General features: G+C 35.0%; 12 protein-coding genes, 3 long non-coding RNA genes and 1 other non-coding gene across 26 annotated transcripts; 10 read left to right on the forward strand and 6 right to left on the reverse strand.

Moving 5' to 3' along the window:
• The first annotated feature begins 507 nt into the window (after positions 1-507).
• LOC112705725 (uncharacterized) lies at positions 508-2455 on the forward strand. The gene is made up of 9 exons (XM_025756646.2): positions 508-716; positions 806-832; positions 912-991; positions 1229-1298; positions 1397-1445; positions 1563-1614; positions 1740-1764; positions 1851-1942; positions 2194-2455. Exons 1-9 carry the CDS (start codon positions 576-578, stop codon positions 2234-2236), a joined length of 579 nt encoding a protein of 192 aa, XP_025612431.1. The 5' UTR covers positions 508-575; the 3' UTR covers positions 2237-2455.
• A 103-nt stretch (positions 2456-2558) lies between these two features.
• Positions 2559-5909, reverse strand: LOC112705724 (probable protein phosphatase 2C 27). Its single transcript, XM_025756645.3, has 4 exons — positions 4931-5909; positions 4491-4685; positions 3547-3752; positions 2559-3290 (listed from the first exon to the last, which is right to left on the reverse strand). Exons 1-4 carry the CDS (start codon positions 5150-5152, stop codon positions 2738-2740), a joined length of 1176 nt encoding a protein of 391 aa, XP_025612430.1. The 5' UTR covers positions 5153-5909; the 3' UTR covers positions 2559-2737.
• Positions 5910-28955: 23046 nt separating this feature from the next.
• Positions 28956-33550, forward strand: LOC112705726 (glutamate receptor 3.3). Of its 7 annotated transcripts, none has more exons than XR_011864449.1 (8): positions 28956-29370; positions 29774-30118; positions 30232-31568; positions 31645-31922; positions 32032-32063; positions 32252-32542; positions 32685-33142; positions 33290-33550. XR_011864449.1 is itself a non-coding variant. In XM_025756648.2 (8 exons), exons 2-7 carry the CDS (start codon positions 29851-29853, stop codon positions 33138-33140), a joined length of 2778 nt encoding a protein of 925 aa, XP_025612433.1. In that variant the 5' UTR covers positions 29007-29370; positions 29774-29850; the 3' UTR covers positions 33141-33142; positions 33290-33550. The 7 variants fall into 7 exon arrangements, 2 of the variants coding, with proteins under 2 accessions (XP_025612433.1, XP_025612432.1); XR_011864446.1 differs by having other exon boundaries at positions 29007-29370; positions 32249-32542; XM_025756648.2 differs by having other exon boundaries at positions 29007-29370; positions 32136-32542.
• Positions 33551-37312: 3762 nt separating this feature from the next.
• Positions 37313-38981, reverse strand: LOC112705727 (glucan endo-1,3-beta-glucosidase 12). Its single transcript, XM_025756652.3, has 2 exons — positions 37601-38981; positions 37313-37521 (listed from the first exon to the last, which is right to left on the reverse strand). Exons 1-2 carry the CDS (start codon positions 38979-38981, stop codon positions 37490-37492), a joined length of 1413 nt encoding a protein of 470 aa, XP_025612437.1. The 3' UTR covers positions 37313-37489.
• A 1272-nt stretch (positions 38982-40253) lies between these two features.
• On the forward strand, positions 40254-40895 carry LOC112705730 (uncharacterized). The gene is made up of 2 exons (XR_003155543.3): positions 40254-40390; positions 40498-40895. It is a non-coding gene; the product is annotated as an uncharacterized lncRNA (long non-coding RNA).
• Positions 40875-43896, reverse strand: LOC112705728 (glyceraldehyde-3-phosphate dehydrogenase B, chloroplastic). Its single transcript, XM_025756653.2, has 9 exons — positions 43291-43896; positions 43076-43189; positions 42821-42982; positions 42556-42723; positions 42323-42483; positions 42150-42211; positions 42015-42064; positions 41500-41906; positions 40875-41244 (listed from the first exon to the last, which is right to left on the reverse strand). Exons 1-9 carry the CDS (start codon positions 43387-43389, stop codon positions 41109-41111), a joined length of 1359 nt encoding a protein of 452 aa, XP_025612438.1. The 5' UTR covers positions 43390-43896; the 3' UTR covers positions 40875-41108.
• A 7227-nt stretch (positions 43897-51123) lies between these two features.
• On the reverse strand, positions 51124-53882 carry LOC112705731 (uncharacterized). Of its 2 annotated transcripts, none has more exons than XM_025756656.3 (6): positions 53714-53882; positions 53476-53532; positions 52579-52711; positions 52200-52296; positions 51972-52058; positions 51124-51641 (listed from the first exon to the last, which is right to left on the reverse strand). In XM_025756656.3, exons 2-6 carry the CDS (start codon positions 53513-53515, stop codon positions 51507-51509), a joined length of 492 nt encoding a protein of 163 aa, XP_025612441.1. In that variant the 5' UTR covers positions 53516-53532; positions 53714-53882; the 3' UTR covers positions 51124-51506. The 2 variants fall into 2 exon arrangements, with proteins under 2 accessions (XP_025612441.1, XP_072056508.1); XM_072200407.1 differs by having other exon boundaries at positions 53802-53836.
• A 1437-nt stretch (positions 53883-55319) lies between these two features.
• LOC112705732 (MLO protein homolog 1) lies at positions 55320-59430 on the forward strand. Of its 2 annotated transcripts, none has more exons than XM_025756658.3 (14): positions 55320-55581; positions 55677-55734; positions 55816-56054; positions 56176-56292; positions 56371-56431; positions 56518-56603; positions 56682-56756; positions 56835-56923; positions 57027-57076; positions 57180-57220; positions 57311-57484; positions 57562-57597; positions 58562-58690; positions 58774-59430. In XM_025756658.3, the coding sequence occupies exons 1-14, from the start codon at positions 55450-55452 to the stop codon at positions 59170-59172; spliced, it is 1686 nt and encodes a 561-aa protein (XP_025612443.1). In that variant the 5' UTR covers positions 55320-55449; the 3' UTR covers positions 59173-59430. The 2 variants fall into 2 exon arrangements, with proteins under 2 accessions (XP_025612443.1, XP_025612444.1); XM_025756659.3 differs by having other exon boundaries at positions 55686-55734.
• A 5087-nt stretch (positions 59431-64517) lies between these two features.
• LOC112708629 (small nucleolar RNA R71) lies at positions 64518-64621 on the forward strand. Its single transcript, XR_003156475.1, has one exon. It is a non-coding gene; the product is annotated as a small nucleolar RNA R71 (small nucleolar RNA).
• Positions 64622-67723: 3102 nt separating this feature from the next.
• LOC112708307 (uncharacterized) lies at positions 67724-71569 on the reverse strand. 2 transcript variants are annotated; one of them, XR_003156299.3, is made up of 3 exons: positions 69401-71553; positions 68491-68568; positions 67724-68380 (listed from the first exon to the last, which is right to left on the reverse strand). It is a non-coding gene; the product is annotated as an uncharacterized lncRNA (long non-coding RNA). The 2 variants fall into 2 exon arrangements; XR_011864450.1 differs by having other exon boundaries at positions 67724-68568; positions 69401-71569.
• Positions 71570-74276: 2707 nt separating this feature from the next.
• On the forward strand, positions 74277-78772 carry LOC112705733 (protein S-acyltransferase 21). Its single transcript, XM_025756661.3, has 10 exons — positions 74277-74576; positions 74994-75107; positions 75234-75354; positions 75707-75894; positions 76011-76079; positions 76258-76329; positions 76457-76585; positions 76915-76995; positions 77065-77271; positions 77584-78772. Exons 1-10 carry the CDS (start codon positions 74532-74534, stop codon positions 78511-78513), a joined length of 1956 nt encoding a protein of 651 aa, XP_025612446.1. The 5' UTR covers positions 74277-74531; the 3' UTR covers positions 78514-78772.
• On the reverse strand, positions 77241-79169 carry LOC140174778 (uncharacterized). The gene is made up of 2 exons (XR_011864451.1): positions 78897-79169; positions 77241-78787 (listed from the first exon to the last, which is right to left on the reverse strand). It is a non-coding gene; the product is annotated as an uncharacterized lncRNA (long non-coding RNA).
• Positions 79170-89359: 10190 nt separating this feature from the next.
• On the forward strand, positions 89360-91034 carry LOC140174780 (MLO-like protein 9). Its single transcript, XM_072200408.1, has 5 exons — positions 89360-89593; positions 89686-89743; positions 89862-90154; positions 90441-90557; positions 90643-91034. Exons 1-5 carry the CDS (start codon positions 89471-89473, stop codon positions 90913-90915), a joined length of 864 nt encoding a protein of 287 aa, XP_072056509.1. The 5' UTR covers positions 89360-89470; the 3' UTR covers positions 90916-91034.
• LOC112704908 (MLO-like protein 5) lies at positions 91034-93018 on the forward strand. The gene is made up of 9 exons (XM_029288782.2): positions 91034-91054; positions 91144-91232; positions 91573-91622; positions 91709-91749; positions 91828-92001; positions 92112-92147; positions 92240-92307; positions 92450-92510; positions 92592-93018. Exons 1-9 carry the CDS (start codon positions 91034-91036, stop codon positions 92853-92855), a joined length of 804 nt encoding a protein of 267 aa, XP_029144615.2. The 3' UTR covers positions 92856-93018.
• A 5454-nt stretch (positions 93019-98472) lies between these two features.
• Positions 98473-103629, forward strand: LOC112705734 (dolichyl-diphosphooligosaccharide--protein glycosyltransferase subunit 1A). The gene is made up of 10 exons (XM_025756662.2): positions 98473-98833; positions 99095-99139; positions 100481-101118; positions 101201-101348; positions 101432-101608; positions 101825-101893; positions 102008-102097; positions 102577-102735; positions 102821-103045; positions 103137-103629. Exons 1-10 carry the CDS (start codon positions 98729-98731, stop codon positions 103326-103328), a joined length of 1848 nt encoding a protein of 615 aa, XP_025612447.1. The 5' UTR covers positions 98473-98728; the 3' UTR covers positions 103329-103629.
• A 280-nt stretch (positions 103630-103909) lies between these two features.
• On the forward strand, positions 103910-105452 carry LOC112705735 (outer envelope pore protein 21, chloroplastic). 2 transcript variants are annotated; one of them, XM_029288250.2, is made up of 6 exons: positions 103910-104161; positions 104258-104332; positions 104415-104567; positions 104646-104744; positions 105160-105214; positions 105301-105452. In XM_029288250.2, exons 1-6 carry the CDS (start codon positions 104069-104071, stop codon positions 105312-105314), a joined length of 489 nt encoding a protein of 162 aa, XP_029144083.1. In that variant the 5' UTR covers positions 103910-104068; the 3' UTR covers positions 105315-105452. The 2 variants fall into 2 exon arrangements, with proteins under 2 accessions (XP_029144083.1, XP_025612448.1); XM_025756663.3 differs by having other exon boundaries at positions 105160-105452.
• Positions 105453-111367: the final 5915 nt, after the last annotated feature.

Consider the following 111367-nt stretch of genomic DNA (forward strand, 5'->3'; position numbering starts at 1 on the left):
TTTTTAATTTCTGTATTTTTTATTTTTCATAGAACGACGTGCTTTGCTGGTGTAGTCGAAAGCGGCCAGATTTTGATTCGATTCAACCATTTAAAAACTGGTCGGTTCAACAATTTACATACAATTTTGGAATCGATGGTTTTTTATAGTAAATCGAATGGTATTTGTGTTTGCTTTGCAATTAGATCGATCTGACCGGCCAATCCAATTTAATTTTCAAAACCATGATATTATTACATTTGTAAAAGTAATTAAATTTTTAAATTTATTATCTAAAAAATATTTAAATATGTGAATGTAGTTAGATAATTTTGTATAACTCTTTATATCAATATATTAAAATTAAATTCTAACAAAAACTTAAAAATGTTTTATTTATCAGTTAATTAATTAAAGAAAATTTCTTTAATGAGAAAAAAAAATCACCCTCCACCTTACTACCAAGCATTACCAATTTACATTGAGTAAATCTTATCATTCATTTAACTTTTAATACTATTTTAAGTATTAACAGTGTGGGAATTTGGGGAAAAGCTATAGGAAATTACGCATAAGGCGCTACGCAGCTGGTGTGGATGGTAAAGAAGACGATGGAGAAGGAAAGGTTTCGGTCAATGTCAGTGGCGGCACTTTGGCTGTTGGTGTTGGTGGTCGCTGGCATATTTGCTCTTTCCGATGCCATCGATGACAAATGCGCCGCCTGTAGAGCTGTCGCCGTATGCATTGAATCCGATTGCTCATTTAATCTCTTTCTGTTTTTGGATCTTGGATCTTGGATCTTACCCTTTCCTTTTTGTGTGTGCAGGGGGAGCTAGAGTTTGAGCTCTCCAAGGTAACACCACACCTTTTTTGTTCCCATCCGAATTCAAACATTTTTTTCCTTGTTAATTTCACAGTAAATGATTGAGTAGGAGAAGCCGCGGAATCATTTGGATATGCGTCACCGCTTGGATTCCAAGGGCCAGCGTCAGGGAAAACTTATTGATTATAGGTTTTTTTTCACCTACCTACTTTCTTTAGCTTCATTTATTCATTCATAGATCATATAAGGATTCGCAACTTGACTTCATAACTGATACATTTGGTTCAAGGTTTTGGTCATTTCGTTTCTTCAAACAATTAGTGGTTTCATCTATCTATCTATCTATCTATGTTGATCTCTCCAACAATTAAACAAACAAACGTCTCTTAAATTGTGAATTAAACTGTTTAATTTTGTGCAAAACAGAGTTAGCGAGCTTAGAGTAGTTGAACTCCTTGACGATCTTTGTGATAAGATGCAAGACTACACACTCAAGGTTCCTTCTTCTCTGTTCCAATGCTTGATTCTGTGGCTACTTATATTTTCTACAATGGATGTTATCATCAGTGTTCTGTTTCGATCTATATTTTGCAGGATGATACAAATGAATGGTACAAAGTTGTTAGTTGGGAATTACTCTCAAGTATGTACTTTGAGAATAATTTTTTGTGAGTTGTTCTTCTTTTGATGACCATTTGTTATTACTTTACTACTTAGATTACAAGAGTTTCCTGAACAACCATATTCTTTCTCTTCACAGATAAGCAAGAAGCCAAGGCATATGCAAAGGATATATCTACTTATTGTGGAAGGTAAGAGGCACATAGTTTTATAACCCTGCTACTATTTTTTAACAGGGATATTCATGGGATGAATTTTTTGCCTTTAGCTTTTGCAACACAGTTGTGCCCTAACCATATGTGTGTACTCTGACCAGATTGCTTGAAGAAACAGAAGATGAGGTGAATTTTCCTGTTTGAATTCTTCTCAGCTGTATCTGCATTATGTGGTAGAGATGCACTATTTCTAATGATGCCAAACTTTGCAGTTTGCTGAGTTGATAAAGAAAGGATCTGTTAAAGTGGGAGAAGTGAGCAAAGTTCTTTGTCAAGATTTGAGCAAACACTGCAGTCAAAGGAGGTAACGTCAAATATAATAATAGGAATTTACTGTCTTAGTGATTTACTTATGTAAAATGGGCAATGGGGTGTCCAAGCAAGTTCAATCTTCTAAAGATCATGGACATAAACTCTTAAGAGGGAGCAGTAATATCTAATTTCAAAATGTGGGAGCTTATAATTCACCCCAATTTCAGTAGGTGACTTTGATATTTAATAATTGATGTTCTCAAAATGATAGTATAAACTGATAAATGCTGTATTTTCATGCAGTATTTCAGAGAAGGGAGAGGATAATGGTAATGGAGAGCTCTGAAACCCTGGATAACAGGAAGGTTCAAACTATCTGCTTTTGATCTGTTAAATTATATACGATGCATCTCAAAATTGATGATGTCCTTTTCCCAGTTGAAGCTGCTGGGACATTTTTTTCTTAAAACAAAAAGAAACTTTATCAGTGAGTTGGTGGATCGGACTCCAATCAAGTAATGACTAAATTATGACTTCGATATTGTGCACTGCACTTTTTAACATCTATCTTTTCCCCTTTTAACAATTTCTATTTCAGAGAGATACCATAGATGCCTAATGCCAGGATTGTTGAGAGCTATTTTGGATTAAACAAATCAAGAATACCCTTTAAATAAAAATAAATATTCATTGTGGAAGCGTTTAGCTAAGCTACAGTCATTCCCAAAAAGAAAGGAATATCAGTGTTGTATTTAATCTATGTAACACAGAAAGTAGAAACCAGTTATCTAATTTGTACAGACAAATGCTACGCGGGAATGTTATAGTCTTATAGAGTATATAAAACCTAAGAGTCCAATACACCCTTGAGTAAATTGAGGCCTTCTGCAGATATGCTCCTTCTGACTCGAGAAGGTGGTGTCTCTATTCTTGGAGGAGGATCTTGTGAGAAACACACCACGATCACTGTTAAGTTATCACAAGAGTTGCGCTTAAGAGCCTCTCTGACCAGCTCTCTTGAACACCTTTCAGGATCATTATGTATCATTAATTCTTTCCTTGCCATTGTCACAGCGCATTGGTTACTCATCACGTCCCATAATCCATCACAACCCATTATCAAGAACTCGTCGTCCTCACTCAGGTTGATTTCTTGCAACTCAGGTTCTGCGCTCAGAGGGCATGCAGAGCCCTTGGGACCTTTCATGTGCCAGTCTCCTAGAGCACGGGAAACCGACAGCTGCCCGTTCAAGTATCCATCGTATACTACACCACCAAGCCTCTCAATCCTCAGCCTCTCTGAAATACGATTTGGTTTCTGGTCTGTTGACATCTCGACCGCTCTACCTCGCCTCCCCAGTACAGCTCTACAGTCCCCGGCATTGGCGACCATCATGGTCCTGTCAAACATGAAATTTTCACAACTTGAGGGAGGTATCTAGTTACATGTCATGCAACTAGATGCACTCGTGCCTTCCCTTTCCAAATAGGAACAGAAGTTCCCAGATTTATTTCCCCATATATGATATGAATAATAATAGATGCCACTTCTATCTAGTTATAAAAATTTAAGAAACTAACAGCCAATATGAAAAAAGGCAACAAAAGCTTGCTACATCGATGAAACTAACTTCATTCATAAATGAAGATAATTACCTTCCATATACAAGAGTTGTTAAAGCAGTGGTTCCAGAGGAGATATCTAACGAACTAGAATCTGCAAATGCATAATCAGCTTTCAAGAAAGCACTTGTAATTGCCTTTGCCACGCAAGTTGGAAAATGGGAGTCCTCAAGTATGAATCTAAGGATGTTATTTCTTATAAAAGAAGCTGCATCTGTACCTCCATGCCCATCAAACACCTGAATAAATATGAATGAATTGTTCAACACTAAATTCTCCTTTTTTTTTATGTGATCGTTCAACATATGCAATCAAAAAATATTCTAAATCTCATTTGTATAATCAGTGGGAGAAACAATAGTGTACAACAAAGTCTCAGCCTTTCCTCATTGTATAGGGTCACTCAATAAGGATAAAAAAGTGCCGTTGCCCCATCACAATTCACAAACTTTGTCCATAGACTAATCTGTAAAATCCTAAGAAATTTTTAATAGTTTAATGTAGAGATTTTATCTCCTCCTACTTACCAAATTGCGCTACATGAATTTACTTTATTACTAATCTAGAATTCATATTAAATAACCAAATTGTCTGTAAATTTAAAAAAAAAAAAAACCAATGTGAGATTCTACTTCCTGTTTTCCACAAAAGCGGCTAGTGGTACCCCCATATTCTGTAATCTGTACGATGCATTCATTTCTTAGTCTGCGCTATCTACTTTGTCTTAATTTTCTTCTATAAAAACTAAATATATTGGGAAAAAGAAGCTCTCTATAACTCATTTGTCCTATAGTCAAGAATGTCACATTTTGTTGGAAATTGAGCTTTAGCCATAATTCATTTCACAGGAATCAAGCAACAAGGGATTCTAAATCATTGGTTATGGAAACATAACTTGACGATAAAACACACAATCTCAGTATTAAGATCATCATAGCAGATGCATGTAAAGTTAGGTAAAATTAAAACGCACTTACACCATAGAAAGCTCCTGTAAAAGGAAAATTTGAAGATGAACCTAGATGCTGAATAAGATCATCTATGCATATATGTTCATCTTCCATATATTCTTTAGGTCCTTTTTCAGCACAACTTCCTGACCGAAATATGGGTAGAAACTCTGTGTTGTCTTCAGAAGATGACTTGCACCCTGTAACCTCCACATCCAAACTCTTTAAGTAAAAGAGAGAAAAACAGCCAAAATTAGATAACCTGCGCTTTCCAAAATACTATTAACAAAGTAAAGTATGATACTTTTGCTAGAAAGAAGGACGAATCTTCTGATCAATTTAATTCATATTAGTTTAGCTAGATGAATGATAAAGGATTGATTAAACAAAAAATTTTACAAGAATACAATGAAATCTCCTAAGCATAGCCAGCAATATCAACTAGTGACGAGGAACATAAACTTTACCAAATCTGGTGCAGCAACCAATCTAGTGGTGCTAATACTATGTCTCATGCCGGAGCCAAGGTGGCGCGGAGGTTTGCCCCTTGCCATTTGTCTTACATTACTCAAATCTTCTGATTTCTCATCTTCCATAACTAATACATTTCCTTTATCATTTTCACCTTCTAGCATAGTAAATTGATGAGGAAAGTCCATACCCACATGCATAGTCCCTCCAGAAATCATATACCAAACCAATTGCTACTTAGATTCACAACCTAATAAGATGATCTTCTACAAAACTATGCCAGGTATATTTTCCACTCACTCATATAAAGCGAAGTTAAACAGAAGTCATCATGATTTAATCATCAGGTGAATTGGGTGGATGATGGAATCATATGTGAATTCAAACTCTGCCACGTTCCACACTTTTGGTATCAACTAAATTAGGAACAAAAAGTGATTCGTTGTAAAATATCAAGTGGGAGAGGAAGGAATTGAGTTGGGATCATCGAAAAGAATGCGACTTAAACTTAGAATCAGGTAAAAGAATGGATTATAAATAGGTGGACGTGGGAAGTAGGTGAGGGAAGGGAACAATAAATGGAGGGAATTAAGAGTGGGTTAAAAAAAAGAGCAGAAATTTGCTGTAGAAGCAAGCATCGCGTCCACAAGGGAATGGAAGATAAAGAGAGAGAGAGAGAGAGAGGAATTGAGTGAGAAGTCACGCCACCTAACCCCAACCCAGAAAAGAGAGAAGACTACTGTTGAAAATCAAATCAAAATCAAATCAAAATCCAACAACTACTGTTGAAAAACAACAAGCCTGGCTTCCAGATTATTATGAATTGATGATGATGATGACGACGATGATGTGGAATGGAACAAATAACAACACACTTGGAACTTTGATATTGCTGTGTGCGATGATAGAGACAAACAAATTAGAGGGAAGAAAAACAAGAAGAAAAATGAGGTTGGATTTTAGGCAATAGGAGCTATGGCTATGTACCGGTGATTTCAGGTAAACTGCTGCTGCTGTGGATGTGCAACTTGGACACGTGGATGATTTCTATTGGGTAGTGTGGATTGCGTCCTAGCCGTTAGATATGCCACGAGAAAAATAATTGTCATATTTATTATATAATGTACACTACAATTAGTTATAAAAATTAATTACTAAAATAAAATATATATTAAAATATTAAATTTATATTAAAAGTAAATTAAATTATATGTATTTATATATAAATATATAATAGTTAATTTTAGTATACAAATAATATTTTTTAAAAGAATAAACCACTAAAAATACACTCGAATAATTTTGTTGTTGACAAAGATGTACTCAAATTTTGTTATTAGCAAAAATGTTCTCAAATAACTTTAAAAAGCAATAAAAATGTCCAATTTAATGTATTTTCAAAAAATACTTTAAAAACTGAATTTTTATACAATTTATTACAAATATGATTTGTTACGGCCCGGCCCAAAATCCGCACGGGTCGACCCGACCCAAGCAATACCCGACCCGGAGAAACGCCCTCCAACCGACTTGGACACGCGTCCTGTACGGCTCACACACGGCTGCAGGACAGCGTCCTTGGGGATATGGGTCTGTCCCATAAGGGGCCCACTACTGACATGTATATAAAGGAAAGATTGGCTCTTCCCACGAGGGAGGTGATATCTTTTCAACCCTTTATTCTGCTCGCCTGCACATTGCTGACTTGGGCGTCGGAGTGTCTTTGCAGGTGGCGCCCCCCTCATCATTTCTCCAAGATAAGTGCTCGGCTACTCGACTACCCATAAGCAGTGCGACCCAAGCTCAGGCGTCCTCACCCCTGCATCTGTCCACCCGATCTGTTCGGAATCCGACCAACGAACATTGGTGCCGTCTGTGGGGACCTCTGCCTAAATGGAAGTCGTGCTGGGTCCCGGTGACCAAGCTCGAGCAGCCGGAGCGGAGGGGGCGGCCTCCGTCGCTTCACTGAGGGGGCGGCGGAGGTCCCCCCAACAACACACGAGGACACGACCCTTCGGGGGAACGGGTGGTGATAGCGCCATAATAATGCAGGAGCTACGCCACAGAGTCCAGAACTTAGAGCGACAGCTAGCCGACCGGGAGCGGGATGGACGGTCTACCGATCCCAGCTTTACCCCATCTCTCGGGAGCGAGGAGGAAGACTCTCACCGAAGCCGCCAGCGGCGTACATCCGCTTCCCGGACGGAAGCGGAGAGCACGCGGGAGGAGTCGCCCATAATAAGAAGGCGAAACGACAGGATCATCTACTCCCGAGGCAGACCAACCCGCCGAACAGCAAGAGGTCACGAGGATGGGGAAGGGAGATCCGAGAGAACACGACAACCCGTCATAATGGGTGCCACCCCGTTCCACCGATCTATCCTCGAGGTCCGGTTGCCGAAACTCTTCGACAAACCAACGGACATGAGGTATAACGGAACTCAAGACCCTCTAGAACATCTCACGGCCTTCGAAGCCAGGATGAATCTAGAGGGAGTAGGCGACGAAGTAAGATGCCGCGCCTTCCCGGTAACCCTAGCAGGACCAGCGATCAGATGGTTTAACGGCCTCCCTCAAGGTTCCATCTACAATTTCTCAGACATCAGCCGCGCATTCCTGGCTCAATTTACAACGCGAATAGCAAAGGCCAAGCATCCTATCAACCTTCTCGGGGTAACCCAGAGACAAGGAGAGCCGACCAGGAGGTACTTAGATCGGTTCAACGACGAATGCTTGGAAATCGACGGCCTAACCGACTCGGTGGCCAGTCTTTGCCTGACGAACGGCCTCCTCAATGAGAACTTCCGAAAACACCTTACCACGAAGCCGGTTTGGACAATGCATGAAATCCAGACGGTGGCCAAGGAGTACATAAACGACGAGGAAGTCAGCCGAGTCGTGGCCGCCAATAAGCGGCAGTCCGGTTACGGCCAGGCTCGGCAGTCCGGTGGCGACGGTGAGAGAGCAAAAGAAAAGGCTAGGGAGGAGGCATCAAACAAAGCACCTAGGCCGTTCCCTCGAGTCGGGAAATTTACTAACTACACTCCACTCACCCTCCCCATCGTGGAAGTCTATCAACAAATAGCGGAGAAGGGAATTCTTCCGAAGCCCCGACCACTTAAGGACCGTACTGGTGGAAACAAGAACCTTTATTGTGATTACCATAAGGGGTATGGCCATCAAACACAGGACTGCTTCGACCTGAAGGATGCACTAGAACAGGCGATAAGGGAAGGAAAGCTAGCAGCGTTCTCCCATCTCATCAGGGAGCCGAGAAGGCGTTATCGTGATCAAGACGAGGAAGGTAAGACACGCTCGGCCAAGCGGCGACAGGAGCCCGAAGACAGAGACCATGGCCTCACTGTGATAAACGTGGTAACGGCAAAAAACGCTGCACCAAAATCCCGGTCGGCTCACAAGAAAGACGCCAAGGTTCTGGCGATCTCATCCCCACCGGTGCAAAGTACCAAAAAACCTCCGTCCATTTCCTTCGGCCCAGAAGACCAATGGTTCAACGACGTGCCGGAAAGCCCCCCATGGTCATAACGGCCAGAGTGGGAACCGGCCTCGTCAAACGGATCCTTGTCGACACAGGAGCTGATTCAAACATCATGTTCCGCAACGTGTTCGACGCACTAGGGCTAAAGGATGCCGACCTGACGACTCACCAGCACGGGGTTATCGGGTTAGGCGACCACTTCATCAAACCGGACGGAGTCATTTCCCTACCAATCTCGGTGGGACAGATGCAAGGCCGAAGATCGGCGATGGCCGAGTTCGTAATTCTCCGAGATTCCACAGCCTACAACATCATCTTGGGAAGAAAAATGATCAATGATTTTGAAGCCATAATCAACACCAAGCTACTAGTTATGAAGTTTGTTACCGATGATGGATCCATAGGGACCATAAGAGGAGACCTCGAGACGGCGGTCGCTTGTGACAACGCCAGCCTTTCCCTTAGAAAGAAGTCCAAGGAAGCATCCGGCGTATTCCTAGCCGACCTTGATGCCAGAGTAGAGGACAAGCCGAGGCCGGAACCAGAAGGGGACCTGGAGAAGCTTAGAATCGATGACGAAGGGGAAAAGTTCACATTCGTTAACAAGAACCTCCCACATGAGCTGAAGGAGCCTTTGATTGAAATGATAAGGGCCAACAGGGACTTGTTCGCCTGGACACCAGCCGACATGCCGGGCATAGATCCAAAAATCATCTCACATCATCTAGCCGTCAAGCCGGAAGCACGCCCAGTGGCTCAACGGAGGAGAAAGATGTCGGCGGAAAGGGCAGAGGAGGTAGCCAAGCAAACGGCCGGCCTCCTAGAAGCAGGCTTCATACGGGAAGTGGACTACTCGACGTGGCTGTCAAACGTGGTATTGGTGAAAAAACACAATGGCAGGTGGAGAATGTGCGTGGACTACTCTGACCTTAACAAAGCATGCCCCAAAGATTGCTTCCCCCTCCCCAACATAGATGCACTCGTTGACGCCGCGGCGGGATACTGGTATCTGAGTTTCATGGACGCCTACTCCGGTTACAATCAGATACCGATGCACTGTCCAGACGAAGACAAAACGGCGTTCATAACGCCAGGAGGAACTTTCTGCTATAAGGTAATGCCATTCGGCTTGAAAAATGCGGGGGCAACATATCAAAGGCTGATGAACAGGATATTCCACGACCTCATAGGGAAAACGGTTGAAGTTTACGTGGACGACATCCTGACAAAGACAACACGACCCGACGACCTCTTGAACGACCTGGCAAGTGTATTTGCATCCCTCCGTCAACACGGTATGAGGTTGAACCCCCTCAAGTGCGCCTTCGCCATGGAAGCCGGCAAGTTCCTGGGATTTATGATAACTCAGAGAGGGGTAGAAGCTAACCCGGAGAAATGCCAGGCAATACTCCAGATGAAGAGCCCGGGATGTATCAAGGACGTCCAGAGGTTGGCAGGACGGTTGACCTCACTTTCCCGGTTTCTCGGAGCTTTGGCGACAAAGGCCCTGCCATTTTTTAACCTCATGAAGAAAGGGATGGCGTTTGAGTGGACACCCGTATGCGAAGAAGCCTTTCAACACTTCAAGGAAATCCTGGCGGCACCTCCCGTTCTCGGGAAGCCAATGGACGGGGAGCCACTATACCTATACCTCGCTATAACAAGCGAAGCACTGGCCGCAGTACTGGTACGGGAGGACGGGAAAGCCCAACAGCCAGTCTACTTCATAAGCAGGGCCCTGCAAGGAGCAGAATTAAGATATAGCAAGTTGGAAAAGCTAGCCTTAGCACTCCTAACTTCCTCGAGAAGGCTAAAACAATACTTCCAAAGTCACCGAGTTGTCGTCAGAACGGACCAAGGGATCCGGCAAGTCCTCCAAAAACCCGATCTGGCGGGAAGAATGATGACTTGGTCCATCGAACTCTCCCAATACGACATACGATACGAGCCCCGGCAAGCCATCAAGGCGCAAGCCATGGCGGATTTTTTAGTTGAAGTAACGGGAGACCCAAGCGAAGACATGGGCACACGGTGGAAGCTCCATGTGGACGGAGCCTCCAACCAGACCTTTGGAGGTGCCGGGATCATCCTAGAAAGCCCGATTGGGGTTGTATACGAACAGTCGATTAGATTCGAGTTTCCCATCTCGAACAACCAAGCAGAATACGAAGCCCTCATAGGAGGCTTAACCCTAGCGGCAGAAGTCGGCGCAAGAAGGCTGGAAATATGCAGCGATTCCCAAGTCGTCACTTCCCAAGTAAACGGGAGCTACCAAGCCAAAGACCCCTTGCTACTGAAGTACTTGGAAAAGGTTAAAAATTTGAGCCAAAAGTTCGAAGAGGTCACGGTCCATCACGTACCTAGAGAAAGGAACACACGGGCAGACCTTCTATCGAAGTTGGCCAGCACAAAGCCAGGGGAGGGGAACCGGTCTCTCATCCAGGGCATGACAAGAGAACCAGCAATTGCACTGCACATGACAACCCTAAGTTCTTCATGGCCAGACCCCATCACCAACTTCCTGGAACACGGCCAAGTCCCTGGTGATGAAAAGGATGCGGCGAAATTAAGAAGAGAAGCGGCCAAATACGCCATCATCCAAGGACAGTTGTTCAGGAAAGGGCTCAGCCAACCCCTACTGAAGTGCCTACGCCCCGACCAAACGGACTACGTCCTTAGGGAAGTCCACGAGGGCTGTTGTGGACACCACATCGGGGGCAAAGCCCTAGCAAGGAAATTAATCCGAGCTGGATACTACTGGCCGTCGATGATGGCAGATTCCAAAGAGTTCGTCAAAAAATGCGTAAAGTGCCAACAGAACGCCAACTTTGCCAGGGCACCGGCCTCCGAGTTAAGCTTGCTAACGACCTCACGGCCATTCGCTCAGTGGGGAGTCGACCTCCTGGGGCCCTTCCCGGTCGGCCCTGGGCAGGTCAAGTATCTCATAGTTGCAATTGATTACTATACCAAGTGGATAGAAGCTGAGCCACTAGCTAGCATATCCTCGGCCAATTGCAGAAAATTCATGTGGAGGCAGGTGATAACACGATTTGGGATACCGGAAGTCGTCATCTCGGACAACGGCACACAGTTTACTGACAAGAAGTTCACGGAATTTCTCAGCGGCCTGGGTATAAGGCAAAGGTTCTCTTCGGTAGAACACCCTCAGACGAACGGACAAGTGGAGTCCGCCAACAAGGTTATCCTTTCAGGGCTGAAAAAGAGGTTGGACAATAAAAAGGGTGCTTGGGCCGATGAACTAGCAGCGGTTCTCTGGTCCTACCGAACGACCGAACAGTCATCTACTAAAGAAACTCCTTTCCGACTAACGTACGGTGTGGACGCGGTAATACCCGTGGAGATCGGGGAACCAAGCCCGCGGTTGCTCCTAAAGGGAGTGGAGGAAACCGTAGAAAAGGACCTGATAGATGAAGCCAGAGAAATGGCCCATTTGACAGAAACGGCGCTGAAACAAAGAATGGCTCTGCGCTACAACACCAAAGTGCTCAAGAGGGGATTCGAGCCAAACGATCTCGTCCTGAGACGAAATGATATCGGCCTGCCGACCCCTGGAGAAGGCAAGCTAGCGGCCAACTGGGAAGGCCCATATAGAATCAAGAAAGTGATGGGAAAAGGAGCATTCAAGCTAGAAAGACTTGACGGCAAGGAAGTCCCGAGAACATGGAATGCGGACAACCTAAGAAGATTCTACTCCTAGATGAAGGCCCGACAAACCGACCAGGCTAGCTAAGTAGTCAATTCGCAAATTTATCTTTTGAACTTCTCATAGCGACTTACGAGTCCTTTATACAATTACCGAATAAGATATACTTGTGCAAATTTTCTCTCCTATTTTGTCACTTAATTTTCCAGATAAATCACCATGTCCAACGACGACGCGCGTCCCCGGGACTGATCACCCCGGGAACACGTCAAACGACTACGCAAAAGGCCATGGGCCATTGATATAAGTGGCGACAATAAACCAAAAAACGGTTAAAAGAAACGGAAATACTACCAAACGAACGAGGAGAAATTCATCACGACAACATGAGTAAACGATTAAAACGGTCGTTGATCACAAACCAAGATAAAACGGCTAAACGTCAAATTGTTCGCAAGCCAAAAATGGCCAAAACTAAAATAGTTTACAAGTCAAAACAAAACGGCTAAAACTATAAAAAGAGGACTTATTTCTTGGGGACATCGACAACCTTGCCATCCTGAATAACCTTGCGGACACCAATCGCCGACGTGTCGACTTCAGGGGCAACAATTTTAATTTGAGCTTTGAGGGCTTCCTCGGTAGCCAGGATCGCACTCTTGCCCTGTTTGACGACGTCCTTATACTTCGCCTTCCATGTCGACAGTTCGGCCTCCACGGCTTGTTTCTCCTTCTCAACTTCGGCCACACGCTTTTGCGCCGCGCCGACCTGACCCTCCAGGGCCATTTCACGCTCGACCAAACGTTCAATCGTAGCGGCCGACTCTTTCTGCTTCTTCTCAGCAGCGGTTGGCTTTTGTTCAGCGGCGGTAGCTTTCTGCTCAGCAGTGGTGGCTTTCTTCTCGGCAGCATCCAGCTTTTCCGAAGATTGAGTCAATTGCTCCCGAAGGGTCTCAACTTCACTTTTTAGCTTGTTATTGGCCTTCCCGGCAGAATCCAACTTCCGGCGGAGAGACTCCATACCGGACAGTTCGAACTCGGCCTTCCGAGCTATGACCGCGTCGCGCAGGAGAGTGCGATACATCCACCTCGCCTGCCCGGCAAGAGACGACTCGTGGAAGTACTCTTCGGTACCGGGGATCAGCTGGGAGTCTATGAATTGCCCGGCGTCGAAATTCCTCTCCATGACAGTAAGGACTCCCTCAGGGCTAGACGACGCCGTGGAGGCCTTCTTTCTCTTCTTCGGGTTGGGAACCTCTTCCACCTCAACATCCGGGTTAGACTCGGAACCCCCAGTTCCGATCACCTCGCGGAGAGGGGAGACATGGACTGCCTTGCCACCTTCAACCGCGGCGCCCTGAGCCGAGGTGCAGATCCCGTCGGTTGCGGCCCTCTGCTCGGGAACATCCTGGTCCTCCGGAGGAGCATCAGGCCCCTTAGGGGCAGGTTGCTCGTCACCCTCCTCGTCATCACCGCCACCAAGAAAGGTTTGAAACAAGTCGGGAAGACCTGTCACCGACGCAGACATATCCACTGCAGGAAAACAAAAAAGGTCGGTTAATCGTCACACAATATCGATAAAAGGAAAAAAGGTAAAGGGAAAAGTAAAAAGCTTCTCACAAATATAATTACGGCCGGACTCCCGGTCACCCATGAGGAGATGGGGATTTACTGGGTTCTTCCCAAAAACTGCCATCAGCACCTCGGCAATCTGCCTATCCACTGCCGACATGCCCCTATAAGTTACCTTAATAAAACTATTGGCCCCTGCCCCGAAACTCCAATAAGTTGGGATGAGCCGTACCCCCTCCAAAGACAACCAAAAGGGGTGACGACCTTTGGCAGGGCGGACCTTAAAATATTTGTCCTTAAACCCATGATAAGAATCTTCAAACAAACCGAAAATCTTCCGACCCTGGGCAGACCGGAAGGACATGAACCCTTTTTTGTGTTTTCCCTCCTTGGAAGGGTTTGTGAGGGTAAAGAAGAAGAGGAAGACATCCACGGACACCGGCAGTTCGAGATATTCACAGACCATCTCGAAACAGCGGATTGAGGCCCAACTATTCGGATGCAACTGCGACGGTGACACGGAAATTCGATTTAAAAGCCCCATTTGAAAGGCTGAAAACGGAATACGAACTCCGACTTGAGTGAACATGGCTTTGTAGAACCAAATCCAGTCGGCGACCTGGCGGGGTTGGAAGTTGATTTCGTACAATCGCTCGTGAGGAGCCGGGACGAAAACGTCGTAATTGGCCTCCTCGTCAGTCCCACCACACAAGTACCCGGCTTGTCGGAACTCGGTGAGCTCCTCCTCGCCCATTTGATTGGGTGATTCCCTTATATCGGAAACGACCCAAGCATATTGATCATACGCCGCGGGGTTAACGGAAGCCCGGGAAACCGTGCGAGCCATACCTACATGGGGGGACCATCCAGTCAGTCTAAGAGATCGGTTGCTCAGGCCGAATACAAACACTACCCCCACGACTCCCCGACCAAGGCCAATCACGACTAAAATGGCGAAAAGAACAAGAAAAAGCCTACCCTGGAATGGCACTTCCCCCTAACACGTCTACTCGCAACTAAAAGGCTACACAGTAACATCAAAAAACCAAATAACAAGCATACAAGGATAATGCATAAAAAGCGGAATGATTCGAAAATTACCTAGGTTGATGAAAAGAGGATGAAGTTGCGAGTCTGGGAAAATGCAAGAAGGACGAACAGAGGCACCACAGCAACACCTTGAAATCTTGTAGCAGAAAGGAAAAATGGGGAGTGTGAAAAAGTATAGAAGCATCGAAACCGATCGTTTAAAAACTGCTTCCCCAAAGCGCGAAACACCTGGGGGCAGAATAGTCTTTTCAAACGGGGTTTTTTCACCCCATCATGAGCATTCAATGCTCGGCGCAGGAAACGAAGCGATGAAACGGTTGCTTGAGCAACCAAGGGACACGCGCGTTGGGGGCATATCCTTCCCACGAGCGGCCGGCCAGACGACATGCGAGACGACACGCCATTGGTAGCTCCCACGACTACCATTGGCGCGTGGGGGCACTGTTACGGCCCCGCCCAAAATCCGCACGGGTCGACCCGACCCAAGCAATACCCGACCCGGAGAAACGCCCTCCAACCGACCCGGACACGCGTCCTGTACGGCTCACACACGGCTGCAGGACAGCGTCCTTGGGGATATGGGCCTGTCCCATAAGGGGCCCACTACTGACATGTATATAAAGGGAAGATTGGCTCTTCCCACGAGGGAGGTGATATCTTTTCAACCCTTTATTCTGCTCGCCTGCACATTGCTAACTTGGGCGTCGGAGTGTCTTTGCAGGTGGCGCCCCCCTCATCATTTCTCCAAGATAAGTGCTCGGCTACTCGACTACCCATAAGCAGTGCGACCCAAGCTCAGGCGTCCTCACCCCTGCATCTGTCCACCCGATCTGTTCGGAATCCGACCAACGAACATGATTAAAAAATTTAAATATTTTTATCTTTAAAATTTGATGATTTTATGTTAAGTATATTTTTCGTAGTTTTTTATCAATAACTAATAATACTTTTAAAAAATAAAATAAAATATAAAGATTAAATTTTTATTTTTTTATGTAATTTTTTAAATAATTATCTAAATAATTTTATAAAATTTCAAACTAAATACATAAATAACTTGTTAAATATAAAAATCATTTATTATTTATAAAAAATCAATATTTTTTGAATATTTTTATTATTTTTTAAATTATTTAAAAATATTTTTATTATTTTTTTTAAATCATTTATTATTTTTGTTGTCGGACTCTGCCTTGCCTTCTCAAAGTACACGTGTTTCAACATGACTGGGTAGAGTAGTGAGCATAGGCTAGGGTAAAAACTAAAAAGCACATGCTTTTGTGATTTTCGGGTTAATAAAGCACATATGTTTTGCATTGCTTTTCAATGCTCTTGTGTCTATCCACATACTACTTTGGAGTCATATTTTTTTTTTGGGAGAAAAATTTCCCAAACAATGAAAATCAGTTTACGTCAACTCTTTTTATTACTTTTGGTATAAATTGTTGTGATAAAGATGAAAGATGAGATAGATGACTATTATTAATATAGGTATTTGATTTTAATATTGAAAGATTTAATTTTTTATGACAAACATAAATTAATGAAGTTAAAATTGTAAGCTTCACATGTCTATAAATAATGAAATAATCTAAAGAACTATACACAATTAATAAAATTTTCTCTCTCTTTTATACGGACACACTTTTCTCTCTCTTTATTTTATACGGACTTAATTTTTCTCTCTCTTATTTATTTATTTAGTTATTCTATAACACGTTATCACTTATCAGCACGAAACTCTAACGAAATTTTAGAAAGACTCCAAGTAACAAATTTTTATTATGACGAAGCTCTTTTATCTTGAATTTAATACTCTTAATATATCTGGAAATAATTATTTATCATAGATACAAAATATTAAAATTCATCTTGATTCAATGGATCTTGGAGATACCATTAAAGCTGAAAATAATACATCCCAAAAGGATAAAGCCAAAGACATGATTTTCTTTCGTCATCATCTTAATGTATGATTGAAAAATGAATATCTCACATTAAAAGATCATGCAGATCTGTGGAAAGACCTTGAAGAAAAGTACAATCATCAAATACTTCCTTAAACCTGATATGTTAGAGAAAACTTTCTCGATCTTCCATGCCTCAAATATGCTCCTGCAGTAGCAATTGAGAAAAATGATTTAAAAATATTTTGAGCTAATTTCTTGCTTTCTTGTTGCTGAACGCAACAATGAGTTGCTCTTAAGAAATTATGAAGCGTGCCGTCCTATTTCCTGAAGTAAATGTGGCAAATTATAACCCCATAAGAGATAAATGGCAAGATTTTGATAACAAGAAAAATTATGTAAGAAAAAGAAATTATGTTCACAAGAAAATATCTCACCAGAAGTGGGATAAAGAAAGAAACAATGGACAAAGTATATCAATTGAGGATAAATGCTTCCGTTGTGGAGGAAAGGGCCATTGGTCACGTACCTGTCGTACCCCAAGGTATCTTGTTGATCTTTATTAAGCATCCTTGAAAAAGGATGACAAAGAAAAGGAAACAAATTTTGTTTCAAATTATGAAAATTCCACCACTCATTATGATGTATCTAATTTCTTTAAGGATCTTGAAGGAAATATTGGCCATTTGATCAATGATGGAATAGTTTAATATGTGTGTTTGTTAAGTATTCATGTGAATAATTTTTACTGTGCATGTACTTTTGCTCATTTTATTATTATTATAATTTATTTTTTGAAGAAAAATGCGAAGGACATATCCTGAAGATATTTGTCTTGCGGATAGTGCAAGTTTGCACACTATTCTTAAAAGTAATATATATTTTCCCTATCTTGTGCCAAAAGAAAAATATGTTAATACTATTATTGGCTCAGGCAATGTGATAGAAGGCTCCGGAAGAGCTATAATTTTATTTTCTGGAGGAAAAAATTTATAATAAATAATGCACTATTATTTACCAAGTCTCTGAGGAACTTGTTGAGTTTCAAAGATATTCGCCAAAATGGATATCATGTTGAGTCAATGAATGAGGGAAATCATGAGTATTTATGTATCACAACTCATAATTTAAATAAAAAGGTTATATTAGAAAAGTTACCCTCACTTTCATCTGGATTGTATTATACCAAGATTAGTGCAATTGAATCACATGCCATTGTAAACCAGAAGCTTACTAGCCCAAATGAATTCATAACTTGGCATGATAGATTGGGTCATCCGGGAACAACCATGATGAGAAGAATTATTAAAAACTCCCATGGACATTCACTAAAAAAACCAGAAGATTCTTAAATCTAGTGAATTTTGTTGTGCTGCATATTTTCAAGGGAAGTTAATTTTAAGGTCATCACCAGTAAAGATTGGATTTGAGTCTCCTGAATTCCTAGAAAGGATTCAAGGTGATATATGTGGACCTATTCATCCACCATGTGGATCTTTTAGATATTTTGATAGACGCATCTTCGAAATGGTCACATGTGTGCTTATTGTCTTCTCGCAACCTGGTGTTTGCGAGATTACTAGCTCAAATTATTCGATTAAAAGCACAATTTCTAGAAAATCCAATCAAAGCAATTCGTCTTGATAATGCTGGTGAATTTACTTCCCAAGCTTTTGATGCTTATCGTATGGCTAATGGAATAAGTGTTGAACATCCAGTAGCTTATGTTCACACACAAAATGGGTTAGCAGAATCACTTATTAAATACCTCCAATTAATTGCTAGACCCTTGCTTATGAGAACAAATCTCCCAACCTCGGTATGGGGGCATGCTATTTTACATGCCGCAACACTTATTCATTTGAGGCCAATGAGTTACCATCAGTTCTCTCCTATGCAATTGGCTTTTGGCCAGCAGTCAAATATTTCCCATGTAAGAATATTTGGGTGTGCGATATATGTTCCCATTGCACCACCTAATCGCACCAAAATGGGACCCCAAAGGAAATTGGGGATATATGTTGGATATGATTCTCCCTCTATAGTGAGGTATCTTGAGATACAAACTGGAGATGTATTTAAAGCCTGGTCTGCGGATTGTCATTTGATGAATCAAAATTTCCAACATTAGGGGGAGACAATAAGTTTCCTGAAAAGGAACTTAATTGGAATGCATCATCTTTGATACATTTAGATCTTCGATCAGGGCAATGTGAAATAGAAGTTCAAAAAATTATACATTTGTAAAGAATAGCAAATGAATTGCCTAATGCATTTTCCGATACAAAGAGGATAACCAAGTCGTAATACCAGTAGAAAATGCCTCTATTCAAATTGATGTCCCAGTAGGACTAGTAGCCACTGAAGCAAATTCATGCCAGAAGCGTGGCAGGTCTGTCGATTCCAAAGATAAAAATCCTCAAAAGCGAAAAGAGGTAAATACTATTCCTGTTGAAAAAGACATAGTAGAGACACCTGTAGTTGTCCAAAATTCTTATATAATGTTAACGCCAGAAGACGTTCAGGTACCTGAAAATTGTGAAAATAACGAGATCTCAATAAATTATGTCTTTACAGGAGAGAAATGGGACCGAAATAAGACAATTGTCAATGAAATATTTGCATATAATGTGGCATTGAATATCATGCATGAAAGTAAGGATCTTGAGACAAAATCAGTCGAAGAATGTCGACAAAGGAATGATTGGCCAAAATAAAAAGAAGCCTTGAAGGCTGAGTTAAACTCACTTGCAAAACGTGAAGTCTTTGGACCTGTAGTTCGTACACCAGAAGATGTAAAACCTGTTGGATACCGGTGGGTATTTGTGAGAAAATGAAATGAGAAAAATGAACTTGTGCGCTACAAAGCCCGACTTGTGGCACAAGATTTTTTACAAAGGCCCGGTATAGATTATGAAGAAATGTATTCTTCTGTAGTGGATGCGATAACATTGCATTATTTGGTCAGTTTATCTGCATATCATAAACTGCATATGCATTTAATGGATGTGGTAACAGCCTATTTGTACGGCTCATAGATCGTGATATCTATATGAAAGTCCCTGGAGGATTAAAGATATTTAAACCATCCAATGAATATTCACAAGGGTTATACTCAGTCAAATTGCAAAGATCTTTATATGGTCTGAAGCAATCTGGACGAATGTGGTATAATCGTCTTACTGAGTATCTGGCCAAAAATAGATTCAAGAATGATGATATCTGTCCATGCGTTTTCATAAAGAAATCTGCATCTGGGTTCATTATAATTACTGTGTACGTTGATGATTTAAATATTATTGGAACTCCTGAAGAGATTCCAACAATTATAAAAACTCTAAAAGAAGAGTTTGAGATGAAAGATCTTGGAAGAACTAAATTTTGTCTCGGTCTGCAGATCGAGCATATAAAAAATGGGATCTTTATTCATCAAACAACATACACAAATAAGATCTTGAAAAGATTTTATATGGATAAGTCATATTCCTTGAGTACCCCAATGATGGTAAGATCTTTAGATGTGGAAAAGGATCAATTCCGTCATAAGGAAGAGAATGAAGATATCCTTGGTCTTGAAATACCATATCTTAGTGCTATTGGCGCACTAATGTATCTTGCTAATAATACGCGACCTGACATATCATTCGCGGTGAATTTACTAGCAAAGTATAGTTCCTCTCCAACCAGAAGACATTGGAGTGGAATCAAGCAAATCTTTCGATATCTTCATGGAACGGTTGATATGGGATTGTTTTATCCATATGGATCCAAGTCACAACTAGTTGGCTATGCAGATGCTGGATACTTGTCTGATCCACACAAAGGGAGATCTCAAATAGGATACCTGTTCACATATGTTGGTACAGCTATATTATGGAGGTCGACGAAACAGACGATTGCTGTAACATCCTCTAATCATGCTGAAAAACTAGCGATACATGAAGCTTCTCGCGAGTGTTTTTGGCTGAGGAGTGTGATCCAATATATACTGTCATCATGTAGACTGATTGATCAGAAGATAGCTCCAACTGTTCTGTTTGAAGATAATACAGCATGTATTGCTCAACTTAAAGGCGGATATATCAAAGGTGATAGAACAAAGCATATTTCTCCCAAATTCTTCTTCACTCATGATCTTCAAAATCAAGGGACAATTGATGTCCAACAGATCCGCTCAAGTGATAATCTGGTAGATTTATTCACAAAGTCACTCCCAAAATCTTCTTTTGAAAGATTGGTACATCAGATTGGGATGCTCCGATTTCGAGATATAAAATAATGTCGACAAAAGGGGGACACTGTACTCTTTTTTTTCCTTTGTCAGGGTTTTTTCTCATTGGATTTTTCTTGACAAGGTTTTTAATGAGGCAGTCCCCATCACTAAAAAGGATATTGTACTCTTTTTCCTTTACTAAGATTTTTTCCCCCTGGATTTTTCTTTAGTAAGGTTTTAACGAAGCAATAATCCTAAATGGTCATCCAAGGAGGAGTGTTTTGATAAGGATGAAAGATGAGGTGGATGACCATCATTAATACGGGTATTTGATTTCAATGCTGAATTACTCAACTCCTCATGACAAACATAAATTAATGAAGTTGAAATTGTAAGCTTCACATGCCTATAAATAGTGAAGCAATCTGAAGAACTATACACAATTAATAAAATCTTCTCTCTCCCTTATACGGACACACTTTTCTCTCTCTTTATATTTCTTTATTTTATATTTGTTACCTCTTCCTTATTTATTTATTTATTTAGTTATTTTATAACATAAATTTATAATATAACGAAAAAAATCTTTTTATAAGTCCAATCAAATTAGTATAAGTTTAAGGAAAAAAAATAGACGCGTGCATTAATATTTTTTTAACATAAAATATTTTGTTAAAATATATAAAAATTTATTAACATAATATAAAATTTTGTATATAATATATAAATTTTTACTATGAATATAATTTATTGATTAGGTGAATTGATATTTTAGACGTAGTCTTTTAAAAATTTGTGTCGTGTGTAAAAAATGTTTATACTATATACTAGAATTTTTGTACTATATCTATTCTATTAATTAGATATTAATATTCTAATATATAATTTTTTGTATATCAAAATTTTTATACTATATATCAAATTTTTTATATTATATATTAAAATTTATGTGTTAAATATTTTTTTTGTTGAATATTAATATAAATATCTGGTCTTTTAAAAATTTATATATTGTATATCAAAATTTTTATACTCTAGTTTCTTAAATATACATAAAAAATAAATAAAATGACAACGATGATAATAATAACAAAAAATAAAAAAAGTGGCTAACCAGCATTAAAAAAAAGAAAAAAATAACGTTAAACGAATAAAATGATGACAACAGCGATAATGATTATATTGTTCAAAAAATAACATAAACAAAAACTAAAAAAAAAATAATAGTGCGTATGTAAAAAAAATATTATAATTTAATTGAATATTTGATTTAAAAAAATTTGGACATCTAATTTTATTAATAATATAATACATGTATTTCTTACCATATTATTTCATAAATTATATTAAAAAGGTCAATGAAACAATATTTTTCTTTATGAATCAGCAAGAGTGACTCAGATGGATCACAAATTCACAATTATTGTATGCAAATCAGAGTCGGTAAGACAAACCAAAATAAATCACATGCCTCCAAAAATTATTTAATATTGTAATTGTAATGTTAAACTTTATTCTTTTCTTGTGAGAAGTGCCTCATGGATATTATTTCATATTCCACTTGGTAGCAAAGCTGCAAAGGCCATAGTCTGCAGTAATAGTAAAAGGAAAGGCCATCCTCTCTTTATTCCGAAACAACCGTATCTCATCTAGGCCTGATATGAATAAATTTCTTAAATAAATTTAAAAAAATTAAAATATAAAATTTTATATTAATAACAATTTATAAATAAATTATTCTATATTTAAATTTTTAATTATAAAAATATTTATTTTAAATTTATAGTATTTAAATAAATAATTAAAAAATATATTTTTTTATAAAAATTAAATATTAAAATAATGATAATAATAAAAAAATTTTAACATTAAATATTGATTTTACTAATCTAATTTCACTTGTTTTTAAATTGTTTATACTCATAATCTAAATCAATTTTTTTCAAAAATTTTATTTTTAAATTTATCTAACCAACTTTATTAAAATGTGTTTTAAGTATATTTTCAATCACTATCTCTTTTTTGGGTTTTTTATTTTTATAAATTAAATAAATATAATAATTACTAAAATAAATAATTTTACAAATATTTATCAAAATAAATATCTTTCTATGTAAACGAGATAATTTTGTATGTAAAACGAGATATACGTAATTTTTCAATTTTTGTATATCTCGTTTACACTGTAAATAAAATATATGCATTTATAAATAATTTAATATGATTTTTTAAAATAATAAAAACTATTAATACTTTTAATTTGACCAAACTCTTAAAAATAAAATGTTTCAAATAATAGAAAAAATAAACCGTTCATTTTAAATAAGAGGAAAAATGAACCATTTATAAAGTTAACACGTTTACTTTGAAATCACGTTAACACATTTATAAATACACCGTTAAACTTTTAAACGCCCACTATTAGATTGACTCTTAACAGATATTATCTAACCAATCAAACCATCTCTTAAATTGTCCACTAAATAACACGGTTACTTAAATTATATTTTATTTTTTTATGTACTCCATGCCATAAATAATTTCTGTTTGTTACATGGGAGTATATCAAAATTTAAAATATAATTTAAAAAGAACTAGATGAATTGATTGGTTTGATGATTCTATTAAGAGTGAATCCAAGATAACCGTGTTAATAGTAGGTAATTTAAAAATTTAACGGTGTACTTATGAACGTGTTAACGTACTTTCAAAGTAAACATGTTAAATTATATTTGTAACTACCCATTATTAACGGTGGACAGCACATTTACTTTCTTCCATATTCACTCGATCTTTTTATTTTTTTGTACAGGAATTAGGGGTGGCAAGCGGGGAAGCCCACCCCGCCCCGCCCCGCCCCGCCAGAAGCCCGCCCTTTGGCGGGCTGGCCCATCCCGCCCCGCCTAATTAGGCGGTCCTAGAATCCTAGTCCGCCCCGCCTAACTGCGGGCTGGCGGGCTGGCGGGCTAAGCCCGCCTAAGCTCTTTTTTTTTTTTTACTATTAACTACTAAGTAATATATATAATTTCACAACCATATTAATAAATTTATAATTTCTAATGGCATAAAAAATTATATTTTTTATATTCACAAACATTAAAGTCTTTGTAATTATAAATATCTAATAAATATAATTATAAACCAAATTTTCATTCAAAATATAAGTATAAATATTCTCTCCAAAGCAAAATAAACATAATCCAAAACATAATTATAAATATTGTCTCCAAAATAACATAAACATAATTCAAAACACTCAATTTTTATCTTCATACTCTTGTAAGTTAGATTGGGGGAAGTTAGGTTTTAGGAAAAAATTGCAAAAATACCCCCTCACTAAAAAAAACCTTAGCCCGGCGGGGAAGCCCGCCCCGCCCCGCCAAAGCCCGCCAAAACCCGCGGTTTAAGCGGTGCGGGTTAGGCGGGCTTTTGCTATTTGGCGGTCCCGATTTTTCAGCCCAGCCCGCCTTTTTTGGCGGGTTACGCGGGCCGGCCCGGCGGGTTTAGGCCCGTTTGCCACCCCTAACAGGAATACATATAAATTTTATTTGTTGCATTTGAGTACATAAAAATTTGAAATATAATTTAAGTAAAAAAAAATTTCATATTATATATCAATAGAATAGTGACATGCATTAAAACATATCCAAATAAACGTGTTAATAGTGGGCAATTTAATGATTTCTAAATAAACATGTTAATCCTTATCATTTAAAATGGACTAAAATTGATCAAACATATTCATTTTAATCTCTTCTACCAACCTTTTTATGTACTAATTATATGACAAAAGTTTGGATTATTGATATTATTAATATTTTTTATTATTTTAATTTTTTAAAAAAAAATACATATTGTAAACGAAATACATGCAAATTATCTCGTTTACAGTGTAAACAAGATAAAAGAAGGATATTTATTTCGATAAATATCTGTAAAATTATTTACTTTGGTAATTATTATATTTATTTAATTTATAAAAATAAAAAATTCTCTCTTCTTTAAATATTTTCTATAAATATAATAGTATTTTGTTCATTTCAATCTATTTTAAATTTTTTTCTAAACTTATCATTTTTATAAATTTGTTGAGAAAAAACGTAAAAAAAAATCAAACAAACATTTTGTACATAAAGAGATACATAAAAAAAGAGAAATATTACAAAATAAGAAATGACTCTATTAAAAAAAATGAAAAACTAACATTTCTAGCAGATAAAATATTGCGTAAAAATAATAAAAGATTAGTATTTTTAAGATAAAATATTACGTGAAATTTGACAATAGAGATAGAGAGTCAATATTTTAATAAAAACAAAAAATATTTTTTATAAAATTAAAAATAAAAGTAATAATTTATTTTATTTTAAAATTAATTTTTTTAATAGAAGAGATAAAATAAGTTCGCCTAAACTATTTATGTAGAAATTGTTAGTTCATATTACAGTACCTAAGCAAAGGAATTTCCCATAAATGTATGCCATTGCTGTGAAAGATAAACCAAGTCCATTAGCAAGGATGGGTTTGCTGATTGTCAAATAACAAACTAATTTTTCTTTATCCAAGGATCAAGAAAAGGAACTTTGGAAAGCAAAGCAGTTAGTAACTACTAATAATTGTAATCAATACACAGCTAATAATTAGTATTTAAGTATTAACTAACCAAAGTGTGTAGTTAAGGAAACATTTTTTACATAACTACCTTGCTTTTAGCCGTGATAGATCTAAAAAAATTTAACAATAAGAATAAACAATATATAAAAATAAAATTTTAGTATAAATTATTTATAATTTGAAATTAAAGCTATTTTTTTTTTCGCCGGCATTCGGTCGTACTCCTCTCTTCTTGGAGCAACGATCGTGCTGTTGTCTTCGTTGTTCGACAGTCGCATTCTGATCTTTTTTTGTTGTTTTTCTTTCTCTTGTTTGTGTTATTTGTGTTTGTCTTTGTTCTTTGCGAATTTTGTCTTCATCGTTGTTCTATTTTTGTTGGACGTTTTAGTTACTATTTTACTTCTGTCTTTGTTTCTATTTGATTGCTCTAGTTCTATATATTTTCTTCTTCTTTTTTTGATACTTTGATAGAAATTTTGTTTTCTTTTTAAAAAATAAGAATACATTTTGATCTCTGTAATTTATGGAGTTATGTGTCTCTCTTGTTTTTTTTTTTTAATTTAGATGTTGTTAGGGTTTGGTTCATTTGGTATCTAAGTCTTGTGAAACATTGAAACTGTTGGTGATGAGTTATGATTGTTATACTAATTTTTTCTTTAAATTCTAGATGTTTCTTTGGTATTGTATTTTTTTATTTTATAATTAGATATTAATATATATATTTTTTAATTATCAAAATTTTAAGTATATTTTTTATTTTTTATTTTTTTGACCGGATATAACCGATATCCAATCTGCAAATGTTCGGATAGGATCAGATCGGATCTGAACATAAAAAGTGTGGATATAAGATTCGATTCGATCCAACGAGTTTAGTGTGGATCGGATCAAAATTTTAGTCATATTCGATCCGATCCAATCTGTGTGTAGCCTTAGTTGTTTTGACCGACACAATAAATTAAGAATGCTCGTGTTTAATTAAGTTTACAACTAAAATATATCATATGTTATTCCGTTATTGTAATTAAAATTATGGTTAAATACGATTTTAGTTCCTAAGGTATTGGTCCAAAATTGTTTTCGTCTTCAGCCTTTTTTTTGGCCTACAAAATCATCTCTAAGATTTAACTTAATTTTAAAATCATTATTCGGACCAAAATACCCTCCTCCTTCCTTACTAAAATACTCAATTTCCATTCTTCTCCTCCATCACAATAGCATCTCTTCTTCTTTGCCTTCTTCTTCAGCAACAACAATAATAAAGCAGAAACAATATAATAGACATAAGAAAATAGAAATAGAAATATAAATATCATCAGAAGCAAAAGAAACAAAATAGAAATAGAATTGAAAACAGATGTAGAAGCAAAACTAAAAACAGAAATAGCAACTCAAATATAAGCAAAATCTGAAATATCAAAAACAGAAGTAGAAGAAATAAAAACAAAAGAACAATAGATTAACAAAATCAGAATTGGAAACAATGTGATTAACAATGGATTAATAAAATTAGAATCAGAATCAAAATTGAAAACAATATATTAACAAAATTAGAATCAGAAACAATGTGATCAACTTAGAAAGAGAAGCAGAATTGAAACCCTAGGAGGAGCAGCGGCGCGGAGTAGTTGCCGTCGAGCACTGTGAGGGAGTCGAGAGAGCACGAGCGAGAAAGGGCGGAAAGGGAGAACAGATCGGAGAAGGAGAAGGGGGGCGCTGTACCATTTCCAGGCTTCTAACACCGTTGCCAAACCGCCGCCGTTGAGTTCACCAAGAAGAAGGACGAGGAAGACAGCGAGTTTGGGAGAAAGCCATCGCCGAGCTTCTAACGCCGTTGCCAAACTACCGCTGTTGAGTTTACAAAAAAGAAGAACGACGAATACAACGAGTTTGGGAGAGAGGAACTGAGGAAGAAGACCATGCCGGAGCGGGAAGTGCCTTTCTTCTTCCATTCCCTTTTCGCTTTCTCCTTATTTTTCTTCTTCCCCTTCCCTTTCTTCTTCCCTTTCGCATTCTTTTTCCCTTCGTCTGTTTTCTTTTTTTATTTTATAATTTTTTTAGTTAGGAGTAATTTAGGAATAAAATTTAAAATTTTGGTAAAAAGGACAATTTTAAAACTAAGTTAAATTTTAGAGACGATTTTGTATGAAAAAAAGGGTTGGGGATGAAAAAAAATTTCAACGTATACGTTAGGGACCAAAATCGTATTTAACTCCTAAAATTATTTTTTTTTTAAAATTAATGAGTCTTCTCTTTCTCTATTTATCTCATTTTTCCATTCACTCTATTTCTCTTATGTATCATTATCAATAACACTCTCTCATTGCAATTGAATCAATCGTTTTTTAAAATTAGTGAATTCTCTCCTCCTCTTTTTTTTTTCTATTTTGTTTATTCTTTTACTCACTCTACATCTCTTATATATCATTATCAATGACTAATTACAAATTTAACAATCAAAATGTGCAACATGATATTCTCTAATTATAATTAAAATATAAATATATTATATTACTAATTTAACAACCAAAATATGTCAATGACACTCATTAAAATTGAGATGAAATATTTCTCCTCAAAATTAATAAGTTTCATTCCTCCGTCCTCTTATCTACCTCTCTCCTTATCTATTTCTCTCTATTCTTTTCACTCTATATATAACTTATAATTTATACTTTATATTACTAATTTGACAAACCAAAATATGTGACAATATATTCTTTCATTACAATTAAAATAAAATCTTTCTCTCTAAAATTAACTCTCTCTCTCTTTCTCTCTCTCTCCTCCTCCTCCTCCTCATCTCTCTCTCTCTCCTCACATTTTTGTTCTATTAAAAATAAATTAATAAAATAATATAATTTTAATGAATTTATAATATTATAAAAAAGATATTAAATTTATAATTAAATATAATTAAAAATATTTTATAATATTATTCACATAAAATATTATATATATTTTTATTTTTTTATTTAATTTTAAATTTTTGTTGCTTATCTTTTTAATTTATATTTTTACTTCTCTTTTTTGAAATTTTTATTACATATAATTTAGAGAAATATTAATGTTACAATTAAAAATTAGAATTAAAATTTAATTGCTTAAAAAAATTTTATTTTGAGTTAATTTTATTACTATCAATATAAATTTTTTATGCTAATATTTAAAATATTATTTTTAAATAATAAATATAAAATTAATTATTTTTATTTTTATAAGAGACTTAATATTTAATTAAATATAAAAGTTAAAATTAATTTTTAATAAAAAATTATACTTTTTTACAAAAAATAATAATTAAAAAATTTATTATTTAATTTTTTATTTACGGTAACTTTGACTTTTTAGTTAGTTTTCTAAGAATGTTTTATAAAAATAATTTAATTTTATAAATATTTTCTCTCATAATCTATAATATAAAGACAAAGTCGATATAATTTCAGTCGATTTTATATTTCCGTACGGGCATATAAGTAGCAAAATAGTGGAAAAACATGGCATGAACAAACAGCAATATTTAATATTTAATCTTTAATAAGCATTCCCCTGATTCCCACCAACTCAGTAACCATTATACCACACTTTTTTTCCCTTACTTTGTCTTCTTTCATTATGCAAACTCATTGTATCTGTATACGACAACTGAAGCTTGATGTTATTATGAGAAATTAAGGAGCTCCAAATTCATCCATTTGAGGCATTATTGTGTATTTGGGTGGTATTTTCCAAGAAATAGCGGGTTGCATGTGGGTGTGGTGGTGGTAACACTTTAATTATTGAGAAAGCTGAGTTCATGTCTCTTTCCTTCAGTTTGCAACAGTCACGTGATTCCCATCCCTTCTTGTTGCTTATCATTTTCAAGCTTCTACCAATATTGGCAGATAGCGGATTGGCACCACAAGCCACAGTTTCAGGTAAGATAACATTTCCTCCTCTGATCTTCTAAATCCATCACTTACTATATTCCTTTCTTCCTTATTTATGCTTCATTTTCCATTCCTAACTTACTGTTATTGAGTTCCTTCTGCAACTTGAGTGTTTTACTTTGCTTCTATTATCTTTTCTGTTAGTTTAACACGTGAATCTCATTTGTTTTTTTTTTTTTTCACTAAAAAAAGATGTTAAGGGTGGTTTTGATTAGATTTCTGGTCCCCATCCTTGTCCCACTGTGAGAAAACATACACCTTAAGTTTTGGTTTATACTTGCAAATTTTTGTTGTGTATTTTTAATTGGAATTTGGATGGTCTGTTCAAGGTTTCCCTTTGTGTTCTGCTTTTCCTATATGAGATGGTAATAATGGTAGCTTTTTCCTTCAGAATCAGGTGCAATGGATTATTGTTATTCAAGGCAAAAACATTATTTCTTGGCATGAATTGATCTGTGTTTGGATGTGATGAATTTGTTTTTTATTCTTTGTCCGTTGTTGTTGTTCTTCCCCTTTTTGGGAGTATCTGCTGCTGCAAATGTCTCGTCCTCAAGACCTTCTGTCGCGAACATTGGGGCGATCTTCACCTTCAATTCCACAATTGGGAGAGTGGCTAAAATTGCCATGGAGCAAGCAGTGAAGGATGTCAATGCCAACACCAGCATCCTTCATGGAACAAAGCTTGTCCTCCAAATGCAAGATTCCAATTGTAGTGGTTTCATGGGCATGGTTCAATGTAATTTATTCTAATTCTAATTTCATTATATTTATGGAACTGCTTTCTTTCTTCATTTCTTGATTTGCCTAAATTGTTTACATTTACTGATGTAATTACTATACTGATTCCAGCTTTGCGGTTCATGGAGACTGATGTAGCTGCTATAATAGGTCCCCAATCTTCTGTTGTAGCTCACATCATATCCCATGTTGCGAATGAGCTTCGAGTTCCTCTGGTGTCGTTTGCCGCCACAGATCCTACTCTTACCTCCCTGCAGTTCCCATTCTTTGTGAGGACAACACAGAGTGATTTGTATCAAATGACTGCAGTTGCGGAGATCATAGACTATTATGGTTGGAAGGAGGTGATTGCCATCTATTTAGATGATGATTATGGACGAAATGGTGTTTCTGTGTTGGATGATCAGCTGGCTGCTCGGCGCTGCAAAATATCCTACAAGGCTGCAATCAAATCTGGATCAGTTGACCGGGGAGAGATCACGAATTTGCTTGTGCAAGTGGCTCTGATGCAATCTCGGATCATTGTTCTTCATACAAATCCTGATTCTGGATTTATGGTCTTCAATGTGGCGCATTATCTTGGGATGACAACCAATGGCTTTGTCTGGATAGCCACGGATTGGCTGTCATCTGTCTTGGATTCTACTTCTCTACCTTCAGAAACAATGGATATTCTTCAAGGAGTACTTGTTTTGCGCCAACATACACCTGATTCTGATAGAAAGAAATCATTTATCTCTACATGGAACAAGTTAACTGGTGGCTCTTTGGGGCTACATTCCTATGGTCTCTATGCTTATGATTCTGTCTTTCTGTTAGCGCACGCTCTCGATGCATTCTTTAGTCAGGGTGGGATTGTTTCGTGTACCAACTACACTAGTTTGCGCGATGATAAGCCTGGTGGTCTTAACCTTGATGCTATGAGCATTTTTGACAATGGAACACTTCTGCTGAAGAACATAGAGCAGAGTGATTTTCTTGGATTAACAGGTCATGTGAAATTTGCATCAGACAGATGCCTTGTTCGTCCTGCATATGATGTTATCAATGTGGTTGGAACTGGCATTCATCGGGTAGGTTACTGGTCGAACTATTCTGGTCTCTCAATTGTGCCTCCAGAGACATTGTATGCTAAGCCGGCTAATAAATCAAGTGCAAACCAGCACCTTCATAGTGTCATATGGCCTGGAGATACATTATCAAAACCCCGTGGATGGGTTTTCCCAAATAATGGAAGGCAATTGAGAATTGGTGTGCCTGTTCGAGTTGGTTTCCGCGAATTTGTTTCGCCGGTGCAGGGAACTGATATGTTTAAAGGTTTCTCTATTGATGTATTCACTGCAGCTGTGAACTTGTTACCATATGCTGTTCCATACCACTTTGTCCCATTTGGAAGTGGCCGCGAGAATCCAAGCTACACACAACTTGTCAATTTAATTGCCACAGGTGTAAGTACTGCATCATAAATCTGATCCTCTAAACTTTTATTTAGCTACACAGCTAACTCTTATGTTATTGGAACAGTACTTTGATGGTGCTGTTGGTGACATTGCCATCATCACGAATCGGACAAAGATTGTAGATTTCACACAGCCATATGCTGCATCTGGACTAGTTGTGGTGGCCCCTTTTAAGAAAATCAATTCTGGAGGATGGTCTTTCCTTCGGCCATTCACACCACTTATGTGGACTGTGACTGCTTGTTTCTTCTTTTTCGTTGGAATAGTTGTATGGATTCTGGAACACAGGATCAATGATGAGTTCAGAGGCCCACCAAAACAACAATTCATAACAATTTTATGGTTGGTTATTTCATTCACTGTCTTACTTTGCTTTCTCAGTAGAATAACACCTAATAATGAAACAACTATTCCTCAAGTTGAACTCATACTATTTTCTTGATTCTTGCAGGTTTAGCCTTTCAACTCTCTTCTTTTCCCATAGTAAGTGATACTCTTAACTTCATTTAGTTTTGTTTAACAAGAGTGCATTATGACAACTTCATTTATAAGCAGGAGAGAATACCATGAGCACTCTCGGCAGATTGGTGGTTCTGATCTGGCTGTTTGTAGTGTTGATCATAAACTCCAGCTACACTGCAAGTTTAACATCCATACTCACTGTGCAGCAGCTATCTTCCCCTATCAGTGGAATAGATAGCTTAAAGAATAGTAATGAACACATAGGATTCCAAGTGGGTTCATTCGCGGAGCACTATTTGGTTGAGGACATCGGGATATCCGAAAATAGACTCGTTCGCCTAGGATCTCCAGAAGCATATGCTAAGGCACTCCAACTTGGTTCTAAGAATGGAGGTGTTGGTGCCATTGTTGATGAAAGACCATACATTGAAATCTTCTTATCAACACAATGCACATTCAAAATTGTAGGCCAGGAGTTCACCCGAAGTGGCTGGGGTTTTGTAAGTATACATAATTACATACATACATACCCTTATAAATGAGAATCATTTTGTTTTGATCATGTTTGCATATGATTCTAAAGCATCTGTAGTTAGCTTGTGTTTCAAGTAACCAATTCTATCATGAAACTAATTCTGTTAGGCATTCCCTCGCGACTCCCCATTAGCCGTGGATTTGTCAACTGCTATTCTACAACTTTCGGAGACAGGGGATCTGCAGCGGATTCATGATAAGTGGATGACAAGAAGCAGCTGTAGTTTAGATAATGCCGAGATTGATTCGGATAGGCTTCAGTTGAAAAGCTTCTGGGGACTGTTCCTCCTTTGTGGCTTGGCTTGCTTCATAGCTCTTGTCATACATTTTGTGCAAATTATGGTGCGGATGTGGCATGCACCTCCTCCTGAAGCTGCATCTAATGGTAGCTCCATTTCTGGTCGTTTTCAAAGGTTTCTGTCACTGATTGATGAGAAGGAAGAGTCACCAAGGAGTGAGAGAAGAAAGAGGAATGGAGATGAAGGATCTGCTGCTGATCATCAACTTGATGGGAGGCACACAAAGAGGATACAGTTTGATTTAACACCCAACTCAAACAGATAATTGTAAGAAGATAACCCTTTTGATTTTGCTGCTTTATCATTATTCATTATTTATTGCTCTAGCCCTTGTGCTATGTTATTGTTCTACAAATCACAAATTTCATATCATTGCAAATGTTTATACCCACAATTTCATATCCTTCAATACAGGGTTGAAACAAATCAGGTGTCATGGATGGTGGAATGGAAAATGAGTGTGTTAGTCTTTGTTTTGCTTTTTTGTGAAACACATCACAAAAGAACATTTTGACGCACAATACATTCCGCTGTACAGATTAGATTTAATTTGCACATTATTATTATTATTGAACAACTTTCTCCTAATAGAATCAAAGAACACTAAATGGATAAAAATACAAAGAACGAGGGGAAAAGAAAAGAACAACTCAGTTAAAGGTATATTTCCTAACCTGATTTGTCTTTGTCCTTTTTGTTTTTATTTTCGATATTTTCTACTTTTAAAATTTTGTGATAATTTTATTGTTTTTATTAATTTGTTTTTCTTCACAAAAATCTGAAAAGATAAAACAAAACAAAAAATAAAAATACAAACCAAACCAAACGTTCTTTGATTTTCTATCTTCTTATTTTTCGATGAACCAAAAGGTGGCTATTTGGCCAAGTTTAAAGGCAAAATTATAGTTTTTTAAGAGTTGTAACACATAATTGGTAAATCAAACTAAAGATATCTCTTAATAAACACAAATAATTACAATTATATATGGAAAAAATAATTATTTTTAATCATGAAAGATTTTGACACTGTCGAAACTGACTATGAAAAATTGAAACTAAAATTATATCTATATAAAATGAGTTTTGTTCGACAAAAATAACTAAATATTAAAATTTTATTAATAATTTCGTAAATACTACTCTACTTTCCTCTTCTTTCCTCATCTTCCTTCCATAACCACCACCACCTCCGTTGCAAAATGTACCATCTCACTATCTCACAGATATACTCCTCTATTCCCAGAAAATATCGCAACGAAGTTCACCTCACCACAATGACACTACTTTGTTCTACAACTAAACTCCTTTCACTCTCTCTTTCTCTTTCTCTCGTAGAGAGCGAAACGACACCATTTTTCTAGAAGAAGACATAGACAAAGACGATGAGGAGTCCCAAGAGGACGAAGAAAGGAAGACATCGATGAGGATGATGTTTTGCCAGACGGTGAAGAAAACGAGTCTTTTCCGTCTACCTCATCCACTGCCCTTACCGTTACCATCCCTGTTCCCTCCTTCGTCATCTCCAATGGCAAAAAGGCTCCAATTTCAACTGCCACCGCCAACGCGGCCACAACCATAGTTGTTGCTGTCGAAGGCAGCTCTTCCGATCTAAAACGATAGCAGCAAATTGAGGAGAAGAAATCACTCGATGATTCATAACTTGAGTTTCAGTTTTTGAAATTGGTTGAAATTTGTTTTAAATTAAAGATGATTTAAAGAGCTTTAAATTTATATAAAGTTTGAGGAAATTGAATTTTTGTAGAGGAATTTATGAACGTTTAAAGTTTGGGGTCTAAAACTGAAATTTCTGCAACTTAACTTTTCTGGATTCTCGTATACATGCGTAGTCAGACCCATACCTCATACGCGGATGGTGGCCTCTGTCCCACACTCCTGCGTATGCAAAATGGGCCCAATTTTTATGTATGTGTATGCGGATGTATTGTATGCATACGCGGACGTACCTTTTTCAACGTGTGCGTACGCATGATAGAGGTGTGCGTACGCACAACCTCTGTTTTCTTGAAAATGTGTTTTTTTTATGCTTCTAAGGTCCTTTAACTTTCCAAACTTCCATAACTTTTTCTTAATTACTCTTAATAAATTATTTAATAAAAATAAAGAATTCAAATTAATAATAGATCATAATTTATTCATAATAAAAAAATACTTAAATTAAGCTGCACAAGTGTTTTTTATTTTTCAATTATTAAAATTATAAAAAATATTTAATTATAATAAAATTATATAAGAATCTTAATTGATTTAAAATCAATTTATCTTATAATCAATTTAATTACTTTTATTAAAATAGTTTCTAATAATAAACAAATTAAATTAATAAAATAAATTATAATTTTATTCATATAAAAAAAGCAGAAACAAAAAAGATATAAAAAAAGGAAAAAGGATGACTGTTGGTATTTGATGAGTTAGATGGAGTGAAAAGTAAAAGATAAAATGGAATAAACGCTATTTAATTTAAGAAAATGTTGCATTTAAACTTAAGTTAAAGTTGCACTTATTACTGGGGAGAGAATTTAAAAGTGGGTTGACGATTCGCAAAATGAGAAAAATGATAACCGCCCAAAAGAAACTAAAAAAACTATTTAATATTCTTAAAGTAGTCTTTATTTTCAGAGACAGGACACAGAGATATAGACAGTACATGTTTAAAATGTGTTTGAAAGCAAAGACATGGATATAAAATATATTGTCTCTGAGACAATTTTTTAGATTTTTGTATTCACTCTTTTACGAAGGACAATGATAGACACGAGATTTAAAAGAGTGGACACGAATTTTTTTATAAATTTTGTTTCTTTTTTTATCCATAGATATTTTTATTATTCCACATTTATCTCTTCTTATTTTTTCTATAATTAGTCTTGAAACTTTTGAAAAATAAATATTATTAAAAATAAAATTAATCTTTTAAAATGTTAAAAAATATTTTATAAAATATAATTGATTTTATATAATTTAAAAAAAAAATCAGTCTTTAGATTAAAAAAATTGGTTTTCTAAATAAAAATAGATTTTTATGTGCAAAAACTAATTTTTTTTCATGTAAACACGGATTCTTTTTTAAAACTAATTTTTTATTTAAAATTAATTTGGCATATTAACCTAAACAAAATTTTTTATTAATCAAACTCAGATCTATTTTTTTATTAATCTTAACCATATGTATTTCTACATATTAATAATAAATTTAAAAATAAAATAAATATATTTATGTTTTTTATTTTAATATAAATACTATTATATATTTTTTTATTAAAATTTTTGGTCTCTTCAAACGTTTTTCAAGTTTCGTCTGTACTCCTACGTACTCTCATTTTTTATTAAATTAGTTTGTACTTGATATAGAAAATTTGGAATCATATGGTTATTTTAGTCATTTCATATAATATTTTAGTCTTGTCCATGCATATCCAAACATAATTCTGGACATTACATTAGTGTCTTGTACATTGTATCTAAATACAATACACAAACAATAATTTTTAGTGTCTCTATCTTATTGTCTCTGTCCCAGTGTCATATTCTATCCATCCTGTCTCTAAAAACAAACACAGCCTAAAAAGCAGAGTCCCAAATTGAAGAATAAACTAAATTCATAAATTCGAATACCCGTAACAAAAGGCCAGAGTCCAAAAATCTGAGTTGAAGACACTATTCTGAGCAAATAGTAACGCAACAAAATTATAAATAAATGCGAATCCGACGTTATGATAATCCATTAGACGCACCACAATGGTAGCGTAGCAAATCCTAAAACTGTCAAATCCAAACGTTAAAGATATAATTAAAACACACTAAATACTGACTCGGCAAATAAAGACACTTAATAATCCATATCCTCTAAACATTAGTGACTTTAATATGATTCATGTCTTAAAGATTACCCACTCGATTTGATTCTGAACACACCAAAATCAAAATCTCCAACCTTCACACTCCTTCAGTCTGTAAACTCACTTTCGATATAAACTACTGCATTATTATACTCTCATTTTTATTTTAAAATTAAAAAAAATTATATTAGATAACCAATAATTTTCTTGAAACAACAAATTTTAAAATGGGTCCAATTTAAATAAATATACTATACTCTAAATTACTCACCTAATTTTTAATATTAAAATAATTATCCAGACATCTAATAAATTCAATATTCAATATATCTATTATTTACATAGTTTAATATTTTAATTGTCTACTAATATTTTTTCAATTAAAAAACGTCCTAAAAACCCAAATTGAAGCCTTTTGTTCTCTTTTACTTTTCTAATGTCCCGAAGAAGTTCACGTGCCTATCTTCGTTAGGTGTGTCCAAATAAATGGATCGTTGCTACGATGGAGGCAAATTTTCGTCAGACTCAAAGGACGAAATAATGAAAACTTTTACAGTGCCAACTGCCAACAGCGAAAGAAGAAAAATTGGTTACTTTTTCAACTTAGAAAGTAATCATAAATCATAATGATAAAAAATAAATACAAGCAGTAGCTGTCAACCACTACTACAAGACAATAAATTAATAACAGTAGTAACATATAGCAAGGCAGAGCGCTCCTCCTCGTCCTCCTCGGTGTGTTTTTCCATAGTCCTTACTGTTGAGGATACCGGCACTCACCATAACCTTAACAAAAACAATGAATTAATTAGGACTAATAAAGAAGATGCATGAACTAATAAGCTAAATCAGTAGAGGAGCTTACTAGGGTCGCTGAAAGTAACAAGGCCAGTGCCCTTGAAGTCGCAATTCCAGTAGTTTCTACCATGCATCTGGTAATAAGCATTCATAGCAAAGGAGGCGTGAGCAAGAAGCTTGTTTGGCTGAAAGCAGTTACCACCTTCATAAACCTCTCTACAATCAACACCGCCGGGCCCACAGCAAAAGTCCAAAACGCTCTGAAGAACTTTATCATCCGCATGAGGCTTCGCAACACACCAAACCGAAGGACCCCTGACACCACCACCACCACTTAAACCATTTTTCTCGCTGAACCCAAACGACGTCGTTCCGCTGCAAAACTCACAACTCAAATCAACCTCATACACTTTAGATCCATCCCCGTTGAAAATCCCGAAGTTTCTCTCACTCTCGTCACCTTCCTTCTTGTTCTCGTTGAACAGTGCGAACACGAAGATCTCGATTCGGTCCTTAGGCTTCATCGGTGTTCCTTTGTTACTCTGCGCGCGTTCTATCAACCTCGTGTTGTAGATCTTCGCGTTCTGAGGAGTAGCAGCGTTGTCACCCTTCGAAGGCCAACCTGACTCTGAAACCGTTATTTCCAAGCTTCTGTTTCCAAACCCTAGAGCATCAATGGCGGATCTCACAGCATCCATCTGCGCGTCCAGCATGTTGCTGTAGACGTAGCCTTTTGGATCGTGAACCCCGGAAGCGTTACCGAGAAGAGCGTAGTCGAGGTTCACGGAGGTAGGGTTGTCTCTGTAAGCGAAGTAAGGGTATGCGTTGATCATGAAGGGAGCACCGGTATCGGCTAAGAAGGTAACAATGTCGGTCATTACTGGAACGAGGTTCATGGCGAAGGTGGCGGAGGAAGGAGGGAAGGAAGAAGCGAGAACCGCCATGCTGTGCGGCGTTGTCACCTTAATTTTGCGGTCGAGGCCGTGGGAGGCGAGTACGGAGTGGAGATTCTGCATGGCTTTGAACAATGCGTTGGCGTCGAGGTGGTCGTCGTTGTTGTCAACGGTGGTGGTGAGGTACTCGTTGCCGACGGCGATGGCGACGACGGAGGTGGCGGGCAGGAAGGGGAGGATGCGGGTGGAGAGCCAAGAGTGTGCAGCGGAGATGTCAGAGCTGATGTTGGCTACGCGGGAGTTCTCGAGGGAGACAATGAGGTCAATGGCGGTGTTGGAGAAAGCTTGGAGGATTTCAGGGTTAGAGTCATAGATCTTAACCTTGTCGATGAGTGTTGACTGAAGAAGCTGTGCTACTTTCTTTGGTGATGGAAGGTTGTTACCCAGCGTGCCATAGTTGATGCCCACTCCCGTAACTGAAACTGGAACCATGAGCAGCGTCAAAAGCAGCAACACCACTGGCTCTATTGAAAGTGGAGGGTGGTAGCTGCCCATGGCCAAGTGGTCAATAATGCTGAGGTTTTCTTGGAAGATGACACTTGACAGTATCTCTAATTCTCTATTCTCTATTCTCTATCTATCCATATATAAATAGACCCACTTACCACATAACAAAGAGACCATATAAAAAATAATTTCTGCATTTATTAATGCTTAGTACTATTATTAACTCCCAAGGCGATAGATACGATACGGTACTGTAGTTGTATCGTGTTAAATTTTATTCATTTAGAATAAAGAGCGTGATTTAAGTAAGTAGGGGTATGTATGTAGTAGTGGGAAGAGAAATTCAAGAAGAGAGGCCAGGGGCAGAGATGGGGGACCCCAAGTCAAGTCAAAAAGAAAATAATGGTGTCGGGGTATAGGGTAACGCGAGACGAGTGAGGTATTAGATATTGGACTTTTGATTTGTGGGTGCTTCTTACTATGCACATTTCCAACAGATTCTTCTTCATCCTCCACGCTTCAACATTTTTAAATTACTTTTATGATTTCCACTGTTTTTTCCCCACCTACTACTCATGTTTGTCGTGTAACGGGATGGAATCAAACAAATCAAATTTCCCTCGTTGCATTCTCATTTGAAAGAGGGAAGGTTTTATCCTATTCATTTTACAAAGGAGAGGATATCATGCGTGCTATGCCATGTGTTTTTAACCTTTTTCTTTCGGACCTTGTCCGGTTCGGGCTGGATTGACCCGAAACCGAACCCGCAAAACCTAACCTAACCCGAGACTAATCTACTCTCTGTCTATTGTTTGGTTTGAAACTTCATCTTCTTCCCTTGTTCAGCCGCTTGAAGATCCTCCTCGACATGTTCCCACGGTGACCTTCCGATCAAGCCCATGTTATCCGTTGTAGAAGGTAGCTGGGATGCAGAGCCTTGATCCTCCTCCCATTGTTGTGATGCCGCCGATGACGCCGCTGAGCAGGCGAAGTTTCCATGGTTCTAGTCGTTGCATGGTTTCAAACGCCACCGTTGGTGACTCCTAAGGTTGCTGTGATACCACGCCTCAGCCCCATGGTCTCTGTGAAGGTCCTTGGATGTGCCCCTTCCTCTCTACTGTTTGTTCTGATTCCTAATGGTTCGACTCCTTGCATTGTGAAGTTGCTTCCAAAGGACAGAGTTATTAGTGTCAAGTTGAAGGTTGGGATTGTTGTTTTGGCCGTGTTCTCCGGCTTCCACTTGATCTCTCGCGCCGAGCCTGCATATGCCGTTGTATTCCACTGATACATTTGGGGGTCTCCTTCTCTTGGCATGTTCCTATTTCAGTTTATCTCCAATTTTCCTTCTGCCTCCATCGCAGCCGCCATGTGTGCCAGGTTGTTTCCTTCCCTTGGAACCCAAGTGAGTCCGCAGTCCTCTATATCCTCCATCCAGTCCAACACATCTGTCAGAATTGGTTCGGCTTCTCCCCCTGTGAATTTTTATTTCAAAGCTTGAATAGTAAGAAGGTTGTCTGATCCAATCCAAGGTTTCTGGCTAAAATAATTCCGTTTCTGACTGCAGTTGCTTCTGCTGTTAGGACCGAGCTTGCTGCAATTTTTCCCGGGTGACAATGAGGAGTTTTCCTTTACAGGTTTTGTTTGGTCAAAACATTTTGGGCCTTTTATGTTTTACCTGATGCATTCAATTTCAAAGGCCTGAAGGCTACATTGGCCAAATACCATTAAATATTTTATACCAACCAAAAAGAATTAAACACAGATGTATCTTTAATCTCAATCACACCTTTTAGCTAGGTCATTTTCGAAAATTCAATCCAAAAGCACCCCACAGCTGTGTATTGTACTATTCATTTTTTACCTTAAACGGAGCTGCACAAGCCATTGAAATTCCAGTTGGAACTAAACAAGTTTAATCAATTCGAAGAATAATAAATCATATATCACCAATACAATATATCATCATGGTATTATGCATTATTGTTGCGCAAAAAAAAAAGGCATTATTCAACAGCAAATAGCATACACATTTAAATTTTAGAAGACATGCCCCAGACATGATCCTCACCTATTGTCGTCTGAACACTTTGTTCTTGTTCTCCCTCATATCAATTAAATTAACACAAATTCAAAATAAATGATTTGGTGGCAGCGATAATAACCAAAGCTGCTATTCTATTCAAAGACTTTGCATTCTTCATCAGCTGGGTTTGTCTCACAAAACTCTTCCAATGGGTCTCCACCTCCCTTTGCAGCAGCTACTCCGGGCCACTTGTTTGCCACCAAATGTGCCAAATCCACAACCCTTTGGCTGCAATCACCCCGTATTTTAACTATCAATAATCTGATCCTTTGTAACAACAATATTCACCCTCTGTTCTAAAATATATATCACTGATAATTCAATGTACTAAATTCCTATATTTGCCGATTTTAATTATATATGATCATTTCTATAGTACATGCTAATTCAATGTACTACTACATGTGCATGTTGTATCTCAAGGATTCATTAAGTGAGAAAGCCAAAACAAAAGTAGCTGCTATATGTGGAGAGTGGCCTAACCTGTAACCCCATTCATTGTCATACCAAGCAACAACCTTAACCATATCATCTCCCATGACCATAGTGAGTGAAGAGTCAATAGTAGAAGAAACATCGGTGCAGCGGAAGTCCACGGACACAAGAGGAACATCACACACGTCCAATACACCCTTCAACGGCCCCTCAGCTGCCTTTCTGAAAGCTGCATTGACTTCTTCAGCCGTAACACCCTTCTTCTCAACATTGATAACAAGGTCAACTACTGAGACATTAGGAGTAGGCACTCGCAGCGCAATTCCATTGAGCTTTCCCTTCAGTTTTGGCAGCACTAAGGACACAGCCTTGGCTGCTCCGGTGCTTGTAGGAACAATGTTCAATGCTGCAGCTCTTGCTCTTCTTAAATCCCTGTGTGAAGCATCCAAAAGCCTCTGCACAAGCACAATTCACTTGAACAAATTGGTAAAACAGCACCCAAGAGTAAACACTAGACTAGTTAAAGAGATAAAACAAGAGCAAAATTGTAGCTGATTTTGTACCTGGTCTCCTGTGTAGGAGTGTGTAGTTGTCATGGTTCCTTTCACAATGCCTGGAAAATATAGACCAAATCAAAGTAACTCTCTAAGCTCTCAAACATTAAGTAACATCATCATGTGTCCGACGTTTCGGCTTACCAAATTCTTCATCCAAGATCTTCACAAATGGAGCAAGACAATTTGTGGTGCAAGAAGCATTACTAAATTGAAGAAAAAAAAAAGAAAGAATTCAAAATTAACCACTTAGCTTTACTAATGATAATTAATCATTTATTTTTACTTAGTAAAAAGAGTGTTAACGTTTCAAGGACCTTATAATGTTGGCAACATCATGGCCATAGTCTTGTTCGTTGACTCCGAGGACGTAGGTTGGAATATCAGCACCCTTAGCAGGAGCAGTGATGATGACTTTCTTGGCACCGGCTTGGATGTGTTTTCCAGCACCAGGCCCATCCACAAACACTCCAGTTCCCTGAATATCATCGAATCAAATCAAATCGAATCAAATCAAAGGAAGCAGAGAATCCAAAAGGTCAAGACTTACCTCAATAACAATGTCAATTCCAAGCTCAGCCCAAGGAAGTTTAAGAGGATCCCTGTTTGAGACAACCTTAATGGGCTTACCATCCACGGAAATGGTTTGGTCATCCACTATTTTCACATCTGCTTTGAAAGTTCCCAGCATAGAATCATATTTAAGCAAGTGTGAGGCCTGCTTATGCAAATTAAATCACCATATGTTACTAACCTACGTACTAATTACTGTCATTCATTTCATCTGAAAATGGCATTGTAATGTGAATACTTACATTCTTGACACCACCGCTGTCATTCACAACAACCACATCAAGGGGTGAGTCCTTGCGACCGTGCCAGCATCGCAAGAAGTTTCTACCGATGCGTCCAAAGCCATTGATAGCTACCTTCAACTTGGCCACTGTCTCTCCCCTCACAGGCCTTGATCCCGTCGTCTACTTAAAACTCACAATATTTAAAAAAAAAAAAAACGGAAAGAAAAAACATTGCTTAAATAAAAAGCTCAAATGGTTGATTAAGAAATGAACCTTGGGAGTGAGTTGAGAAGCCACAACATCAAAGAAGGAAGAATCTCTAGCATTAACGGCATGGGTAACACATGAACTTGATTTCAGCCCCGAGAACTCCATCACCTCAAGCCTCTGCTCATAATGAATCAAAGTGATGAATAAGAATAATAATTAAGATCGATGTACTTAATTATGCCACAGAATTTGGAAAGAGATGATGAGATAGTAGTAACCTTGGAGGAGCATTGGGTTGGAAAAGAGTGAGAGGACTTGCATGGAAGCCTTGTGTTAGTGGGGATCTTCGTGGAAGCTAGAGCTGCGTAAGTAGCCATGGCTGCAACCAATGCAATGCAACTACTTCTTGTTCTTCTTGTCAAGCTGGGTATATAATATGAAAAATAAATAATTATGTTGCGTTTGGTCCTCTAGTTTTATTCTTTTACAGCTTTCTTTTGTTTGAAGTTATTGTGTCAAAATAAAAATATCGTTGACGTTGATGGTGAGTAAACGGGAATGAGTGGTGAATAAGTTACCAAAAATCTGTAGGATAGGATAAGATCATGATTGGACAACATTTTTCTCCTTTTTCTTTTTTTATTTTTCCAGTAATTAGACTTTCATATTTTCAGCCACATGTAGCATATTCCTCACCGCTTACTAATTTCCCTTCGTTTGTGCTATATGTTTTTCTCTGTTTTTCTTCTTCTTTTATTTTTTAAGAGCAACAAGAAAAATAAATGAATGACTACAAAAGCGTTTTGGATGCTTTTAAGAAACTTTTTGGTTTTTCACACATCCTCCTCTATTGAGTGCAATCCTGAACCAATCGAGTTGCAAACATGAAACTTAAACTGTAGTTTGCTATTTTCACACCGATTTAATTGGTAATCCCGTTATTACTACGGTGAATTTTTTTTTAAAAAACAAAGGAGCTCAACATAAAAATGAAGCCAACGAGCAAAGAAACAAAACAAATCTTTATTAACGGTAATCACTTAACAACTTATAAAGTCAAAAATATTTTTTCGTTGTCATCTTCATTATTACCATCAAATCTTTACATCTTCACTTTTTGTAATTAAGAAAAGACATATTAATAATGTCTTTTACATTTTTTTTATTTTAAAATAGTCTCATGTTTCTTTTCATTCAGACGGTTCAAACTATTGCAAAAAAACAAATAAATCATTTCTTGTGTTTCTTCTTTTTAACTGTTATATTTGTCCAACTTTAAAAATGTTCCTTCACAGAATCGAAAAAAGACCATTATCTGTCAAAATGAGATAATCATGCGCACCACACCTGACAAATAAATTCACATTCAGAAAATAAGGAATGAGCATTTTCAACATCCTTACTATATAAAACACACATATTATCCTCATGATTAACTATCCCAAACCGGCATAATCTTTTTTTTGTTTTCACCCTATCTATCAAGACAAACCAAATGTGTTGAATTGCTAATACTAATTTTTTAAATTTTAAATTTTAAAATTAAATAATTAATTAAAAATCTGATTTTTAATTTTTAATTTATCTTTCTTTTTACATTCATTATTTACATTATTAACAGTTATCATTGTTTCTTTATATTTTCTCTTAATTATATTATTAAAGAATTTGCCATCTTCACTAATTTTACGTTGAGATAATAACAAAAAGAAAAATGTTATCAAAATTTATAATTTTTTGTTATTACTTAATGATAATTCAATTCATTTAGTCTAGTAATCCAATAATATATTTTATTTTATACTTTTAAATATTAATGACTAAGTGATAGTCAAAAAAATAAATTCTAATAGTCCGCTAACATTTCTCTAATTGTTATGAAATAATTAAATAAATAAAGAAGAGGTAATATAAAATAAAATGTAAATAGAATATTCTAGTTTTGATATTTACTAATATAATTATCTCAGTGTAATAATAGAAGTAACTTATATATTTACTACTATTATATATTAGCAACGTATGAAAAGAGGAGAGAAAAGTTTTGTATATAGACAATATAGAGAGAGAAAGAGGAGATTGTTGTTATTGATGTGTATCAAAAGCCTTAGCCTATACCCTTATTTATATATGTGCAAGGCTTCACTTTTTCAAACTATATTAAATACAATCATCCTTGAGAAATTGTATCTTATGGAAAATGGGCATTCACACAAGATGTCATAAGACATTCTTATCACAACACTCCCCCTTGGATGACCATTTAGAATTATTGCCTCATCAAAACTTAACTAAAGAAAAACCCAGTGGAAAAAAATCTTAGTGAAGGAAAAAGAGTACAATATCCTTTAGTGATAAGGACTGCCTCATTAAAAACCTTGTCAAGAAAAACCTAATGAAAAAAAAAACCTGACCAAGAAAAAAAGAGTACAGTCTCCCCCTCTTGTCGTCATCAGTTGATGTCTCGAAATCGGCGCATCCCAATATCATGTACCAATCTTTCAAAGGAGGATTTTGGGAGTGACTTTGTAAATAAATCTGCCAGATTGTCACTTGAGCAGATCTGTTGGACATCAATTGTCCCTTGATTTTGAAGATCGTGAGTGAAGAAGAATTTGGGAGAAATATGCTTTGTTCTATCACCTTTGATGTATCCGCCTTTAAGCTGACAAATGCATTCTGTATTATCTTCAAACAGGACAGTTGGAGCTATCTTATGATCAATCAGTCCACATGATGACAGAATATATTGGATCAAACTCCTGAGCCAAAAACACTCCCGACTAGCTTCATGTATCACTAGTATTTCGGCATGATTAGAGGATGTTGCAGCAATCGTCTGTTTTGTGGACCTCCATGATATAGCTGTACCACCATATGTGAACAGGTATCCTGTTTGAGATCTCCCTTTATGTGGATCAGACAAGTATCAGACATCTATATAGCTAACTAGTTGTGACTTGGATCCATAGGGATAAAACAATCTCATATCAACCGTTCCATGAAGATATCGAAAGATTTGCTTGATTCCACTCCAATGTCTTCTAGTTGGAGAGGAACTATACCTTACTAGTAAATTCACCGTGAATGATATGTCAGGTCGCGTATTATTAGCAAGATACATTAGTGCTCCAATGGCACTAAGATATGGTACTTTAGGACCAAGGATATCTTCATTTTTTTTAGGACGGAATTGATCCTTTTTCACATCCAAAGATCTTACGATCATTTGGGTACTTAATGGATGTGACTTATCCATATAAAATCTCTTCAAGATCTTTTCTGTGTATGTTGTTTGATGAACAAAGATCTCATTTTTTATATGCTCGATCTGCAGGTCGAGACAAAATTTAGTTTTTCCAAGATGTTTCATCTCAAACTCTTCTTTTAGAGTTTTTATAATTGTTGGAATCTCTTTAGGAAACGTACACAGCAATTATAATGAATCTAGATGCAGTTTTTTTTATAAAAACACATGGACAGATATCATCATTCTTAAATCCATTTTTGGCCAGATACTCAGTAAGACGATTATACCACATTCGTCCAGATTGCTTTAGACCATATAAAGATCTTTGCAATTTAACTGAGTATAACCCTTGCGAATATTCACTGGATGGTTTAGATATCTTTAGTCTTTCAGAAACTTTCATATAGATATCCCGATCTTTTGAGCCATACAAATAGGTTGTTACCACATCCATTAAATGCATATGCAGTTTATGATATACAGATAAACTGACCAAATAACACAATGTTATCGCATCCACTACAGGGAAATATGTTTCTTCATAATCTATTCCGGACCTTTGTGAAAAACCTTATGCCACAAGTCGGGCTTTGTAGCGCACAACTTTATTTTTCTCATTTCGTTTTCTCACAAATACCCATCGGTATCCAAAAGGTTTTACATCTTCTGGTGTACGGACTACAGATCCAAAGACTTCACATTTTGTAAGTGAGTCTAATTCAGTCTTTATGGCTTCTTTCCATTTTATCCAATCATTCTTTTGTCGACATTCTTCGACTGATCTTGGCTCAAGATCCTTACTTTCATGCATGATATTTAATGCCACATTATATGCAAATATTTCATTGATAATTGCCTTATTTCGGTCCTATTTCTCTCTTGTAAAGACATAATTTATCGAGATCTCGTCATTTTTACAATTCTCAGGTACCTGAACGTCTTCTGGCGTTAACACTATATCAGAATTTTGGACAACTGCATGTGTCTCTACCATGTCTTTTTCAACAGGAATAGTATTTACCTCTTTTCTCTTTCGAGGATTTTTGTCTTTGGAACCAACAGGCCTGCCACGCTTCTGGCGTGTATTTGCTTCGGTGGTAATTTGTCCAATTGGGACATCAATTCAAACTGGGACATTTTTCGCTAGTATATACAACTTGGTTATCCTCTTTGTATCGAAAAATGCATCAGGCAATTCATTTGTTATTCTTTGCAAATGTATAATCTTTTGAACTTCTAGTTCACATTGCCCTGATCGAGGATCTAAATGCATCAACGATGATGCATTCCAATTAAGTTCCTTTTTAAGAAGCTTATTCTCTCTCCTTAATGTTAGAAATTTTGATTCATCAAAATGATAATCCGCAAACCGGGATTTAAATACATCTCCAGTTTGTATCTCAAGATACCCCACTATAGAGGGAGAATCATATTCAACATATATTACCAATTTTCTTTGTGGTCCCGTTTTGGTGTGATTAGGTGGTGCAATAGGAATATATATCGCATACCCAAATATTCTTACATGGAAACATTTGGCTGCTGGCCAAAAGCTAATTGCATAGGAGAGAACTGATGGTAACTCATTGGCCTCCAACGAATAAGTGCTGCGGAATGTAAAATAGCATGCCTCCAAACCGATGTTGGAAGATTTGTTCTCATAAGTAATGGTCTAGCAATTAATTGGAGGCATTTAATAAGTGATTCTGCTAACCCATTTTGTGTGTGAACATAAACTACTGGATGTTCAACACTTATTTCATTAGCCATACAATAAGCATAAAAAACTTAGGAAGTAAATTCACCAGCATTATCAAGACGAATTGCTTTGATTGGATTTTCTGGAAATTGTGCTTTTAATCGAATAATTTGAGCCAGTAATATCGCAAACGCCAGGTTGCGAGAAGACAATAAGCACACATGTGACCATCTCGAAAATGCGTCTATCAGGACCATAAAATATCTAAAAGATCCACATGGTGGATGAATAGGTCCACATATATTACCTTGAATCCTTTCTAGGAATTCAGAGGACTCAAATCCAATCTTTACTAGTGATGGCCTTAAAATTAACTTCCCTTGAGAACATGCAGCACAACAAAATTCACTAGTTTTAAGAATCTTCTGATTCTTTAGTGAATGTCCATGAGAGTTTTCAATAATTCTCCGCATCATGGTTGTTCCTGAATAACCCAATTGGTCGTGCCAAGTTATGAATTCATTTGGGTTAGTAAACTTCTGGTTTACAGTGGCATGTGATTCAATTGCACTAATCTTGGTATAATATAACCCAGATGAAAGTGAGGACAACTTTTCTAATATAACCTTTTTATTTAAATCATGAGTTGTAATATATAAATACTCATGATTTCTCTCATTCATTGTCTCAATATGATATTTATTTCGGCGAATATCTTTGAAACTCAACAAGTTTCTTAGAGACTTCGTAGACAATAGTGCATTATTTATTATAAATTTTGTTCCTCCAGAAAACAAAATTATAGCTCTTCCGGAGCCTTTTATCACATTGCCTAAGCCAATAATAGTATTAACACATTCTTCTTTTGGCACCAGATGGGTAAAATATATATCACTTTTGAGAATGGTGTGCGAACTTGCACTATCCTCAAGGCAAACATCTTCACTATATGTTCTTGCCATTCTCTTCAAAGATAAATAATAATAATAATAAAATGAGTAGACGTACATACACAATAAAATTATTCACATGAATACTTAACAAACACACATATTAAACTATTCCATCATTGATCAAATAGCCAATATTTCCTTCAAGATCCTCAAAGAAATTAGATACATCATAATGAGTGGTGGAATTTTCATCATTTGAAACAAAATTTGTTTCCTTTCCTTTGTCATCTTTTTTCAAGGATGCTTGATAAAGATCAACTAGGTACCTTAGGGTACGACAGGTACGTGACCAATGGCCCTTTCCACTACAACGGAAGCATTTATCCTTAATTGATTTACTTTGCCTATTGTTTCTTTCTTTATCCCACTTCTGGGAGAGATCTTTTATTGTGAACATAATTTCTTTTCCTTCCATAATTTTTTTTGTTATCAAAATCTTGCCATTTACCTCTTCTAGAGTTATAACTTGCTGCATTTGCTTCAGAAAATGGGGCGGCGCCAGCTAGGCGCGCTTCATGATTTCTTAAGAGTAACTCATTGTTGCATTCAGCAACAAGAAAGCAAGAAATTAGCTCAGAATATTTTTTTAAATCTTTTTTCTTGATACTGCTGCTGCAGGAGCACATTCGAGGCATGGAAGGTCGAGAAAATTTTCTCTAATATATCGGGCTTAAGGAAGTATCACCGTCCTGTGATGATTGCACCCTTTTTCAAGGTCTTTCCATAGATCTGCAGGATCTTTTAATGTGAGATATTCATTTTTCAATCATACGTCAAGATGACGACGAAGAAAAATCATAGATTTGGCTTTATTCTTCTGGGATGTATTATTTTCAGCCTTAATGATATCTCCAAGATCCATTAAATCAAGATGGATTTTAGCATCTAGTATCCATGATAAATAATTGTTTCCAGATATATCAAGAGCATTAAATTTAAGATGAGAGAGTTTCGACATAATGAAAATTTGTTACCTAGAGTCTTCCTAAAATTTGATTAAAGTCTCGTACTGATAACGTGTTATGAAATAACTAAATAAATAAATAAGGAAGAGGTAATATAAAATAAAATGTAAATAAAAGACTCTAATTTTGATATTTACTAATATAATTATTTCACTATAATAATAGAAGTAACTTATATATTTACTACTATTATATATTAGCAACGTATGAAAAGAGGAGATAAAAGTTTTGTATATAGACAATATAGAGAGAGAGAAAGAGGAGATTGTTGTTATTCATGTGTACCAAAAGTCTCAACCTATGCCCCTATTTATAAATGTGCAAAGCTTTACTTTTTCAAATTATATTAAATACAATCATCCTTGAGAAATTGTATCTTATGGAAAATAGGCATCCACACAAGATGTGATAAGGCATTCTTATCACAACACTAATAAAAATATAAAAAGTAGATTAACAGGCTTATTTGTCTTTATTAATCCATTAGTATACACTAAAATGTTAGGGAAAAAAAAAAGAAACTTTTTTGTATTGGTTCCTAAAAAACAATAAGTAAAGAAAATCGAATTTGAATTCTCTAAATTTTGAATTTCATTTTAGAGGATAAAGTATAATCTATCACCATTTATTTCATAGGTGAGACCAAGAGAAAACATTCAATGGTAAGAGATCTCACTTTATTCTCTAAAGTAAAAATCTAAAATTCAGAGGATTTAAATTCAAGAAAATCTATTAAATTTTAACAGTAGAATCCATTTCATTTTATTTTGATAAGAAGGTAACATGGCAGAAAATTGTCAATTTGTTATAAAATATAAATATTTGAAAAAGAAATGCTTGTTAATTATCTTCCTTTTAATTGATTTCCGAAAGTAGGGGATTGGTAAATCAATAATTGCAGACACTCCATGTTTCGTTATCAATTCATACAAAATTTTCATTCGTATACTACTATATCATTATCATATTGCTAATTTTATGAAATCTGCATCATTACCATAGCTATTTAAAGGTGGCCATCCATGCATTCAGACTAGCTATAATCAATTGGATTGACTACACTAATTGCACCTTAGCTTGATTGTTGTAAGTTGTAACCAACTCTTTTACTTTCAAAATCTTGGAATTTGGATCAAATAATCTTTTAATATGGGAGCGTCACTAGAAAACACAAAATAACTGCAGTATGGATACATGGGTAGCATTAGCATCCATTTCATGTTCGCTACAAAAGGGGCACAGAATTGACATCATCCAAACATGAATAATCCAAAGTATTTATTAATCACTGATTATGTAAACAACACAAACCAGAAAACGGTAAACTATGAAAATTGACGCCTGTCATAGCAGCCTCTCATTAGGGTATGGTAATAGCTGATGATAGTAGCACAGAAGCAGCCAGCCAGTTATAGGACTTGACTCACATTGTAACAACAGTGAATGAATTCAAACACTAACTAATAGTCATCCCACACACTAGACGCTGCCATGAAAAGAAATCTGCTTCGTTATTAATACTAAAAAGGTATTACAAGAAATTCAAAATACATTTTGTAATTTGTACCAAGTGCTTTTAGTGAACAGAGTAATTGTCAATTTGTACCATGAGATCACAGGAACAGTCTCATGCAGCAGCTTCGAGTTCATCAGAGTTCACAGCCACTCCATTTGGGGTCTCTTCTGACCGTAGCTGAGAGGAAACATCATCTATGGCATCATTCAGTTGTGCAATCTTCTCAGCCAGTACTTTTCTTGTTTTCTGCAATGCAAAGTAAGGCAAAATTTTTGAGCTATTAAAGAAATACTTAGCACCAATAACGTCGACCAAGTTAACAATACATATGAACTTTTGCAACCGATCGTAGGACATAAACTGGACGGCTAGGGGAAATCAGATTTCAGAATGACAAATTGACAATCATTATATGAATTTGGCAAATTAGTCTAAGATTGGTAAAATGCTTAAATCTAATAACATGTGCATGCAAGGGAATTTGTGGGCGTAAAGGGACAAGTAAGATTCAGCATGGCAAGCATCCTTCATTAAGATATAGATGAAGGGCAATATGAAGAACAAGCAGTTTCTCACCTCTAAGGCTTTTTCTTCATCATATATGAATTTTGGCAGTTTTCTCATCAACTCCTTCCGGTCAGCTCCAGCTAGAGCTTTGCTGATCTGTATAAAGATAAAATTAAAATGGTAATAGCATTCAAGCAACAAAGCTAATTATGGTTAATGGCACATAAAATTGAAAAGAAATATTATGACGAATATCTGAATGCTTCCCAGCTCCCACACAACGCCAGTATCTATTACCTGAGGTGCATACACGCAGCCAAGGGTACCAACAATTAATCCTCCCAAGAGAAAGCCACCGACAAAGATGCTAGCACCGCTGGGCCTTCCACCTTCACTATAGTTCCAAACAAGTAGAACTCCAAATTAATTACATCTAATCATGTAGTACAAAATGCTGTAATCAAAAGTTTATTTTTTAATCCTGTTAGTTTCTTCCTCGTGTCAGTTATGTGTGCTGTGTGCATCCCACTCATTTATGATTATGATTTTGAGAGGCAATTTATATAAAAAGACCACCATGTACGGTTATATTATCACGGATTTGATTCATGCATTTTCACTTTGCAACAAATTATGCAGTCAGGCAGATAAACTGCAGAAATAGCCAAGAGAATACCTATATGCAGCTTGGATTGTGAGAGGCCTTCTTGCCGAAGACAGCTGCACTCCCCCACGACGATTGATATTCTGTGACAAGCTGGAATGTTTGATCTTGAACTGTGAGTAGTCCAACTTATTGATTGAAGATGCTAGCAAAATTGTTTGGAACAACAGATCAGTCACAAATCAAGATGTTCCCTCAGCTAAAAGAATCATTGCAGTAATTCTTCTTGTAGTCGAAGCTTTTGATAAAGTAGAAAACATGCCCTTTTCGGCAGAAAACAAAATACAGAATGAGAGTGAAAAATGGGCAATGCCAACCACCATTGCACGAAACAAAGACGCACCAAATCTTTATCATACCCCCCCCCCCCTTTAACCCCAACATACGAAGAAGAAGAAGAAGAAGATCTTGATGAATTGTTTTTTAATTAAATAAAAAAAAGATCTTGATGAATGGCAAAGAAAGGCCGATAAACACAAGAAAGCAACATGAATCGGTGATCTTGAAACTCGTTACATTTATATCAATGTGACATACTAAAATCCAACTAATTATTACTACACACCAAGAAAACCTATAACTGTGGTATGAACACAACACTACCCAACACAAGAAAGCCTCTCGATTATGCAATCTTTGAAGCTAAACACGGAATCAATAATAATAAAAGAATAACTTGAAAATTATCAAGATCAAGCATATATTTGGTAATTCTACTGAGATCACTGTTCATATAAGACTCAGACACATCCATGGTTGACTAAATCAGAGGAATGCACCTCAATTTTGATACTTGCATCTTCTAAAACGAATCCGGAGAAAATAAAAAGAAAAATCTTGCAAAATGAATTAAGGATATAACGAGATGAGTATAAAGTAGGAATCTTGAAAAGGAAAAAGAAGGGTTACCGGAGTGAGTTAGGATGAAAGAAGTGGAAACTGCTGCCATGGTTGAGTTAAGTTCAGCTGCAGAGAGAGAGAGAGAGAATTGAGGAAATCGAAGAGAGAGAGAGAGAGGTTGGGAAACTGAGAAAGTGCGAAAAGTGTTTGCGATATTTTTGAAGAGAGAAGAGTGAAGTGAAAAAAATGTGTGTATATATATGTCGATAATATCTAAGAGAGAGAGAGACAGAGAAAGAACGATAACTGTATAACCAGCTGCAGTTACCCCCTCTTTTTTTCCCCCAAAACACAGAGATACACACACACACACTCGTCTTTGGATATGTACACACCTCTTTCTCTTCCCAGCCTATTTCTTTCTTTCTCTCCCCCCTCCTTTTTTTTTTTCCATTTAAATGGTCCAAGACTCCGAGTTGATTAAACAAACACAAACTTTTTTAGACCACTAATCAATTTTGGTAAAAAGTTGACTAATCTTTTGTTCAATTTTTGCATCTATGTATTAACATAAATAAATCAATTAGTATACTTTATACTTATATTTATAGAATCAATAAAATACTAGCTACATGGCTACCTACTACCTAGTGGAGCTCTTAAACAAAATACTTCACCTATTTAATTTTCTTTATATTCTTATTTAACGGTTACTTTTTTAATTAGTTGACAACTAATATTTTTATTAGTAAATGATTACATACATAGAAATATTAGTTAAGCAATTAATCATTAAATTTTAATTAGAGTAAACATTTAAATTAATCTTAATAAATTTTAGATCTTAATAAATTTTTTAGGATGCTTCTTAATAAATTTTTGTTTTGTTTAAGTAGACGAGTGAACTGACTATGGTTTTCTTAATAAATTTTTATTATTTCAAAAAGTGATTACTCTTTTTAATTATCAGATGATTAAGTTATTATTTTCTTGGGCCGTGGCCCACTCTAGTGTCTAATAGATGGCCCAAAGTGTTGGTATCCTGTTCCCAAGGAGATGGATTTGGACATATCATAGTTGGGCCCATCATGATACCAGGTCCAAGTGTAATCCCAACGGAAAAGACCATTTCATGAACATTGACTATGGCTGAAACAGTCAACTCGGAAAAAGCAGAAAGCACGTCAACGATAAAAATGATGTTAGTTTGTGCACCCAAAAGAATTAAAAAATTTTGATGGTACTTGTCTTAATTCGTTGAATCGGTCAAATTGAAGAAAACAATTTTTTCAGTGCGCCATTATTCATTCTAAGCAACTAATTTGTTTATGAGTTTATCTAGTGTCCTTAATAAAAAGTACATTTTAAGATCATAAAATAAAAATTTTTTATTAAAAATATAAAAAATTTAAGTTTTTAATTATTTATTAAAGAAAAACATTTAAAATTTTACACTAGTGATAAATTTATTATGTACTTCAAAAATATATGTTAGTTAAACCCTTTATTTATTAGATAATACGTGATGGTATATTCAAGAATAAGTCACGCCATACTCAAAAAAGAATAAAATTTTCGCGATTTCTTCTATGAAATAGTTGTTAGGTACAAGTATAATAGTTCTTAGTTAGATATTTTTGTAATAAAGTTAATATAAGTTTTAAGTAGTTTCCAATATACAAACACAGAGACAATGGAGTAACAAGAAATCATGAAAAAGCAGTCCAAAGGACACGTTCCACTTGCTACTAAATGGTTAATGAAATAATTGGGGTAAAAACAATAGAAAGCTTTATTAATTTGCTTGTTCAGCTACGATAAGAGCATATATAAATCGTAAAATTCCAAAGGCCGGCTAAAACTGGAACAATGTTATTATTATTATATATAATGTTAGTTGTTATATATTATTCTATAACTAGAGATAACCAATACTACGGTCTCAGCAGATAAAACTCAGAAGCATATGACAAAAACATTATTCTATAACTAGAGATATTGCATTGGTGAATAATCTCTTCTGGCAAAACTAACTAGGCAACAATGGCAGGAGGAGAGGGAGGAGCAGGAGAAAGATCTCTTCAGGAAACACCCACTTGGGCAGTGGCTGTGGTGTGCAGTGTCTTTGTCATCCTCTCTGTCTTAATTGAACATGGAATCCATTCTCTTGGAAAGGTAATGCCTCAAACCACTTCTTCCAAAAATTCAAAATGGATAGGGTTATATCTAGTAGTGATTTTCTAACAACATAGTATGTATATACATGATAGTGGTTTCAGAAAAAGCAAAAGAAGGCAATGAATGAAGCCTTGGAGAAGATCAAATCAGGTAATTAATTAAGTCATAAGCTTATGTGTAATATATGTACATATAGTGGAGTGAGTCCAAAATGATTTGAATTTGTTGCAGAATTAATGCTGTTAGGATTCTTATCGCTTCTACTTACATTTGGAACAAATTATATAAAGAAAATATGCATCCCTCACAGTATTGGGGACACCATGCTTCCATGCAAGAAGGTGGTTTCACATGGTGGTGATGGTAGGAGACACTTGCTTTCTTTTGAGACGGAGGACGACAATGATGTGTTGTCATGGCGTCGCATTCTAGCAACTTCTATCTCCGGCGACGACTATTGCTCAACCAAAGTCAGGGACAATCAACTTTCAAATTATAACTTACAATTATATCAGAATAAAAATACTACAAAAATTAGTCACCATATATTATATTATGAGAAATTAAATTCCTATTTTGTTGGCAAGGCAGGGTAAAGTGCCACTGATATCTGCTTCAGGGTTGCACCAGTTGCATATATTTATATTCGTCCTCGCTGTTTCTCACATTTTCTACAGCGTCATGACTATGGTCCTATCTCAAGCAAAAGTAAGTTTAATAAATAAACTTACATACATCATCAGTTATGAATTGATGTTTGTGGTATTATATGAACTTTCTTAACAGATGAAGAAATGGAAGTCTTGGGAAGCAGAGACATCCTCCTTGGAGTATCAATTTTCAAATGGTAATTTTATCAGATGATAGTCGTATATATGCTTATTAATCTTATTATTATTATTATATACTAATAATATTGATCTCTTGTGTTAGATCCTGCAAGATTCAGGTTAGCACATCAAACATCATTTGTTAAGCAACATTCAGGGTGGTCTAGGATGCCCGGAATTCGATGGATTGTGAGTTCTACTTCCATCAATTCTTTCAATCACTACAAATAATAATAAGAAACTCAAAATATATATACAATAATGTAGGTGGCGTTCTTCAGGCAATTCTTTGCATCTGTGACCAAAGTTGATTACATGACTATGCGACATGGATTTATAAATGTATGTGCTAAGTAATTATTCCAAGCTTATTATGGTTGAGTTCTATTTGTTACCTGAGTTCATTATAATTAATAACAGGCACATCTTGGCCCCAATAGCAAATTCAACTTCCATAAGTATATCAAAAGATCTATGGAGGACGATTTTAAAGTGGTTGTTGGTATCAGGTAGATTGTTATACATATATGTATATGTGTGTGTGTGTGATGTGTCATCTTAGCTTCTTGTTAATGTTAATAATTTTGATGTTAATGTTTTCTTGTTTTGCAGTATGCCACTTTGGGTTTCTGCTATCATCTTTCTGCTTTTAAACGTTTATAGTAATATTCTTGCTCTCTTTTAAACACACTCATAAGCATATTATTTCCCATATTGGAGGCTTACTTAATTAACATTAATTAATTAATTACTGTATTCTTGCAGAATGGAACATGCTCACCTGGCTCTCATTCATCCCATTAGTGGTGATCGTGAAACTGAAACCATTACTACTAATAATAACTTGTTAATGTGTATATATATATAATATTGGTGCATGCAATTGCAATTTGCAGATACTTTTATTAGTTGGTACGAAGCTTGAGCTAATAATAATGGAAATGGCGCAAGAAATCCAAGATAGAACCACAATTGTAAGAGGGGTGCCAGTGGTGGAGCCAAATAACAAGTATTTCTGGTTCAATCGCCCCCAGTGGATCCTATTCTTGATACACTTCACCTTATTCCAGGTGTGTGTGAGTGTGACATGCTTATTTTGCAGTCCATTAAAAGTATTATAATCATATATTTTTTTGTTTCCGTGCAGAATGCCTTTCAAATAGCCCTTTTCCTCTGGACAGTGGTAAGTACTAATTCTACATTATCTTCTTGCATGATTAAACCCTCTTTGATATTACTCGTCAAGTTGAAGTTGAATTAAATTTTTGAAAGGGCAACACTTTTATTAAAATTTATCAAGCACTTAACCAGCAAAAGAAAATTGAATTATCTCATACTATTAGATGTAATCTCACACCATTAAAAATACTAATGATGGTTAATTGATAGCTACAAATTACAAAACATGTTGTCCCCTAACACTCCTCTTAAATATATTTGGACGATGAGGTATGCTTCATAAATTAAGAACACAGAATGTAGATACATATAAAAGAGAAATGAAAAGTCTATAGCTCAAATCAATATGAGTGAATATTTTAATATATTTTGGTGGGATTGGTTGAAAGTGATTTGTAATTCGAACCAACTGAATTTGAATTCTATATATAGACTTTATGTAACTTTATGTAAGTAAATCGACTTCATTATCGATTTATCAATGATTTTCAATGGTTGTAAATCGAAGCCATTACATTTGATTTAGTAGAAATGGTAAATCGAAACTATTTATTTCGATTCACTAGGGGCACAATTCAAAACCCATTGATTTGATTTACCATCAGCTTCTCAACCCAACGTTTAAACTCCTAAACCTACTAAATCAAATCATATTCATTCGAATTATATTCAGAAGTCCAAAATCGAATATAATAAATTCGATTTATGAACATGTTTTACCCATTGCGAAGTTCTTTTATAAGTGATTTGTAGTACGAATGGCCAACGTTATAAATGGTTTGTTAAGAGTCACAATGAATGGTCATATGAGAATAATATTTTCATGAGTAACTGGTCGTTTTTATATGAGGTTATCTTTTGTTACAATCGAATTATAATCACCGGATCACCTTATATTATATTTTTGGCTTCCTAATGTTGCTACTTTATAATAATGATAATTTTTTTGTTCTTCACTATATATGCAGTATGAGTTTAAGATCAAGTCTTGCTTCCATGAAAACTTGAAACTAATACTGATAAGGGTCATCCTTGGGGTATTCTTACAATTCATATGCAGTTATATTACATTCCCCCTCTATGCCCTAATAACCCAGGTATATACTATTTACAAGTTTTCTGTCTTGTCTCTGTCGCGCTAGCTAGTTGAATGAAAGCAAACATGTTCATTTTCTTGCAGATGGGATCACACATGAAGAAAGCAATATTTGAGGAGCAAACAGCAAAGGCCATTAAGAAATGGCAAAAGACTGCAAAGAACAGAACAAAGTTAAGGAAAGCAGGGATGGATAATGTTAGTAACTCAGGTTACATGAGTGGAGAAACAACACCAAGCCAAGGAACATCGCCAATTCATTTGCTTCACAAGTACAAGCCTAGTAGCAACCACACAGATACCGAGAGTGTTCTCTATTCTCCACGTTCATACCCTTCTGATACTGAGTTATCTGAGACTGAATTAGCATATACTCATCATCATCATATTCAACTCAATGAGATTACAACATCACATCGACATGGACCTCCAAATAACAGACAGGAAACTCATAATGTTGATTTTTCTTTTGACAAGCCTTAAATTTGAACCACTTGTGCGTGCATATGCCAATGGCACCCTAATTAATTAACCCTTCATGATATTAGACAAATTTGTGTTCGAAGTCGCATATATAGCAACAGAAACTAGAAAAGATTTGTGACCTGTCTACATTTTTGCTAAGGTTATGTACTTGATTTTATTTTTGAAACAGAAATATAGAAATAGAAAGATAGAAAGGAATATTTTTCTATCTCAACGTATAAAGTTATAAAATTTTTGTATCTTGAAAACAGAAAAGATGTTGTATTCGGTGTGCTTGTAAAAAGGAATATAATAATTAAGAAGCTATGGCTTGGTATTAAAATAAAAAGTTAGGCCAAATAAAAAAATCAGGAACCAACCAATTCTTTTTAGTCAATAATTACCTAATAATTTTTTCTCTTGAAGTTTCTCTTTCCATTCATCTTGCCATTGATAGTCTTTTAATAAAAATGTTTCATTAATATTTGAATCCATTGCTATTTTTCCATATCAACATAACATAATTTGTCAAAAATTTTATTCGTACACCAAAATTAACCACTAAAATCAATCACTAATGTATTTGTATATATATACATATATGTGTGATTTAATTTATTTTCAATGTATATTTGGATTTCAACATATATTTTATATTAGTAACTAACTTTGACGGTTAATTTTAATGTACACGTACCATCAAAAATTTATTTAAGTCAAACTTTATTTTGTTTGTTAAAATCTCCTTAAAATTTTAAGATTTTGTATTTCTTTCTGATGGGCTTTAGCACTTTTTTTTCTCTGGGCTTTACGAAGTCTGGCTCCTTCAATATATTGATAAAAGTAAAATATTAATTTGATATTTTGGTTTTTCTGAAAAGACACAACACTAAAATATATTGATAAGTTAAAATAAAGCAAAGAAAAAAAATGGGGGTCTTTTTTTTGTTCTAGGATGAGTGAAGTACAACAATATTGTCGTTTTGATATTTTTTTTTTTCCAAGAAAAGCACTATAGTACAAATGTAAATTGGACAGAGATATGAACATGTGGGGTTGTTGTCTTCTAGGAGGTTTTGTGTTGGGGATTGTCAAAAATTTTTTATTGGCTCTGTCATTTGGTTGTGGTTAAGCCAAGTCTTCCTCCCGATGTAATGGTAGTGGTCGCCATTGAGATTAAGGATGATAATGAGTCTCTATGGGAGTAGGAATTCTCTTTCACCTTGTTCCCGTTTAGTAAAATGTCCTCATCTTGGTTCCATGTTTATCATTGGTTGCCGTTTATTTTTCTCCGTGGAGATACCGAATATTCACGAGTATTCATAGATATTAAACTTTTGAAACATTAATATAACCATAATAAAATCCAATAAAATTTAATCTGTTGAGTTTGAAGAACTAACAACATATTATAAATGATAACTAAACATTATTATTGGATTAAAAATCAATTATATATGTGATTAGTTTGTTAAAGTGTGAAGAAAATTAATATAAAATAAACTGACCCAACAACTAGCTTCTGACCCAATAACAAGCAACTAAAGTCCAACATTAGTTTAGATCCAATATTCACTCATATCATTATATTCTTTTTTTTTTTTTTGGTCAGATGGATTAGACAGTCCCTAATCCTAGGCATTACTCATGTATTACACACCCACACAACACACTCACACACACTACATGAGTTCATTTAAAGGTTCATAATTCCTCTCTTAGGATTTGAACCTGGGTGCAGCTACTTGGGAGGCAGCAGATCCTGCCACTAGCCCAAGCCTCGGCTGCCTCATATCATTATATTTGATCCAAAGAAAGAGTAGCTAATCTACAAGGAAGAAGGAAAGAAAGAATCTGGCTCAAGACAAACACAAGCCCAACTAGACAATCCAAGTCCATTCATTCAAATTGGTTGCAAACTAAAGAATGAAACTACATTTTCATTTGAACTAAACTATAAAGCTACCGAACCAAACTCTCTCTTCTTTCTCTTCTCTCTTTTTCATCACCCACATGAAATCATAAAAGAAAAGCAAGAAAAAAGAGAAATTCTGATTAGGCTAAATCAAAGTATAAAAAGTGGGTTACCAATTCAAGGAAAGAAGAAGGAAGTCAAAGAAGCTAGAGCTAAAGGCAAAGATCACATCCGAAAGACAAATCACAAAAAGTATTTCCAAATTTATGCTTCATTGAAGATTGGTGAAGAAACATTCTCCTTGCATGCATCGAATTGGAAAGCTCAAGATTTGAAGATCATGGAGCTCTGCTGTGAATCAAGGGTGAAGAAAGAAACTTGGGGGAAAAGTTCAAATGCACGGCTCAGATTCAAGAAGCAATTTGAAAAAAGATGAAAGAGAAGATAGAAGGTATGAATGCATGTATGATTCAGTCACTGCTTCTACTCTATCTCTCTTCTGTGACTCCGCTACTGCTACTGATTTTTGGGAGAAGAAGTCAAATGTGCTGCGGCAAAGTTTCAAGCTTTAGAAGCTTCACTCCTCTATTAAATGGGTGAACGGCCAAGGATTGAAGTAAGGAGTGAGAGCACAAAGTTTGCGTTCTTAGAGATTACAGAGCTATTACATTCTTCTCCTTCATGATTCTTATTGAATATTCTATTTTCTCAATTTAATCTTTCTTTGTCTCAATGGAAAAAGGCAATATAGTAAGGAATGTATGAAAAAGCTATTGAGTTGAAAAAGGCCAAGAGAGTTAGACTTGGAGAAAAAGTCAAATATTTATTTCAGATATCCTTTATATGTATTTCTGTTTTATTGTCATGATCCTAAGGGGATTCCCTTGCAAGTTGGGTGAGCACTTTGCAATTGAAAGCTAGTGTGAGTTCTTAGTCAAATCTGGCTTGAGTAGAAGTTGGGTTTGTCCCAGATTAGATTGGGTAGAATCCTAGGGAAATTAAAGAGTGTAATCTTGTTCAAAGATAGTAAAATTTCGTCATTGTTGTGATGGAGACTGGATGTAAACTACACTGCACTGTGTAGTTGAACCAGGATATTTCTGATATGCATGCGTATGCGCAGGTGTCACGCGATGCGAGCATTGGCCACTGCTAAGTACTCTTGCATACATGGACATGGCTTGTGTACGCGAAAATGACCATTTTCACATCATGCATACACATGGTATGTCATGTATACGCGCGGATCCTCTTCTGTTTTATACTCTCGTGTACGCGAGAGGTGGTCTGCTTGCACGATCTTCCAATTTCAACATTCATGCGTACGTGAGGGGTGGCATGCGTACACATGACCACCCTGTTTTGAAAAAAAACTATATTTTTGTATTTTTAATCATTCTTCGAGCCTTTCAAACTCCTGTAAGCTCTGTTTTGAGTATAGAGCCAGTGTAATCGAGGATAATAGAGTTAGGGAAGAAGCCTAGTGAGTTGATATGAGAAATGATGGTGAATAATTATGATTATGACTATGAATGAAGTAAAATATGATTTTGATGATAATTGATGATGATGTGAGTTTGGTACTTAATAAGAAAAGTATTGGGTTTTGAATTGTGGATTGATATTATTCGGTTTTGAATTGTGGACTGATTTGGCATGGCTGAATGAAGAGAATGAGCTAGAATTGAGAATGGTTGTGAGGATGGTGGTCGTATCCCGCTCACGTGTTAATGAGAGATGAGATATTGAGGAATGGTGATTAACTATGAGTAAGGTAGAGTCCCAACACCAAACTTAGAGTTTGGATGTGGGGATTCAACACCAAACTTAGAGTTTGGCTGTGGCCTCTCAACACCAAACTTAAAGTTTGATTGTGGGGGCTTTTGTTTGACTCTGTACTGAGAGAAGCTTTTCATGCTTCCTCTCCATGTATACAGAAGAATACCCTTGGGTCTTAAACACAAGGTAGTCTCCATTCAGTTGAAGGACTAATTCTCCTCTGTTAACATCTATCACAGCTCCTGCTGTGGCTAGGAAAGGTCTTCCAAGGATGATGCATTCATCCTCTTCCTTCCTAGTGTCTAAGATTATGAAATCAGCAGGGATGTAAAGGCCTTCAACCTTTACTAACACGTCCTCTACTAATCCATAAGCTTGTCTTACTGACTTGTCTGCCATTTGTAAGGAGAATATGGCAGGTTGTACCTCAATGATTCCTAGCTTCTCCATTACAGAGAGTGGCATAAGATTTATGCCTGACCCTAGGTCACACAGAGCCTTCTCAAAGGTCATGGTGCCTATGGTACAAGGTATTAAGAATTTGCCAGGATCTTGTCTCTTTTGAGGTAAAGTTTGCTGAACCCATGTATCTAGTTCACCAATGAGCAAGGGAGGTTCACCTTTCCAAGTCTCATTACCAAACAACTTGGCATTTAGCTTCATGATAGCTCCTAGATATTGAGCAACTTGCTCTCCTGTTACATCTTCATCATCTTCAGAGGAAGAATAGTCTTCAGAACTCATGAATGGCAGAAGGAGGTTTAATGGAATCTCTATGGTCTCTATATGAGCCTTAGATTCCTTTGGATCCTCAATAGGAAACTCCTTCTTACTTGAAAGACGTCCCATGAGGTATTCCTCATTGGGATTCACGTTCTCTCCTTCCTCTCTAGGTTCGGCCATGTTGATTATATCAATGGCCTTGCACTCTCTTTTTGGATTTTCTTCAGTATTGCTTGGGAGAGTACTAGGAGGTGTTTCAGTGACTTTCTTACTCAACTGGCCCACTTGTGCCTCCAAATTTCTGGTGGAGGATCTTGTCTCACTCATTAAACTTAAAGTGGCCTTAGACAGATCAGAGACTAAATTTGCTAAGTTAAAGGTACTCTACTCAGAATTCTCTGTCTGTTGCTGAGAAGATAATGGATAAGGCTTGATATTGCTGAGCCTATTTCTTCCACCATTATTAAAGCCTTGTTAAGGCTTTTGTTGATCCTTCCATGAGAAATTTAGATGATTTCTCCATGATGAATTATAAGTGTTTCCATAAGGTTCACCCATGTAATTTACCTCTGCCATTGCAGGATTCTCAGGATCATAAGCTTCTATTTCAGAAGATGCCTCTTTAGTACTGTTGGATGCATTTTGCCATCCATTCAGACTTTGAGAAATCATGTTAACTTGCTGAGTCAACATTTTGTTCTGAGCCAATATGGCATTCAGAGCATCAATTTTAAGAACTCCCTTCCTTTGAGGCGTCCCATTATTCACGGAATTCCTCTCAGAAGTGTACATGAACTGGTTATTTGCAACCATGTCAATAAGTTCTTGAGCCTCTGCAGGCGTTTTCTTTAGGTGAATGGATCCACCTGCAGAATGGTCCAGTGACATCTTAGAAAACTCAGATAGACCATAATAGAATATATCTATCATGGTCCATTCTGAAAACATGTCAGAAGGACATCTTTTGGTCATTTGCTTGTATCTTTCCCAAGCTTCATAGAGGGATTCACCATCTTTTTGTTTAAAGGTCTGAACATCTACTCTAAGCTTGCTCAGCTTTTGAGGAGGAAAGAACTTAGCCAAGAAGGCCGTGACCAGCTTATCACAGGTGTCCAGGCTATCTTTAGGTTGAGAGTCCAACCATGTTCTAGCTCTGTCTCTTACAGCAAAAAGGAAAAGCATGAACCTGTAAACTTCAGGATCTACTCCATTAGTCTTAATAGTCTCACAGATCTGCAAGAACTCAGTCAAGAACTAGTAGGGATCTTCTGATAAAAGTCCATGAAACTTGCAATTCTGTTGCATTAGAGCAACTAATTGAGGTTTCAGCTCAAAATTGTTTGCTCCAATGGCAGAAATTGAGATGCTTCTTCCATCAAACTTGGACATATGTGCAGTATAATCACCAAGCATCCTTCTTGCATTATTGTTGTTGGGTTCGGCTGCCATCTCCTTTTCTTGTTCGAAAATTTCAGCAAGGTTGTCTCTGGATTATTGTAATTTAGCTTCTCTTAGTTTCCTCTTCAGAGTCCTTTCAGGTTCAGGATCAGCTTCAACAAGAATGCCTTTTTCCTTATTCCTGCTCATATGAAAGAAAAGAGAATAGAAAAAGAAGAGAAATCCTCTATGTCACAATATAGAGATTCCTTTGTGTTAGTAAAAGAAGAAATGGAATAAGAGTAAAGAAGAATGAATAATCCAAACACAAGGGTGAGGATACGAGCAGAGATTTGAGATGAAGAGAAGTGTTAGTAATTGAATAAATAAATAGAATAAGATGAGAGAGAGAAATTTTCGAAAAGAATTTTTGAAAAAGAGTTAATGATTTTCGAAAATTAAAGGGGGAATAAAATTAAAATTAAAATTTAAAACAATTTATTAATTAAAAAGAATTTTTGAAAAAGAGGGAGGTATTTTCGAAAATTAGAGAGGGGAGAGTAGTTAGGTGGTTTTGAAAAAGATAAGAAACAAACAAAAAGTCAAATAGTTAGTTGAAAAAGATTTGAAAATTAATTTTGAAAAGATAAGAAGATAAGAAGTTAGAAAAGATATTTTAAAATCAAATTTTTTTTGAAAAAGATAAAATTTAGAAAAAGATATGATATAAAAGATAAGATAAAAAGATATGATTAAAATTAAAATTGATTACTTTACTAACAAGAAACTAAAAGATACGATTCTAGAATTTAAAGATTGAACCTTTCTTAACAAGAAAGTAACAAACTTCAAGTTTTTGAATCAATCATATTAATTGTCAGCATAATTTTCGAAAATAAAGATAAAATTAAGAAAAAGATTTTTGAAAAATATTTTAAAGGATTTTCGTAAATTAATACAAAAAATGAAAAAGATTTAATTTTTGAAAAAGTTTTAAAAAGATAAGATTTTTTTAAAATTTGAAAATTTGACTTGACTTACAAGAAACAACTAATTTTAAAATTTTTTTGACTAAGTCAACCCAAATTTTCGAAATTTTGAGAGAAAAAAGGAAAAGATATTTTTTTTATTTTTGAATGATGAGAGAGAAAAACACAATTATGATCCAAAACATGAAAATTTTGGATCAAAACATATGATGCATGCAAGAACACTATGAATGTCAAGATGAACACCAAAAACATTTTGAAGATCATGATGAACATCAAGAACATATTTTTGAAAAAAAAATTATGCAAAGAAAACATACAAGACACCAAACTTAGAAATCTTTAATGTTTAGACACTATAAATGTAAAAATGCACATGAAAAACAACAAAAGATACAAAACAAGAAAACATCAAGATCAAACAAGAAGACTTACCAAGAACAACTTGAAGATCATGAAGAACACCATGCATGGATTTTCGAAAAATGCATAAATTTTTTAGAAAAATGCAATTGACACCAAACTTAAAGGTTGACTCAAGACTCAAATAAGAAACAAAAAATATTTTTTATTTTTATGATTTTATTATTTTTTTATTTTTTATTTTATATTTTTCGAAAATCATATAGGAAAAAGAAAGTAATGAATCCAAAGTCCTCAATCAAAATCCTATGAATTAGACATGGCTTAATAGCCAGCCAAGCTAAAACATGTTATATGAAACTCTAGAATTCATTCTTGAAAACTCTGAAAATTTTCAAAAAATAGGTGATAAATTTTTGAAAGATTTTTGAAAAATTTTTGAAAATAAAACAAAAAAGGAAATTACCTAATCTGAGCAACAAGATGAACCGTCAGTTGTCCAAACTCGAACAATCCCCGGCAACGGCGCTAAAAACTTGGTGCACGAAATTGTGATCTCTTATAATGGCAGTCAACTTGGTGTGCGCATTTACTAACTCAGCACTTTCTTCACAACCTCGCACAACTAACCAGCAAGTGCACTGGGTCGTCCAAGTAATAAACCATACGTGAGTAAGGGTCGATCCCATGGAGATTGTTGGTATGAAGCAAGCTATGGTCATCTTGTAAATCTCAGTCAGGCGGATAATAAATGGTTATGGAGTTTTCGAATAATAATAATAAATAAACTGAAAATAAAGATAGAAATACTTATGTAGATCATCGATGGGAATTTCAGATAGGCGTATAAAGATGCTGTGCTACTTCTGAATCTCTGCTTTTCTACTGCCTTCATCCAATCCTTCTTACTCCTTTCCATGGCAAGCTGTATGTAGGGCATCACCGTTGTCAATGGCTACATCACATCCTCTCAGTGAAAAAGGTCCAAATGCTCTGTCACGGCACGGCTAATCATTTGTCGGTTCTCGATCATGTCAGAATAGAATCCCTTGATTCTTTTGCGTTTGTCATCACACCCAACAATCGCGAGTTTGAAGCTCGTCACAGTTATTCAATCCTGGAATCCTACTCGGAATACCACAGACAAGGTTTAGACTTTCTGGATTCTCATGAATGCCGCCATCAATTCTAGCTTATACCACGAAGACTCTGATCTTACGGAATGGAAGGCTCGGTTGTCAGGCGAGGGCAACCATGCGTCGTGCATCAGGAATCCAAGAGATACACACTCTAGCTTTCGCTTGTAGAACGAAAGTGGTTGTCAGGCACGCATTCATAGGGACGGATGATGATGAGTGTCACGGATCATCACATCCATCAGATTGAAGTACGAGTAGTATCTTAGAATAGAAATAAGATTGAATTTGAATAAAAGATAGTAGTAATTGCATTAAAACTCGAGGTACAGTAGAGCTCCACACCCTTAACCTATGGTGTGTAGAAACTCCACCATTGAAAATACATAAGTGAAAGGGGTTTAGGCATGGCCGAATAGCTAGCCTCCAAAACGTGATCACAGGATCAAAAATACAATCCAGGATTTCTAATACAATAGTAAAATGTCCTATTTATACTAGACTAGCTACTAGGGTTTACAGAAGTAAGTAATTGATGCAGAAATCCACTTCCGGGGCCCACTTGGTGTGTTCTTGGGCTGAGCTTGAGCTTTACACGTGCAGAGGCTTCTTTTGGAGTTGAACGCCAATTTGTAACGTGTTTCTGGCGTTCAACTCTGGTTCGTGACGTGTTTCTGGCGTTTGACTCCATAATTCAACATGGAACTGGCGTTGAGTGCCAGTTTACGTCGTCTAATCTCGAATAAAGTATGAACTATTATATATTTCTTGAAAGCTCTGAATGTCTACTTTCCAACGCCGTTGAGAGCGCACCATTTGGAGTTTTGTAGCTCTAGAAAATCCATTTCGAGTGCAGGGAGGTCAGAATCCAACAGCATCAGCAGTCCTTTGTCAGCCTTTTATCAGAGTTTTGCTCAGGTCCCTCAATTTCAGCCAGAAAATACCTGAAATCACAGAAAAACACACAAACTCATAGTAAAGTCCAGAAATGTGAATTTAGCATAAAAACTAATGAAAGCATCCCTAAAAGTAGCTAGATCCTACTAAAAACTACCTAAAAACAATGCCAAAAAGCGTATAAATTATCCGTTCATCACAACTCTATCAACCAGCCAGAGCTGCCGCCCCAATCCTGCAATAAATAATCACCTTTTTAGAGAGAAAGAACGAGCAAAGGTTACACTGCAAAAACATAGAGTATCAGAGAGTAGTAAAGGAGCAAAAAGACAAGACAATGAAGAAAAAGACAGTGATCAAACTCAAAAAACATCAAAACACATATTTGAGATCATGAGAAATAGTTCTTCTAGAGGTGGTAATCTCACTGTACATGTTGCTTCTTGAAGAAGATTGCCTCGTCATCTTCAATCTTGAGCCATTTTATTAAAGCATATTGTAGAATGCTTATTAAAGTAGCAGCAGCATGTTTAGACAGTATTATGCAAAATGCAGATTGAAATAGCAACTGCATATTAGTATTCAGGATATTTAATTGATGGTATAGCAAAGGTAATTTAATGAGGGTTACTAAGTTTAGTGGTAGCTATACTTTTATATAGGCAGTAATAACATGTAAAAGTGAGCTTTAATAAATACTAATTTGCATACATTTTACTATTGTTCCTGTTAGATCTTAGAACCTTAAAATATTTATTTATCATAAAAAATTTCAGAAACAAATCCATTACTCAATTTCAGAAACAAATCCATTACTCAATTTTAGAATCAATAACAAATCAGTAATAAAAGCACATATTAGAACAGAATCAGTAACAAATCCATTACTCAATTTCAGAAACAAATCCATTACTCAATTTCAGAATCAATAACAAAAGCAAATATTAGAACAGAATCAGTAACATATCAAAAATTAATCACTAACTTCAGAATTCAGATTCATAAATTACTAATTTTAGAAATTGCATATTTGAGTAATTTAAAATTTCAGAGTTCAAACCACTAACCTTGACTGAGAGAAAGACAACACTGACGAGACGAGAAGGACAACGATGGCGAGACCACGGTTGCAGCTCAAACTCGAGCAAGAAGACGACGCGACATTTTTTGGACTTCTCGAGCTACCTGGGTTCTGCAAAATGGGAAAGAGGAAGAAGCGGCGGCATTGAGGACCTGGGGACGGTGGCAGCGCTGACAACCTTGGGATAGCGGCGGCAATGAAGGGCTAGGGTTTTGCACTTTTGTTTTGCTTCAGAGGTCTCCAGGGAAAAAGAGTGCACGAATTGGGGGAAGAATAGGGGGTTAGTTCACGAATTAAGCTTTTTTGTATTATTTTTTTAACAAATAAACAAAACGGCATCATTTCATTCGAACCAGCCAGTTATCGGTCCGGTCCAACTGGATAGTTTTCGGTCGATTCAATGATTTTCAAGCGGTTCTCTCTCCAGCAGTTATAGACAGCGAACCGAACTGCTTTTATTGCTGATTCCCAGTTAAACTGGTTCGATTGACCGGTTCGTCTAATTTTCAGAACCATGGTTAGAACCGAACCACTTAATGTTCATTTCATATTCTTTCGTTTTCTATCTTGCTGTTTCATTTTCATTATACCATCTGGTGCACATCTTTTTATATGTTCACCCTCATGATTGGTTCACCCTTATAATAACATTTATGAGCTGTAATTTAGTCAATTCTAATAGGATTTGATTCGAAGCTTTGACTATGCTTTTATCTATTTTAGAAAAGTGAAGAAGAAGTCACAAACACAGAACAAGCTGAAAACTAGTTCTTTTTGATTTCTGCTCAGCGTATTTGTGATGCTTTATTGAAGTTATTGTTTTATTTTACTTTTTAAAGAAAAACAGTAATAGTTATGAATTATGTTTAGAATTATTGACATTGAGAATTTTTTTTATATATAGAGTTATGTTTTATATTGAGAAATTGTGTCATAAAAGATTTAGTTTTTAAATTGTAATATTAAAAAATAAATTTTTAATTTGAGAATATGTAAATGAGATGAGATTAATGAATAATTTAAAATTAAAAATAAATAAATAATTACGGGGTGTATGGAGGTTTGTTAAATTAAAAAATCAATTTATGGAGGTTTTAAAATGCCACAAAAGTGATTAAAATCGCCACAAAAGTTTAATATAAAACCTCTACTAAACACACACAAAACTCTCACCGAATAGATTGTAAAGGTTTTTAAAAACTCCCAAAAAAGACCTCATAGCACCTCAAATTTTGGGAATTTTAGAAACCCTCACAAACTATTTGGTGAAAGTTATAAGCCTCCACAAATAAAAAAAAAGTGATACAAATAAACAAAAATTTTGTAATGATATTTTAATTAAAATCAGAACAAATCAATAATAATCAAAACATATTTTATTTAGAACTAGAACAAATGAAAACCAAATAAATAACACACATCACAATAATCAAAACATGTTTTAATTAAAATCAAAATAAAACATAACCAAACAAGGACTGAGGCTACCCTCTTTAATTTTACAAGAGCATTAAAACAAAATAAAGAGAACAAATCAACAATAATAAAAATAAATTAACAAGAATCAGAAGTTCAAAATAACAATCAACCTTATAAATTATAATAACAAGTTTAGAACAAATCAAACATTATAAATTATAATAACAAGCTAAAATTTTAACCCTATTTTAGAAAAAAAAAGTTCAGAAGCATTACATGAAGTGAGGTTTAACGGAGGAAGGTAGCAACTGAGTAGGGACTTTTGACCTTCCTTACGAGAAGAACACCAGTACTGAAATGAAGAGGAGCAATGCCAAAAGGAAAAGAGCAGGAGCAGAGTAGTAACCTTCACATTTTGTGGCCGCTGTTGGTGGCATGGTGACTGAGAGCAATGCGGTGCGGAGAAGCTGTGCAACGCAAAAACAAAGCAACAGGTTCTAAGAAGTAGTCGAGCAGAAGCATAGCAATGCCGATTTCAAAGAAGAACACCGTATGACCAGTGACAATGGTCAATGGGTGTTTGAACGAGGTTTCACAAAGGGCTTGAGAATGGGAGATTAGGAGCTTCAATCTTCTGTGTGCCCTAATTGAGAGAAAGAGCACGCCAAAATGGAGAGGAGATTGTGTCTGGAGGGGTTTATGTATGTGTGGTGTTCGAAAAATTTGTTGAGTTGCCATGTCCGCGTATCAGACATATTTCAGACACGACACTCATTGATACTCGTCTGATACGCGTGTCTGCTGTGTCCAACCGTGCTTTAATAAAAAGTAAAAAATTCTTCTCCGAATATCCTTGGACACACCAAAATATTATCACGTGTCAGCGTGTCCAGCCTTATTCTTAATATGTATTCTTGAAATGAGTTTAGAAATAATATATATTATTATTTATTAAAATAAAAAATATTTTAAATACTTTTATATAATTAAAAAAAGACATTAAAAACAGTTAAAAACTTATTTTATATTTTAATACTAATAAAATATCAAAAATTCATTAAAATTTATCTAAAAAATTACTTTATATTTTATATATATGTCGTGTCCTCGTATTTTATAAGATTTTAAAACTCGTGTGTTTGCGTGTCTTGTGTCTGTATCTATGTTCGTGCATCATAGATGGTGTTCAATGTATTTATTACAATATCATGGAATTAATTAGTAACTTTCACTGGAATGGCCCAAGTGACCCAAATTCTAACCCGGACCCAATTAAGTTATTTTTTTGGATGATTTTTTTACGGGTCAATCTCAAGATATTTTAAAGTTGGACCAAAATATACAAAATGTTTAGGAGTTTTTAAATCGGAGCAGACTATGTACACTCTTAAATCACACATTAAATTTTAATATATTAATTAATTTCTGAAAAAAGTACTATTAACATTAAAATTATCATTCAATGATTTTCACTTATTGCAAGACCATTAATTTACAATTTTCTTATGTCTAGACAAGTTTCGGCCAACGACCAGATTAACGCAATGATGTTTTAAAGATGAAACTAAAATAACAGAGGTTTTTCGTAGAATTTTCAAGATGTGGGGTCTTAAGTTTTTTATTTTTGTTTATAATAAGATAAGATTGCCCCACTGAATTTTCCCCTTGTCATAATACATTTTATCATTTTATAATTTATACAATTTTGTAGTATTGTGCACACTCTTCTCAATAAAGAAAAAGTAGCCGGCTAAAAGCTTTGAAATAATTCAATTTCGGTTGGTAAGTCAAATCGTCATTCATTTTCATTCCTCCGTTCTTATATTATGAAAGACTTTGCTAACGATTTTCAGTATCTCACACTCACACCCCTGCTTCTGTCACTTTCATTCAGAAAGTGACATGGAATGGAATAGAATAAAATAGAATAGGTGGAAGCTAAGGAAGGAACAGCTAAATGATAAGTAGCAAGAATTCAAATCATTATGTTTAAAGTGAGACGGCACATCTAACATTTAATTATTGATTAATTAATACTATAATCGGAGGGCAGAATACTTTACTTCTTGTAGGTTTATTTATTAGATAGATAGTTGATTGCGGAAAGCTTGTGATCAAAGCATTTTCAACCAAACAAACGTATAAAGACAAAATCCACTCATGGCTGGGTACATAACAATATCCTTCAAATAGTTTATTAATCATGGCAGCTCATATGAGTTAGGCATATTTGTGCAAGTCAAAAGTATTATGTTTTCAGTTTTATTAAAAATAAATAAATAGATTCGTTATTTACCAAATCCACTCCATATCCAACAAATTTGTGCCACCTACATGCTATAATTCATGACAACAAAAATGATTATTTGGTAAGTTAGGAAAATATTTTAATTCATGAAATGTGAGAATTGAAAGAATGTTGTAAGTTTGGTATGATATATTACAAAAATGGAAAAGAAGAAAAAATAAGAAAGACATATAATAGTCTGTGATTAACTTACATAAATATTTAGGATTAGGATATTCTTATCGTTTTGTTGTTCACATAATGAGAGTAATTACAATTACACTTGAATTTTTTCATGGAAGTGATAAAAAAAAACTAAAGAAATAAAATCTTTATGCAATTATTTATAAATTTAATTTTCATGTATTGATAACATAATAAAATATTTTATATATTATTTAATTATATTTATTTTTTTGAATAATCATTTATATAATATAAAACTAATTATTTTTATTTATATTATATAATTAAATATAATATAAAATAATTAAATTTATTGTTTATTGCATCCTGTCTTTCCTCTTTTATACCACTATTACTCCGTAACCTCGTTTGACCACCATTAATCAAGGAGTATATAAAAAAGATTAATACAATACCCATATAAAAAAAAGATTTTAAACTTTCAACGTCATACATTATTCTTGGTGATTTTTTTAATACTTCGTATGTTGATATTTCGCTTCGAAATACTAAGGAATAATTAAAAAATTGTGAAAAGAAATGAAATTGCAATATGAGAAAGAATTAGTAATTATTTAGTATAGAGTTTTGTTATTTTATGTTTTAAGAATATAAAATAAAAGCACTATTATGTATATATTAATTTATTGGTCAATAATAAAATTTTAAATAAAATTAAAATTGAATTAGTTTTTATTTTTTAAATTAGAGAACACTATAACAAAATAAAATAGAACATCATAAAATAATATTTTATAAAAGTTATTGTAAATTTTTTTATATTTTTAATATATTAAAATTAAAAATTTTTATTATTATATATTGAAAATATGTTGTTAGAAATTTAGAATACAAGTTGGATAAATTCTTTATTATATAGTTAAATTAATAAGTCACCAAAAAGAAATAGTTAAATTAATAATTATTTAGTCACCAAAAAAAAAATTAATAATTAATTGAGGAGAGTAAGAGAGAGTGGCCTTGCTTACTGTTAAAGTGTTAATTATTACTAATTAACTGAAGAAGAGTGTTCGAATTTGACTTAAGGAACCCTAGCCATAGAATCTGCAGAATCAAAGTTCAAACTTCTTTCTCTTTCGCAAATCGGTCTCCACTTTCCACCACATTCCATAGCATAGATGCTGTTTCTACTTCTCATTTCGTAGACCGCACCAGAGAGAGAGAGAGAGAGAGAGAGAGATTTCTTCTTTGGTCACTCTCAGTCATGGCTCGCCGTCATGGTTGGGAGCTTCCTTTTCACACTTTCCAGGTACTCACACTTTCACTCTTTTAATCATTTCCTAATTGATTGCTCCTAATCTCTGTTTTTCTGTGGAATCTCATACGTGCTTCTCCCCTCTGCTCTATCATTGTTTTTCTTTTCTCATCATTTTCTGTGCCACGCTGTTACTGTTTTTTTCAACTCCACACAAACCATCATGTACAAATATCACTTCCATTTTTTCCGATTTCCCCCCAAAAAAGTAGGAAAAGAAAGATGCATTTATCGCTAATTTCCCTTACGTTCTAAGTTGTGGATTTACTGTTATCGTAATACTCTCATTCAACATTCACATGAATTGAAGAGTATGATAATGTGTGTGAGTTGTGACTGGATCTGTGGAAAGTAGTGGGATTGACAAATGGTATTCTCATAACACTTTTTTCTTGCAACATTTGTAAACAGGTGGTGGCTATAACGGTTTTTTTCCTGTTATCCATCGCATTCTATGCCTTCTTTGCTCCTTTTCTCGGAAAGGATATTTATGAATACGTGGCCTTTGGTGTTTATTCCGCACTGGTAAGGATTATTCGGATTCTTTCCTGCGCTCTTTCTATCCTCCTTGTGGTTTTGTGTACAAAATTCATACTAAATTATTAGATTCAATATTCCTTCATTGATTTTTACCTATATTTTGAATTTCAGGCTCTCTCTGTATTCCTTCTTTATGTTCGATGCACTGCCATTGACCCTGCTGATTTGGGAGTTCTGCTTGATTCTGACAAGACATCGAAGAACCAATCAAAAGCTGATGAAGAATTGGCAGGTTGGGTTTGGAATGCTGCCGTTGTCTGTTGATAACTTGATATGACTCTCATGCTTAACGGACTGAAATTAATATACAGTAGTGAATTAGTGATAGTGTTGACTAGGCTGTTTACTGGGTCATACAAAAACCATGAAGCGGTTACTGCATGTTTTTTCCTATGCTTTTGGTACCATTTTGGTGCCACTCTTTCTGGTGGTTTAGTCTTTTCCTATTTACACAGTCATTATGTTTATTGCCTCCTCCTGTCATATGATGTCTTGTTTTTTACTTTCTTAGTTGATTTGGCAGTGGTATTTGTTGATATTGAGACATAAGACAATCTTATAGTGTATCATGGTATATATCACAGAAACTGGCAAGACAGGATTAAAAGGTGAAGGAACGTCTGGTCAGCATAATTCAAGTTGGTGCTCCAAAATTGGATGTTTCTTCTGTAGTTTCCTTGTCAGAGAAGATTGTCGCAGTAATGAAGATAATAATCTACAGCAACAATCTGGAGAAGAGGAAGCTTTGTTCTGTACTTTGTGCAATGCTGAGGCAAGAATTCTTACTGGAATAGCATATTTGATATTATTCATTGTATATATCATAAACACTTTCCTCAATGTGCAAAAATTATGATGTTTTTACATTTTAGAAGTACTATTTTGCAGGTTCGGAAGTTCAGTAAGCATTGTAGAAGCTGTGACAAATGTGTTGATGGATTTGATCACCATTGTCGGGTACTTTTCCCATTTTAATGCTACTTGAAGTCATTTTCTGGGTAATTTAGATACTCATTCTTGTAGTGTCATATCTGTATGTTGTATTAAGAAAATTTTGATGATATATGAGCTCACTTTTCCACTTGTTAACACCCCTTTCTGATTCATCATCATATTCTTTTGTTGTTTTGTTCAGTGGTTGAACAATTGTGTTGGACGGAAGAATTATGTCACCTTTGTGTGCCTTATGGCAGTAAGCCTAGTTTGGGTAAGTTGACTGAAAGAGGGTATCCTAAATGAAGCTTTTGGTGCCCACCCACACTTTGTTGTGTGTTGCATAATACAAACCTTCCTGATTATATTTTTGTTTTACTCTGTGTTCACACGTGCCACAGCTTATAGTTGAATGTGGAGTTGGGATTGCTGTGCTTGTCCGATGCTTTGTTGATAAGCGGGACACAGAAAATCAAATAGCAGAAAAACTTGGAGCTGGATTCTCTCGAGTCCCATTTGCTATTATAGTGGTATGCTCACCCTGGTTTTGTGCTCCATTTCACAGTAGATAGTAGCATATTAGTTTATCTCAAATAATTTCTTCTGCTGTTCTTTGGAAGTCTGATGAATATTTATCACCACTTGGTTTTTTGCTGGAAATTGTTCAGCGTACCCTTTAATCACTCATTGGTTGTCAACGTCTTTAACTAGTTGAGTGGTTAAGTTAACTGTCCCTAACTTGAAATTTTTTAACAAAGAATACCTTTCTTGTACTTTTTCACTATAAAAAGATGTAAATTGCTAAAATATTAAAGGCATATATTGCCCATTGTTTTACTAAATTTCAAACCTTTAACAGGCCATCTGCACAGCAGTTTCTTTCCTGGCAACCTTACCTTTGGGAGAATTGTTCTTTTTTCATATGATCCTCATACGAAAGGTAAAGTCATGAACTTCATCCCTTTCTGACATATAGATATGATTTCTTAGCTGCCGTTTCCTTTTACAGGGTATTACAACATATGAGTATGTTGTTGCCATGAGAACTCTAAGTGAGCCTCCGGGTCCTTCAGTAGATGCTGGTGAACAGCATAGTCTACCATCATCTCCTACCAGTTCAGCTGTCACGGCAGTAAGTGGAAGAAGTTCTGTTGGAATGAGTTTGCAATACAAGGGTGCTTGGTGTACACCTCCGAGAATATTCATGGATCACCCGGTATGGCTATCTTTGTATTATAACCTGAATCATATGATTACGTCATGGACATAGTCACCTATTTTGGAATATTACATATAGATATTTACAATAAGATTTAAAGTACGAAGTGAGTAGAGAGATAATGTATGACTATTTCCATGATTAGCAAGTAATTAAGAACTGTTAGACTATAACAGTTAAGACAGGAGATGTGTGCTGTAAAGAGGCACACCCAATAAGATATGTTTTGTATATTGCATGCTTTGTTTCCTCCTAAATGTTATTTTCTTTTGTTGAATGCTGATTATCTGTCTGATCTTGGATAAGCAGGATGAAATCATACCACATTTGGAGCCAGGAAGGCTGCCGTCCACAGTTGATCCGGATGCAATACAGCCACCTGACAAGGGGAAAAAACCAAATCATCGTGCTGTGCGAATAAGTGCATGGAAACTTGCAAAACTGGATTCTAATGAGGCAGCTAAGGCAGCTGCGAAAGCTCGAGCATCATCATCTGTGCTTCGCCCAATTAATGCTCGGTCTAATCCATATGATGCAGATAATTTATCCAGCAGCAATGTGAGTGGAAGAAGCAGCCCAATTAGCAATCAAGGATTTCATAATAAATATGATGCAGCTGGCACATCAAGGTTATCACCTTACAAGGGCTCATATCCTCCAAGTCAAGCAAGCAAAGAAGATTTAGATTCATGTCAGCACAGTATGAGTAATTTTAGCAGTCCTCAAGTTTCCAACTTAACCCCTTCACCAATGCAGATTCCAACTTTGAGCAGAGACCATTTCAACCCAATGTATCAGCAACCATCAGGAAATCAGTCTCCTTTATCAGCCAGAGAAAGCGAAGGGAATGTAAATCCAGTTCGTGATAACAATGGACGCCTACCAATGAGAGGTAACAACATAGCTGTTTCCGAGAACAGAAGATCATTAGTATTTTGGGACCAAGAAGCTGGGCGCTTCGTCTCGTCCTCATCTGGTGGTCATGGCAGTTCTCAAGTTTCCGGAACAGAGTTATTGTACAGTGGTCGTTCTATATTTTTTGGCAGTCCTGTTGTGAATGAACAGGCAACTACGGGAACAAGAAGTAGCAGCTCAGCAGCGGGTATTCAAGATAGAGATGCTGCATTGAGGGAATTTCAGCAAGGTCGATCACATAGAGGTGGCCAGCTTCCTGTGTTTGTTCCCGGTTATTCGCAATCGCAATCACAATCACAATCGCAGCAAAACAAGTTCTCATAGACTACGTTCTATTTGTGACGGCAATTTTTTCCTTATCTTTAGTGTCTTTAATTTCGAATAGAATTCCCAAGCCAAAACATATATTATCTTGCACGTTAAAGATCCTTGTTGCGACTGTTGTGGTTTGATGCATTTGCCATTCCATCTGTACAGGCTAATGGAAAATGGATCATAACCTTTCACTGTACTAACATATTGACCACTGGGCACTGTCATCGCATTTGAAATTTTAATTTGAACATTGATATTTGATTCTGCCCTTGCTACTTCGTATCTGTAAACAAGTAGATATGTCAATGTAAACACTGAAAGTTTTATGTGAAACCAATTATTGATTATTATACTCACGTGGAAATCATCTAAAATGTCTTTGAATTATTTACCATGAAAACGAGTGAGATTAAAGGGTCCGAGCAAAACTTAGCATTATAACATTGAGTCCTTTTTCCACTATGAGAAATTCCCATGGATCCTTTCCATGCCATTTTCTGATGAGCAGGATCCTCTTTTAGAGGCAAGCTCAGAGCATACTTTTATGGCACTGGATTGAGCAAGAAGGAAATAACACTAGCTAAGCTTTCAGAGAGAGAATGAGAATTTTAGAACATTTTGTAAGATAGGAAAAGTGGATATATTACAATGTTCATTCAAGTCCGATTACAAATGGGGATGAGTTCCTCATTTTATAGAGGTCTCTAGATAGAACTGATATCTTACAAAATCTAAACAAACCTATCTTACAATGCCAACTGGAGGATAAGGATAAGCCTTATCTCCTAACTTTTTTGAGACATGTGACAAAAGTCACTTTATTCTAGCACACTTAATAATTATACATAGTGGGGCCACTGCTTTAATAAAGGGACGGTTTGAAATAGTCTTCTGGAAGGGTCCCATCTCCATCTGAAAAGGATGAATCAGAAGCTGGATTGGTAGTCCCTAGGTAGAGAAACGGGTCTTCAGTGTTTCCTTCATTTGGATCTTGGGCATCTTGCAGGTATGGGTCATATGGGTCTGATTTTGGGCCTTCATCATCATCAGCTATTCCTGCATCAACTCTGGTTGGGCTTGGTGGTAAAGCATACACCCTTCCACCTAGATCTTCAGAATTCAGATCTTCTTCAGAATTTCTGTTTGGGACATGTGTAGACGTGCTGGGTTGGTCTCTTGGTGCATAAAAAGAGTACTGTCCAAATTGATTGATTATTCCTAAAGTTATGAATCTGGACTGAAACTCCTGGAGGGTTATTGGTGGGACCTCTGATTGAAACGGGAGTCCCTCAATTACATCTCTTTCTCCAAATAGTCCAGGCTGCCAAAGCTTGCAAAGGTATTTAGCCAAGGCATTTAGGACTGTCTTTTCATCTGTAGGCCATATGGTAGAATACCCAACAATATCAACTTTGTTCATGGTATGTGCATTCACAGTATGTGCTTTACATTCTGTGAAATAATCTCTCTGAAGGGTGACAAAGCAACAGAATTTCCGCTTTGTCCTGGAGGGTTTATCCCATAATTGGTGTTGCTCAATCATGTTATATAACATTCTTCTCCATGCCCCAAGTGGCGCATACATAGCGAATAACCGGACTAGATGAGACTGGGCTTCAGTGCGGTTACACAGGATGTGATATACAGGGAAGAGTGGTATGATGATAGCACATGGATAAAGAGAAGACAGAGCCCAGATATACCACATCATTTCTTCTGGTATAGGTCCTTGGATAATTGGTATGGTGCAAAAAGGGATATCCATGTCGAAGTACTTTGGATTTGGACAGATTTGGGTTATAATAAGGAGCTGGTGTAGCCAGTAAAACAAAGTTTGCCTGGCTAGACAGGCTATCTGAAATCCTGTCTGGGGTTTTGCTTTGAAGGGAAAAGGACCAATTTTTCTTCTGTATGGGTTATTGTGTAGTGGACAATCAGGGAATGGAATGGTGTATGAAGGATTGTGGGTACTCATGGTGCAAATGTAATGGATTGGCTTGGGAGGTGGTTCTATTGGCTTGGGAGGTGGTTCTTTGGTTGGCCTGGAAAGGAAATCAGCAAGTGTGTTTTGGTGGCCTTTTATGTGTCTCACCTCAAATTTATAGCGGGAGAACCAATCTTTCCATCGCAAGAGTTGAGAGTCTGGCAAGATTTTTTTCTTGATCTCCAGCATTGATGGGAAAGAGGTGTTATCCATTTCCACAGTAAAATGATAAGAACTGAGGTGAAAATTGAATTTTTCTATCCCTCTTTTGACAGCAAGAATCTCTTTGTAAGTGGCATGGTAATGTTTTTCAGATTCTTTGAACTTCCCGCTAGCATGTGCACAATAGTGTCTAGTCCCATCAATTTCTTCAAGCAGCACAGCTCCCCAGAATTCATCACTAGCATCTGTCTGCAATATTCTTTTTCCTGTGCTGGGAATCTTTAAAGGAGGGGGGTCCTGTGCTATCTTCTTCAGGGTTTTGACAGCTGTGGTTTGTTCTGGTCCCCAAGGTGGGGGCTTCTTTTGCAAGAGTTTTGACAGCTGGCTGGTATGTTTAGTCACATCTGGGATAAAGTCTCTGATGTAGTTGATGATTCCCAAGAATTGTTGGACTTGTTTGACTGTCATATTCTCATCAGGGAAGTTGATTAGCCCTTTGGCAATGTGTTCCCCTGGTTGAAAAAACCCATCTTCAAAAATCATTTCAAGAAATTCAATTCTTTTCTTGGCAATAGAGCTCTTTTTTGCTGATAGCATGATTCCCCGATCTTTGATGATTTGAGTGAATTGGGCCAGAAGTGCCTTGTGGGCTTCATTGTCTTTTGAGAACAGTAATATATCATCAATATAAATAAGTGTGGAGTGTAATATGGGCTCAAAGATTTTTGTCATGGCTTTTTGGAAAAGAGACGGGGCTACTTTGAGTCCAAATGGCATTACTGTCCATTGATATTGGGCTTCAGGGATACAGAATGCTGTCTTGTATCTATCTTCAGGGTGGAGCCCAATTTGCTAAAAACCCGCTTTTAGATCGAACTTGCTGAATATTTTTGCTCCACTTAACCTTTGTGTAGTAACTGAGATTTTTGGTAAGGGAAACTTGTCATCTTGTAAGAAGACATTAAGTGGCTTATAATCAATAACAAGCCTCTTCTTCCCCCTGTTCTGCTCAGCCCTTTTTTCAACATAGAATGCTTGACATGCCCAATTGGATTTGGTTGGTTCAATGAGTCCTTGGACAAGGAGAGCTGCACATTCAGCTCTTGCCAGTTTTAGATCTTCAGGGTTCATTCCTGAATGCGTGGCTTTTGTTGGATTGATGTCTTCATTCTTCTTGAAAGGGAGACGGACATAAAATTCTGGATTTTTCCACAAAGGTGCAGGGTGGTTGAATTGGTCATGACTGTCGCAACAAGCACTGATGAGTAGTTGTTGGATCTCCCTGTATTCCTCTGGAGCTTCTTGGATTTCAAGAATGCTTTGCATCCCTAAAAAAGGCAAAAACTGCCCTTTATAAGTTAAGCCGGTGGGTTTGATATGCATTCCATGGGTTCTGAAGAATGCATCAAATCCAAACAAAACATCTTTGTCTGGGAGGTAGCTTCCCAATACTCTGAGCCAAGTGATCTGGCCTGCAAATATCTCCAATCCAATGGGCTGTTTAGAGATAAGATTGATGGTGAAGATTTCACTGTTGGCTGCTGTGAATGTCTTCGAAATAGGTGCCCACATTTCCTTTGGCAAAACATGTGGCCTTAAGACAGTGGCGCAAGATCCAGTATCTAGCAATGCAACAGCCTTTGTGGGTTTGTCATAGATGGATGTCTTGACTTTTAGATCAAAATGGGGACGAGGAGTGCCATCAATCTGCTTCATTCCTAAGGATCCAAGATATCCAAGTTCTTCTTCTGGGAAATTTGATCCTTTAGGAATCTTTGTAGTAATGGAGGCCATGGGTGGTGCTAAGGAGGATATAGAAAAGATTGACCTTTTTGGTGGAAAGTCTTCTTCTGAATCAGAGTCTTGGAAAACATATTCAGTTTCCCCGTCTTTAACTTCTTGTTCTTCAAGTACTGATTCAAGGTCTTCTCCATCTTCAATGGAAGCTGCATCCATTAAGGATTGAAGCATCTTTATCTCCTTTTTTGTCTTGTGGGGACATGACTTAGCAAAATGTCCTTGCTTTCCACAGATGAAACATCTGTTTGACTTAGTCTGAGGTTTTCTTCTCTTGAAATAACGGTACTTTTGCTTCCTCCTTCCCCTTCTAAAAGCCTTCTGGTGGAATGTCTTGGTAGGCGATTGCCAATGGGTCTTTTTCTTGGTCTTACATTCACATGTGCTTGGCTCCTTGCATTTGATCTTCAAATAGGATTTGCTGCATGCTCCTTTGAGTTTGCTCGAGTTCTTGCTGAGCTGTTTGAACATTTGCTGCTGTTCGCACAATCTGTCAAGAGCGGCTAGAGCCAATTGGTATATTTCTCCAATGGTAGTGGTAGCCACTTCTTTGCGAAGAGCCATCATCATTCGGTGTAGCTCTGGCTGGAGTTCATCTGGCAAGGATGCGATAAAGACTTGTTTAAGTGGCGGATTATTATTTCCTCCAAGAGGATAATATTTAGCAGCCATTTTCTTGTAGTGTTTCTCCAAGTCCTTTCTGTTGAGTGAGCAACATTTCATTTCAAAGTATTCTTGAGAATTCCTCTTCTGAATGATTGTGATGTCTCCCAAGAATTCTTGGTGTATTATTCCTAGGAACTGTGAAGAGGTACCATTGATGAGTTGGAGTCTTTCATACTCAGACAGGTTATTCACCCATTCTCGGAGGTTGCCAGTCATCCGATTTATGAAGTCTGCAAGGACTTGGCTGCTTGTAAGGTTTGGATTGGCCATGGTGGTTTCAATCCAAGCACTGAATTCATTTAACCTTTCTCTGTACCTTGCTGGTTGAATATCATCAAAGGTGAACCATTTGTTAGAAGTTTTAACCTCAAAGGATCCTGTCTGTGTATGGCTAGATGAAGCTGTTGGTTCATCTCTTTCAGAAGTTATTCCCTCCTCTTTTTCTTCTTCCACAGGATTAACCATGGCTATTGCTGAAAGATCTGCTTTGTAGTCTTCTTCAGACCAATCATTTGTCCCTTCACTGGTTTCAGTGATCTCCTCTTCAGATTCTGTGCTATGTGCTTGATTGTCTAAAGAGATCATATTAATTGATCGTCCTGGAGCAGGCGATCCTTCTTTGATGCCCTTATCTTTTGTAGGAACATTTTCTTCTCGGAAAAAATTTCCTGGCTTCCAAGGAGGATGAGGCTTAGGTTGATGAGAGGATTGAGACTGTGATGAATAACTTCGTCCTTGGGGAGAGATGGATTTTTTAGTGTTTGCTTGTCTGGCTAAATGATAAGTGGATTTGAAAATAGAGTCATAATCTGGAGTTTCTGGTGGTGAATATGTTGGGGGAAACAAAACAGGTGAATATGAAGGATATGGTTTAGGATACATGGATAAAGGGTCTATAGCCAGTGCTTGAGGTACAATTGCTTTACTTTTGTCCATCTCAATTTGGCGAAGTTGAGCTTTGACTTGCTCTAGCTCTCTATTTTTCTTATGGAATTCTGGACCAAAGTACCTACTGTCAATATAGGTCTTGAGTTCTTGGTCAAGTTGAAAAGCTTGCGTAGATAGCCGATCTTTGAGATCAGCAACCTGTTCTGCCATGGATCTTATTTGTGATGAAAGATCTTCAGTTTTTTCTACAAGAGTGCCAATGGTGTGATCAATTCGGAGCAAGACCTTATTTTGGCTGACTGCATTGTCTGTATGCCAGTTAAGTACTTCCTCTTGAGGGGTTGTTGCCTGATGTCCATGTGGAGTAATTCCTTGAGGAATCACATAAGGTCTTCTGGTGATTTTCTTTTCATCAGTCTGGGTCACTAAAGGTGGGAATTCCTCTTCATAGGGCCTGAGAGTGGCAATGCATGGGACATTATTGACTGATTGATAGAGATGATCCATAGAACCTTTTCTGGATAATCTTGTCTTTTTCAGCATTGGCTTCCTTTTGGTCATTGGGGCTGTTTCAGCGTCATCAGGAGGCTCAGGTATTTTGAAGGAGCAAGGTGCTGGAAATGACTTCTTCTTCTTTTTCTTGTTCCTCCATCTTCTCTCATATTCTTCCTCATCAGTGTCACTCCATTGGTCAACACAATCACAATCAGAATCGCACATAGAGGGATCAACATCCCATATAAAGTGACCATTTATATGAGAAACATAAACAGGTTTTCCGTTCTCATAAAAATGTACTGGTGGATCATGTTGGTTGTGAGTTGTTTGCACCTGAACAGGAGAGATCATGTTAATTCTTCTGAAAGATGGTCCTCGCAGAGAGGTTTGCTTGGTTATTCCGGGTCTCTGAAAGACAGTGGTCACCGTCCCATCACTATTGTGAGTAATAGTTGGTGGTGTTGTGGTGTGAACATCAATCTGTTCTTTCGGAAAAGCTTTCTCATAATCAGTAATCCATTCCAGTGGAATAATAGAAGAGAGTTCATCAGTGGTGATCATTCTTGGAATGTTTACGATTGCTGGTCCTCTTGCATTATCTGTGAACATGAATAATGCTTCTCCTGTAGTGTTTGGGAGATTGAGATCAAGAGCATGATCTTGAACTCTATAGAGAACTTGATGATGCAGGGTGGCTTGTTCAGCATTTGAGTCTTGAATTACTCCAACCAGCTGTATCTGGATCTTTAGTCTTTGACATATCGTGGGATCTGAGAGTTTCATGGTAAAATTAGGGGCTATAGTAAGAATGACACTTCCATTTGAGAGTGTGGTTACTAACGCTCCTATTAATGCATGCTGGTATTCTTTGAAGGTGGTGTCTAAAAGAGCGACTTTGGCTGTTACAGGAAGGGATCTTCTCCCATGAAGAGTGAGAAATAGCCTAACTGCTCCTAGATGTAAATGAGTGTAGCCCTGGTTCAAGTAACTTTGGATAAGTTCTGGAGGAATCTCCAAAGTTATGTACTGTTCGGCAGTAGTGGCTTTTAGACCACACTGTTGCAGGTGGGAAGACTGGATGACTTCTTTAAGAGGAGGAGAAGGGTTTCTGTGGATTAGATGGCGGATGGAGGTGAGAGTTGATTTCTTTTGCCTTTGGTAGAAAGAATATGGACTTATGAGAGGATATTCAGTGGCCGGGGTTCGGGAGTCTTCTGGAACATGAGTAAATTCTACTAGTTGGTCAATTTTGTTGCCAAGGGTTTTCTTTAAACTAGTGGGTAATCGGTCTATGCTTAAGGAGGTAGAGTGATGTATGGGTTGTGAAGAGTTGCCAAGGGTTTTCTTTAAACTAGTGGGTAATCGGTCTATGCTTAAGGAGGTAGAGTGATGTATGGGTTGTGAAGAGCTTGATGAGTCTGTAGGATTCATATTTAGTGATTCTCTCTTACTTGCTTTCACTAGTAAATAGGTCATGACCGATAACCGAATCATTAACATGATACGAGAGACAGCCACATAAGCATTGCCTGCCACTTCTGCCGTGTTTGTTAAGATGAATTTTTTTAAGTTTGAATATTTTGACGTATTTTTAAATATTTTGAAAATATATTTGTTGATAGTATAAATCGAGAATATTTTTGTGAATGATTATATAATTTAGGGACTTTTTTTTGTTTACTTTTTATACTCAGACACTCAGTTATAAGGAAAATGTTTTTGCCACTATTTAGAGAGATCATTCCTAAAAATTAAGTTTTTACAATTTAAAAATTTATAAATGAGTTGCATTTGATTCTTATAAAGACTTACGGAATAATTGATTCCCCTCCACCCCTCCGGTCCTTTCTTGTTATTCATGGTTAGACGATATCTTAACTTTTTATTGGCCATTTATTCAAGCATATTAGGAACGGCAATTGTGTCCGCACATATGCACTTTATCCTTGTTCGGTCGGGACGGATAATTATCCGTCTCAGTATAAAACCTATTATAACGAGACGAGATGAAGGCGGATTTGGATAAGTGTGACAAAGTGGATAGTTTGCCTCTCTAAGATCTATTTTAAAAATGGGACAAAATAAATTTAAAATATTAATCCATTTTACTTTGTAGTGGACTGTTGAATCAATGGATTAGTCTATTTAATTTTGTATTAAAAAATTTAAAAGTAATATAAAATAATAATTAAAAAATTAAATATTAATAAAAAATAATCAAATTAAAAATTAAAAAAAATAAAAAATATAATAAAAATAAAAAATAGTATTATAATTTTTACAAAAATATTATATGCACATTAATAATCAACTACATATATTCACATGTGCAGAGACGTATTTATATTGGTCAGTACAGGACATTGAGTTTTAAAAATTTTATATATAGTATATAGTAAAAATAATTTTTTGCCCCCACAAAATAAATAAATTTGATCCCATTTACTTTATTTATTTTTTTGGTTCACAACATTTATATACAAATAAAAAGAAAAGAGATTAAATAACTTTATTATATTATAAAATATTATATTAATTATTTAATAAGCATAATTAAATAAATAATATAAAAAACTAATAATAATAATAACTTAATCAATTTAAATCATTTTAATTTCTTAAAGTCTTGTTCCATTCAACTCTCTTTTTTCATTGCTCTCTAACTATCTTTTTCCTGGCTTAAAAATTGTTCAAGTAATCTAAATATCTAATGTTGTCATTCATTTCTTCTCCTTAATGTTGTTTTACTCCACTTATGAATGTGTGATTGTTGCCTCCAGTTCTAAGAGTAATATCTTCTATTCAAATATATTAAGATGAAAATTCAAGTGCAGTGGTAAAATTGATCATTTAGAGTCGTTAAATAAAAATTTGGTCAAATCAATCAAATTATTTAACCGCTCTCAGCTATCAACTTCATGTGAAGTTGACTGCATCTGAATTTTTACCATATATTAACTTCACTCTACCAACTCTCTTATTCATATTTTTATATGATTTTGTTTAAAATCTTTTTAATGAAGTGAAAGTTAGTTAATATATGTGAAAAATATTAAACTTTTATGCCTTATTGCATAGTTGTAAAAATCGGATCGGACCAGTCGGTACGATCGAAAAATCGATGAATCGGATCTTAAACCGATCCGGTCTAGTGTTTGAACCGTACAAAAAATCAAACCGATAAGAACCGGTCAAATTCGGAATGAACCGGTACAAATCGGTCAAATTCGGTGAGACGGGTCTGACCAAACCGTTTGGGAGTGAAAATATTTTCAAAATGTTTGAGGTAGGGTTTAAATCCCTACCCTCAAGGAAACGAAAACACTCCACAACCACCACACCACTATGTTTCTTGTTAATATTTATGCAAATTATAATACATATAAATATATTTCATTAAATAGTTTATTTTATTTAATTTATTTTAATTTTAATTATAAACTCACTCATTCTTAAATTAATTATATTTTTATTTAACAATAATTATAAACTCACTTATTTTTTTATAATTATATAATATCTATTAATATTATTTTTTAATAAATACTTGTAGTATATAATAGTATAAAATATATAAACTAATTAATAAATTATTAAAATTTAAAAATAATAGTTATTTTAATATAAAACAAAATAAAAATATTTATGATAGAGTAAAAATAATAAAAATGTATTGTTCATGTTCCATATTGTTTTAAAATAATTTAATATTTTTAAAATGTTAGTAAAAATATGTATTTTAAATTTTAATTTTAAACTTTTGAATATTTTTTTATTTTTTATTTACATAAGACCGAGTCAATCAGTTCAACCAATAACTCAGCAGTTGAATTAGTGACTTAGTAATCAGACCGGTTCGATTACTGGTTCGATTCTGACAACTATGCTTTATTGTATGTTTCTTTTTTCCTTCTTCATGTGATTAATTTTGCCACAAAATCAAAGAAAAATTATAGCCAAAAGCAGTAGTAGTATGTTGTGTATATATGGTTTCACTACTAGTTTCATAAGCAATTTTTTATTTTATTTCATGAATTGATTTTAAAATTATATTTGATTAGTGAATTAATTTTAATTTTAATTTTGATTTTGTGATGTTGAATTATTAACATATTATTGTTTAAATAATTATTTTATTGTTCTAATTTATTTGTGAGATAATTTGAAAATTAATTATATTTTATAATAATAAATATAATTATAAAAATAATTATTATATTATGTATATTTTATTTTCACTAATAAAATTTTTTGGATTCGTCACCGTCACTGCGTATTTGTTATTTTATATATTTTTAATGAGTATTTTATATTTGTTTATTGAATTTGATGTACACATAACATGATTGTATTTTTTTGCTATCAATAAATAATTTTGTAATTAACCATTTGTATATATGTTGAATTTTTTAAAGTAATTGAATAATTATTTAAAATATATGCATATAAAATCTGAATAAAATTGGTTGTAGACGTCTAAACGCCAATTCGTTGTAGTGTATTGTTAAGTATTCCCGCCGTCACGCCGGTGCCCCGGATTTGATCCCAGGCAGCAGCATAACTTGGTTTTCTTTTTTCATTTTTCTGCAATTGATAATTTGATGTGAGTTGGGACTAATTAATATGTAATAAGACGGAAGAATGAATGGATTTGAGAGGCCAAAATTAGTTTGGAGGGTCGATGGGTGAAATTGGTAGTATAAGCGGCAGTTGTTCCTCTCCGTTCATTTGGCAGTGGTTACAAATTATGAATGCAACAAATAGGAAACAAAAAACACTTCCCCCTGCTTCTGTCTCATTTTCTCATCATTGCCGCATGGCGCTTATTATTATTATTATTATTATTCCTCCTCATCAGAATTACTCCACTCCTCCATGGTTCTTCACCTAATTCAATTCAATCATTAAAAAAAAAAAAAACTCATCACATACTAACAATAAAAACAAACACAAACACTTTGCTTTTTGAATATGGCGGTAAGAGAAGAGGAAAGGGCGCTAGATCACACACCTACATGGGCTGTCGCCGCCGTCTGCGCCTCTATCGTCCTCGTTTCTATAGTGCTCGAGAAAATTATACATAAATTCGAAAAAGTATGTAGAACCTAGTAATTTGTTTAATTACTCGCATGTATTTATTTTATTACTATTCATCATGATTGATTAGTATTGTTGCTTGGTTTCAGATGTTTGAACGTAAAAAGAAGATGGCTCTGTTAGAAGCACTCGCAAAGATTAAAGGCGGTAACAACATTGTTTGTCCCTTCCCGTCACGTGTTTTTTTTTTCTTTTAATCTATGATTAGTGTGTTTTTTTGGCACATTCTCCATTAATAGTGAACATGTTTATATATGCATTTCAGAGCTTATGGTTTTGGGATTTATTTCTTTAATATTAACGTTTGGACAAACCTACATTTCCAAATGGTGTATTCCCGAGAAGTATGCAAATACCATGCTACCTTGTGTTAGAAGCACGAAGGAGGAAGGCGAAGGCGGCGGCGGCGGTCACAACCAAGCTACTCCAGCGGGTGCGGGTGTTGTGGAAGAGAAGGGTGGTGCTAAAGAGGTTACTGCTGAAGGTGAACCGCCCCATCGCAGGCTTTTGACATACGAACGTAGGTTTCTGGCTGCAGCTAGTGAAGGATGTAAACCGGTAACAATGCATTGTTGTTATTATTATTAACATGCATAAGGTTTAAGAGGATACTCGAGTAACAACCATACTAGACATATATCAAAATTAGTCATCAAAATCAGCCACTAATATAAAATACATATTAAAATATAAAATACAAATTAAAAATAATTAAACAGCACTTTACACAAATATTTTGGTGTACATAAGTATTTTTGTCGAAGTAATTACCTTTATTAATCTTATTGCAAATGAATATTAAGAAGTTGATTATGGAAATGGATAATGTTAATTGTTTGTGTAGGGGATGGAGCCTCTTATATCTGTGCATGGAATGCATCAATTGCACATTTTCATATTCTTCTTGGCTGTCTTCCATGTCGTATACAGTGCCATAACAATGACTCTTGGAAGAGCAAAGGTTGCTATTATAGAACAGATGATAGATAGATAGACCACATATTTATGACATAACATTCTAACATCATTCTTTGTTCTTCTGGCAGATTCGTGGGTGGAAGGCATGGGAACAGGACCATATTGTGGATCAAGAAGCCTTGAATGGTAAAACAACAATGATACCATATAGTTCCGTTTTTAAGTTATATTTTTTCTTCTCCAATAATTTAATTGGGTTGGTGTGTGATGATAATAACTGTTCAGATCCTAGAAGATTCAGGCTTACTCACGAGACATCATTTGTGAGGGATCACAACAGTATTTGGACTAAAACTCCAGTTTCCTTCTATTTTGTAAGGGATTACAATATCAGTCTTTAATGCTTTTTTTTTTTTTTCAAGTTTCAACTCACAGTCAGTGATATGTTACTAATCAATTTTTCAGGTATGCTTCTTTCGACAGTTTTTCAGATCTGTTCGCAAAGCCGACTATTTGACCATGCGACATGGATTTGTTACTGTTAGTGATTTTCCTAATGCAGTATCAGCATCATTTTTGTGCTGTTTTTCATCATTTTCTTGAATGAATATCCAACTTCATTTTTGTAGGTTCATTTAGCACCTGGAAGTAAGTTTGATTTTCAAAAATATATTAAGAGGTCATTAGAAGACGACTTTAAGGTAGTTGTGGGAATCAGGTAATTTTCCAAATTTACCCACATTTTTTGCGCTTTTATGTACTAATCATTAGCTTCGTATCACTTATGCTGTGTTTGATAAATATTTCAGAATAGAAAATATATGAATGAGATTATTTCTATTGTTTCCAAATTTTAGGTAGATAAAATATCAAATAAATCCTTTTCGAAAACCAAGATAATTTTGTATGTTTCTCGATCTATTTTCTTTTCTATATATTTCTATCCTAAGACACTTACTAAATACGACCTTAGGGTGTTGAAGAGGACAGTTTATTCTTGATTCTTCTAATTTGTAATTTGTTCTAATATTTGTGGTGTATCTTTGTGATTTTGGCAGTCCAATACTTTGGGCATCAGTGGTGTTTTTCTTGCTTGTAAATGTTCATGGTTTGTCCCTTGAACTAGTTATCAATTGGTTTATATATTTGATGCTCATATTCATGTAGAAACCTGATTTCTTAACTTTGGTTCAGGATGGCATGCTTCCTTTGGGGTGTCTTTTCTTCCACTAATGGTAATTAAGCATATTTTCACTGCCAATATATTTTTTTTTCACAGAAAATAAAAGGACTAATACTTGAATTGCTTGAAGGTTATTCTAGCTGTTGGGACAAAGCTTCAGGCAATTATAACCCGAATGGCACTTGACATAAAAGAAAGGCATGCTGTAGTGCAGGGGATCCCTCTTGTTCAAGTCTCTGACAAGTACTTTTGGTTTGAGTGGCCTGAGTTAGTTCTTTATCTCATCCATTTTGTCCTCTTTCAGGTATTTTTGTCCATTTCATCTTATGAAGCTTAATTATATTTGTTTTATAGACATTGAATATTTGAAGAGTTTTACTTATGCAAGTTGGTGCTCTTTGTTTACATGTCCAGAATGCATTTGAGCTGACATATTTCTGGTGGACATGGGTAATTGAACTCTTCCTGAGTTGTGTTATTAATTATATACAACTAACTTTGGAAACCTTAAATTAATTCTCTTCCTTCTTGATCTGATGCAGTATGAATTTGGTTGGGCATCTTGCTTTTATGAAGATGAAATACTTATGATCAGTAGAGTTGCACTTGGGTAAGTCATTCCTTGCTAGTGATTATGCATGCCTGTTCACATACATAGAACAATTACATTTGAACATAAATGTTCTGTTCTATTGTTTCACATCATCAATAATTAATGAGAATAATACTAATTTAAAGATTGAATTTTGCAGGATAGGAGCTCAAATAATCACCAGCTATGTCACTCTTCCACTGTATGCGCTTGTTACACAGGTAAGTTGGTTTAAGGTTACAAATGATTTTCATTAAACAAAGCAAAGAACAATATTTATGATTGTGATGATAATTGTTCAGATGGGATCAACAATGAAGAAGTCAATATTTGATGAACAAACATCGAAGGCTCTAAAGAAGTGGCACCAGAATGCTCTAAAGAAGATAGCATCCAGGGGACGCCATGCCACTCTGGGAGGCACCACTATGTCAAAGTCGCCGGACGGTTCACCCAGCAAAATGTCAACTAGATCCCCAAACGCCGGGCAGTCAGCCACCATATTGTCGAGCGTAGATAACACTATCCCCGCCTATGACAACCGTGACCTTCTAACTGGACCATGACAACACATAAATGCGTACATACTATTTTCTGTTCCTTGTAGTTTGAGTGTTGAATGTAGCAAACTAGCGAATGGATTTGTAATTGTAGCAGAGTGTTTGGTTTAGCTTTTATAAACTGGAGTTGAGTTCAATTTAATTATATTAGAATTGATTTTAATTAAAATTGAGTTTGTTTTAACATGATTTATGGTTTGATATTTTAATTTAAAAATAATTATAATTGATAAAATATTATTTAAATAATAATAATTAAAATAATTATCAAAAAGATAAATATTAGATTAAATTTTTAATATTATTATTTTAACAATTTTTAAATTACAGAATTTTAAATTAGAACATATTATTATATAAAATATTATCTTAAATATTATATGCATATTATAATAAATTACACATAATATTAGATATATACACATAATTGATAATGTCTAATAATTATAAATTATAATAATAAAAGATAAATAAATTTATAAAATTAAACAAAAATAACAATAAAATATATAAAATACAAAAGTGCATTACAACATATAAATATAAATATAACATTAATTTAACTACAAAAGTATTAAGATTTGATCTATTTAATAAGATTTTATTTGTGCACTAAAATTTGATCTCGAATAGAGCCTCAAATAATGTTCATTTTCAAAGAAAAAGCAATAAATAAATTTAAAGATAGGCTATCACTAATTTGATTATCATCTTCATCTTCAATAATATTTTCATCTTTCCTACCATGTGAATTCAAAATTCGGTTCAGAATTTCGTCGAATAAAATTATGAATAGTCATTGTTATTCTAACTATTTAAACTTGACTTTCCATTTTCAATTTCAATATACCACGCAAAATTGTAAATCTATTCTTCCACACAAAAATTCTTTCAATTATACACCTTAGACTTGAGTGATAATAATTAAATACTTCATTATCTTTTACAAATTCAGAGTAATGTCTAAAATATGAAAGATGATAGCGTTCACGTCTATATGGACCAATATATCCAACTAGTGTTGGATATCTTGCTGGAATTATGGATTAAAATAAAAAAAAAGGTCTGTTGTGAATATGTTTGTTAAGAAAAAAATATAATCAAAATTATCAATAAAATAAATAAATTTATCAATCAATTATACTTTTTCTAAAATAATAAATTTACCAATCAAATAGGTATAATCGAACTCAAGAGTATTAAGAGTGTCAAAATTCACAAAATTAAATCTATATCGTGGGATATTCGTCAATTTTAAAAGTATGTGCACATCGATACGTTGGTTTAAATTAACCACATACTCATGATGTGTAGTCTTAAAGTTACCCGTATTGAGTCCAAAACCAAAATATCTTATTTGATAAGATATTCCGTCTTTTAGCAAATTTACGAATTGAGGCACAAGAGCCTTCTTAACTGAAGCGTGTATTTTTTCTTCATAGAATTGATAAACAAAAAATCAAAGAACAATTAAATAGGGATAAACAAACAAATTTAAAATATGAATAATATAAATTTAATATTATTTAAGAAATTGGTAGAAAACTCACTCTTCATCGAGTCAAACCATCTCGATCACGGATGGATTTATGTATTGTTGTGTGGGGGCAATTGTCCCATTGAACTTTTAAAAAATCAATAATAGGTATATATATGTAGATAATTGCCCCATTATAATAATTTATTTGTCCCCACACTTCAAAAAAAATTATGTGTAAGAAACATTTATATCATTAGATATTAATATAATAATAAAAATTATTGTATTATATAAATTCAAAACAAATATTAGTAATAACTAATAATAATATAATTGATTAATTGCCTAAAATTAAAGCTTAATTTTTTAAATATAAATGAGATTATTAGTATTTAATATTTTTTTATAATATATATCATTTATTTACTTTTTATTGTTTTGTTTAATTTAATTTTGTTTATACATACATATAATATTGTTTTCATTAAAAAAAATTTTTACTGTAATATTATAAAATGTTAACTTTGTAATTAAATATAGAAAAATTATTTGATATTTGTTTAATAGAAAAAAAATATATTATTTTGTCTATACCTACGTATAAAGATAACTATCGTTGTTTAATTTAAATTTTTAATTTTTTCATAAATTTTTTGTTTCTTGCATAATTTTAGGAAAAATTCAGATACCAACATAAAAAATAGTAAAAATTTTTAATTAGTTCGTTCGAATTATATTCTTTATAAATTTTTTAATTATTGAGTTATAATTTTTTTTGTATCATATAAAAAATAATCAATATAAATGTAATTCGACGGATATTAGATGCTTAATTAAACGTAAGTATTAATAATAAATGTATTACTCATGTAATATTACCAAAATATTGAAATAAAAAAATATTTTTTAATTAAATTACTATACTTTTAGATGTATTAATTATATTTATTTATTAGAAATTTAATTAGCTAATATATTCTAAGATTTAAATATCTAAATATATTAATATTAATATTTTTTATTATTTTATTATATTATTTTGCCCCACTTCTAAAATTTTTTGGATTCGTCACTGATCTCAATTGAGTATGGTAATGAAAAATTTTCGTAACTTGGTAGTGTTCATAACCTTATCACTCGTATCGTACTCACATAATGTCAACTCGTATCGTACTCACATAATGTCAACTGTAGGATTGATTTATGTAATTTTGTGAGTACCAGCCATGAAAAAAGTAAAAATTTTATATTTTGGATATGTGTAAAAAAAAATTGATGTACTTTAAATTGTTGTGCTATACATGTCTCATAACTTATATTTTTATAGTTGATCATAGATAAAATTCTCTAAATTTGGTTGATTTTAATTTAAATTTAAATTAAATTTGTAGATAAAATAAAGATATAAAATATATTTAAAATATAAATCCTAATAAACACAAATATTCAAAGTTTTAAACACAACATTCAAATAAAAAGAATCAACAAATTTGTAAAAAGGTGTCTTCTTAACTATAACTGAGACGTATTAAACATAATAGAGATATTATACGACAAAAGTTATTACTTAATTTATAAATAAAATTTCTCTTAGCAAAATTTAAATAATTAAATAATATCTTTACTTAGTTTAATAAATTTAAATTAATTTTTTCGAAAATTTTAATTTATGAGCAAATAATTTTAGATTAAAAAGTAACAACTTAAAATAAATAATAAGTTATGATTTAAAAGGGTAATCTGTAAATAACTTAAAATTTAAAAAATAACAACATAAATAAATAAGTTAAAATTTAAAAAATAACTACCTAAGCAAAACAACCTAAAATTTAAAAAACAACAACCTAAATAAAATAACCTAAGCAAATAATTTAAAATTAAAAAATAAAGGAAGGGATATATGTAAAGGAAGAGATTGATGCACTTTGAATTACGGTGTTATACATATTTCATAACTTATACTTTTATAGTTAATTTATAGCTAAATTTTTTTAAATTTAATTAACTTTAATTTAAATTTAAATTAAATTTGCAAATAAAATAAATAAATATAAATATATAAATATATTTAAAAGGCTTCAAGTACACAGATTATTAATTATCAATTAATGTAGCTACAAAGAGTAAAAATTATAAATTAACGCGTAGCTGCAATATTAACGTAGCTGCAATTAAAAAAAAAATCAACAAATTTTTAGAAAATAGTGCTAAAAAGAATTAATAAATTTTAAAAAAATAATGCTAAAATTTTAAATAACAACCTAAGTAAAATAACTTAAAATTTAAAAAATAACAATATTAGTAAAACAATTTAAAATTTAAAAAACAACAATTTAAGTAAAATAATTTAAAATTTAAAAAATAACAATTTAAGTAAAACAATCTAAACAAATAATTTAAAATCTAAAAATAACAATCTAATCAAATAATAATTTATAATTTATAAATATAATTTTAAAAATTTTTAGTGACATGACTTAAATAATAATAAACTCTAAAATTCAACGTATGAACGCTACACCATCGTAAGAATTCTCAATTTGTATTACTATAAAAATAAAGATAAAGTTTATCATTACTATTACTATAAAGATTATCAATTTTTTTTTTTGAATTAAAAGAAATCAATTATTATACACTTGTGAAATGATTATTAAGTTGATATAAGAAATTTTATTATAAGAATGTTAAATATTAGAATGCAATTAACATGTATTTTATATACACAAGTTAAAATTATTGATTAATTTTTTTTTATAAAAAATATAAAGTTAAATTTCTAATATATTTATTAAAATAAAATATTTAAAAATTTTCATTAATAATAATCTTAATATTTAACCTGTGTCCTATCAGATAGCTAAATCCTAAATATTATTAAATTTTGTAGGCTTGCTAGGCTACTACACATACAAGTCTTTTTGACTTATAAATCTTACAAGTTGCTATATATACGGGCCTTTTAATGCGTTATTCAACCGTTTCCTGTTTTCAAAACGCTACACTCACCATGCATTACGAACGACTCTTCCTCTCCCTCTCCCTCTGAACGACTCTTCTTCTCCCTCTCCCTCTCCCTCTCGCTCTTCTTCTTCTTCTTCTTCTTCTTCTTCTTTCTCTTCTTCTTCCTCCTCTCCCTCTCCCTCTTCTTTTTCTTCTGCTTCTTCTTCTTCTACCTCTTCTTCTTCCTCTCCCTTTCCCTCTTCTTCTTCTTCTTCTTCTTCCTCTTTCCTCTCCCTCTCCCTCTCCCTCTCCCTTTCTTCGATTGTCATGATTTCTGAAAATCAAGCTTTGAAATAGAACTTCAAAAATACACCCAAACGATTACAGAAATACACCCAAATAGTTACAGGAATTCACCCAAATGATTATAGAAATACACCTAAAAGATTACAGAAATACACCCAAAGGATTTAAGAAATACACCCAAAATTCGTCGTAGTACACCTTATGCATAATTCAGAACTCTTTTTCTTTCTCCTCTTCATCTTCTGCTGCTTCTTCTTCTTCAAAAACGATTTCAGAGCTTGATGTCAAAAAACAATGGATATCGAGAATAACGAAAAAGAAAACAGAGAAAAAAGCACGTAAATGAAGAAGAAGAAGAGAAAGACGAGGAAGAAGAACGTGTAGCAAGAAGAAGAAGAAAGAGAAAGAGAAGGCAATAAACGAAAGAAAAGAAGGAGAAGAAGAAGAGTAAGAGGAAGAAGAACGTGCAGCAAGAAGAAGAAGAAAGAGAAAGAGAAGGCAAGAAACGAAAGAAAAAAGAAGAAGAAGAAGACGAAGAGGACGCGTTTTGAGCCTTAGTTTTAATTGGACTTGTAAGGCTTACAAGCCTTAATCGCTTGTATGCGAAGAATTTTTCTAAATTTGTATCTAATAATAAAAATTAAAACATGTTTTCTTTAAAAATTTAATCAAAAGAAATATAAATCATTCGATAATATTGTATTATTAGAAAATATACACTTTTTTTCTTCGAAACGAATAAATGAATATTATATGAGAAAATTTAGAGTTAACACTTTTATTAAAATGTGATCAGTAATTAGTAAAAAAAATAAATAATTATATACTATTAAATTTAATTTTATACTATTAAAAATATTAATAATAACTAATTGATAGATACAAATTATAATCTTATTGTTAAAAAACAATAGTTTAAATGTCATAGTCTTTCTATACTCAACTAAGAGGTTGTGGATTCGACTCTGTTAAAAAAAAAAAAAATTATAATCCTGCTGCTCTCTAATACTTCTCATATTATATTTTAGGAGGATGGTCGGCTGAGCAGTTAGCAGTATCAATGAGCAGTGAGTAGAGTGGTGTCCGGTGTGGTGGTTTTTCTTTGAAGTGAGCAAACGTAAATTTGGTTTAAGTGTATGAGCTGAAGAAAATGCTGAGGTTCGCTTTGACTCTTCTTTTGTTTACGCTTGCATTCGGCGTTCTGTCCTCCTCCCCGGTCTTCTCCGATCTAATCCTCGCCAAGGTTGACCGTCGTGTAAGTCTTTCTCTCTCCCTTTCCCTTTTTAGGGTTTCTATTTTCGATTTCATGATTCCGATTGTTTTTTCATTTCCTCCGATCTACACTATTTGCGTTTTTCCTGTTCTACTCATCTATAAATGTCGCTCTGCTTCTATTTATCGTTTGACTTTAATCTCATACCGGTCAACATGAAAACCACGATGCTATGTAAAGATCTAACAATTTTCGCAGCTAGTGAATCCTCTTTCTCATCGTGTTTTCCCTGTGTTTTTGCAGATTGATTTGACATCTCAAATTGTGCGCATAACTACCTCACTAAAGGTACTCAAAATATATTTCACATTCTCAATTATTTATTCACTTGTTCTCTAATTTTCTTAAGCGTTGTTCGTGCAATTTGCTGCCTTAGGCTCCGTTTGGTTAATGTATACCTTGGGACATAGACATTGTCATAGAGACACAGGACATAGAAACAAAATATTTATGTCTATTTAGTGTGTTTGGTTAAACTAATGAACAAGGCACACATATTCCAAAAGACTATATTACCTTGATTCAACTACCACCAAAACTGCCATCACTGATTTTTCATCTCCTTCCGATCTCATCTTAAATCACCATTTTCAACCACTCCTATTCAAACAAATTCAATTAAACCAAACTAACGATGATTATCAAAATAAAATGCAATTTGTTTAATTAAACAATAAATAAGAAACAGAAACAAGAAGTCTGAGAGAAAGATAGGGGGAGTAATGCAGCAGTAAAAGAGGCAGAGGGAAGCTGGAGGAGATCAAGCAGTGGCTGATAGTGGAGACGACTAAAACGAAGCAGACTCAGATGTGGATATGCAGCGTGACAAAGACAGAGAAGATCCAGAAACGAGCAGATCCAGACACGTTGAGCAGGGGGAAGAGGCGGCAGGGGCAATGATGGCAGGCTAAGAACGCAGAGGAGCACGAAGAAGAAGGTGACGAGGAGGATGGTTGAGGAGGAAGGAGAGGGGGACACGATGCAGATCTGCGAAGAGATGGAGGGAGGGAGGAGGAGGAGAGGCAGTGGATTTGGGTAGCAAGGAGGAGCATAGGAGTGTGAGAGGAAGGAAGGAAGGAAGAGAAAAAACTTGGATTAGGGTTAACAGATGAAGGTTAAAACTGGAAATAAGAAAAAAGGGTAAGAGCCAAAGTGTAAAAAAATTATGTCCATGTCTAAAATCTGTGTCTTAGCTCAAAGGAGGGACACTGAAGATATGCATTTTGTGTGCACTTGTGTGCCACTGTGCCATCGAATGTGTGTCTTATCAAACAAATGGGTGTCATCCATGTCTCTAGTGGACATGGACACTAACCATTGCCTTAGCTAATGTATCACAGGAACTCTACTACTATACTATACTATACACCACTGAATTTCGGTAAGGTAATTGACAACCTAAGGTTCTGGAAGAAATACCTCTTAAATTTTGATTTAAAGATATATGCTTTTGAAACACAAATCTTTTCCTTCTACGGCAAACCAGAATTTAAATTTAAATCAAAAGAGAACCAGTTCTGAAAGCCAGTTAACAGATGTAATTGCTCTTAGCATGCCATCCCTTTTCACATTTTGTGTTTCAATAATTTTTTATTTTATTTTATTTTATTTTGCTTCTATTGTTTGCAGGTAGAGAATGCGGGATCAAACCCTATCTCTGAGATCTTGTTGTCCTTTCCTGAAAATCAGGCAAAGCACCTGGCATACTTGACAGCAACACTTAATGAAGGAAAGGGGAAAGGGAAAGCATCTTCTGGTGCTGGTTTACCCACTGAAGTTGTTATCCCTAAAGATGTGCCTGATTCCTTGACATTTTATTCCGTATCTTTACACAAGGGGCTTGGGAAGGGAGAGAGTTTGCTGTTGGATGTCTTGGCTGTTTTTACCCATGCGTTGGAACCATTTCCTGAGAAAATTAGTCAAGCTGATATCCAGCTTTTACTGTTTCAAGATACTGCACACTTTCTTTCTCCTTATAAAGTAATGGTCCAGTCAGTCGCTGTTAAATTGCCCGAAGCAAGAGTCGAGTCCTACACAAAACTTGAGGGCACAAAACTGTCTGGATCTGAGTTGAAATATAGCCCGTTCCATAATATTCCACCATTTTCATACTTGCCAATAATTATTCACTTTGAGAATAATCAACCCTTTGCAGTTGCTGAAGAGTTAGTGCGAGAGATCGAGATTTCCCATTGGGGAAATGTACAGGTCACAGAGCATTACAATCTCTTTCATGGTGGTGCCAAGAATAAAGGAGAATTTTCTAGGTTACCTTGTTGCTGCGATTATGAATTCCTCTGTCGTTATTTTGTTAGAGTGACATGTAATAGTAGCTTGTTTCCATTGCAGACTTGACTATCAGGCCAGGCCATATGTAAGAGGTGCATCAGCCTTTAGGCGTCTTGTTGCAAGGCTGCCGCCACGAGCTCATTCAGTTTACTACAGGGATGAAATTGGAAACATTTCCACTTCTAGTTTATGGGGTGACTCAAAGAAGGTGGATGTCCTCCAATTGTCCTATTTTTGCTCTGTAATACTTTTGCTAATATTTGCTAAGAATTATACTTCTCTGGAAAGCAGACAGAACTGGAGATTGAACCTAGGTACCCTTTGTTTGGTGGATGGAGAACTGCTTTTACGATTGGATATGGTTTGCCATTGCGGGACTTCCTATTCGAATCGGATGGAAAACGTTTCCTTAATTTTTCTTTTGGTTCCCCTATAAATGAGCTAGTGATTGACACTCTCATTGTGAAGGTTAGCTCAATTATTTTATCTTGATAATGAAGATATGAATGTGATTTTTAACTAATTGGTACCTGAGTGGTTAACAACTTCAGTAGTTGTTCTTAAACTGGAAATACTTTACTAGTAATTCATCTTTTGTGATCCTCCCTACATTTCGTTATGTTCGGTTATTTTCCTCATCATATTGTGCTTACAACTACATCTGCCTGTTGCTTGCAATTGCAGGTTGTTCTACCAGAAGGGTCCAAAGATATTTCTGCATCTGTTCCATTTCCGGTGAAACAATGGCAGGAGGTATTGCCTAGATAGTTTAGATTTACCTTTTCTGCCAAACCATCACTATTTTCTTTACCATCGGTTTTAGCTCCCTTATCTGGGTTTTATAGCCATTCCATGTAATTGTTGCAGACAAAGTTTTCCCACTTGGATCTTGTTGGTAGACCTGTTGTTGTGCTGGAAAAGAACAATGTTGTGCCTGAGCATAATGAGCATTTTCAGGTATTACCCTTCTATCTTTTGACGAAGCTTATGTAAAGATTGTATCAAGCAGGCCACCAAGAATAAATTAGTGTGCTAATGTTTTAACAATCTTGCCCACAAGGATAATTGTTACCAATAGTGTGATATTTAGCACAATAGTATGCTAGTGTTTTTAACAATCTTGGTGAAAGGTTCTGAGCATCTATTTGTTTGAAAGGAAAATCAATAAAAAAAAAAAAGTGTGAGAATTAAGACTAGGATCCCAAATCTCATAGACCATTTTGAATTTGGAGATGTATTTATGTGTTAAGTTTTTTGCTACCTTTTACACTTGGTTGTTGCAACTTGTAAGTCTAGGCTGCCAGAAATTGAAACAGAATAGATTGCTAGGATACAAGAAAAACAGATTATGAATTGGATTGGTTGATATATATTCTTTTGGTATATAGCAATGACGTAGAAGTACATCTTACTAATTGTCATTGCTGATGTTGCAGGTCTATTATAAATTTAACAGTCTCTCCATGCTCAGGGAGCCTCTGATGTTGATCTTTGGGTTTTTCTTTCTCTTTGTTGCCTGCATTGTCTACATGCATGCGGATTTGTCAATCTCCAAATCATCTGCATCTTATTTGGCTAAGGTCCAGTGGGAAGAGGTAATCAACGCATGTTTTGTATAGAATCTAACATTTACAATTGATTAGTACTTAGACTATTGACTCGTGTGTCACCACCACTCAGGTGCAAGCAACTGTTCAGCAGATCCATAATATCATTAGCCATTGCTTAACAGCACATGACAAGCTAGAAGCATCATTGCGTGATCTTTCTAGGACAGGAGATGTTCAAGCTTGTAAAGCAACTAGAAAATCAGTTGATAGCTTGTTGAAAGGGGTTTCTAAAGACTTGAAGCCTCTGGTGACATTCTTGCAATCTTCTCCACAAGCAGCTCATATACTGCCCAAGGTTATGCGAGAACTAAATACTTTCTTCTGGTCTATATTCTTTTCCTCTTGATTTTATACTGTATTTCTATAACATATGCTGTTGTTTTCAGGTGGAAGAACTGATTGCTAAGGAGAGAGATTTGCAGGAGAGACTCATGGCAAAACACACAACAGTTGTAGACTGCTACGAGAAGAAGTTAGGAGGAAGGGAAATTGAGAATCGGATTGCTTCAAATCAGCAGAAAATTACCTCTTTGAGGCAGGAGGTTGATGACCTCATGGAGTTTATCGATGAGATATGATGATTGTTGAATATGCTGCTCCGGACGACATGAAATGAGACCATTTTGACATTGTTTTACTTGTTTGGTTCGAATTTTGCGGTGGTCTAATCGTTGCCAAGAGAGGATTTTGCTAGTTTTGTATTGACTTTATTTATATATTGTAGCAGCAGTTAAGGTTTATGGTCCTGTACACTTTTATATCCCTATTATCTTACCAATACCTACTGGATGGTGGATACTACTAGTACTTAACTCTTTTTCATCGAGCCCGTATTACACGACCAACGGAATTGAAATTATGAAATAGAGGCTTTTCTTAGATACTTGTATAAAATATGGTTTGTTTTTTTATTACAAATTGTAACAAAATGATCAAAATTTGATTGGCTACAATTTATATTAAGAGTTCCATAATGTTGATTAAATATTGAAAACATATTATGTGCAATTTGATTATTAAATGTTTTATAGAAAAACACATGAAATAATTCAACCATATATTTTTTCATGGAATTAGAAAATATATCAAACGCCATCTAGCCAAACCCATCTACCATATGCTTATGTTGCCCAAGAGAGTGGACAGCAAATGGGCCCATAGATAAGAACTAGGAAAAGAAAGCCTCATACAGTTACACCAAAAATGAAGCATCATCAACTGAAAAAAAAAAACGTAGCATGTTTTAGGGTTTTATGGAATAAACAATCTAAAGTCCTGCTGAAGATAGTAGGGGATAATCGAGTGAGGGGAAAAAAGAATGGAGACATCTCTGAGATATAGAGGAGATTCGAAAGCTCTAAGAATCCATGCGAAGGAGAAAGTCCCAATCGACTCGAACACTTTCTTCCAGGTAACAGCGTTGTTTTGGCCATCAAATGCTATGCTGTAATTGAAGAAATATTTCTCCTTATAGTTGGGGTTTGTGTACGTGGCATTGTTCTGGCAGGTTCATGGAGAGCTTGATACGAGAGTCGGGCAAGCCAGTTCTCTGAGTGCCCAAATTAGACATTTCTACCCCTCGGTCAGTTCCGTTTTACTCCCAAGCCCTAATCATATTTTCAAATTAAATTCATTAATTCTTGTTATGTGATACTGTAATGTAGTTATCAGCAACACTTGGTGTTGGATTGCGCTATGATAAGCATGAGAAGCTACGCTACACTGTGCGTGCAAAGAAGACATTCCCTGTCACCGTTGATAAGCTCTTTGACTTTAAAATTAAGGGACGATGTGACGTTGACCAGAACTTTAAAGAGGTACCGGAATTAGTTATTGACTCTTTAGTGTTGTTTCCTTTGATTTAATACCGGAAGCTGCTACTTTGGTTTTCGCAGAGGAAGTCTAGTGGAGCTGCTGAATTCTCATGGAACATATTTAATTTTCAGAAGGACCAAGATGTTAGACTTAGACTTGGTTATGAAGTCTTTGAACAGGTTTCTCTTGACTCTTGCACATCACCTAATAGCTAATGCCATATGCATAGTTCCATGTCCTTCAATTTAGTAGATTCTATTATATGCATCTCAATTTAGTGGAAGCGTAGAGATAGTTGAGATGTAAGGGGATTGCTAAACACAACTAGTGCAGTTCAAATGCCGAAGTGATGAGTGGAAATTGTTGGATGGAATTGTTGTATCCTTATTTTAAGTTATTTTCATTCTAAAAGAATAAGTAAGATCAGTGTGGATATGTTGTGGTAACCATTCCGAAGCTGTGGAACCAGTAAATTAGCATGAAGTTGCAATTAGTAATTTATTCCCCCCAATACTATTTGCTCGGTCATTTCATACTCTCTACATATTGTCCTTTTCGTTAATGGTAACACTGTATGTTTGAACCTTGTTTCAGGTTCCTTATGTGCAGCTTAGGGAGAATAATTGGACCTTCAATGCAGACTACAAAGGTAGATGGAGTGTGAGATTTGATTTATGAGATTAGTAGAGAGCTTTTCTGAAGACTTTATTGTTGCATGTGTGATTTTTTCTGAAGAGCTACATAGCTGATACTTCATTGGAAATCAATTGATATCAAATTATCAATCATTTGGAGCTGTAATTGATTCTCACCTCAAACTCATACCCAAGCAACACCCAAAGAATGATATTATAATAAAAAAAATGGCACAATCCGTAGCTTTTATATCTGCTCAGAATTTTCTAATGAAGAATTATATTTCGGCACTAGTTTATTTTCATCCAACAAAAAGGAATAATTATAAATAAAAATGAGTATTAGATCAAAGTAGTTTCAAAAAAGCAATATTAGTTATTTAATTATGTATTAATTTTAGAGTAATATACCAAATCAGTTTTCAAAAAAATTTAGTCAGACAATTTAATTCTAAATAAATTTTAATCATTAAATCAGTTTTTAATTTTTTATTTTGTTAGATATATCAATTCTCATGTTAAATTCTAATAAAAAAAATTAATTGAATCAGTCTTCATTTTTTTTATTTAATAAAAGTATATCAGTTCTTAAAAAGAATTTAAAATTCTAAAATCGATCTTTTTGTCTAGACAGACAATATTAGTTCGTCTAATGAAATAAAATTATTATTATTATTATTATTTGTTAGTGTATTCATTTTTTTGTTTTTTGATTGTTAGATAGATTGAAATGGTGTAATAGGATAAATTAGCGCTAGTTTCTCAACACTTATTCAGCATAGTGTCCGTTTAGCCATCAGTTGTGGCCTTTGTGGGATTCCTGAAGTAACTTTGCTCAACCAAAGATAAAAATGGGAGAATTAGGCTTATTTGGTTATTGGTTAATTATCATTTTAGGTTGGTCAAAACCGAGTTTAGTGACAGTAATTAGTTTGGACTTTGGACTTTCGAGTAAGACTGATCAAGGACAGGGACTAGCCTTTATCGACTTTAAATATTTATTATTATTTGTAATAATGCTCCGCATTCAAATAATTTTCCTAACCAAGTTCAACCATGTTATTTTTTCTCGCACGCCGCGCCACCTTTTTTCTTTCATGTTCTTTTAACAGATTTTAACATAAATCTCTTCAACGTAAAGCTTCCTCTTCAGCTTCCTTCTTCGTTCTTCTTCAATGTAAAGCTTTTTCGTTCTTTTTTTATTTCTCTTATTTCTCTTCAGATTTTCATTCATTTTTGTTGTGTTTCTTCTCTTTCTCTTTAGATTTCGATATGCATTTAAATAGCGTATTATTCTTTTGAATCGAATATCGTATTATCAAAACAATAAATAATTCAAGTTCAAATCAATTTAACGAGAAATCGAATATCGTATTATCAAAACAATAAATAATTCAAGTTCAAATCAATTGAACGAGAGTGATTTGGATTATTCTTCTAAATCGAATCAAGTGGACAAGGTTTGGATCGGTCTTCATTTTATCTAGTTTCATTCTTCAACAATTTTGAATTGAATGAAATGGAATGCAATTGAATAAAATAATAAAATCAGTGTTCAATTTTTGGTTCATTTTGTATTATATAATAGTTTTATTTTGATAATATTTTTGGTTCATTCTAGAATGCAGGAGTTTCTGAATTTGAATATATATAATGGACACTTTTCGTTTCATTTGTTATTACACAATAGTCTTATTATGATATTATTTCAGTTCATTCTTCAAAAATTTTGAATTGAATTGAATGGAATCCAATTGAATAAAGTGATAATGAATAATTTTGTCTTTCTTTGCTAAAATATGTGTTGTTCATGAATTTGAATTTGGATAGAATGCAGGAGTTTTTGAATTTATAGAATGCATATGTTTCGGTTCATTGGTTATTACACAATGGTCTTATTATAACAATATTTCTGTTCATTTTACAGTCCAGGTGTATTGTCGATGAACAATTCATCCCAGAGGTTGGGATGACTTCCAAGACACTCGAAGAAGTTGGAAAATTCTACAAAGATTATTCCAAATTTGCTGGTTTTTCTACGAAAATAAAGAACACCATTCAGAAGGGAGATGAAATTAAGAATTAACTAATTACATGTAGTAGAGAGAAAAAAAATAAAAATCCAAGATATCTCCAACACTGAAGGCAAACCCTCAGTTGGAATAAACTGTCCAACCAGGGTTTATGTACATATATTAAAGGATGTTGGTCTTTGGATTATTTCTAAAGTTGTTCTAAATCATTCACATCATCGCTGTCCAGATCGAGTAGAGATACTTAAACAACATAGGGAGCTAAGCATGTTTGTGCGTCGTACCATTGATAATAACGAGGAAGCCAGAATAAGACCGAGTAAAATATATCAATCATTTATAGCAGCAGTAGGTGGTCATAGTGAACTAAGTTTTATTGAAAAAGATGTGAGGAATTACATTACAAAGGAAATACAGAATGTTTCCAAAGCCAAAAAATTTAGAAAGTACTTATTAAGAATGAAAGAGAAGAATAATTTTTTTTTTAGCTTAACCTTGAAATTTATCACTCTATCAAAAATGCATTTTGGGCTGATGCAAGAAGCAGGGCTGCGTACGAGTATTTTGAAGATATTGTTTCATTTGATACGACTTACAACACAAATTGGTATTTGGTTCATTGTGATATAATATTCGGTTCATACGCATAACCAGTTTTGGTTCATAACTTTTGGTGTCCATTTGCAGGTACAATCTGGCTTTTGGTTCTTTTGTGAGTTTGAATCACCACGGTCAGTCGACACTTCTTGGATGTGCTTTGATGAAAAATGAGGATACTCAGTTATTTAAATGGTTATTCAAATGTTAGCTTCGTTACATGGGAGGAAAGGCACCAAAGGGGATTCTTATCGATCAATGCACATCGATGCAAAAGGCTATTGAGAGCTGTATGCCAACAATAATTCATCGGTGGTGGATTTGGCATATCATGAAGAAGATCCCAAGTAAATTAAATGGCTACAAGAAACACAAAGAAATCGAACAAGAGATGAGTCATGTTGTTTGGAACTCGTTTACAAAAGATGCATTTGACAGGAATTGGAATGATTTTTTCACAAAGTATGGTGTTTGAGGCAATAAGTGGCTTTCAGGTAACCGAGGTTTCATTCGAATTAATTGATGTTGTTATTTTTCGGTGAAAACGGGTATAACTTTCAGTTCATTTTGTGTCTGATTTCGGTTCATTTGTAGAGCTATTTGAAGATTGTCATTTATGGATTCTAGTTTATCTTAATCACCACTTTTGGACCGGGATGAGAAGCACACAAAGGAGCGAGAGCATGCATACTTTTTTTAACAAGTTTATTACACACAATAGCTCCTTGATTCAATTTATAAAGCAATATGATAATTGCCAAGAAAGCAGAGAGCAAAGAGAGAGAGAGAATTTGATACTACATATTTTCATACTGTCATACTGTGTGCAACAAAATCAACAATAGAGGCTCAATTTCAGTATGTGTATACTCATGAGAAGTTCAGAAAAATTCAAGCACAATTTAGAGGAAAGGTGAATTGCATCACAAGATCAACACAGTCAGTTCTAGGTTATACGGAATATGAAGTTGTAAAACAGGTTTCTAACTTAAGGTTCAACAAGTTTGTTGTTACATACAATGCGATATCATGCGAAGTAAAATGTTAGTGCTTATTGTTTGAGTCAAGGGGTATATCATGCCGTCATTCTTTGAGTGCCTTAAGTTTTGAGCGAGTAGATAAAGTGGCACCGAAATATATATTGGAGCCAAGAAACAAGAGACTTGATGATTTGGTGTTTCACTTGTACAATATTTGTGAATTTACGTTGGAATCTGAGGAATTGACTGAAATTCTGCACCGGACTTTTGATAATGTCATGGTTAAGATACAAGAATATCAAGCGAAAAGTAAAAGCAAATGTTCGTTATCTCATGAAGACCTACGTTGAAGGATGTTAACGACCTTCAAAGCCCCCATGTGTTAGAACAAGCGGATGTCCCAAGAATAGACTATGATCAAATATGAAAAAAAAAGATCGCAAATGCAACAAAGAAAAAGAAAAAGCCAGCTCTAAATGAGGTAACATTGATTTGCTTTTGATTAGGAAAAAATGCGTTCGTGCATTTTGCTAATATATGATTTATTTCTTTTTGCAGTTGAACCTTTTAGATGGTGGATCAATGATTCAGTCAATCTCTAGCCTTTATCATGCACATGATATGTGTTGAGTTAAGAAATTAACTAAATTAATTGATGATGACAAACATTATTTTATTGGACTAATTATCCAATTAGTGTTGACTATTTCTAATTAAGTGTTGCAGGCTAAAACTAATTGTTGCTGCAGCCCATTATGGAACAAATTGAACCTGCTGGTGGGCTGATAAAACAAGGAAGCCCAAAGAAAACAAAGCAAGGAATTCAAATGGGCTGAACTTGAAAAGAACCAACCCAAGTCCAATTTCATCTCTCAAGCAAATCCCTCCAAATTGGTTTCACTAAAAGCAATGTTCACCTTTTTCCTCTTCGGTCAGAACTCAGAGAAAGAGAGAGAAAGCTTAGTTCCTAAGCTGTGCACCAAAGAAGAAAAGAAAGAGAAAGTTTAAGCAAAAGGTTGAGGTCTAATCACCAAAATCAACCCTCTTAGGCTAAGGCAGAGGTCAAAGTAACTTATTTCCTCTTGCATGCATATTGCTTTCTTCTCCTATTTCTCAACTCTCTGCCACTCCAATTTGGGATAAATGGAGAAAGTAATCTCTGTTAAGCTCTGCTACAAATCTATGGTCAAATTTGTGTCTTGGAGACCAAGTAGTATTTCAATGGATCAGATCTGGTTTACCATTGAAAGACTGTTACTCTTTGCTTCCCTGAGGCTTTCGGTCAAGCAAGAGAAAGTCAGACTCAAACTTCTAATTTGGGGATTAACTGAAAAAAGTGATATGGTAAGTTGGTAGCACACAGCTCGAGAGTTGACCTAGGAGAGAGCAACTCAGCAACATGCAAGGAAATACAAAAGAAGATTTTTTTATCATTTTGAAGCAAAGGAGAGATAACCAGTGTTTGTGAGGTTCATGTTCTAAGGAGTTCTCTGAAGAAGTTCATCAACTTGGACAATGCTTCCTAGTCAAAGCAGCATTCTGCCAGAATGTGGAACTAAATCAGAGGCAAGTAAATCTGGTTTATCACATAGCAAAGAGGCTATTGAATCATTAATCTCCTTCATGTTTTACAGATTGTAATTTTTTTTTCAATGTTTATCTTTCTGTAATTTCTTGAGGTAAAAGGCTAAATGAGAGAGTCATTGAAAAAGCCTATGAGTGGAAAGTGACAGAGAGAAACACTTGAGTGAAAAGCCTAGAGTGATTTTAGATTTCTTTAGGTTGATTCTGTGTCTTGTATCTTGTACCAATGAGGTACCCCTTTCTTAGTCGGGTGAGCACTAAGAGTGAAGAGTTAGGTATTAGCATAACCAAGTCAAATTAGGTTAGAACTTGAGAGTAAAAGGATTGTGTCAATTCTGTTGAATTGGTGTATGTAATACTTTAACTATAGTAGAAATTCCACCACTGTTCTGGTGGAGACTGGATGTAGGTTGCATTGCACAGGGCAACTGAACCAGGATACATGATGGTGTTAGCTTCTCTCTTCCCTGCTCTGTTATGTTTTCTGATATTCATGAGGCAAAAAGAAATTGTCTCATAAATTTTTCGCTGCTGAGTTCAAACAGATTCAGATTGAAAATTTATTTTAAAACGGTTATTTCATTAAAGTAAAAGAAGGTCATAGATTCAACCACTCATTCTCTATGCTTTCTACAACCTTCAATATGAATTATAGATAGAAATTTTGGTGTTTATTAAAATAAATTTTGCTAATATAATATTTTTCCTTTGATAAAAATGAGGATTAATTTCTGATTTCTATTATTTTTTAATTGAATAGTCACATTTTGATTTTTCAAACTAGTTGCTGTAATTGTGTTGTGGTAAATAGTTTTAGGTGTTTATTAGAATACATTTCAATTCATGTATGACTAAATTTCGGTTCATTTGAGTCTTAGTCATATAATGAGAGTTAATTTCTAATTTATGTTATGTTTTATTGAATAGTCACTTTTTAGTTTTTCAAATTAGCTTATGCAATTGTGTTGTGGCA

Source organism: Arachis hypogaea, chromosome 8 (assembly GCF_003086295.3).
Source record: "Arachis hypogaea cultivar Tifrunner chromosome 8, arahy.Tifrunner.gnm2.J5K5, whole genome shotgun sequence".
Lineage (NCBI taxonomy): Eukaryota > Viridiplantae > Streptophyta > Magnoliopsida > Fabales > Fabaceae > Arachis > Arachis hypogaea.

Excerpts from the sequence above, each read along its gene's own strand:
- LOC112705725 (XM_025756646.2), top strand. The coding sequence starts at position 576 with ATGGTAAAGAAGACGATGGAGAAGGAAAGGTTTCGGTCAATGTCAGTG. Across the intron at positions 992-1,228 it reads GGAAAACTTATTGATTATAG|AGTTAGCGAGCTTAGAGTAG; the intron begins GTTTTTTTTCAC and ends TGTGCAAAACAG. Across the intron at positions 1,943-2,193 it reads AAACACTGCAGTCAAAGGAG|TATTTCAGAGAAGGGAGAGG; the intron begins GTAACGTCAAAT and ends ATTTTCATGCAG.
- LOC112705724 (XM_025756645.3), bottom strand. The coding sequence starts at position 5,152 with ATGATTTCTGGAGGGACTATGCATGTGGGTATGGACTTTCCTCATCAA. Across the intron at positions 4,686-4,930 it reads TGGTTGCTGCACCAGATTTG|AGTTTGGATGTGGAGGTTAC; the intron begins GTAAAGTTTATG and ends TTTTACTTAAAG. Across the intron at positions 3,291-3,546 it reads ACAACTCTTGTATATGGAAG|GACCATGATGGTCGCCAATG; the intron begins GTAATTATCTTC and ends CATGTTTGACAG.
- LOC112705726 (XM_025756648.2), top strand. The coding sequence starts at position 29,851 with ATGAATTTGTTTTTTATTCTTTGTCCGTTGTTGTTGTTCTTCCCCTTT. Across the intron at positions 31,569-31,644 it reads TCAATTTAATTGCCACAGGT|TACTTTGATGGTGCTGTTGG; the intron begins GTAAGTACTGCA and ends TTATTGGAACAG. Across the intron at positions 32,543-32,684 it reads CCCGAAGTGGCTGGGGTTTT|GCATTCCCTCGCGACTCCCC; the intron begins GTAAGTATACAT and ends TAATTCTGTTAG.
- LOC112705727 (XM_025756652.3), bottom strand. The coding sequence starts at position 38,981 with ATGGGCAGCTACCACCCTCCACTTTCAATAGAGCCAGTGGTGTTGCTG. Across the intron at positions 37,522-37,600 it reads TGTTACTTTCAGCGACCCTA|GTTATGGTGAGTGCCGGTAT; the intron begins GTAAGCTCCTCT and ends GTTTTTGTTAAG.
- LOC112705728 (XM_025756653.2), bottom strand. The coding sequence starts at position 43,389 with ATGGCTACTTACGCAGCTCTAGCTTCCACGAAGATCCCCACTAACACA. Across the intron at positions 41,907-42,014 it reads ACTCCTACACAGGAGACCAG|AGGCTTTTGGATGCTTCACA; the intron begins GTACAAAATCAG and ends GTGCTTGTGCAG. Across the intron at positions 41,245-41,499 it reads GACAATGAATGGGGTTACAG|CCAAAGGGTTGTGGATTTGG; the intron begins GTTAGGCCACTC and ends GGGTGATTGCAG.
- LOC112705731 (XM_025756656.3), bottom strand. The coding sequence starts at position 53,515 with ATGGCAGCAGTTTCCACTTCTTTCATCCTAACTCACTCCG. Across the intron at positions 52,712-53,475 it reads TTTCATCCTAACTCACTCCG|CATCTTCAATCAATAAGTTG; the intron begins GTAACCCTTCTT and ends CAATTTTGCTAG. Across the intron at positions 52,297-52,578 it reads ACAATCCAAGCTGCATATAG|TGAAGGTGGAAGGCCCAGCG; the intron begins GTATTCTCTTGG and ends TTGGAACTATAG.
- LOC112705732 (XM_025756658.3), top strand. The coding sequence starts at position 55,450 with ATGGCAGGAGGAGAGGGAGGAGCAGGAGAAAGATCTCTTCAGGAAACA. Across the intron at positions 56,055-56,175 it reads ACGACTATTGCTCAACCAAA|GGTAAAGTGCCACTGATATC; the intron begins GTCAGGGACAAT and ends TTGGCAAGGCAG. Across the intron at positions 56,432-56,517 it reads GGAGTATCAATTTTCAAATG|ATCCTGCAAGATTCAGGTTA; the intron begins GTAATTTTATCA and ends CTCTTGTGTTAG.
- LOC112705733 (XM_025756661.3), top strand. The coding sequence starts at position 74,532 with ATGGCTCGCCGTCATGGTTGGGAGCTTCCTTTTCACACTTTCCAG. Across the intron at positions 74,577-74,993 it reads TTCCTTTTCACACTTTCCAG|GTGGTGGCTATAACGGTTTT; the intron begins GTACTCACACTT and ends ATTTGTAAACAG. Across the intron at positions 76,586-76,914 it reads TCCCATTTGCTATTATAGTG|GCCATCTGCACAGCAGTTTC; the intron begins GTATGCTCACCC and ends AACCTTTAACAG.
- LOC140174780 (XM_072200408.1), top strand. The coding sequence starts at position 89,471 with ATGGCGGTAAGAGAAGAGGAAAGGGCGCTAGATCACACACCTACATGG. Across the intron at positions 90,155-90,440 it reads CTAGTGAAGGATGTAAACCG|GGGATGGAGCCTCTTATATC; the intron begins GTAACAATGCAT and ends TTGTTTGTGTAG. Across the intron at positions 90,558-90,642 it reads TGACTCTTGGAAGAGCAAAG|ATTCGTGGGTGGAAGGCATG; the intron begins GTTGCTATTATA and ends TTCTTCTGGCAG.
- LOC112704908 (XM_029288782.2), top strand. The coding sequence starts at position 91,034 with ATGCGACATGGATTTGTTACT. Across the intron at positions 92,308-92,449 it reads ATCAGTAGAGTTGCACTTGG|GATAGGAGCTCAAATAATCA; the intron begins GTAAGTCATTCC and ends TGAATTTTGCAG. Across the intron at positions 92,511-92,591 it reads TGTATGCGCTTGTTACACAG|ATGGGATCAACAATGAAGAA; the intron begins GTAAGTTGGTTT and ends ATAATTGTTCAG.
- LOC112705734 (XM_025756662.2), top strand. The coding sequence starts at position 98,729 with ATGCTGAGGTTCGCTTTGACTCTTCTTTTGTTTACGCTTGCATTCGGC. Across the intron at positions 99,140-100,480 it reads GCATAACTACCTCACTAAAG|GTAGAGAATGCGGGATCAAA; the intron begins GTACTCAAAATA and ends TATTGTTTGCAG. Across the intron at positions 101,119-101,200 it reads AATAAAGGAGAATTTTCTAG|ACTTGACTATCAGGCCAGGC; the intron begins GTTACCTTGTTG and ends TTTCCATTGCAG.
- LOC112705735 (XM_025756663.3), top strand. The coding sequence starts at position 104,069 with ATGGAGACATCTCTGAGATATAGAGGAGATTCGAAAGCTCTAAGAATC. Across the intron at positions 104,162-104,257 it reads ACTCGAACACTTTCTTCCAG|GTTCATGGAGAGCTTGATAC; the intron begins GTAACAGCGTTG and ends TTGTTCTGGCAG. Across the intron at positions 104,568-104,645 it reads TTGACCAGAACTTTAAAGAG|AGGAAGTCTAGTGGAGCTGC; the intron begins GTACCGGAATTA and ends TGGTTTTCGCAG.